The sequence below is a fragment of the Haliotis cracherodii genome, unplaced genomic scaffold (genome assembly GCF_022045235.1).
Source record: "Haliotis cracherodii isolate W230 unplaced genomic scaffold, xgHalCrac1.p SCAF_10, whole genome shotgun sequence".
In the NCBI taxonomy this organism is placed as follows: Eukaryota; Metazoa; Mollusca; class Gastropoda; order Lepetellida; family Haliotidae; genus Haliotis; species Haliotis cracherodii.
In genome coordinates this window covers 46,173,678-46,317,856 of record NW_027266265.1, presented here as the reverse complement: position 1 = coordinate 46,317,856, position 144,179 = coordinate 46,173,678, and the positions used below count along the sequence as shown (strand labels likewise).

Genomic DNA, 144,179 nt, shown 5'->3' with positions numbered 1-144,179 from the left:
CGCACTGACAGGAGACCATTGATCTGTTTTAACCTGACGGACTGTCACACAACTGACACCCGGTGTTTCTGGTTCAGACCCTATAATATGTTTACATGGGTACCTTACTCAACCACTCACTTAATCACTCACTCACCCACTCACTCACTCAACCACTCACTCACTCAGCCACTCACTCCTTCAACCACTTACTCATTCATTCACTAACGTAACCATGTACTAAATCAAGCATTTACTCACTCACTCACTCAACCACTCACTTAATCACTCGCTCACCCACTCACTCACTCAACCACTCACTCACTCAGCCACTCACTCCTTCAACCACTTATTCATTCACTAACGTAACCATGTACTAAATCAACCATTTACTCACTCCCTCACTCACTCAACCACTTACTCACTCACTCACTCACTCAACCACTCACTCAACCACTCACTTCCTCACTCGCTCACTCACTCACTCACTCAACCACTTACTCAACCACTCACTAAACCACTTGCTCACTCACTCACTCAACCACCCACTCAACCACTTACTCACTCACTCACTCAACCACTTACTTACTCAACCACTTACTTACTCAACCACTTACTAACTCAACCACTTACTTACTCAACCACTTACTTACTCAACCACTTACTTACTCAACCACTTACTAACTCAACCACTTACTAACTCAACCACTTACTTACTCAACCACTTACTTACTCGACCACTTACTTACTCAACCACTTACTTACTCAACCACTTACTAACTCAACCACTTACTTACTCAACCACTTACTTACTCAACCACTTACTTACTCAACCACTTACTAACTCAACCACTTACTTACTCAACCACTTACTTACTCAACCACTTACTTACTCAACCACTTACTTACTCAACCACTTACTAACTCAACCACTTACTTACTCAAACACTTACTAACTCAACCACTTACTTACTCAACCACTTACTTACTCAACCACTTACTTACTCAACCACTTACTTACTCAACCACTTACTTACTCAACCACTTACTTACTCAACCACTTACTAACTCAACCACTTACTTACTCAACCACTTACTAACTCAACCACTTACTTACTCAACCACTTACTAACTCAACCACTTACTTACTCAAACACTTACTAACTCACTCAACAACACAGCAACCAACCACCCACTCACTGACTCACTGACTCACCCACTCACTGACACACCCACTCACTGTACCTTATGCTGGCGCCCGTGTGCAGAGGTATAACAGCGTTCCCCGTATCATTCTGCAGTTTCCTCTGTGGCAGTGTTCGTGATAGTGGATCTAATTTCTTGGCGCCGTCAGCAGTAATTCGGTTCACTGTTAACGCCACAGACGACGGAAAGATTACAGTTAGAATTCCGGCGACATTTAAAAGGCTTCGTCAATAATTCAACATGTTATTCTTCACTTGTAAGGCCCTTGAGCCAGGTAGCTATGTGTACTCCTAAATGGATCGGGAGTTGTCAGAGTCACGGAAGGTGCTTGATTGTTTTGTTTGCTTAAAATAGATACAGCGTATTTTCGAATCGCTTCCATTTTCACTTCGACCTTTTTTAACAAGTGGTTGATCAGTGACATCTCGTATTTACGTCATGTCGCTCTTTTGTCCATACCGCGGCTGTACACGTGGTTCACGTAGTACCAGGTAGGTCAGCTGGTGTGTAAGTGACAGAAGTAGTTGAAGTAGTCGTACACGTGGTTGAAGTACCAGGTAGGTCAGCTGGTGTGTAAGTGACAATAGTAGTTGAAGTAGTCGTACACGTTGTTGAAGTACCAGGTAGGTCAGTTGACGTGTGGTGTGTAAGTGACAGAAGTAGTTAGTAGTCGTACACGTTGTTGAAGTACCAGGTAGGTCAGCTGGTGTGTGTATGTGACAGAAGTAGTTGAAGTAGTCGTACACGTGGTTGAAGTACCAGGTAGGTCAGCTGGTGTGGTGTGTAAGTGACAGAAGTAGTTGAAGTAGTCGTATACGTTGTTGAAGTACCAGGTAGGTCAGCTGGTATGTGTGTGTGTGTGTGTGTGTGTGTGTGTGTGTGTGTGTGTAAGTGACAGAAGTAGTTGAAGTAGTCGTACACGTGGTTGAAGTACCAGGTCGATCAGCTGGTGTGTGTGTAAGTGACATAAGTAGTTGGAAGTAGTCGTATACGTTGTTGAAGTACCAGGTAGGTCAGCTGGTGTGTGTGACAGTAGTACTTGAAGTACCAGGTAACTTGGTTGATTGCGTGTCTTCGTAACTCTCATCATATTGATAGGTATTAGATGTTTTGGTCCAGAGTCCACACGCACGCACGCACGCACGCACGCACGCACGCACGCACGCACACACTCGCGGCGTTTAACATCCATGCCACTCAATTCAATACGGACTTCAGAATGTCACTGAAGGGACGTAAAATGCCGTTTTGTAAGCAATTCCCGATCACGCATGGCTTTGTTTAATAACGACACGGTATTTCCACACCACATGCATCTGATTAGATATGTACAATTTCGATCAAAACATTTACATAAAATGGTTCAGACATGGTGAAGATTAAACACTGATTTGTTGTACCGAAAATAATATATTATTTGCTCTATACATTAACAACCGATCTGCTCATCACCACACACCAATACCTTATACGGTAACAACCAGCCAACACACTACCACACAACGCTGCACAATTATAAGTCTGTCCGTGACAGTAGAGGTACGGAATGCTGGGTGTATAGATGAAATGAGATGACTTACTGAACCGAGGTGATGATCAAAGGTATAATTTACAGCTAACTTGCTATTCTCGAAAAAAACATCTACACTATCGACCCCTGTAACCAATATTTGCTAAAGTTGAATCTTGTTTATTAACATGCTCGCGTTGTCCTACATTTATTCGCTTAAATGAATGTAACGATCTCAACCAACGAGGTCATTTTGCTTTCGTGTAAGTCTCGTAGTTGAAATTGTAAATACGTTTAAAGAACACAAACAGTTATTTATAATGTACACAACCCTAAAGATTCATGTTGATGCCATCAGAATTCCTGTGGCATAAGAATAATGTGTGTTTGTTTGTTGTTTAACGCCGCACTCAGCAATATTCCAGCTATATCATGGCGGCATGTAAATAATCGATCAGACAATCCAGTGATTAATATCATGAGCATCGATCCACGCAATTGGGATACGATGACATGCATCAAGCAAGTCAGCGAGCCTGACCACCCGATCCCGTTATTCGCCTCTTAGGACAAGCGTAGTCGCCGTTTAAGGCAAGCATGGGTTGTTGAAGACCCATTCTGAACCAAATCTTCACGGGAGGAAGAGATTAGTGGACAATGGACAACACGTATGTTCTACTCCATATCTGCGTGTGCTAGGATTGTGTTGTCTCGGATGATTCAAAACGTCAATTTCAGTGTGTAAAACGCAAAACTGTGTGAATATGGTGTTCATTGATAACTGAATATCAGCCATGACACCGAGTGTCCGCTTATAGGGTTTGCATGTACTGTTCTACCGGTACCCTGGTCAAGGAGATCCTCCCTACAACCCATCCCAGAAAACTAAACGAAGAAAAGCATCGACTCGATCCGTCGATCCGTGCCTTGACTACAGTGAAAGTCTACAGTGATCTGTGAACAGTTATCTTTGACACATCTTTACAATCATCAATGATCGACGAACTGATCAGTGATAAATGACACATGTAATCGCCACAGGTTCAATAACAACTTTGGAAATCACTCCCATCACGTTTATCGTGTCGGCCATTTTGACGTCTTGTACTTGATGTAAATGTATTACGACGCGCTGTCATCGTGTTTGACTTACTGGTGTAGTTCATAACATTCATTTCTCATCTAATGATGATATTGTTTGAATATATTTGATGTAAAGAAACTACACAAGTTGTTCCTGTAGAGCATGTTGAGCATACATACGCTCATGTCATCTCTCGTTTTGAGGAACTATTTTATTCTGCGATACAGCTGGTTGTTGTAGGGTTGTCAGTGTAAACATGAAGACACACATACTAAACATTTGTGTATATGTTTATGTCTACATCCTTTGAGGTTACAAATAGTGATATACAAAATTATAAGAATTGACTTTCACTTTCTGTGAGTTTATTGGAGTATGAACCTGCATAAAGTGAGTGCCAAACATTGTAAATTGATTATTTTAATGAACGTCAATTTTGCGGTCATGTGACCGGCCTCTCGTCACATGTCACGTGTAAACTTCACATTAAAAAATGATCATGATATAGCATCGCACTTCATGTTGACATGCGATGTTTCATATAAAGTAAATGCCTCTCAACGTCTTACATAACAGTTCTGGAAAAAACACTAAACCGACTTAATGACGATACCGCATTTGGCATCTGTATTTCATCATTAAGTCTAATCCTTATTATGCACCTAATCAGGTACTCTCAATAAGCCTTAATAGAAGTGTCAGTACCGATGTATTAAAAAGTCGTTTTGTTATTCAAATACTGGCACTGTAAAGGTAACAAGGGCAAGATCGGTAAAATAACCTCTTTGCATAACAGTTTAATAATTAATATAGGTAGACGTTGCACCTTTTGATATGTGTATTTTGACTTTGGTAACAATCAGTCGGATTTAATTCTGTACAGAGCTTTCGGCACCAGTCGCCACCTTCCGTGACATTCACGACCATGCCACGGAAAGACACGAATCGATACGAAAGGATACGAATGATTTTGATTGGGATGTATGGACGCATAAGCTGCCACTTTTGTCTGGAATTAGTTACGTTGTTTCAGTAGCCTTATCTCTGTGTATTAAGTGATCATAGCGAGTGTATTATATGTTGCGGACCAATGTTACCAATGTGGCCCAAGGTGCACTCCTTACAAAAGACAATTTGACATTCTGTATGATTATAAAAAAAGCTCGGTATTTTTCATATTTATCTTAAAAATCAGAAGGATGTTTAATATGGCATATCTGACAAGGATACATCGTGATAATGCAGGATGTTTTGAAATTCAGCGTAAAACCCAACTCACTCAATCACTCACATTTTATCACATAAATTATTTCAAGCTACCAAAAAACATGAGACGTTTAATGACTTCAAAGCAAACTTTATTTCCGAGTTATTTTGATTTATGCTCATGGAATCATTCTATGGGTATGCGTAGGCGACGAATAAATATATAAATATTAAACGAAACAAAGCATCGACAACGATAGCATTTTTGATTGCCAACAAAATTCAGATACAGCTGGGAAAAAAGATGCCTTTAAAGGACTATTTTTTGTCAAGGTCTGTGAAGTCATTTGGCAAGCTTATGCCGCCTCCTCTTCTCCTTCTTCCTCGTCGAACTCGCCCTCTTCCTCGGCGGTGGCATCCTGGTACTGCTGGTACTCGGACACCAAGTCGTTCATGTTGGACTCGGCCTCAGTGAACTCCATCTCGTCCATGCCCTCGCCAGTGTACCAATGGAGGAAAGCCTTTCTCCTGAACATGGCTGTGAACTGCTCGGAGATGCGCTTGAACAGCTCCTGGATGGCTGTGCTGTTGCCGATGAAGGTAGCCGACATCTTGAGGCCTCTTGGTGGAATGTCACAGACGGCGGTCTTGACGTTGTTGGGGATCCATTCAACGAAGTAGCTGCTGTTCTTGTTCTGGACGTTGAGCATCTGTTCATCAACCTCCTTCATGGACATGCGGCCACGGAACATGGCAGCCACTGTCAGGTAGCGACCGTGACGGGGATCACAGGCAGCCATCATGTTCTTGGCATCAAACATCTGCTGGGTGAGCTCGGGCACGGTGAGTGCACGGTACTGTTGGCTTCCTCTGGAGGTGAGGGGTGCGAAGCCGGGCATGAAGAAGTGAAGACGGGGGAAGGGCACCATGTTGACAGCCAATTTACGAAGATCGGCGTTCAGTTGACCAGGAAACCTCAGACAGGTGGTCACTCCGGACATGGTGGCTGACACAAGATGGTTGAGGTCACCGTAGGTGGGTGTGGTCAGCTTCAAGGTCCTGAAGCAGATGTCGTACAGAGCCTCATTGTCAATGCAGTAACTTTCATCTGTGTTCTCAACCAACTGATGGACTGACAGGGTGGCGTTGTAGGGCTCGACGACTGTGTCGGACACCTTTGGTGATGGCACAACGGAGAAAGTGTTCATGATTCTGTCAGGGTACTCCTCCCTGATCTTACTGATGAGGAGTGTGCCCATGCCAGACCCAGTGCCACCACCCAGAGAGTGGGTCAGCTGGAAGCCTTGTAAACAGTCACAGCTCTCTGCCTCTTTGCGGACCACGTCCAGCACGGAGTCTACCAGCTCAGCACCTTCTGTGTAGTGACCCTTGGCCCAGTTGTTACCAGCACCGCTCTGACCGAAGACGAAGTTATCTGGACGGAAGATCTGACCGAAGGGACCAGATCGGACAGAGTCCATGGTGCCTGGCTCCAGGTCGACCAAGACTGCACGGGGAACATATTTGCCTCCTGGAACAAATACAAAGATATGCAAGTGTAGGGATTGCTAAACACATGGGCATTATAATAAGTGAATTAAGAACATTTTTCAGTGATGTTCATTTTGTTCTTTACACAGGGTTAATATCGAACATCGAGTATATGGAGGCACCGAGGGTGAGGTGGAATGGGTTGGGTTGCGTTTGGTTGGGGTGTGGATGGGGTGGGTGGGGTGGGGGTAATACTATTTAATACCATGATACAGGGCAGAAGTACACGAAAATCAATAATAATACGTGTGTTGTATGCGGTAAAAAAAAAAAAAATTAAACCAGTTATGATATAAACAATACCAACGTAGAAACGCCAGTATTCTCTTAAACATGGAGAAATTTATTGCTCTTGTTCACATATACTGAACAATTAAAGCTAGGGGTCATGAACATTTTTTCAATATATTTTTGTAGTGAAAAGTGAGCACACAATTACATAAAAAATATCCACAAATGTGTTCACGGTCCTTAACTATTTTAGTTCAGTATAATTCTCAGATAACTTAATTCGTATACATAATTCATATTCCTTGAGAAGTCCTAACATCTTGGTTATCATATGCAAAGTAATACCGGCTCAATGTAGATTGGTCACTGACATAGAAACAATTCTATCATCAATCAGGTTAAATATTTAACTCAGTTAGATTACGAAGCTCGCTTGATTATCGCAATTACACTTTGTTTCAATGGACGTGCACAGAAAATGCAGGTGCGCTCAAGTTTAAACCATAAATCACCCAGCCCTCTCACATGGTGAGTGTTTAAGTGCTGTTGAGTTAATGAACTGTCTGACTTGTTTTGAAGACTTAAGAAGCCTTATCCTTGACGTTTGGCGATCGCTTGATTAACGCAATTATACTTTATTTCTATAAACGTGCACAGAAAATGCAGGTGCGCTCATGTTTAAACCATAAATCACCCAGCCCCCTTCACATGGTGAGTGCTATGTGCTGTTGAGTTAATGAACTGTCTGACTTGTTTTGAAGACTTAAGAAGCCTTATGCTTGACGTTTGGCGATCAAGTTTGATCAATCGGGACTCTCAGCCAATACCCTTCTTCTCTGTTCTAAAGTTACCGGTATGTATTTACCAGTCGTTTCTTACCTAACGACCCAATACGCACTAGCGATAAGCCCTCGATAGCAATACACAAAGACTGGGTCTGCGTTGCTAAGGCGCACCTCAGCAGAGGGAGCCTTGAAGGGTATTTGTAACGTTCGTGTGACACGTATAATCTAGCGGATAACCCGTTAGATTGTTCCCTTACCGTTAAGCTGATAAGAGACAACGCGACTGAAAGATACGAATCCACATGTAAAATGACTCGCTTGTTGTACATGGTTCGAACATAGACATTTACACTGATATTTCAATGCTATGTGCCGGTGCTGCTTTAGGGACTGGGTGTGTGTGGATTTTCTTTCGGGTTTTCAATAGGAGCGATAGGGTCAGGTGTTATCTGATTACAGATATTAATTTTCAAACATGGGTAGGATAATCGTTCAGACATACTGAGGTTACTTGCCTCTTAACATATCGTTTATTACACCCTGGCAGGTCTCTTGGATTTGCGGATACGATCCAGCTTGCACACTATCATATAACATGGACTTGTAACCGTGCTAGACATGGAAGCAATGCGTATTTAACATGCATATCTAAGCAGGCTGCGATGAATAATAATAATAATAATAATGATAATAATAATAATAATACTTATTATTATATTTTATTATTATTATATTGTATTATTATTATTATTAGGGCTATTATTATTATTATTATTATTATTATATCTATAATGCGCCAAATCCACACCCGAGAGCATGCTCAAAGCGCTACATCATTACTCCCTGAGGAGTATACAACCCAAGCTGCATGTGAGGCGCTAGTAGGTTAACAGTCACAGACAACTCCTCCCACCGGGTACCCATTCACTGCTGGGTGAACTGAGGCATATTTCCAAGAAAGTCATTTGCCTAAGGAGACACCACATGTGCTACATCTACTTCAGTGTGGGGCAGGACCAAAGGCCAAGAAACTTTCAGGAATCAAGCTGCCGAACATGATCATCCACCCATCTACTCTCCGCCATAACCCCACCCCACCCCCCGCAAACTTATATATTATTGTCCTGTCCTCACCTGTAGCCTCGTTGTAGTAGACGTTGATTCTCTCCAACTGGAGGTCGGAGTCACCGTGGTAGGTGCCGGTGGGGTCGATGCCGTGCTCGTCGGAGATCACCTCCCAGAACTGCGCACAAGAGATAGGAAAGGTTTTATGACATCGTAAAATGAGATCTATTTGAAGGGTCTATGCTTGTGGTCCTTTGACGGGGATTTATAATGTGCGTAGCTCAGACTCTCCTACGAGTGCCATATCTCTCTTTTTAAAACAGGGTTCGTATCCTCCTTTTATGACGAGACTTTAACACCAAGTCCTTGAGATTCGCTGGGTATAGTATAGTGTAGCGTCTGTATCGAGTACTTAACTTCCATGTCAAAAGAGACAAACACTTCAAGCGTACATGGGCTTGTAACTATCTTTCTCAAGGTCAGCCAAATATATTTTACCATACTTAATACCTATGTGCAATGCGTTTATCACAGCGACTGCGCCTTGCTCCATTTTTACACTAAATACCTTCACACACTGAATCTACATCAGTTATCAGTCGTATATAGGTTTTACTCACTGTTTACACAAGGTACGCACATCAGAAATTTATGAAACTAAAGCGCGTATCACCCAAAAGTAAAATAACAACGACTGTTTACGATTCTGTCTGAGTGAGTGAGTTGGGTTTAACGCCGCTTTTAGCAGTATTCCAGTTATATCACGGCGTGTCAGCTTAATGTGGGAGGAAAGCTCGAAGTGATGCAGGTCTCACACGTTTACCTCTTCGGTGAAACCAACAAGCACGGGTATGGTGCTGACAAACCTAGAAACATAATCGGGGCGAACCGGGATTCGAACCCACAATCATAGGTTTCTGGCTTGCCCAAGGGACGCAACTCTGCACAGTGACTCGCGGCGCCTTAGACGACTGGGCCACCCGTGCCCCCTGATTCTGTCTGAAGTTACACCATGAGTTACTGTTCAAAACTCACACTCATTTTCAGAGATATTTTTTTCGCGGAAAAATTGATCGTTGTACGTCAGTGTGTACATCATGAGTCACGTGGCCAATGACATTGCAAGATACCAAACAGATACATAAAGAAACATAAGACTTGACTTTCACTCGGTTTGTCTCTATCACAATATAGCCCTTCAAAGAGTTAGAGCTAAACTTGAAAGTCAAGTCTTAAGCATATGGCGATCTTTGAAATTGTGGGAAGAAAAACAGTTAAGTTTAAATGTGTCGGGTCGTCACACTGAATTTGCAAGATGTAAAAATAGCCTATTCAATCTCAGGTCCCTTGACGAAATTAAAAGTTTAAAAATCCTGTTTTATGAACATAAAATCAAATTCATTTAAGAGAAAGTAGATCCCCTTGGCACCGATTTTGGTTGTCACTCTAGCCTCGCAAAGATGGACACGCGAGGGTATTACATTCATCATGACATGACTCATTCGACATGATTTAGTCATCTCTATTATAAAGATAATATATTATTATTATTAATAGATTATTAATTCTATTTCACTACGATGTGGCTGTTAGGATGAGAATATTCCCATAACATATAACGTCAACGCCAGAGATTAACCAGTCTCGATTATGGGCCGAAACAAATTCCACAGGGCGTGAAAGGCAAAATAGTGAGTAAATCATATGAATGGATCACCGAAGATCAGTGATGACACCAGGTGTTCGCGAAAGTACTCATATTGAAGTTCGGCTAAATAATGCTTGATAAGAAAAATTAATACACTAAAACAATAAGAGAAAGAAGTTCACCTTGGCGCCGATCTGGTTGCCGCACTGGCCAGCTTGGATGTGGACGATTTCCCTCATGGTTGTTGTTGGGTGGGGGTAAAATACTCTTGTGTGTAGCTCTTGTGACGCTCAAAGCTGAGTCCGTGAGGAATAGGGCCACCATGAAGTTTATATACAGCTAGGCGAGGTAACTCGGTCGTCCTTAGCAACACACAAACATTGACGCCATTTCAACGTGAAAAAGATCGAAATGATTAGATCCAATCGCCTATTTAGTTAATCCCGACCGCTGGGTGTACATTTGATTAATCCGCGGGGTTTGTAATACAAGCAGATCACGTGTGGTTTAATTCATTACTGTGTATTGTGTGCCTTGTTGGTCTCACGGGCATTTGACCAGTCGGCTCTGGTGATTTGGGTCGTATTGTGTGTCTGGACCACAGTAATGCACTCTGTCTGATATGTTTGAATATTGCATTAATTTGTTTTTAAATGTTACAGTTTGTTTGTTTGTTCAACGCCGCACTCACCAATATCCCAGGTATATGACGGCGGGCTGTAAATAATCATGTCTGGACCAAACAATGCAGTGATTAACAGATTGTAAAGGTTAAAGCTAGGGGTGAAAACAGTTGATACCGACTCTTGGAGTAGCATTGTACGTCCTTATCTACCAATCCTTGTTCATCAGACTGCCACTATTGCAATGGAAGGCTTCACAAATAAAATATTTAATTTTAACTTAAAAGTAGAGAGATGGGAAATGCGTTAATTCAACGCTGATTCATAAAATCTACATTGGGTGTAATTAACAACTTTGTCGTAAATATAAACCACTTTCAATAATTTTCTGGCAGGTTTGTTTAGAATTGTATGTCTTTTCTCTGCGATATAGATCAATAGTTTATTGATTTCGTTACAATTCACAACAGTTAAGGGTCGCTGGGGTAGCCTAGTGGTTTTAGCGTTCGCTCGTGACACCAAAGATCCGGGTTCGATAACCCACATGGGTACAGTGTGTGAAGCCCATTTCTGATGTCCCCAGACGTGATATTGCTGGGATATTGCTAAAAGCGGCGTATAACCATACTCACTCCCTCACAACATTTGAACCTCGTTAATCTGGACTGCATCGCACCCACTGAAATCGTCCGGATTAACATATTTTCTGGATTAATGAATAGAAAAATTGGTAAGTCGAAGCGTCCCGTTAACTACACAAACGAGATTTCAGCGTAAATATTTCAATTACAACAAAAATACTATTTTGATAAGACATTCCTCAATGAAAATGGTATGGACTGTTGTTAAGTTATGGTGATTCCAACACTTAAACACGCGATAGGCTATCGTAACTATTTACATTGTGGCTGTTGTGAGACTACACGCAGTATATATAGAAATGAACAGGACTGTACGGGTCTAGCATTCTTCTTTGTTTCCCCAACTACACAGTTTGACGGTAGTTATTGCTGTTTGGGTTGGTTTAGTCAGTCAGACCTGTGTGTTTTCTTCACACGCAGGTAAATATCACGTTTAGTTTAAATATTGCAAACTGGTATTTATACATGTATCCGTGATGTATGAATGAGAAAGAGACTGAAATACGGTGGCTGAAAGTTCTGAACCTAATTACCGAGGGTGTAGTTTGCATGTATTAAGTACAATACTGGTCATTCTTACCAGCTGCATTCAACCAAATACACAACCAGGTAGCATATTTCGCTAAGACAGCCGTAACTCATATACTTGAAGGTAGACCTGTGATGGCCGTAGCAGTAGAACTGTCGTGTGGAAGTGGATAGAATGTAGCGCTAAGACAGACATAACCCATATACTTCAAGGTAGACCTGTAACGGTCATAACAATAGAATTGCCCTGTGGAAGTGGATGGAATGTAGTGCAAAGACAGACATAACCCATATACTTCAAGGTAGACGTGTGACGGTCGTAACAATAGAATTGCCCTGTGGAAGTGGATAGAATGTAGTGCTAAGACAGTCATAACCCATATACTCCAAGACAGACCTGTAACGGTTGTAACAATAGAATTGCATGGTGGAAGTGGATAGAATGTAGCGCTAAGACAGTCACAACCCATAAACTCCAAGGTAGACCTGTAACGGTCGTAACAATAGAATTGCATGGTGGAAGTGGATAGAATGTAGTACAAAGACAGTCATAACCCATATACTTCAAGGTAGACGTATGACGGTCGTAACAATAGAATTGCCCTGTGGAATTGGATAGAATGTAGCGCTAAGACAGTCGTAACAAATATACTTCAAGGTAGACGTGTGATCGTCACAGCAATGTACGAGGGCTGGTCAAAATGTTCTGAGCCTTTCTGAACTTTCAAATATGGACCATAAGAAAGTGAACTAGTCAATGTAGTACATGTTTTTAGAGGTTCATTGCAAGAGTATTTGGTCCCGTTGAGGCCGTTTGTAGATTAGTGACAGCCAGTTGAACCTGACAGGGATCCAAACGGACACAGAAATGGAAAAGAACTTAGCCAGAAACACTTATACTGTCAGATAGACGTATTACCATTGCTGAACATGAGGACGTCACAGGTCTAAGCCATAGATCCATTGAGACTATTATTCACGAACGTTTACAGATGAAAAAGATATCTGCTCGTCGGGTGCCAAAGGGACCTTAAGGGAAAAAGAACTGACAGTGTCAGAGAGACAACTTAGAGCGAATTGAGGAGGAATTCGATGAAACATGAGTCTACCACTATGATCCTGAGTCATAGCGTCAAGTCATAGAATGGCACCATTCCACTTCTCCGGCACCAAAGAAATTCAAGTCTTCAAGATCAGTGAAGAAAGTTATGGCCACTGTATTCTGGGATGCAAAGGGTGTGATCCTTGTTGATTACTTGGAAAGTCAAAAGACGATTACCGGAATATTATGCTGATTTGCTTCAGCGGCGAGGAATGCTGACTGATGGAGTTCTACTACTTCATGACAATGCCTCTTCTCACACATCTCGACTTGCAAAGGCTGCTGTGCGACAATGTGGGTTCGAAGAGCTTCCTCACTTTCCATACTCGCCAGACCTGGCACCAAGTGATTTCCACCTTAACTGTCCTTAACTGAAAGAACACCTTCGTGGAAAGCGCTATGACGACAACGATGACCTCAAGGCTGCCGTGAATGTTTTTTTCAGGGTGGCTCCAGAAAACATCTTCCTGGTTGGAATTTAAAGGTTCACTATCGATATGAGAAGTGTATTGAAAAGCAGGGAGATTATGTTGAAAAATATAATTAAAAAAAACTTTCACAAGTGTAGTTTTTGTTTGTTAGGCTTACACCTTTTTTACCAGCCCTCGCGATTGCCTTGTGGAACTCGATAGATTGTAGCGCTAAGATAGTCGTAACTCATATAGCTTTATACGAAACAAGGACACTGAAGCCTTCCAAACAGCTGCCGCTTCGGGTGCTGTCTGTTCTCTGAATGAACGTGTTTGATAAACTAAATGAAATTGGATCGCCTTTAAAAAAGGAGTTGCAACTAGCTACAAAGCGATGTGAAAATCAGTTACTCACGATTCAACTGGATCGTGACTGACACGGACCTACACGGTGCCATACGTATTAACGTTCAGTTCGAGGAACACGCATCTCCAACATCATCACTATTCACCATTTGGTAACACGTGTCAGGGCGATAAACACATGGAAGTAGAGAAACAGTCGCTCATCATTTACCATCCCATGAACACAGATACAGGTTAGTGGACATCTGGAAGAACTCCAGTGTATTACCTTGACTGTTGGAAGTCGCAAAACGTTTTTGACCTTAAATAAATAAACAGCTCTCAACTGAAAAATAGATACAAAATGTGTTGTTTTTCATTTAGACTTTATTTTAATTATGATTTTGCTATGTCAAATATTTTACTTTCTGCTGTAATATGGTCTAGCTTCCCATAAACATGTTATCATTTTATTTGTTTCATACTGTTTCTCTAAACCTGTATTGTCGGAATAATAGCTCCAAAAAGCTCATGTTATACGCTTCCCTGTAATAACAGACGTTGAATAACATTTCTTGTATTTTGTATCTATGATGGAAATATCCTATGATTCAAGCTGCCTCCCCATCCTGCTATACTTCACAAGGGAACATTATTTTGTACAGAACGATATTTTCAAACAGTGTATACACCTAGTCAGTTCAAGGTTTCCTACGTTTCTGTCAATTCGTCTCCAGATGCAATTCTACCGATTTCGGAATGAAGTAGAAGGCCAAAGACAATTTATATAAGAGGCAGCCATTTTCGCTTCCATGTCAAGTGCGGAATCGAAGACACTTTGGAGGAACCCAAATTCGCTGAGTTACGTCCCCTAGACGTGTCATATGATCGTGGGTTCGACTCCCAGATTCGCCCGTCCTCGTGGGCTGTTGGTCTAAGTCGTAAAATATCAAAGAGCTGCATCACTTCGGTCTTTCCTTCCACATCAAGCTGACACGCCCTGAAGTTGAGTCACGCACTTCACTTCATGTTGTAATGCATGACAGGAACATTACATACTAATCCTGGATGAGACCGATCCACACAAGGAAGCAGATGTATTTTATATAAACTTAGCTGTTTGCTCATGTGTACCAAGTCTTTAAGGCTGGAGATTCTAGGCCAGAGTATGCTCCGAATAATCTACGCTTACTTGTGAGGATCGGGGGGAGGTGGTGGTGGTAGAATGTCTGACCTGGCTGTTGGAGGTTCGTCGTGTGTGTAGACGACGTGTATCGTTGCTCATGTTGTCGACCACTGGTCCATTACAGGTCGCTATCATATAACTAGGATTGAAGGAGTAATACCACCGCAAAAACATTTCCCCATTTCCTCCCTTTAACAGCGATGCTTTCGTCACCACTTGCACATTTTCGAAGCCTACACAACGCCTTGCCCCGAGACTACATCAGTGTCAACGAAGTATGTGAGTATGGCTTTACGCCGCTTTTAGCAATATTCCAGCAATATCACGGCGGGGGGCACCTGTATTGCTCTTCACACACTGTACCCATGTGTTAATCGAACCCGGGTCTTCGGCGTGACGAGCGAACGCTTTAACCACAAGGCTACCCTACCATTTCATCAAGGAAAGCATACCAATAAGAACACCAGCTGTTTTAAAACTTCAAAGCCAACTTTATTGTCGACGTGATTCAGATATGTAAATGTAAGTAGATTCAGTCATATATGGATGTTTGTAAACAACAAATAAATATAAATAGTATCAAAAGTAACAAAGCCTCTACTGTGATTGTGCTATGAACAAAATCTGACATCAATAAGAATACAAGTTGCTTGTGAAGAATTTTTTTTGGTCAAGGTCAGTAAGATCACGTGACATGTTTATGCTGCCTCTTCTTCTCCTTCTTCCTCACCGAACTCGCCCTCTTCCTCGGCGGTGGCATCCTGGTACTGCTGGTACTCGGACACCAAGTCGTTCATGTTGGACTCGGCCTCAGTGAACTCCATCTCGTCCATGCCCTCGCCAGTATACCAATGGAGGAAAGCCTTTCTCCTGAACATGGCTGTGAACTGCTCGGAGATGCGCTTGAACAGCTCCTGGATGGCGGTGCTGTTGCCGATGAAGGTTGAAGACATCTTGAGACCACGTGGTGGGATGTCACAGACGGCGGTCTTGACGTTGTTGGGGATCCATTCAACGAAGTAGCTGCTGTTCTTGTTCTGGACGTTGAGCATCTGTTCATCAACCTCCTTCATGGACATGCGGCCACGGAACATGGCAGCCACTGTCAGGTAGCGACCGTGACGGGGATCACAGGCAGCCATCATGTTCTTGGCATCAAACATCTGCTGGGTGAGCTCGGGCACGGTGAGTGCACGGTACTGTTGGCTTCCTCTGGAGGTGAGGGGTGCGAAGCCGGGCATGAAGAAGTGAAGACGGGGGAAGGGCACCATGTTGACAGCCAATTTACGAAGATCGGCGTTCAGTTGACCAGGGAACCTCAGACAGGTGGTCACTCCGGACATGGTGGCTGACACAAGATGGTTGAGGTCACCGTAGGTGGGTGTGGTCAGCTTCAAGGTTCTGAAGCAAATGTCGTACAGAGCCTCATTGTCGATGCAGTATGTCTCGTCTGTGTTCTCAACCAACTGATGGACTGACAGGGTGGCGTTGTAGGGCTCGACGACTGTGTCGGACACCTTTGGTGATGGCACAACGGAGAAAGTGTTCATGATTCTGTCGGGGTACTCCTCCCTGATCTTACTGATGAGGAGTGTGCCCATGCCAGACCCAGTGCCACCACCTAGAGAGTGGGTCAGCTGGAAGCCTTGTAAACAGTCACAGCTCTCTGCCTCTTTGCGGACCACGTCCAGCACGGAGTCTACCAGCTCGGCACCTTCTGTGTAGTGACCCTTGGCCCAGTTGTTACCAGCACCGCTCTGACCGAAGACGAAGTTGTCTGGACGAAAGATCTGTCCGAAGGGACCAGATCGGACAGAATCCATGGTGCCTGGCTCCAGGTCGACCAGCACGGCACGGGGGACATACTTGCCTCCTGGAATGATAAAAGATACATTGTAAATATCTTTTCATTGTCGTTCGGACAAAATTAAAATTAATTAATTTGAGAAAATGTGATGAAAAATTAATTTTAAAATCAAAATAATTCTTCATAGTCGAAATTCGATTACGCAAGTTAAGTTGACTAATACACACATGTAATTTCCTTCACCTCTAATGAATATCTAAGCCATGAATTAATTTGAAATAAATTAATTTGCGAAAATGTGTTGAAAAATTACTTTTAAAGTCAAAATAATTCTTCATGGTCGAAATTCGATTACGCAAGTTAAGTTGACTAATACACACATGTAAGTAATATCCTTCACCTCTGATGAATATCTAAGCCATACACTTGGCACCCTGCATCTCACTGTGGGGATATGAGCCAATCATTGTAACTCTATATAGCAGAACACCGTTACAATAGGTGAACACGCACACATAAAATCTCTGACAAACTATCCTGATTATTGACTAGTAAGCACACATGAACAGGCAAGTATTGAACATGATGCGGTCCTTATGTAGAGCTTGTTGAAACTAAGCTCTCAAACAACAAAAGATTCACTAGACCATGTTGGAATACAAAAGTTTTAAGCACTGATAATAAGTAGCCCCCTAGTCAATACCACACATGCGTTTAATCACCTCTTTCACCACTGTGGCTGTTTCAGTGGCGTGACTAAGCTTACCCTGTTGTTAACTGAATGGTGTTGTACAAAGGACTACATTTAGTTAATGTAGGTTTGTTATAAAGTCTCTTGCTATTGTGACGGGATCGGGTGTGTTCTGGGGTGTCTTTGTCAATGTTATATTATGTACACGTTCTTCATTAGCTGAGTATTTTTGTTTGGTTGTTTCTTTTCCTTAAAGTGAAATTATTATAATTATTATTATTATTATTATTATTATTATTATTATTATTATTATTATTATTATCATTCGTTGCCGTCCGCAGCTCATCCATTCTGTCTCTATTTCTAAACATGAACATCATAAATAATATTGTATGATCTAGATTTTCATCGCCGGTTGAATTGTACAGATGAATAATCTACTATTTCCCTGTCCTCACCTGTAGCCTCGTTGTAGTAGACGTTGATTCTCTCCAACTGGAGGTCGGAGTCACCGTGGTAGGTGCCGGTGGGGTCGATGCCGTGCTCGTCGGAGATCACCTCCCAGAACTGAAAAGGGGGAGATATGCTCGTAAGATACACACGCAAGAAATCCATACAAGAAACGAATATTAGATAGCATAGTTGTGGTCGTCTTTACGCCTTGTTCATTGTTGATAATATGGTGATTTTAATAGAATTCATATTTCAAGCCTATCTTGGCAGGATGTTTTGGCTACATCCTGCGCGTATAGCAAAAACGTTCTGAAAAAGAAATTCCCCTGATTACCGTCCTGGCCTTACATGATGTAACTTTAACAGTATGTCAAGTATACGACAAGTGAGAAATAAAAGCATAAGCATAAGCATATTGTTTTGAATTGTTTTGTTTTTTAAAAATACACTAAAACAATAAGAGAAAGAAGTTCACCTTGGCGCCGATCTGGTTGCCGCACTGGCCAGCTTGGATGTGGACGATTTCCCTCATGGTTGTTGTTGGGTGGGGGTGAAATCTTGTGTAGGATGTTCTGAAGGTAGAAACCCAGTGCGTGCTTTCCAGAAAGAATACAGGGTTTATATATGTGCCCAGGCCCCAACTGTAGCTTGTTAGTAGCAACGGTAAGATAAACAACACACTATGATTGGCTTGTAGGTAGAGAATTACCTCGCTTGACTGACTCGTGGGGTATTACCTACATGACTTATTATGTACATGCACCAGCCTGATGAATTTGACACGGCGGCTGGGTCATAAACCTGCCCCGACGAATTGTCACGCTATTTACTTTACAAAAGCAGTTCATTTTAAGTTGATCCTTTTGTAGACCTGGCTCACTTTATATCTGATTTGACCAACGGCCAGAAGATATGACTGGATCAAAATAGTTTCAATATAATATTTAAAGGGAATCAAGCGGCATATTAGAAGTTTTAAAAACGGACATGAAAACAGTTTCTTTTCGTAATGTAAAATACCTCTACAACTATCAGTTTTGCAGTTAATCATTACCCTATTGACAAAGAGGCACTGTAAAAGTTTCATGAGTGAGTGAGTATGGTTTTACGCCGCTTTTAGCAATATTCCAGCAATATCACGGCGGAGTTTCACAATGGATAAACATAGAGTGGAAATGGATACCAGACAGGGAGCATTTGAATTTAACGCTCCTTATTGTATTGCCCTGATAAGGCAGCATTAGTACTTGGGTTGTTTTATTTTTGAAGTGTAAACTGCTCTGGACTTTATTAATATATAAAGTTCCATGTTGATATGCTTCAATAAATGTGGAATCCCACACCTGGACAAGGTACCACTCCACAAGCCTACGATCTTAACAAGGTAACCATGGCAACACTCCCTGGGGTAGGGTTTACCAAATAGATCCGAGCCCTCGCAGCAGAAACGATCAACGGCTGACGATGGAGTCTATGATAAGATATGTCACCCAGTATGATCGCTCTGTAATGTCGTATCGTGAAGACATGTAGCCAGTGAGCCGAGTGCCTTCTTGCCTGATCGTATTGTGTGTCTTGTCCTGTCACTGGGTATGCATTTCTTCTGATTGGAATAAACCATGCCTGCATACTACTGACATAGCTTCGTGAGCGTACTATGGCGGCTCCCCATGGCTTTCTTCACGATTAAAGTTATTTATTTTCAGGTAATAACTGGATTTGTAAACAAGCAAAACATGTTTATATTAATGCAGCTCCGGCAACAATAACTGTATTACAATCATGAATACATTTGGCATAATAACAGATGTAGATACACCATGTGATGTTATTGCGAAAACATTGGTTTGGTGTGTCAGTAATTTAAGTCATAAGGGGGCGGTGGGGTAGTTTAGTGGTCAAGGCATTCGCTCATCAAGCCGAAGACCCGGGTTTGATTCCGGATATGGGTACAATGTGCGAAGCCCATTTCTGGTGTCCCCCGCCGTGATACTGCTGGGATATTGCTAAAAGCGGCGTAAAATCATACTCAGTCAGTGAAATCATAAGAGATACAATATCCATTCAAGATATTTCTAGAGCTTGCAGTCAGGTTCATGATTTAATGTCATCAAGCTATTTCGAATATATGTAGGAAGGCTTAGAGAATCTCTACATGTAGGTATAGCAAACGAACAACATGGTTAAAATAATGTTCATCAGAGAACTTGATACAAGTGACACATCAAATAATGCCACATATAAGGTCAGAACTGAGGAAAAAATCTGCCAAACTGACGACGTGTCCATTCCTCTTTTGTACAGGATTCCAAAGCTCCAAAAATCATCCGTTCAAAGAGAGAGAGATTGCTGGGTCAAGCAAATGTACCATAATCCTCATTGCAATCAAGTGATTATTCACGGAATGTATTTGAATTATTACGGAATTATTACCATGTGGTTTCCCAAAAACTTAATGACTTTCTGTACATTTTGCAATCTCAGAAGAAGTTCTGAACTGTCAAAACAAACTTCATTCCTTGATCCATAGGACATTTTGTCACTAGAAGTGGTGACAATAGATATAGTTACATCTCTACCATCAGATGCCCACGACAACAGGTCAGAAATGAAATGTCCTCAGGAGCTTACTGAGAAACAATCAGTGAAATGCAGGACTTCACCATTGACAACATCTAGTGGATAGGAGATTAAGGCAATACGTAGGCATCCCCATGGACACCAACTGTACTCCTCCTCCTGCTGATCTGTTTCTGTATATATAATTTTGAATCGAATTTGCAAAATCAGAGGAAGGCAATTTTGCGAAGATATATAAATTAAGCTTCAGGTATGTGATGATCTGATATGGTGCAGTATATGGTCAAGTGGCCAATCTCTTCCACTGATTAACCATCCTGAACTAGACATAAAAGAGAACAGTCTTATCTGTTTCGTATTTAGATTTTGTATAAAGATTCAAAATGACAAACCTCTATCTGTATGACTTCAATTTTCCACCAGTCAACTTTTCTTTATATTCCAGCAGCGCCAGCCATTGGTGTCTACACTTCACAACTTTTGAGGTACAATCGAGCTTGCTATTTCTACGAAGATTTCAAAGAGGTTTGATCAAGTTACAACTTTCAAGAACTTAGTTTTGTTTTGTGACATCTTGATGACAAACTTATCGCATCTTTGACGAAATGTTGTCCCTCGCAATTCCTTATTTCAACTTGTACCATATGTTTCCATTGTGTTTTTTTTCAGGCGAACAGTTTTCTTGCTATTGCATGTGTTTGTGACTGAAGCCACCGTTGGGGCAGGATACGCTCCCCTTTGACGAATATCTGGTACCATCCCTATCTGATAGGCGCGGACACCGTAATTGAAGAAAGTTGAATATCTTTGACTTTTCACTTTCGTTGCCACCGGTAAATCAAGGCATGCTTATAAATTTCACGAACATCTGGACTCAACATTGAGTTTCAGTGATCTATTCATGAATTTATCATCCTTTTACCTTTTACGCTCAATGGAATCTGTTTCGACAGATATTTGTGAATAACCATTCTCTGGCGTTAACACTTTGAATTTCCTAATATTTCACCAATATTTATTTATACTTTAGTATTAAAAAAAGAAAATTAAAGCCGTGACGATCCGTGGTAGAATAGGTCTTCAGCAACCCATGCTTGTCGTAAGATGCGATAGCGGGATCAAGTGGTCCGTCTCACTGACTTGGTTGATACATGTCATCGTATCCCAATTGCGTGGATCGATGCTCGTGATGTCAGTCATTGGATTGTCTGGTCCAGCCCTCGATTATTTACAGACCGCCGTCATATAGTTGGAATATTGCTGAGTGCGACGTTAAACAACAAGCAAACAAAAAGTAACCCGTTTAAACATTGAATCATACCGATTTTCATTTAAGAGGCCGGTACAAAGAACTGTTTCTGCCCCAGTGGCACTACGACCACGAGGCTTATCAGTGTCAGTATCCGGATGCGGATGAGGCGACCAACATAAATCCAGTAATAAAATGTAAACATAAACACATGATTATTGTGTGGGGCTAGTATATACCAGAATGCTTAGACCCTGATGGTATCGGGAGGAGATCTAAATGCACCAAATCAGGGCAGATATTCGCTCACTCACTCACTCACTCATAAGCATCCCCTCTTTCAGTTAACTCAAATGATTGCCATCGAGCCCCGACGAAAGAAGTTTCTGCTGCTTCTGGGAGTTGCCATAGTAACAACTGCATACCTATCGTGGCCATACAGGTAAATATAGTGATATTGCTGGAATATTGCTAAAAGCGGCGTAAAACCATACTCACTCACTTTATGACAGCCTTGATTTCAACGTTAAGTCGTCCTTTTCTGTTCCACATTAAGTGGCTACATTAAACTATCATACAGTTTCGCATTAGTTCATATCCGTGTTTTAAACATTCCTTTCAGCAATTAGCGAAATTTAATAACACATTCGTTTCTTCTGATTACCGTCACAATATGTACAGTACAGTGTTTAAACGTTCTTAAAGGATAAAGTTAAATGTCTGTGCCATTAGGAGACTATTTCGTTTACTTGTTAGGGGAAGAAGAAAACAGAGTAAAGATGGATAACAAAAAAAATAAACCGTAGAACTCTCAACAACTTTTAAAGTTCATCGGTTATAAACCATGAGTGGGCTTCACGGCACCGGCGGCCCCACCACGGTTGTTGAAGCGTCCATAAAATGGTTCAGTGCAACCTTGGGAGGAAGACTTCTTGAGATCGTTACTGCAGATTATCGGATAATTCTCATATTTTCAGTGGCTACCACAGCACTGGCGACACCATCACGGCGTTGGAATGAACGACATTGGACTGGACCCGTGAAAATCCGGGTTAGAATAGGTCTTCAGCAACCCATGCTTGCCGTAAAAGGCGACTATGCTTGTCGTAAGAGGCAACTAACGGGATCGTGTGGTCAGGCTGGCTGATTTGGTTGATGCATATCATCGTATCCCAATTGTATGGATCGATGCTCATGATGTCAATCCCTGGATTGTCTGATCCAGACTCGATTTTTTACAGACCACATCGCTGAGTGTGGCGTTAAACAACAAACAAAGAAACAAACACTGGATTGACTAATGGACTGATGTACTGATGGACTGATGGACTGAGGAACTTTTCGCCAAACCAAATGACTAAGACGAGTTTCAAGAGATAACTGTTATAACTGATTCATACAAAGCCTGGCAAAAGAAAGCATACACTTACAATTATTCCATTTAGAATATGAATACAACTCTTACTGTTATTAAAAGTGTCTGATCTGGTATACATCATTTTCACATGTTTGTTTGATGTTAAACGCCGAACTAAGCACTGTTCGAGCTGTATGACGGCGGCCTCAACATAGTCGAGTCTGGACCAGACAATCCAGTGATATAACATTGTAAGTAACGCCGACAGGGTAAGATGACACGCAATCCAGCAAGGCATCGAGTCTGACCACCCAATATTAAACAGAATACCCAGGGGATTGTTGGGAATAAATTAGATCACACTTTAGTTTCAATTTACCATAATATTAAATACATTTCTTCCTTTTACGCAAACACACCACCCCTCTCCCGAATATTAAGTGGTCTGTATCTTTAAATGGAGAAACACAGCATCTTGAGCGACACCGTACTTAGTCCACAGTTAAAGGGGTGGCAGAATATATACATCGGATTTCAATCGAAATTTAGGTGAATTAATCAGTTTATTGCCCGCAGTACTCTGAAAAATACAAAATGAGTGAGTGAGTTGGGTTTAACGCCGCTTTTAACAGTATTACAGTTATATCGTCGCGTGTCAGCTTAATGTGGGAGGAAAGCCCGAAGTGATGCAGGTCTCAGACGTTTACCACTTCGGTGAAACCCACGAGCACGGGTATGGTGCTGACAAACCTAGAAACATAATCGGGACGAACCGGGATTCGAACCCACAATCATAGGTTCCTGGCGTGCCCAAGGGACCGTCACGCATCTCTGCACAGTGAATCGCGGCGCCTTAGACGACCGGGCCACCCGTGTCCCCAAGTACAAAATGAATAACATTGTTGAATTCTATCAATTTTTATTTTTTAAGGATAAAATACTATTTAAATTACATATATGTGTTTATTTCCCACATATATAGCCTAAAAACACTTTGAGCATTATGTTAACCAGGAAATCATGAGGGTGTGTCTCTTCATTTTCAAATGCAACTGTCATGTCCCAGATGTCGAGATACAGCACCCGGTCATAAAGATTTACAAACTCCCTTTTAAGGATGTTTTCATAAGCAGGTCCCCACATACCCCCAAGGGGTGTTATTGGTTTGGGTACGGAAAATTTATGCGGACCTTTGATGGCAATTTTGACATCAGGAGATCGTTTAAGTAGGTTTTCTATGGCAAGTCTAGTTCTGTGGACACGATCCCTGTAGATGTGGATTGGGACGAAATGGAAATGAGCATACAGATTAATAAGTATTATATCTGTTGATCCAGGAGGTATGGCGTCTAAGTGAGCAAACACTGGCAGAGTGATTGTTCTGTTACCTTTGTAAAACCACATTGGCAACCCATGAGGGAGCAGATGTACTGTATAGTTATATTTGCTGTGGTGTGCCTCACACACCGTTGGACCTTGGTAAAAGTTTCTTTTCTTGGTTCTTTTACCCTCAGGTGGACCTCTTGTGATAGTGAAACCCAGCATCGAATAAAGACCCCCAAACATTTGTCTTACGGTCGAGTCGCCAAACAAGCTAAGAGTTCTGTTGGTCAGGCATTGATTGTACGTGTCAACAGGGACGCTGTTCCAACACGATAGGGGGCGCCACGTGTTGTTGTAGGAGTAGCCGACAGGTGGCGTTGCCAACCAAGTATCCCGGAAGGTCTTCCGACCACAAGGGATGGAGGGAGACACTGTGAGTTCTTTCTCTGTAAACAAACAACGAAAGTACTTTTGACCAAAGAAACATTTTAAAAATGAATGTATGTAGAATATAGAATATTGAAATAATAATAATTTTTTTATTTGAAAGAGATATGATTAGCTTGTCATTTAACAGAAACAAAATAGAAACTTTTAAACTTTTCATAACTTGGCTTGTTTCAGAAAGCGTGCATAGCATAGTTTACATTAAACGTTAACGCCAGTGAATAATTGATTACAGAGATTCCATTGGGCTAGCAATCTTGGAATAAACACTTCTTAAGTATTAATATTATTACTTAAGATTAGATTATTATTTGTAGATAATTCACTTATCATCCATAATAAATTTTAAAGCGACAAAACCCTTTCCATATTCATAAGAAATCTCCGTCCAAAACAGAGTCGATTGTACGATTCCAACCATATCGTGAGCATGTGTTTATGAATCACTATCAAATAGTCTTGATACCAGGTGTTCACGAAAAGATGAGCGGTGACACCAGTCACAAACACATGCAAAGTCAAGTCAATTGTTCACCTGAAAAAATAGAACGGCCAACGTGGCACTAGCGACACCACCACGGTGAGGAAAAGGACGACACAGGACTTGACCAGTGGACTGATGGACTATTCAACAAACTAAACGATTAAGACGAGTCTCCGGTGATAATTGTTAGAACTGATATATGTACACTCTTCAAAAAAAAAGAAACGCATAGTTAAAAAATAAGGATATTTATGAAGCGGATGTAAAAGTATCTACACAGAACATGCGTGAACACAATCAAATGAAATAAGACACTGTGATCGACAAAAGCATTGTCGTCATTGTCAGCATTAATTCTGTTCATTCATTGCACATGTGTAGCCACAAGGGGGCGTCATGGTCAGTACCTGGAAGGAGGTGAGGACGCAGAATTTGGTCTATGTATCGGTTTGCTGTAAGATTGCCCTGGACAACCATTAACTGTGATCTACCCGTGTAGGATATGGCTCCCCACACCATGACACTCCTCCACCAAATCGGTCCACCTGTCGAACGCAGTTCGGCGCAAAACGTTCATGTCGACGTCGGTATACACGCTGTCTTCCATCCCGTCGTTGACGATGAAAACGTGACTCAACGCTGAACCAAACGCGTCGCCAGTTCCTGAGATCCCATGCCTGTACTCTGTTGCACCACGGGACACGTCGTTGACGGCGTAGACGTCGCAAGACAGGTCCAACTTTTGGTCGTCTCGCTCGAATTCCCACTTCCCTCAGACGATTTCTGATGGTTTGGTCGGAAATTCTTCGCATACCAGGCACTTGTCCTGCAGTGTCCGTTGCTGTAGCAAATCGATTCCGAGGTGATGTAACCGGATGTACCGATCCTGAAGAGGGGTGGTCACTCTTGGTCTTCCACTTCTGAGATGATCTTGAGTCGAATTAGTGCGGGTATATCGATCCCATAGTCGAGATATGGTGCTTTGGTGAACGTTAAAGTGTCTTGCAACGGCAGACTGGGATTCCCCTGCTTCCAAACGTCCAATGGCGATATTTCGGTCAGCTGCAGTTAATCTTGGCATTTTTCGATCTCCGTTCACGTCAGAAAATTTATGAACTGATGAATTTTGTACGGTCTTTTATAGTCAGTGTCTCTTGTTTCCAACACTTTGCACGTGCATTATGCTGAAAACTTTTTCTGAAAGCAATTTCCTTGCATCCTTTGCATTTTTGCTGATAAACGTATACAAAAAAACCCATTTTAAGATGTGTTTGCACGCAATGTATAACAAACACGACATGATTGACGGGAATCAAACATAAGAATTGTCTTTATGACGATTGCTGGGGAAAAAAATCGAATTGGAATTCTCAAAACACCTATGCGTTTCTTTTTTTGAAGAGTGTCTTTTACATACTAGTTTTGTGGAATAATAAATGTACACATACCGTGTCTGTTGGACGATATATGTATTGTGGTAGAGTCCAACAGGTACTCTGTAGAAGTCCATCTGAAACACATTGAGCTGTTATGTTCACCAATCAGATAAGGTTAGATCGGGTTTAACGTTACGTTTAAGAGTACTGCGCTCGTTTAGCGGCATGTGTGTGTGCGTGGGGGCGTGTGTTTGTGTGTGTAAGTGTGTGCGTGCGTGTGTTTGTGTGTATATGTGTGCGTGGGGGCGTGTGTTTTTTGTGTGTATGTGTGTAAGTGTGTGCGTGGGGACGTGGGGACGTGTGTGTAAGTGTGTGCGTGCGTGTGTTTGTGTGTGTATGTGTGTAAGTGTGTGCGTGGGGGCGTGTGTTTGTGTGTGCGTGGGTGTGTTTGTGTGTGTATGTGCGTGCGTGTGTTTGTGTGTGTGCGTGGGGGCGTGTGTGTATGTATGTACGTGTTTGTTTGTGTGCGTGTCTGGTCTTGTAGTGCCGCAATTTAACATGGATACCCCACTCAGAAACATTATTATGGAGATCCGTGCCGACCTGTCCTTGTTTCATCGCGTTAATGCAAAGCAGCAGGCAGGGTAAGAACAAGTAACATATTTTAACGACTTTTGGTACAAACACGGTTAAGGGGTTCGAACCAATGACCTTCCGCTCTCTGGGGATCAACAACCACGTTGCGTGCAATCCACGTTGAACCAGTAATTGGGTGGTTGGATTCCGCTGGCTACCACTGCACATTTAAGCCTTAGTGGCAATCTGTCAGTTACGAAACCATCTATAGCCATAATTAAGTGGACTGACATTTAGTACTTGAATACATATATGTATAAAGTTATATAAAAATAAATCTATGAAGGAACTCTCAAGGATTAAGGGACCATCAAGTCATCTGAAAAGGGGATGACTATGGGCTGCTGGAGCTTGTGAATGCTATATATCAACTATTTACTCTGAGAATACTTACACTTCAAACCATCTCGTGTCATGCCCAAAGGTCATATAGGTGTTAGGTGAATCGGTTTCAGTCCAGTCATGACACTTAATCCCCTTTGTGTTTGGTTTCTCACAGTAGAATGGGACGCCAAAATAGTCGGCAGTCAGATTACAAAAGGGGCGTTTTTTCACATATCTCATATCCATATATCCACTTGTGGTTTCAGTTGCAGTATTTGATTTGAATGTACAGGCAATGTTTTTCCCAAAATATCCATTCTGGAATGAACGATATATGTGCGCCATTCGTTCTCTGGATGAAATCATAGCTGCCCGAATTATGGCTCTTCCTGTCCACAAGGTGCGCAAAACTCCAGTATACGTTCCATTCCCGTGGTCGATAACAGTTCCGGCGGAAGCAGCGCCATGTTGGGGATCTTTCATCCACACGACTAACATATCACCACCACGTGTTTTTGGTCTCTTGTAGTGGTCGAATAGAACAATGTTTACTTTGACCGTTTCATCAAGCTCATAAGTATTTTTTACACCGATCAACGATAAACGTGACATAGATCCTGAAGCATGCTGACTCGTTTCTTCATTCAACACACTGAAACCAAAGCAACACGGAGTTTTATTATTGTTACTAACCAACAATTTTACCGACCCAAAATTGCACACACATATGAATAGCACATTTCTGAGAAGAGACCAACCCCTCCCCCCACCCCCCAAAACAACAAAAACAACAACAAAAAGCCAGCACCTGCACCCACGAACACACGATCCACACCGGCGCCCGCGCCCGCGCCCACAAGCACACCTTAGAACAGCCACATCCACAAGCACACCGTCCACACCCGCACCCACATCGACAAGCACACCATTCACACCTGCACTCGCACCGACAATCGCACCAATAAACAGACCATCCACACCCGCACACCATACACACCCGCACCATTCTCACCGCACCGACATCCGCACCCACAAGCACACCAATCCCACCCGCACAGCATCCACACCCGCACCTAACTCACAACCACACCCGCACCCACAACCACACACACCCACAACCACATCATCCACACCCGCACCCACAACCACACACACCCGCACACGCACACCATCCACACCCGCAGCTAACTTACGACCACACCCGCACCCACAACCACACACACCAACAACCACATCATCCACACCCGCACCCACAACCACACACACCCACACCCGCATCCACACCATTCACATCCGCACCTAACCCACAAGCACACCATCCACACCCACACCCACAAGCACACCATCCACACCCACAACTGCACCTGCACCCACAACTACGCAATCCACACCCGCACCTAACTCACAAGCACACCATCTACACCCGCACCCACAAGCACACCATCCACACCCACAACTACGCAATCCACACCCGCATGTAACTCACAAGCACACCATCCACACCCACAACTGCACCTGCACCCACAACTACGCAATCCACACCCGCACCTAACCCACAAGCACACCATCCACACCTGCACCAACACCCGCACCCACAAGCACACCATCCACACCTGCACCAATACCCGCACCCTCAAGCACACCATCCACACCCGCACCTAACCCACAAGCACACCATCCACACCTGCACCATCACCCGCACCCTCAAGCACACCATCCACACCCGCACCTAACCCACAAGCACACCATCCACACCTGCACCAACACCCGCACCCTCAAGCACACCCGCACCTAACCCACAAGCACACCCGCACCTGCACCAACACCCGCACCCACAAGCACACCATCAACACCCGCGCCCACACCCACAACCGCACCTGCACCCACAACCACGCAATCCACACCCGCACCCCAACCCTCTGAATCAGAGGAACATATCCCCTTATGAGTACCAGATATGTTCCAAATATCTTGTTTATTTCGAATAATTTTCAGAAGGATGTTTGTAAGGACCTAAAAATGTATATCTATACTGAACAAAAGTTCCTGTGACATTAAATAAGATTTAATGCAAAGTTATGTTTTTTACCAAATCTGAAACAATTTCGGTTTGCAACAGATTAAAGACTCATGTAAGTGTTGATATGGTTTAATTTGCCATACTGACTTCAGAAAATGCGTGATTTCATAAAAAAAACATGAACATGCCAAAATGTCAATTTACAAATCAATAACGTATGTGTCCACCACTGGTTGCGATGCAAGCAACACATCTTCGTCTCATGGAATGGACCAGGCGTCGCACAAAGTCCTGTGGAATATCTGTCCATATCTCCTGGGGCATGTTTCGAAGTTCCTGGAGTGTCTGTGGAACACGTGGCTGACGTCGATCCATCTCATCCAACATGTGCTCGATTGGTGAGAGATCAGGGGAGCGAGCCGGCCAGGGGATGACATTCCTGAACAAGTCGAGCAATATGAGGCCGGGCGTTGTCATGTTGAAAGGTAATGCCTGGGCCATGACGACACAAAAACGGTAGGACAACAGGGCCGATGATCTCGTCGCGGTAGCGCTGTCCATTGAGATTTCCCTCTACCACTATCAAACGGGTCCTCTGTCTTGCTGTAACCCCACCCCATACCATAACGCTGCCGCCCCCAACCGATCTTCTTCAATGACACAATGATTGACGTAACGTTCACCTCGACGTCGGTACACTCGAATCCGCCCATCGCTATGGCTGAGGTGAACACGAGAGGTGAGAACCCCACCCACTGCATGGCCGTCCAGCGTAGGCGCTGTCTGTACCACTGTAGACATGCTTGACGATGGTTTCCTTTCAAAATTGGACGTCTGGCGGGTCTTCTGGCGACAATCACTGCACATCTGAGGCGACGACGTACGGTTTGTGAAGATATTCGTCGAAGGCCAGGGATGTTTCTTGCAGTCACTGTTGCTGGCTGGAATCGATTTCGTAGGTGTGTTGTTCGAATCCAGTTGTCTTGTTGATTATTGGTTACGCGTGGCCTGCCACTCAGAGGATGGTCTCTGACTGCATTCGTCTGTTGCCAACGTTGCCATAAACCCTAAATGGTGTTTCTGTGGACGTTACATTGTCTTGCAACATCACGTTGACTCGATTCTGCTTCAAGCGTACCAATGGCTCGCAGACGCTCATTTTTGGACAGGCGTGGCATTTCGTAATGTTTAATAACTGCGTCTTTTTTTTGTTTTTCTGAGTGGTTGTCATCACGATGCTAAACAATGCATATGGAATCCCGTTAACGCACATGTTTTTATACCCATTCTTGGGTAGTGAAATGCATGGAGCTTGCATAAAAGTCAACTTTTGCATGGAATGCATGCTTTTCTGTAGCAGTTGCGTTTTTGTGACTTGATTCCATACATGTACTACAATATATTACGAGAAGGAAACTGAAATTTATTCTAAACTAAAGTTTTAAAGTAACTTCTGCAATGAAAACTTTAAAGATCATAAAAATATTATCTGTTATTACCTACTTCATCATTGTATATAAATAGTTTTGTGTGGACACTCAATATACTTTCAACTGACTCCAGTTCTTGTATGTCACTGGGATATATGCATTGTTTCGTCACATGGAGAAAAACAGAAAGATGAATCAGGAAATTTGTATCTTGACAGTGTGAATCAGGGAATATGTATCTTGCCAGAGTGAATCACGAAATTTGTATTGTGACAGAGTGAATCAGGCAACAAGTATCGTGACAGTGAATCAGGAAATATGTATCTTGACAGTGTGAATCAGGAAATATGTATCTTGACAGGGTGAATCAGGCAACAAGTATCGTGACAGTGAATCAGGAAATATGTATCTTGACAGGGTGAATCAGGCAACAAGTATCGTGACAGAGTGAATCAAGCAACAAGTATCGTGACAGAGTGAATCAGGCAACAAGTATCGAGACAGAGTGAATCAGGCAACAAGTATCGAGACAGAGTGAATCAGGCAACAAGTATCGTGACAGAGTGAATCAGGCAACAAGTATCGTGACAGAGTGAATCAGTCAAGAAGTATCGTGACAGAGTGAATCAGTCAAGAAGTATCATGACAGAGTGAATCAGGCAAGAAGTATCGTGACAGAGTGAATCAGGCAACAAGTATCGTGACAGAGTGAATAAGGGAAATGATGGAAATGTTGCCTTCTTGAATCAGGCAACAAGTATCGTGACAGAGTGAATCAGGCAACAAGTATCGTGACAGAGTGAATAAGGGAAATGATGGAAATGTTGCCTTCTTTATCAAATATTCTAAAATTAGACATTGGCTGTAACAGTAACAACTCAATACATATATACTATATTTACCTGTATGGCCACGATAGGTATGCAGTTGTTACTATGGCAACTCCCAGAAGCAGAAGAAACTTCTTTCGTCGGGGCTCGATGGCAATCATTTGAGTTAACTGAAAGAGGGGATGCTTATGAGTGAGTGAGTGAGTGAGTGAGTGAGTGAGTGAGTATGGTCTTACGCCGCTTTTAGCAATATTCCAGCAATATTACGGCGGGGGACACCAGAAATGGGCTTCACACAATGTACCCATGTCGGGAATCGAACCCAGGTCTTCGACATGACAAGCGAACACTTTAACCACTAGGCTACCCAACCGCCCCTTTTAAACAAAGGGTTATATAGTGCGCCGTATAAGCTTAAGTAAGTATCCCTGTATAGAATGTTATATCTAATCGTATATATTTAGATTTTGAGTATTATCTAGTTAATTGTGATATAGAAGGATATCTACTCAGTTGAGTTGATTCAATTCATTTGGTATTCAAGATCATAGAAGGAGGAACATGATACTGTTGATCCTGAAGTTTTGTGTAAAGACTGTGAAACAACAGAGGGTGAATCGCATATTATTAGTTCATGTTCCTTCTGTCAGGCGAGATTGAAATATTAACTGATGCTCAAGTACATTCTACTTGAATGTCTCATGATATATCTTTATGTACATTACGAAATAATTACAGTATGTGAATTTTGTAAAGTTTTTACAAGGAATGTTTGAGATAGAAAGGGTACGTCAAATAGTAATGTCATTATGTATTCTGGATTGTAATATGCGTATGTCCTTTGGGTCTGCTGGCCTTTTGCAACAATAACATTTTTGATGACATGTACAAATCTTTAGTGCGATTTATGCTGTTTTGTAAATTGGGAGGGATGCCCGCCACAAAAAATACATTGTTGCAAGGTGTTTTCTTTTTAAAACATTCAGGCTCATAGTTTAAAATTAAAAAAAATATCTGGGTTTGGTTTTTCGATACAAAATCCCAGTACACCCCTGTCACCATCCACCCTCATCCCCCGTTTCCATGGAAACATTCCTACGATCTTTGACCTACTTCAATGTCCCTGTTGACACAAAGGGCAGGTTCTGCCTCGTCTTTCTTTATCGAGAGGCCCGTAATGAATCCAGGGTTTTGTCGCTTTTTCAAATGATGGCCATAGCCTTGTGGGTAAGCTACTCCAATGTGGAACGTGATAGTAGGGGAGGCACGCATATATGCTAGTCAAATAAAGCAAGACAAACTCACGCTTATTTTCAGGGAGTGTTCGGGACCTGTAGCCCGCGCTACACTGCAAACAGGGAGTCGAACCTGCCGGAGACGGAGGTTTAATAATCAACAAGCATACACACAACACGATATGTAATCTCTAACGTTTGTCTTTGTCGAATTATCATAAAACGACCCGTACGTTTGACAGGCAAAATCAGCTTTAAGATGAACAAACAATTGGGTAGCATTTACGAGAATATTAAGGTGTGCGTGCGAAACAATAATGAGATTTCAGAAACATTTATTAGTCAGTTAGGAGTAAGACAAGGATGCATCTTAAGCCCATTTCTCTTTACTTTTTTTCATAAATGAACTGGCTGTACAAATAAATACCAACTGTAATTATGGTGTTCAGCTCCATCCAGATATTACACAGATATTTTTACTTTTATTTGCAGATGATATTGCTCTCTTTTCATCAACAATCAAAGGACTGCAGTGTCAAATTAATGAACTTGAAAGTTACTGCAATAAATGGAAGCTAACAGTTAACATGAGTAAAACAAAAGTTTTGGTATTTAAGAATGGAGGTCATTCGGCAAGTAAAGAATATTGGTCCTTTAAAGGACAAAAAATAGAAACTACAGGATTTTATAAATATCTTGGTGTTTACTTCAGTAGAAACTTGTCATGGCATAAACATTTGTATCAAGCTGCTTTACAAGCAAGAAAGGTTTTTGTAAGTATCCATAAGAGTTTGAAAGTTTTAGAAACAATTTCTCATCAAAATATTTGATATAAAGATACTCCCCATTTTGTTGTATGGGGCAGAAGTCTGGGGTTTACAGCACTTTGATGCCATAGAAAAGATTCATTTATATGTTTGCAAAAAGTATTTAGGTGTTAAAATAAACACTTCTAGCTTGGTGGTGTATGGAGAATGTGGAAGATTCCCTCTCTGTGTATATTCAAATATAAAAGTTATTAAGTACTGGCTGAGACTTATTGACATGCCCTCATATAGATTGCCAAAAAAGTGTTATAATATGATGATAGTTTATGATAATAATGGGAAAAGAAACAGGTGTTAGGGAATTACTTTTCAGTTGTGGCTTCAGTGATATTTGGCAAAACCAAAATGTGTATTCCAAATCAATGTTTATTTTTTCATTAACCCAGAGATTAAAGGATATTTATTTACAATCTTGGACTGCATCATTGACTCTAACAAACAAGTGCTTTTATTACAAAATGTTTAAATCAGAAATAATTATGGAAGATTATTTATCAAAAGTTAATGTTATAAAATTTCGAACGGCTCTTTCACGTTTCAGATGTTCTTCTCACGACCTTTTAATAGAAACAGGGCGCTATGTAAATATTCCTCGTGAAGAAAGAATCTGTAATCTATGTAGTTTAAACTCAGTAGAAGATTAAGTTCATTTCTTACTTGTATGTCCAGTGTATTTACACCTTAGAGAAAAATACCTGCAAGCTTATTATTACAGGTACCCTAATATTATTAAATTTGTTACACTGCTGTCAAACACAAAAAGAAGTATCTTACAAAATGTTTCCATGTACATATATCCTGCCTCTTTATACCGACAGAACCTTATGAAAGAATAATCTTAGCTGCTTGGTATTAGGAAACCATTGTGTATATACATTAAGTACATATTTATAGATATTTGCCATCTGAATAAACTACAAACAAAAGAGTTAGAAATGGTATTAAACTACTAGGCTGTCATATGATATTGTGGGACGTGATATTACAAATAGTTTAGTATAGTTATATGTATATGAAATGATATAATGTGACATGACATGATGTGATATGATATGATAAGTGTTGTGGTGTGATATGATACATGAGGGGATATGATGCAATATGTTATGTGTATTATAGAAATTGTGTAAATACTGTTTTTTAGTGTACATATTATATGGCTTGCGGTCTTCCAGTGTTGAATAAATATCGATTGATATGAAATAAATTGGCATGGAATGACATGGCATTACATGGTATGATATGATAAGATATGATGGGACAAGCTATGAAATTGCTAATGTGTTGTGTGATATGACGTGTTGAAATGTGATATAATATAGGTGTGATATATGGTACGATGGTATGTATGGTATGTTATGATATGATAATGGTATATGAAATACTACTATATAGTATGATCTTATAATAATGATACAATATGATATGATGTTATAGAATATGGTGTATGATATAACAAGTTGTGATATGGCAAAATAGAAATTATGAAATTACAGGGTATGGCATTGTACTGTATGTGTGAAATTATGCGACTGCGTTGAGATGCGAGGTGAAATGACGTGAGGTGATTTGGTGAGATATGTACATAAAAGACATAAAATTGTATATTCTTCAAATTGTACTATAGGCCTGTGGCCTCTTCAGTATGTGAAATAAAGATTGATTGACAGGCAAAATGCTGACCACGGTAATTTCATACTGATCTCGTTTCACCTAACGACGGGCCGTTATACTCACGTTGATATATTATACAAATAATTACTTTTGACGAGGTCAATATGCGAAGGACCAGAGGGTCTACAATGAAATGTTTCGTCACGTGGTGCGAATTAACCAATGGAACTGCAAACTTGGCATACTAACGTCAATAAACATGGCGCCTGACTGTCTCAGTAGGGCTATGTCGAATAAATCGAAATAGCTTACGATAAGGAAACTCACGACAGAATGTTGATGGAAGAGGAATCACACTCACACGCACATATACACATACACTTACACACGCACGCTCACACACAGACACAGACAAGTCAATTAACCCATACTTGTATATGGGTGGATACAGCTTTTTGTTAAAGAGGGGGTGCACAATTAAGATCTTTTTATTGTCTTTGGTGGTAAATTATACAGAAATAAAGATTTTTTTCGAAATAAAGATCCCCCCCCCCCCCTCTGTATCCGCCCATGTTGTAGCCAGGGCTATACACAGTGGTAAAACGTGTATGCACATGCATGTATTCACTTCTAATTAGGTCACAAATATGTATATTACACTCTTGCCTGGTTAATTAATTATCCATGGGCGGATACATGGGCGCCCCCCCCCCCCCCCCCCCCCCCCTTTTTATTTCGAAAAAAAATATTTATTTCTTTATAAATTACCACCAAAGACAATAAATAGATCTTAATGTGTGCACACACACACACCCTTTTCACACCCTGTATCCGCCCATGTTATCTATGACTCCCACCCTGTGGCGACCATAACTAAACTCTGACTTATACGGCCCTAGTTATACCCTAGCAATATGATTGTCTCATAAAGAAGTAACGCACGGTACCTGTTTCCAGGAGAATATTCCAACGATCATATCACCGGTTCCAGAAGCGGAGTGAGTTTAATCTCCAGTTATTCCAGGTCACTGGGTCGGACTTCGTGGATGTGCGGTCGATTCTTTCTCTAATCGCGGGCCCCACTGGACTCCATTCACACGTGGACAATCGAAGCCTCAATGGCGAGTGCGAGGTGTAACGGGGTGGGCCTCGGTAAGTATATGTTGAACACATACCCTGCCATTTCTGCTAAAAAAAGACGGGTCGGTTAGTGCAAGTATCTTGAGGGTGCATTCTTAAAACTGTGCGGCCCAACACAGGGGCTTGTAACGCAAAAAATAGCAGCTACAAGATATAGGGTCACACCCAGTGTCAGTATACTGTATAAAAGGACGCATTAACCATGTCATGGCTGCCCGATCCTGTTAGTCGCCTCTCGCGACAAGCATGATCGCCTCATGTCATGCATGGGCGGATACAGAGAGGGGGGGGGGCCCACGGGGGTGCGCACCGCCCCTTTTTATTTCGAAAAAAATCTTTAGGAACAGGATCCTTTGCCAATAACGCAGCATATTTCAGAATCCATTGTCCAGAAATGCTATTCTAACCTTACTTTAGTGTACAGTTCATCATCCTACTCTGTGTCATACCCATCAGACGCAGAGTCGGAATCACTGTCACAATCACTAGCATCTGAATCTGTGTCCGATTCTACAGAGCAGTTTGCTCTGGGATCACTCAGATGTTCAGGCAGTGCTGGCTGTGAATATGCTGCGTTATTGGCCAAGGATCCTGTTTCCAATGACTTTGCTGAAGCATGACAATTCTTCGTGCAGCCAATTCCACCATTTTCGATTTCAAGGTCAAGGTAACCCTTTTTACTTTAAAAAAATGCTTGGTTGAATTTGTCATGTCAGAAAGCATATTATTCGACACTAAAATCATGACTATCGGACAATTTTAACTGTGAATTTTACCGACTGCCAAAAGTGCGTTGACCTTTCAACGTTTTTGGCCATAGTTCCCCTATTTAAGGTTTATATTTCTAGGTTCCTTATGACTGGACGAGTAATTTGATATGCATATGCATATCGACACAATTTTATATTTTGACCCCTGTTTGACCTTTGTTGACCCTTCCCCAAAATGACCGGGATTTTCAACCGGGCAGCCCAAGTCAAAATTGTTCAGTATACATCAGGAAACTCAAAAAGACTATCAAACCTTTGTTTCCATGATTGGTCACGGGACCTACAGGTTGGTCCTTGACTTGAATATAGAGGTTTACAGGGGAAAATGATCTCACCAGTGGCGGGTATGGGCCACCGTAGACATCTTCAATCTCTTAAACGCATTTATTTATCATTCAGCTCTCTCTATATGTGTAACAAGCCATAAAACTTCGCGAGTTATATCATCTATTAGATACTTTAGTGTGAAAGAATGAGTTTTCTGAAGTTAAGAAAAGTGATATTTTGACGGAACTATTGCCTTACAAGAGTTACCTTCCCGCAAATAGCAAAGCGTACCCCATTATTGTAAGTTTCCAAGCTCCTTCCCATCACGTGACACTCTCGGTAACATCGGTGCTATCAGTGATGAAGCAACTATTACAAGAATCTTGACATTTGCCCTCAAACCCCCAATGTTTTTTTGAATGCCATCATAGCATAGAATATTTCGACTGACTAACTATGCATTTACTTTCGGTTTATTTGATCATATTGTTCCCACTTACATTCTTAATATACCAATTCCACGATAGTTGAAATGAAATAGAAATTCAAATTCGACAGGCAAACAACATGATTAAGCTGCAGTGAAAGTATTGTGAGTCACCAAGTGGTTGTAAACGTTAGGGTGCGACCATTTGATATTCATTAGGGGGAAGCTGAAATTTTGTGTGGGGACTGGATATTTTTTCAGCTGCAGTTGCAAAACCAGAGCCAAAATATTTTTTTTCTAAAAACACATTGCAACAACGTAATCTTTGTGGCAGACAATTTCTTTTTTTCCCCAACAATATGAAGCATGATTATTTTTTATAGGAATTTTCAATTTCTTTTCTTTGATAAAATCCGAGGCTGTTTCACAAGCGCCATTTTTGTTACTTGACCAGCATGTATTCGACGACCGCTTCTAACTACTGTCTTGTGGAGTTGAAGAATACGTTTTGTTGAAGTTGATTTTGTTTATAATTATATCCAAATGTATGATACAGACTTTTATTGACCTCAAATATTTTTTTGTTATTTTGGTTTATTTTTTTCTTAAAGATTTTGCAAGCACGGAACTTCATTCAAAATCGCAATTGCAAGGGATGGTGAAACGTACCTGCGTGCTAGGCAGGGAGAAGGTTTTACATTTTTTATGAGATGATTTAAGTTTCTTGTAGACAACTACGTGAAAAGCATATAATAAATAGGATTTTCCACGTATCTCGTAAAACATGATGTTTCTATCATCTCGTGATACGCATTTGTTTTATTTGTAATGTTGTGTTCTATGAGATGGTAGCCTTGAAACTATGAATAGAGCGGTGGTGTAGCTGAGTGGTTAAATCGTTCGCTCGGGTTCGTTTCCCCACATGGGTACAATGAATGAAGCCTATATCTGGTGTCCCCAGCCGTGATTTTGTGGGGATATTGTTAAAAACGGTGTAACACCATATTCACTAAATTATCCTACTAAAACTTATCCTACCTCACATTGTGCATGTTTTCCTTATTCTTTCGATCCTATGTGGAAAAGTGCTTGAACAAAGTTTTCAGCTTCTAAAAAAATTCATCTGAACACATCCCAGTATTACCACCCAAACAAATGTGTCACGCACTATTATCCCGGGCATACTGTCCTACAGAGTACGATCATCGGTATTGCCTCTGCCACATCATTCTCTTTCTTATGCCCACATTGTGGAGACGTGAACTGAGATTTGAGAGGAATCTATTTGTTGTTTTTTGCAGTGTTTACTTCTAGATTACGTAATGGACACGGACAGTCGGCGAAATTTTGCCTCTGACCCTCACAAACTTTGTTGTGATTGCCAGGCCGGTGTAGTTTGGACAGACGCTGCTCAGAATGCGAACACCACACGACTCGCACAATCCTAAACCGTCACCTGCAAAGAAGCCTGTCACTTCCTCTGTTACTGTCAAACCACCTTCCGATTTCGCCTTGCCCGCGTTCTCGGTAACCGCTATCAGATAGCTTTCTGACTAGTCCCAGATCAAGAACAGTCCGTCCCTGAAGCGTCCGGGTCTGAGTCTACACAGTAACGGCCAGCTGACTTGGACGATCGGATGGTGATTGCAACAGTCGCTTCGGCCGGACCTGCCTCTACTAAGACGTTGATCGACCCCTTCAGAACTCCTAGACCGTCCGCTACACTAAAGTGTATAGGTCCAGTCCTCGAGACTCCAGTGTTTTACTCGCAGATTTTTCTAGTTCCGAAGAAGAAAGACTGAAGCTCCACCTTATTTTGAACATGATGATGTTCAACGTGTTGTATCTAGAACATGCGCCACATTTTCGTATGAAGTTTATCACGCTTCTCCCGACGATCATTTGTTCCGGCGATTTCAAGGTCACCCTCGCCCTCCAGGACACTTGCACGTTCCCATTCATCGCTTTGTTTTCCAAGGACGCCACTGCCAATGGAAGGTGCTCCCGTTTGGAATTACTTCGGCCCTGTGGTTCTTTACTTGTCACGAAGTTCCTGCACATCCGAGGGATCGTGTTCGACTCCAATATAGACAACTGCATTCAGGCCAATGCAGAGCCAGACGTCCTTGTGCACCATCTCGAGTTTACCAAACGTTTTTCCATCAACTCGGGTGTATCGTTAACATAGGCAAGTCCGAAATGACTCCCACTCCCACAGTTCATCATGGCGCTCTTCGATACCCGACTCGGCAAGATGTTCGTTTCTCCGGACCAGTGGCTTAAAGTACAACGTCTCATGCCGTTGGCACTCAGACAGCCGCTCCTTCTACGCCAAAACCAACAGCTCCTGGGTCTTCTGACATCGGCGCAAACTGTCTCTATGAGGGATCAACTTCACCTTCGGCCACTTCAGTGCTTCCTCGTGCCCTACATCCGTAGCAAACGATAGCCAGGTCATGATCTCCGTGCTGATCTATCTGCATCCACCTCTTCAGCGGTGGCTAGTAACACCGAATGTTCGGGCCAGGGTCTCTTTGCCTTCGTTCGTCCCGACCCTATATCTCTTCATCAACGTATCGACCATGGGTTGGGGAGCACACTTAAACACTCTACATGTGGCAGGCGTTTGTCCGTCGAAGACAAGCACCTCTATATCAACAACCTCGAATTCAAAGCGGTTATTCTGACGATGTCCCATTGGGCAGAGCTCCTTCGTGCTTCGAATCTCATGATCTAGTCGGACAAGATCTTGGTCGTTTAGTATATCAAGATGGGCTTTACCAAATCGATGTCATTCCTGTTGCACTTAATTGATATCCAGCTGACTCCCTCATTATTCTGGTTTGAATTCCCGGGACCTCCTGCTTTCGTTGACTCCATATCCTGACCAGAGAGACCGTCTCCAACAGAATGGTGTCTTACACCCATCGATCTTGTGGATATGCCAACTTTACCCATGACCAGACATCGACCTGTTTGCAACCTGGTTCAATGCTCAGCTACACTGGTTCATCGCTCCCATCCTGGATCCTCAAGTCTGGGATCATGATGCTCTGATGATCTCACGAGGAGGCCTTCGTCAACGCCTTTCCCCAACCGGTGTTCTACTGTGTCAAGCAGAAAGTGGCATCCACCAGTCTCCTGACTCTGCTTTTGGTTGCGCCCTTTTGGCCAACTTGGAGTCCCACGTTAGTCCTACTGAGAAAGATGGTTCCATCGGCTTCCACTATGGGATGACCTTCTCCTTCAACCCCACTCCCAGTTGCTCCACCCGTCGCCAGACACGCTCCATCTTTGCGTTTGGCTCAGGCAGAGGCAATCACATGATCGCACCGTGTAGGTCGGGATTCCACGGGATTGTAGTGCGTGACCATGGTGATGCTGGGATGTGTTCGGGTGAATTGTTTTCTAGAAGCTGGAAACTGTTCAAGCACGTTTCCACATAGGATCGAAAGAAGAAGGAAGAAATTCATAGTGTGAGATAGAATAAGGATTATTAATATACAATTTATTGCAGAATTTACAAAAATATGAATATCTAATTTGTAGACAATGCGTGGATTCCAGAATAGACAAACGTACGCCATCTCTGTCACAAGATCTAACTACAATAAGACGTAGTCAGTTATGTTCGAGCGACATCAACGGCCTTCAGATGCCAAATTCACGTGCATAAGCCACCACCAGCTGGATACTTTGACAGCACAGCACGTGCAGATTACGAGCTTATTCGGCTCTTGTGATACGCATCAGCTACTGAAACCTATTCTTCATCCGGAATATCTACAAAGGGACGAAATGAAGATCGGGTGGCCACAACGTGTGACCTGGTTGATTGTGTATCATCGTACCCCAACGACGGGAATCGTTATCAACCGACGGGATCGGTTGGTCAGGCTCGTTTACTTCGATGATGCACGTCATCGTGTCCAAATTGCTCATGATATCAATCACTGGATTGTCTGGTCCAAACTTGATTATTTACAGATCGCCGTCGTATAGCTGGAATATTGCTGAGAGCAGACTTAAACAACAAAGAGACAAACCAATATCATAATGTCATCACACATGGCGAGACGAGCAGCCGAGTACTTGCCTTTGCATGTGTTTGTGACAGGTGCCACTTGAGGCCAGGATACGTTAACCTTTTCGCGAACACCTGGTATCATCCCTGATTGATAGTAATCCATAAACACATATGAAAATATAGTCGGAATCTTACAATGGACTCTGCTATTAGAAAATGGACAGATCAAGGAATCGAAGTTGTTTTCTTAAAGTTTGTCGACTGGGATAGTTGTGTATAAAGTTGAAAATATTTTGACAGAATTGAATTTAGGTTCTTTTCTGCTTAGATAGCATATGGTTCAGCTATATGAGTCTTTATCAGTGCATCTTCCCGAGGCAAGTGAGTTAAATGACTATAAAAGTCCAGTTTCCAACTACAAACTTTTCATGTGGGGCAGCTAGACTTTGGATGACAGCTGGATGGGACAGAACGGGTTTATTCCTATAAGTCTTGGTAGCCACAAGCAGTAGAGTTTGCATCATGAGCTGTTAAGTCTACGTTTTGCATCACGATCCTTGAATGAAATGGTGTTTGTGGTTCCTGAAGTCCTGAACCTGATTATTGTTTTGTTTTTGTTACTTAAATTTAAGGCATAACTTCTGTTGTTTTCAAAATTTGAAATTCTAGAACATACCTTCTTGGCGAACGTTTCAAAGCAATATCAAGAACTACGCCCTCGTTTGATTTCTTTCAACGACACAGTATAGTCTTGTTCTTACTTTGCCTCTGAATAAGAGGCAACAAATCTTCAAAATGAATTGCATCATTTGGCCTTGGTCCTTTCTTGTGACCATGACTGTGTCAATGTCCTTGGTGTGCTGGAAACAGACCCAATACATTAACGTTGGCAGTGCGTTGGTTAGAAAGACCGCACAGGTCATTTATTTTGTCATGACGTCTATGTGGCATTGTTGTACACAACAGTCGAATCCACTGATTTTCTCTGGACTTCGATAAGGTTGACACAATTAAAGGCTATTTGATGTATAATATATCTCCCCTCATCTCCTAACGTTCATGCGAATGTTGGAGTGATTTTCAGAATATATTACAGTGTTGGTAACGACAATTGGAAACATTTCTGTTGTTGCTCGATCAATGGTGACGGACTGACGGACTGGCGGACTCGTGTCTGTTGTGACTCTCCAACATAAATCAACCCACAAAGGGTAGATTCAACGGCATTAATGACATTTTTAGTTTGACATGACAGGTCCATTCCTCATGGGAATCCGCATTGGGGGAGATGTGTTGCTTGGTCCCGCAAATGTGCCACCAGATCCCTGTCTCAAAGATTGATCATGGTCCTTGATACAGGGAAAGACTTTCTTTGTGTTCACAGAGGGTGTTTGAGTGACATTGATACCATGTGTGTTCGCAAGGACTAAAGAGATTACTGGACTTTTTGCAATCTCAGTCTTCCAAACGGTCAACTTTCCCTTTATGTCGAGTATTATTCCAGCAGTCACGGCCTTTAGTGTACACACACAACATTTGGGTACAATCGAGCATGTTTAGTTTTTGGCTAGAATCGAAAAATCATGATATTTTGAGCTTCTGAAGACGCTAGCTCCAAAGGTACAGCTTCGATTTTCTTCATCTATGTCTGGAGGCACGGGTGGCCCAGTCGTCTAATGCGCCGCGACTCGCTGTGCAGAGTTGCGTCCCTTGGGCACACCAGAAACCTATAATTGTGGGTATAATACCGGTACTCCCGGATTATGTTTCTAGGTTTGTCAGCACCATGCCGGTGCTCGTGGGTTTCACCGTAGTGGTAAACGTCTGAGACATGCATCACTTCGGGCTTTCCTCCCACATTAAGCTGACACGCCGTAATATAACTGGAATACTGTTAAAAGCTGCATTAAACCCAACTCACTCACTCACTCATCTATGTCTCATTGCGTAGCTAAATGTATTTGCTTGAAATGAGAGTGGGTTGGCCTCGTTATATCCCTTTCGTTTTATGTAGGAGACTGACGCTGGGTGTATCCCTATATCTTGTAGCTGCTATGTTTTTGCGTTATATGCCCCTGTGTTGAGCCGCACAGTTTTAAGAATTGACCAGACAATCCAGTGATTGATATCATGAGCATCAATCCACGCAGTTTGGATTCGATGACATGCATCAACCTTTTGACAGTGTCCATAGGAAAGCGTAAATGTGTCTTAAAGGCTGTCGGAAGCTGTCTAATATTCGGCCTCAACAAGAACAAGTGTTTGACCCGAGACGATATTCTTAGGAGCTGTAGATAAGGACGGGACACGCATATTGTAAAATATTTACACTGAATCAAGGACTTCAACTGAAGTTCGAAAACACGCCCCTTTCCATCCATTCTGTATGTAGTCTGTACTTCTGTATTTGACCATGTCAGAAGTCCAAAGGTTGCCATCTTCCCGACGCAAGCGTATCCACTAGCCTGTCTACGTGGAAACAAGACTTTGATAATAAGGCTAGTGGACGCTCTTGCCTCGGGAAGATGAAAGGTTTCAAGTACAGGAAAGAAAGAAGATAGGAAGAAAGAAAGAACAAAAGGAAGAAATATAGCTGCATGATACTTTCAAACCATCATTTCAACGTCATTTAAATTTGACATTTCCTGTGGGCCGAAAAGGGCCTTTACACACCTCCCATCCTTCCTTTGCATCCTTCATTTAGATAGATATAGACATACACTGGTGTGGTGTTCTAGAGGAGTGAGTACGGTTTTACGCCGCTTTTAGCAATATTCCAGCAATATCGCGGCGGGGGTCACCAGAAATGGGCTTCACACATTGTACCCATGTCGGGATTCGAACCTGGGCCTTCGGCGTGACGAGCGAACGCTTTCACCACAAGGCTACCCGACCGTTACCGTATAAGTCTACATTAGTTTGGTAATTAAAAGAACACTGAACGTATGGTAAAGAGGCGTTGTTTTAAATGCGTATTATATTTGTTCTATCTTTATGTGATTATTAATAACCACTGATACTCTTAACAAAATAGCTCTTTTTTTATCAGAATAGTGCAGGACCATCGTTGGTTCTGCCAACTGTTTACGCGCCTTTGCGTGCACATAGACAGAAGTAAAGGTCATTTTCCAAAAGAGGCAATTCTTGTTTATGTGTTTCGATTTTACGGGGCTTCTACTATTATCACAGCGTCGGAAACCAAGAAAGAGGATACCGGTCGGGACAAGGAAATACTCTAACCACTGGGCTATCCTACTTCACCTGGGTACAGGGGAACCAGTGATGAGGATATCCTTGGCTTTATTTTGCTACCATGTGTTATAATATTGATACTGTTTGTTGTAATGTGGTTAAAGGGGGTACTTCTTGAAGAAATCAGCATAATGATAGTATGGCGAACGTAGTAAATTGTATGTTCCCGTCATCGGGGACGCAGGTAGTCCAGTGGTCTAATGTGCTGAAATTTGCTGCCTTAGTTGTGCCAGGATCCACAGATCGTTGGTTCGAATCCAGCATTTGCAATCGGTATATTTGAAGGGTCAGCGGCCTGTATCACTTAATTAAGCCGACAAGTGATCTACTGTTGAAAGGATGTTAAACACAACTCACTCCCTTGACAGGCAGCGAGAAGAGATAAAGACAGCAGGACACAAATTTCAGTATTTATTCTATTAAGAGATACGCGGATCAAGAAAACATTCACCAGAAATAAAATAATGATAAATTAGTAACAAGATTGTCGTGTCACAGGTTCAACTGTTTGTTCGAATCACCTACACAGCAAGTGTCGCAAGTGTTAACTTTCGAGATTATGCTTCTGCATCTCCCTCACCTTCTTCCTCGTCGAACTCTCCCTCTTCCTCGGCGGTGGCATCCTGGTACTGCTGGTACTCGGACACCAAGTCGTTCATGTTGGACTCGGCCTCAGTGAACTCCATCTCGTCCATGCCCTCGCCAGTGTACCAATGGAGGAAAGCCTTTCTCCTGAACATGGCTGTGAACTGCTCGGAGATGCGCTTGAACAGTTCTTGGATGGCGGTGCTATTGCCGATGAAGGTTGAAGACATCTTGAGACCACGTGGTGGGATGTCACAGACGGCGGTCTTGACGTTGTTGGGGATCCATTCAACGAAGTAGCTGCTGTTCTTGTTCTGGACGTTGAGCATCTGTTCATCAACCTCCTTCATGGACATGCGGCCACGGAATATGGCAGCCACTGTCAGGTAGCGACCGTGACGGGGATCACAGGCAGCCATCATGTTCTTGGCATCAAACATCTGCTGGGTGAGCTCGGGCACGGTGAGTGCACGGTACTGTTGGCTTCCTCTGGAGGTGAGGGGTGCGAAGCCGGGCATGAAGAAGTGAAGACGGGGGAAGGGCACCATGTTGACAGCCAATTTACGAAGATCGGCGTTCAGTTGACCAGGGAACCTCAGACAGGTGGTCACTCCGGACATGGTGGCTGACACAAGATGGTTGAGGTCACCGTAGGTGGGTGTGGTCAGCTTCAAGGTTCTGAAGCAGATGTCGTACAGAGCCTCATTGTCAATGCAGTAACTTTCATCTGTGTTCTCAACCAACTGATGGACTGACAGGGTGGCGTTGTAGGGCTCGACGACTGTGTCGGACACCTTTGGTGATGGCACAACGGAGAACGTGTTCATGATTCTGTCGGGGTACTCCTCCCTGATCTTACTGATGAGGAGTGTGCCCATGCCAGACCCAGTGCCACCACCCAGAGAGTGGGTCAGCTGGAAGCCTTGTAAACAGTCACAGCTCTCTGCCTCTTTGCGGACCACGTCCAGCACGGAGTCTACCAGCTCAGCGCCCTCTGTGTAGTGACCCTTGGCCCAGTTGTTGCCAGCACCGCTCTGACCGAAGACGAAGTTGTCTGGACGGAAGATCTGTCCGAAGGGACCAGATCGGACCGAGTCCATGGTGCCTGGCTCCAGGTCGACCAGCACGGCACGGGGGACATACTTGCCTCCTGGAAAGGTAAAGAGGATTCTTTTACAACCATAAAGGATGAAACAGCTTAATGTGAAGAAAGATGACGTTTTTCAATGAATCTTTCGTATTAAATAGAACAGTAAAATACAAAGAATTAAGGGCCTTGCATATAATTTGATAATGACGTGTATTCAATTCAATTATTTATATTGGCAAATAAACTATGAATATAAATATGATGTATGATGTATTTGCTATACTGTGCTACTGTTCTTTAATGTTCCGTATTTCCTCCAACGCCATGTCATTATATCGCATGACTAACACTGATATAAGCGATAAGCCTTACGATAATGTCAACTTATCAGTAGGATTCACTGAAATTAGATAAAAGTGACGTCAGCGATAACGGTTGCCCCAGGCAACAGGGATGTGTGTAATAGCTTCCGGGTACGCCATTCACAAGATAAGAGCCGGCTGCGTGTGAAGTGCTGGAGGAAACGATATGTGTAATAAATATTTCCGGTTGTGAACAGTTTTTGCAAACGAAAGAACGCCGAGTTCAAAAACTTAAATAAACATGTACGGACTCAAACAAATAAAAATATTTTTCATAATTGTTGTGGTCTGTTAAAACATGTCAGGCGAATATGTTTGTTCTAATCTTGGTTTATGGGAGGTGGTGTATGTGTGTTGGGGATGGGGGGTAGTGGTGTGTGTGTGTGTGTGTGTGTGGGTGTGTGTGTGTGTGGGGGGTAACGAATGACCTCTTTGCATGCCAGTATTTAGGGCAGATTGTACCCCGGGCAGTATTATTGAAAGACTTAACTACCCCGTCCATTTTTCATTGTTATTCCTACGGGTTCAGGAATCAAAGTGACCTTACTTCAAAAGGGAACGAAATATCGTTAAGCCGATTAGAAAGGTCGGTGTCGGATTATCTGTCGGTAACAGTTTTGACCGGACAGAGGCCTGAGTTGATTAATGTGTATGACATGTATTTGCGTTCTGTTGTTCTTTTGTTGTGTAAGTTTGGTTACATTGTAATCGGAAAGCTGTGTCTGGCCGTATTACAACTCAATACTATTTCTAAGTGTAAACTTTTACCCTTGTTGTTGTCGTCAATATTAAACAGGTTCTATCCGAAGTTATATAAGGCTTAATGTGAAAGGTATATATGTAGGTATATCGCACCTTGAAGTAGATATGTTCTGTTTTATATTTCATAGTATATATTATTGCCCTGTCCTCACCTGTAGCCTCGTTGTAGTAGACGTTGATTCTCTCCAACTGGAGGTCGGAGTCCCCGTGGTAGGTGCCGGTGGGGTCGATGCCGTGCTCGTCGGAGATCACCTCCCAGAACTGGGGGTAAAATACTTTTTTATTGATAATGTGTTTTAAAAAGACATACATGTACCATAGATAAGTAAATCTAGAATTACTTATTAATTAGATAACAAATTACCAGTGCGGCTTGATAGCATTGTACTAAATGTATGAGTTTTTCCTTTGGTGGGAAAACCGGTAGGGTGAGAACAGCTTAACGAAAGGCGGCTATCTGATACCAACTAGATGCAAGACACGGGAATATATAGGCAGCAAAGTCATGCATAATACATAGAGAGAGGGCTTGAAGTAACTCAAGGGAGAAGCGAGGCTATTAAACAAGCTCGTATGCTCTCTTGTCTACATTTTAAGTCTCTAAAAGGCGATTGGGGATATTGGATAACACGAGACTATACTGAACATAACAGGATCAGGAATATATTTGGGATAATTCATATGAAATTGTGTGCTCAGTCTTTTTTCACTGCCAAAAAATATGCCAAAATATTCATGATCCCCAACGTGTTTTTGTTCAGTAAATATTATTCACGTGCCACACAGTGCAGATGCACTAAAAGGTACATAGATATTCGTAGATTGTACAAAGTCCAGTCATAAAAGTCTTATGAGGTGCTTTATAAAAGCATATGTAATATTATTTACTGGGCGGGAATACAACTTACAAATGACACAAAAACAGATTTTAATAACAGGACTATAACTATATGGCGTTATAGATGACAAAAAGCTATGCTGCGTTAAGAATGCTGGGTATTGGGTTTCAAGGTCAAATCACCTCAATCAAAACATTTCAGTTGTTGCATATACCAGAAGCGACAGATTTTGTAATTCAGAAATATAAATGGTTGAATGTTTTATATATTTTTCAAATTTACTATTTACACAATATCTACACATATAATGACACACGTATTCAATTTCTCACCTTATGTCTAGATAATGCTTAATAAAAATACACAAAAACAATAAGAGAAAGAAGTTCACCTTGGCGCCGATCTGGTTGCCGCACTGGCCAGCTTGCATGTGGACGATTTCCCTCATGGTTGTTGTGGGTGGTGGTGGTGGTGGTTCTAGTGGTGCGGTGAGAGACCGGAGTGATGAGACAGGGAAAAGGGGGCTCTTTATACCCCCGTCGTCTCATCTCGTGTGTGATGGCAACAGTATCGAAGTAAACTAATTGGCCTCGAGTCAATGGCGGTATCAGTAAGCAGGGGTTTATCTTTAAGTGCTTAAGGGAACAAACAATGGACGACGTAATGGGGTAAGCCTCAGAGGATTTGAATGGTCTGTTAACAAGCGTGGTGGATCGACGGATTTGACATTGGAAAGATTTGCTGCTGTGTGAACAATACAAGGTTGATGATATATACTCTCGTCAACAATAAAGCAAACGAGTGGGTAATGTAAACTGTGATTTCAACAAAATATGTTGCTTATGTCGGTTCATTATTTTTAAACTAAATTGACGGGTAAGGAAGACATACACTCATGTTTGATGGTGGCTATGGTTATTTGATGATGATGTGTTTGATACGAGTATCAGTGTTTTGTCTTGGACGTTACGTTTGCAGTATTTCGGCGACTGGTTTCAGCTAGGTAAAGTTTTGATAACTTTTGATTTTTTGTGTCAAATCCAGTTTTCAAGGGCTTTCTTTCTCTTGCCTGGCAGTTAATTTAAACCATATTAGTGGTTTGGGGAAGATGGTCCCGTGAACATTTTGAAGATTGTCATTCTGTTTAATGTTAAGAGTGACGATGAAAATAACTAGTTATTCAGATTGAACACCTTTAATTTTCTCACTGGTATGCTTGCATCGCGGGCATAGGAAAGTATATACATCATATATGAGTTACAAAATTCATTCATTTTGATAATATTTTCCATACTACTTGCAGCTCTCATTTATCAATGTTTGGAGAGAGAAAATACCACACTTTTAGTATAACCGAAAGAGCTGCTGCATCTGTTAAAATACAATTCTCTCCCGAATATAATTATTAGTAGGGAATATGGCGTCATTCCTTTCGACTTGAGATCGTGTTTCATAGTGTTTCATAAACACATGCTTCTAATACAGTCGGAATTCTGCTTCGGACTCGGCTTTTAGCAGAGGTTTCGTATGATAACGAAGGGGATTTTGTCACTTTTATTTGTATCATTATTCACAAGGATATAGAAATGGCTGAAATATGGGCTACGCTTTCAACATGACCGATACAAATAAGGAAGCTTTTGGGGTCAAGATTAGTTTCGTTCTTGTTTTAAGCCGCACTCAGCAATATTCCAGCTATTATTATGACGGCGATCTGTAAATAATCGAGACTGGACCTGACATTGCAGTGATTGACATAATGAGCAGCAATCTGCGCAATAGGGATACGATGACATGCATCAACAAAGTCGTAAGGGGCGACTAACGGGATCGGGTTGGTCAGGCTCGCTGACTTGGTTTGATGTCATGTCATCGTATCCCAATTGCGTGGATCGATGTTCTTGTCAATCACTGGATTGTCTGGTCCATACTCGATTGTTTACATGGCGCTGTTGTTAAACAACAACCAAAAAAATCCTGCAATCGCTTTGTGCAGGGCTTAGGACCAGTAACACCATACATAGAGTTGTACCAAGGTTGTCTTCACTTTCTAACCAGTTCAAGCCTTAAATGGATCAATGACTGTTGTTTGTTGTTTAACCCCGCACTAGGAAGTAAATTATCGTGAGTGAGTGAGTTGGATTTAACGCCGCTTTTAACAGTACTCAAGTCATATCACGGCGTGTAAGCTTAATGTGGAAGGAAAGCCCAAAGTGTTGCAGGTTTCAGACGTTTACCGATTCGGTGAAACCTACGAGCACGGGCATGGTGCTGACAAACCTAGAAACTTAATCGAGGCGAACCGGGATTCGAACCCACAATCATAGGTTTCTTGCGTAGCCAAGGGACGCAACTCTACACAGCCTTAGATGATTGGGCAACCCGTGCCCCCGTAAATTATCGAGTCCCGAGGAGACGATCACATGATTCGTATGTTAAAACACATCTGTGACGTCATTCTATTGTTTGAACGCTCCATTATTTTTCAGGAATGGAGAGTTGCTTGTAAACTGTACATTATCTTGAAGCAGCATTTGAATTTTTCAAATATTTTCAACAACAGAATATTTTGTCAAAGTGTAAACGTAGGGATGAGTTTTAAGTAGGGGAATATCCTCGTAACTCTCCATTCCTTAAAAATAATGGGCCTCGGCCCCTGCAGGGCCTCTGCTCCATTATGTTTAAGAATTGGAGTGTTACTCGGACATTCCCCTCTACATTAGCAACGATTCGGTGTCATTCCGTCAAGCATCTATCACCATAAGAGAAATAATGCTTGTTCTGTCAGGCGAAACACATTTCTGCAATTAAACGAGATAGTCCTGAAATTTCACATTCCAGGAAAACACATTAAGCAAAGGGGTTGCTGTATTTAAATACGATGACATATATGAAATGTAAGCCAATCAAAACGCTACTGCAAGCTGCGCATGCCCTTCGTTGCTTCCTCAATGACTAATGTCACTTCTCGTGACCTGTAATGTGATGTCCTCAAATATTTTTTGAAGGTAGCGAGAACTCAGAACTGATATTAATGACATTTAGACAATTGGACCAAAAACTAGTTGGAATAATGCCACTGAACACTTTCATCATGGCCTGTCTGTTTGATGCGAGAGGGAAGCGCGAGATAAAGCATGTTTCAGACAATAAATTTTTTTACCACTTTCATGAAACTCAGTCGCCAGGGAGGGCATGGTGCTGGCAAACCTACAATCAGGACGAATCTGGGCATCAACTCTCAGTCATAGCTTTCTGCAGCACCTCAGATGAGCATGGCCCAAGAGCATGTATGCTAACTCATGTAACAAATGTTATATTTGGGATAACACTTTCTTAGTAAAGTACAGTTTCTCGTACTTTTGGGGGGTTGAGTCCCGTCCGGGATTCGAACCCACACTTGCCAGGGTGAGGCACCTAATCGCCAGCACACAAAGTCAGCGATCTAACCCACCAGCTTACTTTATGTGCTGGCGATTAGGTGCCTCACCCTGGCAAGTGTGGGTTCGAATCCCGGACGGGACTCAACCCCAAAAAAGTACGAGAATCTGTACTTTACTAAGAAAGTGTTATCCCAAATATAACATTCGTTACATTTGACCACTTACTAAATGGCAGTGTGAATTCATGCTAACTAATGTTGTTAGTCACAGGTTTGCCTGGTCCAGATTTGATGTTTGTTGTGTAACACCTCTCAACAATATTCCATCTTTATGTTGGTAGTCTGTTTAACGCCGCACTCAGCAATATTCCAGCTATATGACGGTGGTCTGCAAGTAATCAAGTCTGGATCAGACAATCCAGTGATTGACATCATGAGCATCGATCCACGCAATTGGGATACGATGATATGCATCAATCAAGTCAGCCAGCCTGACCACCCGATCCCGCCTCTGACAACAAGCATAGTCGCCTTTTATGGCAAGCATGGGTTGCTGAAGACCTATTCTACCCCGGATCTTCATGGGTCTGTAAATAATCGATATGATGCAGATATGAAGTTGCAAAATTAGGCTGTTGTGAAACAGTTGGTATACTGCGAACTGCAGCATTAAACATGTTCAACTCATTCATTATACATCCAAAACAAAGCAACATTGACCAAGTTGACATATAAGCCCACATGACCTTAAAATGTAAGTATACAGAGACTTGTCCTGGTTTATATGTACCACAAGGGTAGACACCTTTGTCAACTAGCCTGGAGCTGCTTTCAGAATAGTGATTTATGTAAAATAAGCAGACTTGGGGAGAAACCAACTAGTCCCTTAAAAAAAGACTACCAGTCATGTCTATCCCTGTACCATATAAGAAAAATAGAAATCAATAACATTTAAACAATTTTATTGCTGTAACAGCATCAGAATGGTACAATGTGCAAAATGCAATCAAAATGATCCAACAGGAAGATTGAGCAGAAGCATTGCACAGTGACTGACGTAATGATATGATTGTCAAAAACTGCTGGAATTCAGTAAGAAAACTTACTCCATCACGAACACATTTATGGATTACCTATTTGGCAAAATTTGGCAAAAGGTGATTTAAATAAAGGCAAACATGGAATATTGCGTATCCTGTGTCTCAATCGGAACACCTTAATTTGATCAACAAATCAAAGTGTTTGGCAAAAAAGCCAAAATGACCTGGATATATATCAAATGAATGCTGTTATGTAATACTGATTAAGTACAAGCAATACAGTGAAACATGACATACACTTATGAACACTGACCAGAAATACTGTAAATTACAATGGACCCTTTAGCCACTTTGATACTAAAAATACTGACAACAGAACACTGGAACAAGGACAATTCTAGTCCTCCATGGACAGACTTGACATAAGATTGAACAGGCAGAATCTTTCAAGGAAGAGCGGACAGACACAAATTAAGCCATTTCTCCCTCTTCTTCCTCGTCGAACTCTCCCTCTTCCTCAGCAGAAGCATCCTGGTACTGCTGGTACTCGGACACCAAGTCGTTCATGTTGGACTCGGCCTCAGTGAACTCCATCTCGTCCATGCCCTCGCCAGTGTACCAATGGAGGAAAGCCTTTCTCCTGAACATGGCTGTGAACTGCTCGGAGATACGCTTGAACAGCTCCTGGATGGCGGTGCTGTTGCCGATGAAGGTAGCCGACATCTTGAGGCCTCTTGGTGGGATGTCACAGACGGCGGTCTTGACGTTGTTGGGGATCCATTCAACGAAGTAGCTGCTGTTTTTGTTCTGGACGTTGAGCATCTGTTCATCAACCTCCTTCATGGACATACGTCCACGGAACATGGCAGCCACTGTCAGGTAGCGACCGTGACGGGGATCACAGGCAGCCATCATGTTCTTGGCATCAAACATCTGCTGGGTGAGCTCGGGCACGGTGAGTGCACGGTACTGTTGGCTTCCTCTGGAGGTGAGGGGTGCGAAGCCGGGCATGAAGAAGTGAAGACGGGGGAAGGGCACCATGTTGACAGCCAATTTACGAAGATCGGCGTTCAGTTGACCAGGGAACCTCAGACAGGTGGTCACTCCGGACATGGTGGCTGACACAAGATGGTTTAGGTCACCGTAGGTGGGTGTGGTCAGCTTCAAGGTCCTGAAGCAGATGTCGTACAGAGCCTCGTTGTCAATGCAGTAACTTTCATCTGTGTTCTCAACCAACTGGTGGACTGACAGGGTGGCATTGTAAGGCTCCACAACTGTGTCAGACACCTGAAATAAAATGGTATATTATGTACTTGTGAAACTTACATGACTAGGATTATTCATAACTAACACATTTTTAAAAAAATTACTCTAACTGTCAATATGAAAATGTGAAGTGTTCAGTCACATGCTGCTGTTATATCATAGTGTGTCTCTTGCTAAGGGATGCAACTCTGCAGGCAGGGTGGTGGACCCACCCACCTGCCTCCTGAGACATATTGCGTGACAATGTTTGTTTGTTTGTCGTTTAATGCCGCACTCAGCAATATTCCAGCTATATGATTGCGATCTGTAAATAATCAAGTTTGGACAAGACATTCCAGTGATTGACATGAGCATCGATCCACACAATTGGGATAGGATGATATGCATCAACAAGTCAGCAAACCTGACCACCTGATCCCATTAGTCGCCTCTTACAACAAGTAGAGTTGCCTTTTACCGCAGGTATGGGTTGCTGAAGACCTATGGCAGAATCCGATATAGAACATCTCATTGGTAATTTGAGAGTTCTCAGAGATGTAGTATCAAAAGGAAAACATTTTTTGTTTTGCACCTACCTTTGGTGACGGCACAACGGAGAACGTGTTCATGATTCTGTCGGGGTACTCCTCCCTGATCTTACTGATGAGGAGGGTGCCCATGCCAGACCCAGTGCCACCACCAAGAGAGTGGGTCAGCTGGAAGCCTTGTAAACAGTCACAGCTCTCTGCCTCTTTGCGGACCACGTCCAGCACGGAGTCGACCAGCTCAGCACCTTCTGTGTAGTGACCCTTGGCCCAGTTGTTACCAGCACCGCTCTGACCGAAGACGAAGTTGTCTGGACGGAAGATCTGTCCAAAGGGACCAGATCGGACAGAGTCCATGGTGCCTGGCTCCAGGTCGACCAAGACTGCACGGGGAACATATTTGCCTCCTGGAACAAAGACAATCAAATATTGCAGGAGAAACCTTAAAATCATTGAAATCAACCATTGTCATAACTATATACAAGAGGCCCATAGGGCCTGTATCGCTCACCTGGATATTTACGCAATCATGACAAAATATACATTTGCTTTGTACATGTATGTAATACTGCAAATATTTCGTAATTTTGAACCCTGTCAGATTTTAAAAAAGTGAATGGCAAATCTGAAAGTATGAACGTGTACTTCTCTAGATACAAATGTAGCATTAAGATCTGAACTGTTTCCATGTTATGATCCAGAGGCAAGGCTGGACCCCAGGACGAATCCTATTGGCATAAATGTATTATTCTCTTCATAACAAACAAATGTATACAACGTATTTGTTTATTATAGGATGGGGATAATATCGGTTTCCAGGTTATGGAAACAAACATAAAATGGGCCAAAATGAAAAAAAACAAAAAAACTAGATTTTATCACAACAGTCACAAAAATTCTTTCTAGATATACTGATATAGGACTCCATGAATATTATTTGCCTCCATTCTGCAAGGCATATTTGATGCAATAATGTGTACAAAAACCTTGATGATAAAATATTGCAACAATTCAGAAATTAAAACCCTTCATTTACACAAGAAAGATGGATAGGGGCATTGGAGTTCTCTAGGATACCAAACCTTGACAGACAAATTGAAACAAAAATTGTGATAGTGTTATATATGAATATGCTTTTGTCAATGTTCTTATTTTTGTACATTTTTAGGAATTGGAAAATGTTTAATTCAAACTGGGAACTTTTATCGCCATAAGGTGCAAACTTGGAACCGAATATCGGACTCCAGATAAATTTCTGACGGCTGCTTCTAAGTTGAACCAGATCATTCTTAATTTAGCAGGAAAGTGTTGATTCATGTGAATTGGAGCCGAATTTCTGATGGCAAGCCCTCTATCATGTTCATGAACTGAACCACCTATCTATTGTGCCTACCAGAAGCCTCGTTGTAGTAGACGTTGATTCTCTCCAACTGGAGGTCGGAGTCACCGTGGTAGGTGCCGGTGGGGTCGATGCCGTGCTCATCGGAGATCACCTCCCAGAACTGCAGAGAACAAAACATAATTTAGTCACTCAGAAAAAATGTCTAAGATTAGCCGAAAAGGAGTAAGACTAACAGTTTTCTCCTAAAACACAGTCTGCAAAAGCGAGTCTACTTCTATTGCTTTCTGTCTAGCTAGCTAACTAATATCGTGAATATAGTCCACATAAATTAACTCTACAGAAAAAGAAGTTCAGTCCAGTACAGGAGTAGAAAATAAACTACGGACAACAAATAATAATAATGTGCACATTTATGATGCGTCAAATACAACGTCCTATCCCGTGCTCAAAGCACTACATTACCCCTGTCAATGGATCAGTGTGCACTTCATTTATATTCTCATCACCCTGGGGAGTATACAAACCCAAGCTGCCTGTGAGGCAATAGAAGGTTAACAGCCACACCATCATCTCATCCTACTGGGTACCCATTCACTGCTGGGTGAACAGAGGCCTGAGTCACTTGCCTAAGGTTGGTTGGTTGGTTAACGCAGCACTAGGCAATATTCCAGCTATATGACAGCAGTCTGTAAATAATCGAGTCTGGACCAGACAATCCAGTGATTAATATCATGAGCATCGATCCACGCAATTGGGATCGATGACATGCATCAACCAAGTCAGCGAGCCTGACCACCCGATCCCGCTAGTCACCTTTTACGGCAAGCATGGGTTGCTGAAGACCTATTCTACCCACTTGCCTCAGGAGACACTGCATGTGCTACATGTGCTTCAGTGTGCGGCAGGACCGAAGCCCTAGAAACTCTCAGGAGTCAAGCTGCCGAACGCGGCCATCCAACTTCTCTCCAACACGACATTGCTTAACTTCACCTACTTGTTACAACTTAACCAGTCCGTGCCCAAAACGTTTGAGCACACAACTCCGAAAACATCACTTGACATCATTTTCAGTGGACAATAGAGTTAATGTATGGAGTAAATACCATAACAAATAGCTAAATGACAACTTTCAGATGGAAGTTTAATTCATTATGTGCAAGCTAAATGCACAACACATGTGCAGTACCCAAACAATTCAAAATCACAAGGAATCTTTATATTTGATACATAGCATCAAATTTGTCTTATGCATGCAACAACAGTAGGGATGGCAATGATTCACTGATACATGAATAATATTTTCAGATGATATGATACGCGAAACACTAATCTGTATCAATTCATATTATAATCCTGTATCAATTCACATCTTAATTTTGTACCATTTCACAGACGGAACATTTAAAACAGCAAAATGTAATCATGGTAATGACTATCTTGGTAAAATGGGCTCTATCTACCATTTAATAAACAATTTTGTCATTAATTTATGCTATATCTACATTGTACAGTGTTTTGTCTGAAATAAACTATTGAGTAAAATAAAACATTTTTATCTTCAAATATGACACCAAACATACAGGAAGTTTGAAACCATAACAATGCTTATGCCATGTTTTATGCGATACACACATGCGCCCAGTTAGCAAAAATGTAGAGAATGAATGCAGGAAAAGAATATACTGCGTCCTGAGGGATGCACAATAATATTCATTGTACCTACAGTGTATCAAGCAGTTATGGGGGTCAGTTATTTCATTCATCAATCATCACCACTGGCCATGTGATCATAGATTCATTCCAGGCTCTAAGTAATTATCAAGATGAACAGTACACTACACCATTTCATTACTTTACAGGACCCTCACATAACCTGCAAGGACCCCAACTTTTGTAAGTCAAGGTAAAACCCTGCTATAAGATATAAAATACATGCAAAATTGTTGCAAAATATGTATCGTATCGTATCGTGAAAAAGGTATTACGATATATATCGTAGGATCGTCATATTATGACATCCCTGAACAATACTCATTATCAATCATCACCATCATCATAGACAAGTGTTTAAAAAAAGTGGGGCCCTAAGGTCTTTGAGCTTCATACCCCGGGCCCCTAACAATCTCTAACATTCAAAAATGGTGTTCAAAATTAAGGTGGGTCCTGGGGTTTGCCCCCATAGTATTTGAATCTAGGCCTTAGGGACCTCTAACTTCTAGACATCAGATATATGCTTATGGAGCACCCTTGACTTTCATTTTAAACTACAAATATTTGGAATAGATTAAAGTATCACTTTTGCAAGACCCGGGACACCAAAGATGTGACACTTGGTCCCTCTATCGTTACCAACACAGAAAGCACTTAGCAGAATTCACCAACTCAAATTTGCTCCTTGCTACGCTTAAGGCCAATGGACAGGCTTACATTATAAATAATTGCCCACGAGGGCTGGAGCTAAGTGATAATTAAATGAAAGATCAGAATTACACAAGCCACTACTGTGGCACTAGTCCAAGACTAATGAAAACCTAGAAAGTTGCTTTTGTACAAAATCTAGACATTTAACATCAACTTGCTAGTTGAGGACCTGTGAAGGTCCGGGGTAGAAATGGTCTTCAGCAACCCAAGCTTGCCGTAAAAGGTGACTACCGGTATGCTTGTTGTAAGAGGCGACTAACGGGATCAGCTTGTCAGGCTTGCTGGCTTGGTTGATGCATGTCATCGTATCGATGCTCATGATGTCAATCACTGGATTGTCTTGTCCAGACTCGATTTTTTACAGGCGGTGTCATATCAGGGTTTCAGAGGGTCATTGGTCACTGGTCATAGACCGACAAAATTTCAATTTGACCGATGGTTTGTTTAAGTTGTCAGATATTTGACTGATAGATAATGGTAAGCAAGGCGTCACATGTGTCATTATTTCATGATTGTAGAGTAAATACATGTACATGTAGTAAGGATTATTCCTTCTTACAGAACTGATTTTAATGACCAATGAAATGCTTTATGCATACATTTATTTATTGTTATCTCAAAACCTTTAACAAAGAAAACCACAAGAACAAAACAGTTTTAAATGAAGGGATTAATTTCAAACAAATAATTTTCCTGCATATGTGGAAGAGCTGGCTAGACTTCCCTATATAAATCTAGATTAGTTTTGTTTTCATAAAATGAATATACTTCACAGTCATGGTGCAGGAATGCTGGGTCTTCAAAATCTGTCTGTTGGTAAAGCTAAGCGAAGTAATTGAGTAAATATGTTGTTGTTGTTTTTTTCATCTTCACTTACCGTATTCAATGTAATAAGCGCCCAGCTGTAATAAGCGCCCAAGGCGACATTCGCTAATAAATTGGCCAGTGAACAATCCTAATAAGTACCCCTTCCGATTGATCAATGTACACAAGACTTATATATTCGCTTAAAATACACACTCATCTGTTTTATGCACACTTAATTATGGGCAATTAAATTCTAGAAAAATATATCTGTCGTACATAAACATTTCAGGCTGTCAGCATAAACCACAAAATGTATATTTTAACTCTGTTATTTTCAAGAAAATAATATTCTAATAAGAGCCCCCTATTTTTAATTTCGAGAGCGCCCTGGGCGCTTATTACGTCGAATACGGTATGTGGAAGAGCTGGCTAGACTTGCCTGTATAAATCTAGATTAGTTTTGTTTTCATAAAATGAATATACATCACAGTCATGGTGCAGGAATGCTGGGTCTTCAAGATCTGTCTGTTGGTAAATCTAAGCGAAGTAATTGAGTAAATATGTTGTTGTTGTTTTTTGCATCTTCACTTATATCATGTTTCAGCCGTAGAAAGGCCTCATTTCCTATGCACGCTACACGTCGTGTCTCGGGATCGATGCTCAGCTGCCTCCAGTCTACACGCTGTCTTATTAATCAGGAACACTTTTTCATGTAGAAACCTAATCTGATTCTCCGAAATACTTCCTGTTTCCTGTAAGGCTAAATTTTTTTTTATTTTTACACCTGACAATGACCAGCGATCCATGTAAAAACGCGCGAACCAGATCCATGATAGGCGTGGGAAGAATTGACCATGTCAATGAATGATTGCACTAAACCCACAACATATTCCGTCTCATGATTTCACTACGGTGAAATGTATTTTTACGAAAAATATCTGACACTATTTGACAACCGACTGATAAGTTACATATAACAACAATGGCCGTCTTCCGTGTCATGTTTTACCGACACGTGTTTTCAGCAACCGTCTGAGCGGTAAGCAGACTAAATCATGAGACGATTTACCTTTGAACCAATTTGGTTGCCGCATTGGCCAGCCTGCATGTGGACGATTTCCCTCATGATCCAGTCTCAGATGCGTCTGTCCGCTCTCTCAAAAAATATCTGCCACCGTGTTTTGCACAGGAATAAAGTCACTCGCTCTTGGAACTTACATAAGTCACTTTGAAATATCCATCGATCCCTGTGCAAAGCGTCAACTCAAGGGAAATAACTGCTGTAAAAACTCAAAAATTAGCATCGGCAATCTTGACCCGAACAAGTCACGTCTATAAGTTCGACACTACAATAAGGGGAGGTTAACGCGTAAGGTAATTATGGTAATTCCATCGTGTCATGTAACATATTCGATGTTCATGTTTTTGCAAACAAATGACAGCCTGCTTTTTTTAAAATTTGCGTATTTATGCGATGTTAATATCAAAATAGTATGAACACACTAGATATAAACAGAACATTATATGTGAAACGTACACGTAGACAATATTTGAAATACTTTCGATCAACAAAGTATTTTTGAAAATATTGAACATTACTAGATCTACCAGTGTTTTTTTTCGCAAATTATGAACGTTTGTTCAAATTCCACAATCCTGTCTACCTGATTCAATTATATGAACAGCTTTCGTTGACACAATGATATATTTCCTTCATAAATGAATTAGTATCTATCAATTATAACATAATGTTTGGGGAAAATAGGGATCTTGTATTGTAAATGTTTAAAGGCGAAATGTGTTATGACTGATAACACTGTGGCGATTTGCAGACAAACGTTACAACCGCTGTCTAAGACGACTGCATGGGGCATTGTGGCCACTCAAAGGAGGATTATAGGGTGACTTAGACTAAGACTTCTTTAAAATATGACACTTGCAAAAGTGTTGTAAACTTGGTATTTTCCCAACATTTTCTAAACAGGGTCAGGATGAGCGAATTGGCCCTTCACCCTGACCCTGTTTAGAAAATGTTGGGAAAATACCAAGTTTACAACACTTTTGCAAGTGTCATATTTTAAAGAAGTCTTAGGGAAAAAAGACATTCGCTGGTTCCCTGTCTATAATACTACAAACCGATTTAGCAAAAAACATATCATAATGCGTTCCTAGTTGCATGTGAAATAAATGAAGCCTGAAACACACCTTGTTTGCGTTTGTGTGTTTGCGTATACGCTATCCGTATCCGAAAAAAATGATTTGTTATAAATAATGCAGGGTTTAACAAATTTGTATACGCTCGCGTATTGCGTATTCGTGTTTACGAAAGCGTATACGATTAAATTCGCCCCAGGAGCCAATTTTGACGCATGCGCGTTGGTATACGCGATGGGAAATCCTTTAAAAGAGTCTTGCGGTTGACGTAGAATGTTGATGAATTCGTTATCGTAAGCATAAATATTGCTCGTATATTATATGTTTTGAGACAACGTTTACGTAATACGCACACGCACACGGACACATATGGATACGCAGACAACTGTTTTTCCACGCTTAAAATTGTTACAATAAAGTTACAAGACGAATCAATTTTTAACTACCTGTAACGATCTGAACCCGCGCATGTTATTAAAACACGTTGGTCTTAAAACTAGTATATACCCACGTTTGAACAAAAGGAGTGAATGAGTGGTTTTACGCCGCTTTTAGCAATATTCTAGCAATATCACGGCGGGGGACACCAGAAATAGCTTCACACATTGTACCCATGTCGGGAATCGAACCCGGGTCTTCGGCGTGACGATCGAACGCTTTAACCACTAGGCTACCCGACCGCCCTTGAACAAAAGGAAGTGTTCCGTTAACACAACGACGTGAATAGATGCCGCACGGGCTTACAATTTTCTGGGCCGTTGTTCCGTACTCGCCTTGGACATTAATTAATGAATGAGAAGAAAGGGGAGTCGAGGAATAGGTGGTCTTATATTACATGGACGGTCCACAGACTCGTAAGACTGAGGACCTTTCAGCTGATTGTATTACATATGTCAGGTTTCCTGGTCTTCATTGATTGATTAACGCGTATCGATCACCGACTTCTCCTGCGCCAGCTTATACTTGGCAAGTCTTCGTCATGTACCAGAGTTAAGGCTGATTACCGTGAAAACAAGAAATCACCCACTACAAAGTGTATTAGCTTATTGAAAGGGTTGACGCAATGCGTAGATTACACATTGGACTCAGACACGAAAGTAGTCGGTGAACGAAGGCCCAAGCTGACCGAGTGTATGATTTAGACTGGCAAGTACCTTGGTGCGACTGATGACGTGAGACTACATATCGATATTTTTCTCGCGAGTGAGTTGGTTTTAACGCCGCTTTTAACATTATTCCAGCTATATCACGGCGTGTAAGCTTAATGTGGGAGGAAAGCCCAAAGTGATGCAGGTCTCAGACGTTTACCACTTCGGTGAAACCCACGAGCACGAATATGGTGCTGACAAACCTAGAAACATAATCGGGGCGAACCGGGATTCGAACCCACAATCATAGGTTTCTGGCGTGGCCAAGGGACGCAACTCTGCACAGCGAATCGCGGCGCCATAGACGACTGGGCCACCAGTGCCCCCTTTTTTTCTCGAATGCCCAGTTGAGGCATGCGTGCGAACTGTAATATAACACAAACATCTTTATTGCAACCGATAGATTTTGTTTGTTTGTTTGTTGATTAACGCCGGAGTCAGCAATATTCCGACTATAAGACGGCAGTCTGTAAATATATCGAGTCTGGATCAGTCTGAGTATGACCACCCGGTCAGTTACTCTCCTCTCACAGACCGCCGTCATATAGTTGGAATATTGCTGAGTGCGGCGTTAAACAACAAACCAACCAACCTCTCACAGAGACCATATACCGATATATGGTCTCAGACTCTTACAAGTATGGGCTGCTGAAGACCAGTTCTATGTGGAACCCAAAATACGTGTTTGTTGTTTCCCTGCCTGGAGTTTTGTATTCAGGGCGTAAAGCATGGAATGGTCGGTCCGGCGTCAGTATTCTAAGTCTGAGTAAGGTGTCCATGTTAAACTGTAGCATGGTTTCTCAGTGGGTTAGCACTAGACTTCTAGTCTCTGAAATGAACATATTGTACAGAAAAAATAGTTGTTAAATTATCTTAATAAAAAAATGACAAAAAGGAGCCCAGAGACCCTCTTCATTCCTGATACTGCAGAAATCTAGAACAGGTCTTCAGCAACCTATGCTTGCCGTAAAAGGCGACACGCCGTGTTATGACTGAAATACTGCTAAAAGCGGCGTTAAACCCAAATCACTCACTCACTCACTCATTTGGAATACAATCATATGCTGTGCGGCGTCACACATAAAGATGCTCTCGTAAAATCGTGCAATATGTTCCATTGGTCCGATTGAAAACCGCTTTGTTTGCGTTGTTATTCGTTTAGCAATAATCACTCTTGGCCGTTACACCAAGTGGAGTTGCTGAAACGTTCTGAACCTAACTATGATGGACTGCGATGATGGCGTTGGTTACTAATTATGTTTCAACATCGCCCACTCCGACGTCCACACACAAACGGTGCTAGAATGCCTGAATGCTTGCTCCTGCTGATGAAAAAGTCCTCCACTGCAAAAGTGACGTCATTATCATTTGAGAAGTGAGATGTCTCCACTGTTTTGAGCGTTGTTTAGTCTCTGGCTGATAGTGATGAATTCAAGAGCCCCATCTATGATTACCAATAGCTCAACACAATCTAGCTTATCTAGCTACGATTGTTGCACCAACCAACCCATCCAGCTGCTATTGTAACACTAGCCTACTGTTACACCAACCAACCTATCCAGCTACTATTGTAACACTAACCTACTGTTACACCAACAACCTATCCAGCTACTATTGTTACACTAACCTACTGTTACACCAACCACCCTATCCAGCTACTATTGTTACACTAACCTACTGTTACACCAACCAACCTATCCAGCTACTATTGTAACACTAGCCTACTGTTACACCAACCAACCTATCCAACTGCTATTGTTACACCAACCAACCTATCCAGCTGCTATTGTAACACTAGCCTACAGTTACACCAACCAACCTATCCAGCTACTATTGTTACACTAGCCTTCTGTTACACCAACCAACCTATCCAGCTGCTATTGTTACACTAGCCTTCTGTTACACCAACCAACCTATCCAGCTACTATTGTTACACTAGCCTTCTGTTACACCAACCAACCTATCCAGCTGCTATTGTTACACTAGCCTTCTGTTACACCAACCAACCTATCCAGCTACTATTGTTACACTAGCCTACTGCTACACCAACCAACCTATCCAGCTCCTATTGTTACACCAACCAACCTATCCAGCTACTATTGTTACACTAGCCTACTGCTACACCAACCAACCTATCCAGCTCCTATTGTTACACTAGCCTTCTGTTACACCAACCAACCTATCCAGCTACTATTGTTACACCAACCAACCTATCCAGCTGCTATTATTACACCAACCAACCTATCCAGCTGCTATTGTTACACCAACCAACCTATCCAGCTACTATTGTTACACTAGCCTACTGCTACACCAACCAACCTATCCAGCTCCTATTGTTACACTAGCCTTCTGTTACACCAACCAACCTATCCAGCTACTATTGTTACACCAACCAACCTATCCAGCTGCTATTGTTACACCAACCAACCTATCCAGCTGCTATTGTTACACCAACCAACCTATCCAGCTACTATTGTTACACCAACCAACCTATCCAGCTGCTATTGTTACACCAACCAACCTATCCAGCTACTATTGTTACACCAACCAACCTATCCAGCTGCTATTGTTACACCAACCAACCTATCCAGCTACTATTGTTACACCAAACAACCTATCCAGCTACTATTGTCACACCAACCAACCTATCCAGCTACTATTGTTACACCAACCAACCTATCCAGTTACTATTGTTACACCAACCAACCTATCCAGTTACTATTGTGACACCAACCAACCTATCCAGCTACTATTGTTACACCAACCAACCTATCCAGCTGCTATTGTTACACCAACCAACCTATCCCGCTACTATTGTTACACCAACCAACCCATCCATCTACTTTTGTTACACCAACTAACCTATCCAGCTACTATTGTTACACCAACCAACCTATCCAGCTGCTATTGTTACACCAGCCAACCTATCCGGCTACTATTATAACACCAACCAACCTATCCAGCTACTATTGTTACACCAACCAACCTATCCAGCTGCTATTGTTACACCAACCAACCTATCCAGCTACTATTGTTACACCAACCAACCTATCCAGCTACTATTGTCACACCAACCAACCTATCCAGCTACTATTGTTACACCAACCAACCTATCCAGCTACTATTGTTACACCAACCAACCTATCCAGCTACTATTGTCACACCAACCAACCTATCCAGCTGCTATTGTTACACCAACCAACCTATCCCGCTACTATTGTTACACCAACCAACCTATCCAGCTACTATTGTTACACCAACTAACCTATCCAGCTACTATTGTTACACCAACCAACCTATCCAGCTGCTATTGTTACACCAGCCAACCTATCCAGCTACTATTGTGACACCAACCAACCTATCCAATTACTATTGTTACACCAACCAACCCATCCAGCTACTATTGTTACACCATCCAGCTACTATTGTTACACTAACAAACCTATCCAGCTACTATAGTTACACCAACCAACCTATCCAGCTGCTATTGTTACACCAACCAACCCATCCAGCTACTATTGTTACATCAACCAACCTATCCAGCTACTATTGTGACACCAACCAACCTATCCAGCTGCTATTGTTACACCAACCAACCTATCCAGCTACTATTGTTACACCAACCAACCCATCCAGCTACTATTGTTACATCAACCAACCTATCCAGCTACTATTGTTACACCAACCAACCTATCCAGCTGCTATTGTTACACCAGCTAACCCATCCAGCTACTATTGTTACACCAACCAACCAATCCAGCTACGATTGTTACAATAACTACTGCCGCTACTGATGTTAAAATCACGACGACCACGACTGGGAGAAATATAGGCTCATAGTTTTAATCATAAACATATCTGGTTCTGCAGCTGCTGCTGAAAACATATCTAGTCTCCATACAAAATCCCAGTCGTGTATCGCCAACAGGATGTAGAATTACCTCAAGTTGATATCAAGGTATACGAGCTATGTTTGAGGTATGTGGTAATCAAACCGCTTGAGGGCCATGACCAACACCCGGCATTCCACTGAAGACCTGCAGGAAGGCCACACACCGACAGAGTGGCAGTCGTAGTCTGTGTGCCTGCTAGCTCCAATGTACCGTATTGCCTGTAGTGGACGCACTGGAGATTAGAAGACCGGATACAACTGTATGTACACCAGGCCCAATTGGACAAAGCGACATCTGTTATAACTCACATTGTTTAACACCCTAGTAGTTCTAGTCTGTGTGTCTTTCACGAGAAAGCTGCCTTCTGATTGGTCATTCCATTGGTTTGTCAAAGTCTGCCTGACGTGACCGTTATGGGATGTCCTCAGATCTTAGTTTAGCGGTAGCGAGAATTAAGATCTGATTTTAATGAGATTGAATGAACACTGAAAAAAGTTTGACCCAATCTAATTGAAGGATGTCTGAGTTCCTCAACCAATCAGATGTCAGCTTTCTAAAACGATTCGGCTTCATTTCTTAACCACCTCTATTACGAATTGTACAAAGGAAAATCCACAAAGAACACAAATATTCCTCATTTGTTCTACTTATTGGGGATTGATGCCATTGTGTTCAGGAACGACATGATGATCTACAACAGTTTAAGGACGCAACCTTATTGATCTACATTCGGAACTTGTCGATTAAGCTAGTTTTCGAGATGTAGAAATCGAATGGTCTGAATGCTTCGCTCACTCGTATTTGGCTGATTAGAAAGCTTACCTGACGCTAACTCCAATGGAAGCATCCTCGGATTTTCAGGTAGAACAGAACTTTATTCACTCAAGGTTACAGGTGTACGCCAGAGCGGTATCGTATCAGAGTAAAAGATCTGATTTTGCTTAAGAAAATATAGAAATTCAGTTTAAGCCATTTCAAAATTGCATAATTCTTCGTGCCCTGCGGTATAGTGAGGACCCGGAACCTAGTGGCTGAGTGAGTGAGTTGGGTTTAACGCCGCTTTAAACAGTATTCCAGTTATATCACGGCGTGTCAGCTTAGACCACTGGGGCGCCCGTGCACCCCCGGAACCTAGTCTGTACTCAGCCTGCTGACGCAGTTCACATCAAACCAGACATCAATAATGCATGGGGCACGTGGTATTATCCAATAGCATCGATATTGAAAACCCGTTATGTTATGAAAGTGTACGCAATCTGTCGCCATGGCAAAGACACACATTTACGCAGTGATATATACTGAACAACAGAAGTTCCTGTGACATTGAACAAGATTTAATGCAAAGTTATGTTTTTTACCAAATCTAAAACAATTTCGGTTTGCAACAGATAAAAGACTCTTGTGAGTGTTCAAATGGTTTAGGTTTAATTTGCCATACTGACTTCAAAAAATGCGTGATTTCATATAAAAAACACATGAACATGCCAAAATATCAATTTTCAAATCAATAGCGTGTGTGTCCACCTCTGGTTGCGATGCAAGCAACACATCTTCGTCTCATGGAATGGACCAGGCGTCGCACAAAGTCCTGTGGGATATCTGTCCATATCTGCTGGAGCATGTTTCGAAGTTCCTGGAGTGTCTGTGGAACACGTGGTTGACGTCAAAGGCGCCGATCCATCTCATTCCATATGTGCTCGATTGGTGAGAGATCAGGGGAGCGAGCCGGCCAGGGTATGACATTCACGTTGTTTTGTTGAAGAGAATCCTGAACAAGTCGAGGAATATGTGGCCGGGCGTTGTCATGTTTAAAGGTAATGCCTGGGCCATGACGACGCAAAAAACGGTAGAACAACAGGGCCGATGTAGCGCTGTCCATTGAGATTTCCCTCTACCACTACCAAACGGGTCCTCTAACTTGCTGTTATCCCACCCCATACCATAACGCTGCCGCCCCCGACTCATGTTATAACTCACGTCAAGCTGTCTCCTGTCTGGTAAAAAAACACGAAAACCCAAATGCTCTGTCACATTTTACACACAACAACACTGCGACATATTTTCAATTTCTGAAAGAAATATTAGGCTTAAGTTGTTGGTTTGGTTGTTATTAAACTCCACACTCAGCAATATTCCAGCTATATGACGGCGCTCTGTAAATAATCGAGTCTGGAACAGACATCCAGTGATTGACATCATGAGTTTCGATCCACGCAATTGGAATACGACATGCATCAACCAAGTCAGCGAGCCTGACCACCCGATCCCGTTAGTCGACTCTTACGACAAGCATAATCGCCTTGTACGGTAAGCATGGGTTGCTGAAGACCTATTCTATCCCGGATCTTCACGGGTATGCAAATGTGAAACTGAATTATGAACAAATACGGTTGGAACGGCCCTGTTGAGACACACCGCGAGCTCAGTGACTGAAACTGTGGGGGTCCGATACCCGATCACAAGGACAACCTCCGTGCTTGGCAACAGTGTCAGAACAACTACAATAAAAGTCAAAACGGGGGTGTAAATCAATAGCGGGTTATGTCAATTGTAATTTACCATTACAACCTAATGAAACAAAATGTTGATCAAACATGCTTTACACACAGTTGGCTTCATACACGTGTCCGTGTGGATTATGAAATACTATATGTTTATAAAGATTAATGCAGATATTGGCTTCCCTCGGTTTGCCGTCTCTCCCTGTGGTTTAATTACATTTAACCCCATGTATCCTGTCGCCTATACCCTGTAGTGTGTTGGTGTGCGGTCGGGTAGCCAAGTGGTTAAAGCGTTCGCTCGTCACGACGAAGACCCGGTGGTTCGATTCCGTACATGGTACAATGTGTGAAGCGAATTGCTGTCATGCAATGCCGTAATACAGCTAGAATAATGCAAAAAACAGTAAGACCTTTGGCTCGTTATGGCGATCACCCGGATTCTACAGGGCAAGTTTGTTTGTTGTTTAACGACACACTCAGCAGTATTCCAGCTATATGGCGGCGTTCTGTAAATAATCGAATCTGGACCAGACAACCCAGTAGCTAACACCATGAGGGAAGGTTGGGTATAGCCTTGTGGTTAAAGTGTTCGCTCTTCACGCTGAAGACCTGGGTTCGATTCCCGACATGGGTACAATATGTGAAGCCCATTTCTGGTGTCCCCCGACGTGACATTGCTGGAATATTGCTAAAAGCGGCGTAAAACCACACTCACTCGCCAACGGGGGAACAAAATCCCAAATTAGAAAATATAAGACAAACAGTTTGGATAGTGCTTTTTTTTCTACTGCTATATTTCTTGGTGAAAACAATACTCACTCACTAACACCATAGTCATAGATCTATGCAATAAGAATACGACGATATGCATCAACCAAGTCACTGAGCCAGACTACCCGATCCCATTAGTCGCCTCTCAATAAAAGCATGGGTTGTTGAAGACTAAGTCTAAACCCGGATCTTCAAGGTTGCCCGACTGGTAGGAAGGGCCCGTCTGTTCCACGAGACCGCCTCCGTGGTCTTGTGGTAGAGCGTCCGCCCGGAGAGCGGAAGGTCCGGGGTTCGATCCCCGGCCGCGTCATACAAAAAGACGTTAAAAGATGGTATTTGTTGTTACCCTGTCTGGCGCTCAGCATTAAGGGGCTAAAACAAGGACTGGTCGCGCCGGAATCAGTATACTGTGTCTGAGTGGGGTATTCATGTTAAACTGCGACATGGTATCTCAGTGGCACTATAAATCGGCATTAGTTCGGACTAGTACAAGCAGCCACACACACACATACACGTGCATGCACGTCGCTATATATAATTGCAATAATCTTGGACGCGACGTTAAACCCAATTTCACCTCACCTGTTCCACGAATTTCAAAACAATTTGTGAGCGTAATTTATCTTTAGAATTTGTCGTTTCCTTATAGCGTGAGGCTATTTGATTTTAGTGTTTGGACACCCCTGGAGTTGTGGTGATTTAAAACCAGCACGTTCTTTCATTGCGTCCTTTACACGTTTCCGTATTGGCGGAGAACACAAACATCGCGATGTTTCAGGTCTCCGCGATCTGCATTTTTCAAATAATCTTGGGTTGGTTGGTTTGTTGTTTAACGCCGCATTCAGCAATATTCCAGCTATATGATGGCGGTCTGTAAATAATCGAGTCTGGACCAGACAATCCAGTGATTGATATCATGAGCATCGATACACGCGATTGGGATCGATGGCATGCATCAACCAAGTCAGCGAGCCTGACCACCCGACCCCGTTAGTCGCATTTTACGGCAAGCATGGGATGCTGAAGACCTATTCTACCCCGGAATCTTCACGGGTCCAGACAGTCTTTGAAATTGGCCAACATAGAAACATTTTGTTGAGGTTCAAAGGGTTGTGTAATGCCGAATGCGCAATGAAGTCCACGCCCTTAACTAATATAGGTAATCTTGGGCGAGCCTCCCTACTGCAGGGGTGTCAGAAAACTGTAATTCTATTCCGAAATTGAACAGCTTCAGTATTTGCTCTACTGGTTGGATAATGAATGGCGTCCATTTGATTTGTATATGGGAGGCGGATTTGTTAATAGAACGATTGTACTTTCCCAGCTTTACCAAGCAAACTATTTATTTGCTTATCATCAAGAAGGAATCTATTCATTTTCACTATAAACCCTTGAAGATCCGGGGTAGAATAGGTCTTCAGCAACCCAAGCTTGCTGTAAAAGGCAACTATGCTTGTAAGAGTCGACTAACGGGATCGCGTGGTCAGGTTTGCTGATATGGTTGATGCATGTCATCGGTCCGAATTGTGTGGATCGATGCTCATGATATTAATCACTGAATTGTCTGGTCCAGACTCGATTATTTACAAACCGACGTCATATAGCTGGAATATTGCTGAGTGCGGCGTTAAACAACAAACCAACCACTATAAACACAAAAATTATGCTTGGGTGTTCTGTTTTTTCACAAAACAAACTATTGATTTCTTTTCACCACTGCCAACACACTATTCATTTTGGGCCTGTTTCTGAACAGACTTTTCATTTTGGGCCTATTTCAGAACAAAATATTCATTTACCCATCCCCTAGAAATCAGATTGATGCTCCTTTACAGAGTATAACTTTACTCTTTGTCTTTTTCACACGCTGTCGATACTTTTCCTCGCCGTCAACTGATATACGTACATGCTTTAAGCATAAAGAAACTAAGAATAACTTGTTCGTGTTTCAAGACATTCAATATCTTACTTTGGGAGGTCCCAAATAAGGGTATCTACTAAACAAATTTGTGTGTAAAAACTCTGCATAATTATACGTGGAGAAATATTTCTGCATCTTCAGTTACCTTTTCCAAAAGAAAATCTCACTGTGCACGGGGCACGTGTCTCCTGCATTGTGTGTCTGGAAAGTCATATATGAACGAGTGAAGGTGAGTGACTGTGTTGGGTTTAACAGTATTCTAGTTTTTTTATGGCGAGGAAAGCCCGAAGTGATGCAGGTCTCAGATGATTACCACTTGGTGAAACCTGGGGTATGGTGCTGACAAACCTAGAGACACAAACGGGTCGAACCGGGATTCGAACCGACAATTATAGGTGTCCGCCGTGCCTAAGGGATGCAGTTCTGCTTTGCATACATAATCACAGTGTTACGTGCGAGACGGGCTGTATTATGTATTTTATGAGCAAATATTGAATGAGTGTGTGAGTGAACTTTGAACAGTATTTCAGTTATATCACTCGTGGTAACTAAATTGGAAGGAAACCCCGAAACAATGCAAGTATTAGGCGTTCACCTCTGTGGTCCAGCCTACGAGCACGGGTATGGTCCTGAGACAATCACAGTACGCGAACCGTTATTTGAACCCACCGTTAAGGGGGCGCACGTCTGCACCACGATTTGCGGCGCCTTAGACGAAAGGGCCACCCGTGCCTTCTCAAATATTTTGACACTTATATGATGTTGATGTTGATTGTTGTTTAATGCAGCACTCAGCAATATTCCAGCTATATGACGGCGCTCTGTAAATAATCGAGTCTGGACCAGACCGTCCAGTGATTGATATCATGAGCATCAATCCATACAATTGGGACATGCATCAACCAAGTCAGTAGGCCTGACCACCCGTTAGTCGCCTCTTACGACAAGCAGTGCCTTTTAGGGCAAACATGGGTTGCTGCAAACCTATTGTAACCGGATCTTCACGGATCTGACAATTAGGAGATAACCCTAATGTCTTTTGAAATTTGAGGTAGTCTTACTGCAGGTACGCTGCCTCTTACTTTAATTTGGAACCGAGCGCTTTACATGTTGTCAACCATACCAGTGTTAACCCAAAACTACATGAGGACAAGGTCTACACATCATAACGTATCTGTGTTTGTGGAGTTTCATCTTGACAAATGAACACGTTTGAGCCGTTTGTTTGTAAATACTTTTATTCAAAGCAAATTCCACAAATCATAAATCCAAAGTGTGGCGCATTTGATCAATTATTGTTGTAAAATGAATAAAAAATACTTAAAACAATATATTGATTAAAACACAGCCATTGAATGACCCTCGATAATAAACAACTGATAGAACGTTCATTCTGACAAGGACATGTTGTAACAACGTTTCATAGCTCAATCTGGAAGTGGCACCTCGTTGATTTCGATTTAGTACTGGAGACTGGTGTCGTTGTGATAAATAGTAATTGACACAGGCGTTGCATCATTATGAAACCGGATATTGGACAGTATATGTATAAGTATAATGTATAAGTGTTTCGCTCTTTACTCGCGTTCGGCAAGTAATTCAGTTAATGTTGTTTTTCAATCCTTTGATAACGTTCTATGAGGTCACTGGATTGTCTGGTCTAGACTTGCTATCACAATGTCGAATGTTTACATTCGGTCGTCGTATGGCAGAAGTATTGCTGAGCGCGGCCTTAGGTACAAACAAACACTTTCTTTCCTTAATGAGTGAGTGAGTGTGTATTTGTTTACGCCGCTTTTAGCAATATTCCAGCAATATCACAGCGGGGGACACCAGAAATGGGCTTCACACATTGTACCCATGTCGGGAATCGAACCCGGGTCTTCGGCGTGACGAGCGAACGCTTTAACCACTTGGCTACCCGACCGCCCCTCGCCATGTTTTGAACGTATTCATTCATTTCTAAACCTTTACCTTATTTTAGAACAGTGTCTGATATTTACCAGTGGCAGTGTTAATTAAGTATTGTAAGGCCTTTACTTTGTTAAATATTTTCAGGGTTAAAATGTATTTTATATTTTCATTGTAAGAATTTTACAAATGTCAAATGTTTGTCATTATCACACATATACACACTATATATACACTACAAGTACAAAAATCAGTCCTTGTTTGTTGACAATGGCATTGCATGGATAGGTTCATTACGGTCATTGAATGGATGGCAGGACGGGATGTAATTGGGAGAAAACATATAATGGCTTCTGTGGTGGTCATAACAAACGCGTTCCTGGGGTAAAAAGGGGTCAAAAGTGAGGTAATTTTTTATTAACTCCCAGAATATTATTCTGTAGCTATGTGAGAAAATTTGAATCTCAAGATGAGAAACAGATAGCACCGATTCAGACTCAAATATCACATAGCTGTAGCCTAAAGTTGTGACGTCTCTGTATGTTAATTCTCACCCGGGAAATACGCCTAAATAATGAAGTATATCGCCGTCAACATATAGTTGACCTCAATGGTCATGAAATATATTGTATTTACATTGCAGAAACACCTTCGGTAACGCGGTGCGCCTATCTCTACGGGGATGGGCTGAGGGTATGTGAATTTAGTACACGCACGCTGCAGATCCAAGGTTTGTTGAGACGTGTCACTTTATCTCATGGCGTGTATGAAAAGGTTTGTTAATCTTATCCCTTAATACATGTACCCGGGGTATAAGGCGCCGACTTACATGACAACCGACTAAGGCAGAGCCTACAGTGGAGGGGGGTGGGGGGAGTATGTCCCAGCAAATGCTTGAAAATAATAAATTATGCGTCAGAGAATTTTTCGGCCACAAAGTTACATTGTCGCAAATATCTAGTCTCCGTGCAACCACCCATCCCCAACAAATAAATATCAAATGTTCGGTCCCCAATTCTCCACTATAACTTCCTTCCGTTCCCATGGACAGCGGAGGCTATATCGGAACAACTGGCAGGTCAAACAACGTTGAAGCTGTTCATTCACACAACATTTATTCATCTTCTATTCACCATGATCATTAATACACACACACGAATACAGACAAAGCAGAATACCATCAATGTCTAGAAGTGAATACACAATCATATAGTCTCCAGATTCCGCAAACCACCAGCTCTTTTCCGTATCCATTTAGACCCGGAATGGATTTTGTATTGAGACCAGATATTTTTTAACTACAGCTGCAAAAACAAGATATTTTTTTAATTAAAAATATGGGGCAAACCTTTTTTTTAATGAAAATTATTTTCTTTCCAACTGTAGGAAGCATAATCATTTTTAACAATATTTTTCGGAGTCATTTCTTTTTTCGATAAAATACCATGCCATGCCATTGCTGATCAACTATAGTCATATGAAACAATTAGGTGTTATTTAAAGTAGTAAACAGGTCAGAATCAGATCTTCGGTAACATCCAACATACTTTAACATACTTTAAGGACGGAAGCATGAACCAGACACGGGGATTCTTCTACCAGTTCATGGGCATAAATTCTGGAGAGGTATAATTACACTTTGTGAGTTGTCGTTTCATGAAACAATACATATTGTCTTCTCGCTGTCTAAAGAACGCTGCTATCCTCCCCAGTCCGCTGTTGGTGATCAGCAGCGTGTCACAATGACTCAGCGCTTCCTGGTCCAGTATCACCTTCCGGAAGCCGTCACATTGAGGTGCCTTGTCCACATGCGCAATGACACCCGGAAGTGTTACGGAATTATTTGGGAAACGTCTAAGGCTCTCCTTTCTCATATTTTCTGAATCCGTTGACACAAATATTTTATATTTTGACGTATCGTTATACTGTTCCAGAAATGTCCATATTGTTTTCACACTTTTATCATCGTTTCTTGTCTCGCTATCATTTGGAATGCTTGGATTCTTCCCCATACGAATCTGTGCGCAAATAAGAGAATAATTCCTTGGAACGAGAGATAGGAATTTATCCAGATCCTTTTGCAAAGGATCCTTTAAACGAAACAACGTCCTCCACGATCTGGCATAGACCTCACCAAGAGAAGCGTTCACAATCCATCCTAGATTATTCCTGTGTATATTATTCTTCTTCAAATATCGAGCAAATTCGATATTGAGAGTGAGGTATGTTATATTTTTTGTGAAAATTTTGCTGACGTCAGCAGTCGCCAGTTTCTGTCGTAATGGATTTGCCGATCTATCGAGCTTTTTTAACGTCTGCGATTTGAGTTTGTGAATCTCTGGACTGACTATCCAATCCACCTCGTTTGGGCTAAAAAAATTAGACAACTCACAAGGTTTGTTCATCTCTATGCCGAATCCACGGCCCGTCATTACCGACATCACGTAACCAGCAACGATACCCTTCTGACGATCTGCATATCCACCGCAGAGATGTCCTTTCAAGCACCTGTAAATTATATACCGAGTTGGTTTGACCTTGACCTTCTTACCGGATGTTGCATTGATACCTGACGCTTCTGGTCCCGCCATGCGGACACTTGAAGGGTGCATTGTAGTCACCAGATGGTGTGGTGTGCTCAACTGTGCATAGCTCTGCAGTTGACCTGGAGACGACCGTTGTATGACTTGAGGGAGGCCATTAATGGCTGTTGTTGCTGTGACATCGGCAGGGTGCACTGGTAGGTACCTGGAGACCAGGGACATGGTGACAATGGCGGTATTGGTCTTGACTACCAGGCTGTAGAGGACTAACATGACGGCGCCCGTGACGACACTCACGACGACGACGCGACGGAACATTTGCTGCGAGACAAGACAAGAATAGTTGGTTACAAAATGTACAATGTCATTCATATGTATCAAATTGCTAGATGTGGAGTTTACATGTTGGTCGAAGATTTGATTTATATTCTGGGCAATCCAGATTACAGATTTATGGTCTCCGGCAGTTTCTGAAATAAATACACATACTGACACACAAACAACCCATGTAACATCCACAGTTTGATTGACCTGTGGCTCTTCATATAGCGTATATTAGTTTTGTTTTGTTTGTTGTTTAACGCCGCACTCAGCAATATTCCAGCCATATGACGGCGGTCTGTAAATAATCGAATCTGGACCAGACAATCCAGTGACAGACAGCATGTTCTACGCAATTGGGTGAGTAGGTGAGTATGGTTTGACGCCGCTTTTAGCAATATTCCAGCAATATCACAGCGGGGGACACCAGAAATGGGCTTCACATATTGTACCCATGTCGAGAATCGAACCCGGGTCTTCTGCGTGACGAGCGAACGCTTTAACCACTTGGCTACCCGACCGCCCCTCGCCATGTTTTGAAACGTATTCATTCATTTCTAAACCTTTACCTTATTTTAGAACAGTGTCTGATATTTACCAGTGGCAGTGTTAATTAAGTATTGTAAGGCCTTTACTTTGTTAAATATTTTCAGGGTTAAAATGTATTTTATATTTTCATTGTAAGAATTTTACAAATGTCAAATGTTTGTCATTATCACACATATACACACTATATATACATTACAAGTACAAAAATCAGTCCTTGTTTGTTGACAATGGCAATGCATGGATAGGTTCATTACGATATAGGGATGAAGGCTTTGCTATTGTGTCCCCTGAACCATGAAGATGTTTTGATACTACTGTAGGCAAAGCGCACTGTAGGCAATAGAAGTTGACCCGAATTTAACCCGGATGTTGACGGTGGTATTTTTAGTCTCTGGGCTTGTCACAACATCCAACAGAATACAGTTGTTTTTAACATGAGCTCAACAATTATCTGGACCTTTACCTGGATTCCAACCCTAATAATTAGTCTATTGTGATTTCCTTGAGCCCTTTTGAACTTCTGATACTGTTCAGTTAATCTGTGAATTTGTAAAAGTTAGCCAGGAAATTTCCAAATTGACTGATTTTACAAATTGACTGTAACACATACATAGAGATTATTATACGAACATGTGTGTCATAATGGTTTTAGACAAATGCCAAACTCAGCAATATTCCAGCTATATGACGGCGCTCTGCAAAAAATCGAGTCTGGACCAGACCGTCCAGTGATTGATATCATGAGCATCGATCCATACAATTGGGACATGCATCAACCAAGTCAGTAGGCCTGACCACCCGTTAGTCGCCTCTTACGACAAGCAGTGCCTTTTAGGGCAAACATGGGTTGCTGCAAACCTATTGTAACCGGATCTTCACGGATCTGACAATTAGGAGATAACCCTAATGTCTTTTGAAATTTGAGGTAGTCTTACTGCAGGTACGCTGCCTCTTACTTTAATTTGGAACCGAGCGCTTTACATGTTGTCAATCATACCAGTGTTAACCCAAAACTACATGAGGACAAGGTCTACACAGCATAACGTATCCGTGTTTGTGGAGTTTCATCTTGACAAATGAACACGTTTGAGCCGTTTGTTTGTAAATACTTTTATTCAAAGCAAATTCCACAAATCATAAATCCCATGTGTGGCGCTTAAGCTTAATTTTTTTAAGAATGATAAACAGTAGGAGACATGATCATTTTGAAAGCACACTCCGTCTCTGCGTAATTGACACAGGCGTTGCTCCATTAGGAAACCAGATATTGGACAGTATGTGCCATTCGAAAAAGACGAACACAGCTTGACTGATATAATATACAACAGCCCCCCCCCCCCCCCCCTCCCCCCCACACACGCACCCACCCACATACACACACACACACACGCAGGTGCACGCGCCCACGCACACACACAAGACAATTCCTATTGGACCTTTGAGTCTAGTAACTTTTTGTGTGTTTGTTTAACGCCGCATTCAGCAATATTCCAGCTATATAAGGTCGTATGTAAATACTCGATTCACAGTCGCAGTTTGTACTCCAAGCTAGCAACACCTCTCCAGCCTACCAAGCCACCCAAGCCAACCAGCCACCAAGCCAACCTTACCCAGCAAAGCCTCCCAAGCCAGCACAGTTTCACTGATAGCCAGCAGAGGAGGTAATTATCAAAACACACACCCACATTCTCTCTTAAATCTACTCACACCCAAGCCCGCAAATCCACAAAAACACTAAAAATCCTCATAGGTAAACAATAGGATAATCCACAACCCCTAAATAACAATCTCAAAAACCTAAACACATCTCAACAAACCTGCTCAACCAGTACCCACCACCTACTCCCTAAAAACACACTCTCACTACCAACTCACTCCACACAAACCCACTCACCACATCCACTCACCTCACCCCACTAGCCGCAAAACATGTCCGACTCCCGCAACACTACCCAGGCAGACATCCACCAAACAGAATCACCCACACCTTCGGAAGCCCACAACACTTCCGGGAGGACATCCATCCCACTCATACCTGACGGTTTCGGCTCCAAATCACCAGTAGCTTCACCCACCAAAACAGCCGTATCGCCGATCCCCACAACAAACACCAAAAAAAGGAAGCTGGACAGTTCCAACACACAACCACCACCAAACATGTCGCCCGCATCCATCATCACCACATTCGCCCTTTACTTTTGCGCTACAGGCCCCATAAACGTCCTTTCTAAATGTCTCACAGCCAATAAAGTAGGAATCTGGTTCAAACAGCACAAAATTCACTTCGACAAAATTAAAGAGGCTAACAAAGGTTTCCAAATAATTTTCCCAGACCAGGACTCCCTAAACGCAGCCAAAAAAATCACCCAAATCTTCCAATACACAGTAACTCATCAAACCCCAAACTGGCAGCTATTCACTAGGGGCGTAATCAGAGTAAATCCTAAAGAAAACAACGAAGACTTAGACATGTACGCACAAGACGCTAACGATAACCAAGATATGTACCCCCAACCTAAAATAACTAGCACCCGAAGAATAACTTCAAATAGAAACGGTAAAATCTCAAACACACCAATAGTCATAATCAATTTCCAAAAATCAGCTAAATATCCAGAAGCACCTAAATTTATCTTTGGAGCAACCACTAAATTAGAAGTCAAACCATACATAAAACAAGTTAAACAATGCTCTAACTGTCTCCAATACAACCACACAGCCAATGAATGTAAATTCCAAAAAACTAAATGCAGGAAATGCGCCCAAACTGACTGCCCAGGGACATGCACACCCTGGTGCATACACTGTAAAAGCATACAACATTCCTCACTATCCAACCACTGCCCTCATAGACACACCCTCACACAACAGGCCAACAAACACATCAATATCGACACGGCCAAACTCCAAACAAAAAGACAAGCACAGCATACAAAACAACCTCTGCTACCCACACCACAACCAAACAACACCCCACACTTAAACTCGGCATGGGATGGCATCCTGCAAAGAGTACATCCAGCACCCAAAACACACATCCACCACACGTCCATCCCACAACCCTCCACTAGCACATTCACAACATCCACACCTGCACGCAAAACAAGCAACAATACGCCCGCCACAACCCAACCCGGCACCATACAAACCACAGCCGCTATGGCAACAACAACCGATCCCAAGCAATCACAACCCGAAAACCTAGACAGTAAGGAAACCACATCCAGACCACAAACACAAGCACGCACGCAAACCACCCCCATGGAATGTGAGGAAACTAAACTTAACAACACAGAAGAATATGAATGCACAACCGAGGAAGACATAAAAGAAATAACTCTCTCAACCCCCCAAAAAACCAAAACCTTTAAACACAGGCCTCAGCAAATGTCAAACAACAAACTAAACAACTTAACCATCCTTCTCGCATACATGCTAAAGGAAATAAACCCAAACGCTAGCACTAAAGCTTTCTATACCGTAGCAAATAAGCTTAAACTGACAACCCTTACCTTCGAATTCTTCAGCATAGGCCTCGAATTAGTTAGCCCTACCTCAACCAAGTAAAAACCCCTAGCCTAAATCAAAACCTAACCTCCAAACACTAAAAGCCCAAATAATGGAAGGCCTAAACATATTTCAGTGGAATGCCAATGGACTAAATTCCCACGGCCACGAACTAAAAGCAAAATTTAAACAAGATAAGGGTCCGCACATTGCCTGTATCCAAGAAACCAAATTCTCAAAAAAATCTAAATTTTACTCTACCAAACTACAACTCAGTTAGAACAGACCGAGCCAAACCTAAAACCGCTAGAGCCGCAGGAGGATTAATAATACTAATCAGAGAAGACATTAACTATGAAGAAATCAAAATAAACACACCAAACCTAGAAGCAAACGGCATCCAAATAACTCTCAAAAACCAAAAAATAAACATCATTAACGTATACCACTGGGCAGAACAAAAAATTCAAGCTGAGGACCTAAACAAATTACTGCAAATAAGCAATAAATCAACTATATTCCTAGGAGACTTTAACGCTCACCACCCCACCTGGAGCATAGATGAAAAAATAGATAATCATGGCAAACTAATCTCTGAATGGATAGAAACAAATAACCTTGTACTCCTAAACAATAACCAACCAACTAGATACGATAAGAAAAACCATAAAATGTCGGCTATCGACCTAACCATATGCACCCCAGATCTGGCCCAAAGTACTCAATGGGAAGTTCACGACGCCCCACTAGGTAGTGACCACTTCCCTATAAACATTACCATAGGCAATACAAACGTTCCTACCCAAACAGAAAACCTAGAACCAAAATTCAACTATAACCAAGCTAACTGGGACAAATTTCAGGATATCTGCAACCAAGCCAACCTAACCAAACTAGAAAATAAGGACCCAGAAATCTACTGCAAAAACCTAACAGACTACATAATTAACGCAGCCAAAGCATCAATACCTTATAAAACAAATAACGTAGGCAAACCCTCGGTACCATGGTGGAACGAGGAAATAGAACAAACTAGACGCAAACGTAAAACAGCTTTCAATAGAGCCAAACGCGACCATAACCATATAACGGTAGCTCACGAACTAAACCACAAGGTCCAAAAACTAGTCAAAATAGCTAAAACCAAAGATTGGAAATTATTTTGTGAAGGAGTAAATAATCGCACAGATGCCAGAACAGTCTGGCGAAAAATCCACGCCATTAGAGGCTTAAAACGTCACAAAAAAACACCCAACATAAACAATTCAACCAACCCTACCGAAAAGGCAAATAACCTAGCAAACCACTTCTCGGCCATAAGTAGCAACAATAACTTCAGCGAAAAATTCCAACAAAAACTTAAAGCAGAAGCCAAACCTACTAAAGTACCAAATAATGATAACCTCGAAATAAACCAACCTTACTCAATGGAAGAACTCCAGTACGTACTCCAAAATAGGAAAAAGGGAACTGCCCCAGGACTAGACCTAACATCCTACCAAATAATCAAAAAACTCCCCCCCAACCTACTCCAGGCACTACTTAAACTATATAACCTAATCTATCAAAACGGACAGGTACCAACTCCCTGGAAACAGGCACTAGTCATCCCTATCCCTAAACCCGATAAACCAACTAACCAGGCAAATTCTTATAGACCAATATCCCTAACCTCAAACCTATGTAAAGTAATGGAATCTATGGCCAAAAATAGACTACAACACTACTTAACTCAAAATAACATCATAAACACAGATCAAAGCGGTTTCACTCCTGGCCGCTCAACCTTAGATAATCTCGCCCGACTAGAACAGGACATAAAGACGGGACAACTCAACAAACAATACACAACAGGCATCTTTCTGGATTTCTCCAAAGCATTCGACATGGTTTGGCACAACGGGCTAATACAAAAACTTAAAAAAATAGGACTAAAAGGACAAATAATAAACTACATTCAGGACTTTCTAAACGAACGTAAAATAACAGTGGGGATAGACCATACTCTATCGGACCAGTGTCCCCTAGAAAATGGCACTCCCCAGGGCAGTATCCTCAGCCCCACACTCTTTAATATAATGATAAACGATCTCTTCGAGGGCCTATCCCCTAAAGTAAACACATCCAAATTCGCGGATGATGGAGCCCTCTGGATCCGCACAAAAAGTATTAATATGGCCCAAAATTTACTCCAAAAATCTCTTAATAAAATACAACAATGGGCTGACAAATGGGGCTTCTCCCTTAACTCAGAAAAAACAACAGGAATAGTATTCAAACATAAAAACATGAAACCCGCCTCCCCAATTCTCCAGCTAAACAACCAAACAATCAAATTTCAAAAACAAACCAAATTCTTAGGACTTATCTTCGATCAACATCTCACCTGGGATGCTCACATCCAAAACCTAACAACTAAATGCAGTAAAGACCTAAACGCCCTAAGATGCCTCACTGGCTCAAACTGGGGAGCCTCCAAAGATACCCTCCTCTCACTCTACATATCACTAATTAGATCAAAACTAGACTACGGCTGCGCCATATACAACACCCTAAACAACTCTCTATCTAAAAAACTTGACTCAATACAATATCAGGCTCTCAAACTAATTACACGCACCCAACATGGCACCTCCTACACTTCACTCCAGGCCTTAACAGGAGAAATGCCACTAAGTCTACGCAGGGAACAGCTAAGCTTAAATTTCTGGGCCGCATCCCAATCAAACCCTCTCATCCAAAACCTAATAAACCAAAATATCAGCCCCAAAAACCAAGCTCTAGCTCGTAAACACCCCTTACTTACCCCAATATCTCAAAGAATAACAAACTACCTAAATGAACACCAAATTAAAAATCTTAAACAAAACTGCAAACAATCAAATATCTTCACCCCTAAACTTAAAATACCCAAAATAGACACAACACTAGCTAGCCAAATAAATAAACAAACCGACCCAAACTGGGACAAATTTCAGGATATCTGCAACCAAGCCAACCTAACCAAACTAGAAAATAAGGACCCAGAAATCTACTGCAAAAACCTAACAGACTACATAATTAACGCAGCCAAAGCATCAATACCTTATAAAACAAATAACGTAGGCAAACCCTCGGTACCATGGTGGAACGAGGAAATAGAACAAACTAGACGCAAACGTAAAACAGCTTTCAATAGAGCCAAACGCGACCATAACCATATAACGGTAGCTCACGAACTAAACCACAAGGTCCAAAAACTAGTCAAAATAGCTAAAACCAAAGATTGGAAATTATTTTGTGAAGGAGTAAATAATCGCACAGATGCCAGAACAGTCTGGCGAAAAATCCACGCCATTAGAGGCTTAAAACGTCACAAAAAAACACCCAACATAAACAATTCAACCAACCCTACCGAAAAGGCAAATAACCTAGCAAACCACTTCTCGGCCATAAGTAGCAACAATAACTTCAGCGAAAAATTCCAACAAAAACTTAAAGCAGAAGCCAAACCTACTAAAGTACCAAATAATGATAACCTCGAAATAAACCAACCTTACTCAATGGAAGAACTCCAGTACGTACTCCAAAATAGGAAAAAGGGAACTGCCCCAGGACTAGACCTAACATCCTACCAAATAATCAAAAAACTCCCCCCCAACCTACTCCAGGCACTACTTAAACTATATAACCTAATCTATCAAAACGGACAGGTACCAACTCCCTGGAAACAGGCACTAGTCATCCCTATCCCTAAACCCGATAAACCAACTAACCAGGCAAATTCTTATAGACCAATATCCCTAACCTCAAACCTATGTAAAGTAATGGAATCTATGGCCAAAAATAGACTACAACACTACTTAACTCAAAATAACATCATAAACACAGATCAAAGCGGTTTCACTCCTGGCCGCTCAACCTTAGATAATCTCGCCCGACTAGAACAGGACATAAAGACGGGACAACTCAACAAACAATACACAACAGGCATCTTTCTGGATTTCTCCAAAGCATTCGACATGGTTTGGCACAACGGGCTAATACAAAAACTTAAAAAAATAGGACTAAAAGGACAAATAATAAACTACATTCAGGACTTTCTAAACGAACGTAAAATAACAGTGGGGATAGACCATACTCTATCGGACCAGTGTCCCCTAGAAAATGGCACTCCCCAGGGCAGTATCCTCAGCCCCACACTCTTTAATATAATGATAAACGATCTCTTCGAGGGCCTATCCCCTAAAGTAAACACATCCAAATTCGCGGATGATGGAGCCCTCTGGATCCGCACAAAAAGTATTAATATGGCCCAAAATTTACTCCAAAAATCTCTTAATAAAATACAACAATGGGCTGACAAATGGGGCTTCTCCCTTAACTCAGAAAAAACAACAGGAATAGTATTCAAACATAAAAACATGAAACCCGCCTCCCCAATTCTCCAGCTAAACAACCAAACAATCAAATTTCAAAAACAAACCAAATTCTTAGGACTTATCTTCGATCAACATCTCACCTGGGATGCTCACATCCAAAACCTAACAACTAAATGCAGTAAAGACCTAAACGCCCTAAGATGCCTCACTGGCTCAAACTGGGGAGCCTCCAAAGATACCCTCCTCTCACTCTACATATCACTAATTAGATCAAAACTAGACTACGGCTGCGCCATATACAACACCCTAAACAACTCTCTATCTAAAAAACTTGACTCAATACAATATCAGGCTCTCAAACTAATTACACGCACCCAACATGGCACCTCCTACACTTCACTCCAGGCCTTAACAGGAGAAATGCCACTAAGTCTACGCAGGGAACAGCTAAGCTTAAATTTCTGGGCCGCATCCCAATCAAACCCTCTCATCCAAAACCTAATAAACCAAAATATCAGCCCCAAAAACCAAGCTCTAGCTCGTAAACACCCCTTACTTACCCCAATATCTCAAAGAATAACAAACTACCTAAATGAACACCAAATTAAAAATCTTAAACAAAACTGCAAACAATCAAATATCTTCACCCCTAAACTTAAAATACCCAAAATAGACACAACACTAGCTAGCCAAATAAATAAACAAACCGACCCAAACATAGCTAAAACCACCACACTAGCATACATACACGAAAATTGGCCAAATTGGTGTCACATTTACACGGACGGATCTTCAGATCCGACCTCCAAACACACAGGTTTCGGAGTCCATACCACACAACCAACTAAAACTACACAATCCTTCCGACTCCCAAACAACCAATCAATATTCACGGCAGAACTAATGGGCATGGCCTCAGCCCTCCATAGTCAAGAATCCAAAAACCACAATAAAATCCTAATACTTACCGACTCCCTAAGTGGACTGCAAGCCCTCAAAAACAAAAATACCAAAAACCGACCTAAATTAATAAATCTAATACTTAAAAGCTCCAACGACCTAACTAACGCAGGCAAACAAATAACTTTCTTGTGGATACCCGCCCACGTAGGAATATACGGTAATGAAAACGCCGATAAGGCAGCTAAACTATCCCTCAAAATCCCAGAAATAAGCTTAAACTTACCCATCTCAAAATCAGAAATTAAAAGTGTAAATAAGCAAAAAATCACCAAAAAATGGCATAACCTATATCTAAACTCAAATAGCCAAATCAAAAAAGTACTCAGCAAACCACTAACCACACCAAAAATTCACCATCCATCAAAAAAAATCGACAGAGTAATCACTAAACTCACCAACCTAAATAACCACCTAAAAAAAATAAAAAAACATACTACAGGTAACTGCCCACACTGCAAACAACTAGAAACCCCAGAACACGCACTCATCTACTGCACACACTACCTAACACATCGAACCGCATTACAAACCACCCTCAATCTAAACCAGGCTCTCACTCTAGAAGCAATACTAAACCCACAAAATAAACTAGAAAACTTCAAGGCCTTAGGCGTATTCTTAATCAAAACGGAACTAATAAAACGCATCTAAAAACACTATAATCCACCAAATCAAAATTACATAAACACACAAAAATCCACCATACCCAGCTCCCTTAGTTCTCCTCCCTTACCCCATCGGCATCTATTCCAAATCTCAAAATTCCCAAATTCTATATAAGCAACCCCTAAAGCCCCCTCTTGGGTTGCACACACCACTTTCGCCCCTTTCGGAAACACATTAAATGGCCTGGCCGGGCCCGTGTGCGAAATACGCATCAGTCGGAAAGCGCACGTTAAATCTACAAAGTAAGTAAGTAAGTACTCGATTCTGGACCGGACAATTTAGTGATTGACATCATGAGCATCGATCCACACAATTGGGATACTATCAGCGAGCCTGACCAACCGATCCCATTAGTCGTCTCTTACAAGCATGCGTTGTTGATAACCAAGAAGTGTTTCTCTCTGAACTCGTGTTCGGCAAGTAATTCAGTTAATGTTGTTTTTCAATCGTTTAATACTGTTCTATGGTAACATTGGATTGCCTGGTCTAGAGTTGCTATCATAATGTCGAATGTTTACATTCGGCAGTCGTATGGCAGAAGTATTGCTGGGTGCGCCGTTAGGTAACAAACACTTTCTTTCCTTAATTAATGAGTGAGTGAGTTTGTGTTTGGTTTTACGCCGCTTAAGCAATATTCCAGCAATATCACGCCGGGGGACACCAGAAATGGGCTTCACAAATTGTACCCATGTTGGGAATCGAACCCGGGTCTTCGGCGTGACGAACTAAAGCTTTAACCACTAGTCTACCCGACCGCCCACTACTTCTTTTGCGGAGTATACATTGATAAACTACTAGATTTGAATGGATGGCAGGACGGGATGCAATTGGGAGAAAACATATAATGGCTTCTGTTGTGGCCCCGACAAACGCGTTCCTGGGGTATAATGGGGTCAAAAGTGAGGGAATTTGGCGGATAATTTTTTATTAACTCCTAGAAAATAATTCTGTAGGTATGTGAGAAAATTTGAGTCTCAAGATGAGAAACAGATAACACCGATTCAGACTCAAATATCACATAGCTGTAGCCTAAAGTTGTGACGTCTCTTTGTATGCTAATTCTCACCCGGGAAATACGTCTAAAAAATGAAGTATATTGCCGTCAACATATAGTTGACCTCAATGGTCATAAAATATATTGTATTTACATTGCAGGCACACCTTCGGTAACCCGCTGCGCCTATCTCTACGGGGATGGGCTGAGGGTATGTGAATTTTAGTACACGCACGCTGCAGATCCAAGGTTTGTTGAGACGTGTCACTTTATCTCATGGCGTGTATGAAAAGGCTTATTAATCTTATCCCTTAATACATGTACCCGGGGTATAAGGCGCTACGAAGTAATATTATTGGAATATAGGGCCCGAACACGCGATTAGGATCTTCGATCTGCCAAACCCATATCCGTCGACTGGATGAATGACGGGGGTGGGGGTTGGGGGGTGTCCCAGCAGGTGCTTGAAAATAATAAAGTAAATATCAAACGTTCAGTCCCCAATCGTACCCTATAACTTCTTTCCGTTCCCGTGAGCAGCGGAGGCTATATCGGACAAATTGGCAGGCCAAGCAACTTTGAACCCACGCAATCACACAACATTTATTCTTCAACTATTCACCAAGATCATTAAAACACACACACGAATACTCTTCTTATAGAAACCCCCTGTCAGACAAAGCAGGATACCATCAATGTCTAGAGCTGAATACACCATCAAATAGTCTCCAGATTCAACGAAACCAAAAGGAATACATTAACCTGATCTCACTTGGAAGTTATTGCAACAAAAGGCTCCCACGGGTTTAGAGAAGCTTTTATAAGTCACCACCAGCTCTCTTCCGTATCCATTTAGACCCGGAATGGATTTTGTATTGAGACCAGATGGGTTTTTTTTAACTATAGCTGCAAAAACAAGATATTTTTTAATTAAAACTATGGGGCAAACCTTTTTTTTATGAAAATTATTTTCTTTCCAGCTGTAGGAAGCATAATCATATTTAACAATATTTTTCGGTGACATTTCTTTTTTCGATAAAATACCATACCATGCCATGACTGATCAACCATGGTCATATGAAACAATTAAGTGTTATTTAAAGTAGTAAACAGGTCAGAATCAGGTCTTCGGTAACATCCAACATACTTTAACATACTTTAAGGACGGAAGCATGAACCAGACACGGGGATTCTTCTACCAGTACATGGGCATAAATTCTGGAGAGGTATAATTACACTTTGTGAGTTGTCGTTTCATGAAACAATACATATTGTCTTCTCGCTGTCTAAAGAACGCTGCTATCCTCCCCAGTCCGCTGTTGGTGATCAGCAGCGTGTCACAATGACTCAGCGCTTCCTGGTCCAGTATCACCTTCCGGAAGCCGTCACATTGAGGTGCCTTGTCCACATGCGCAATGACACCCGGAAGTGTTACGGAATTATTTGGGAAACGTCTAAGGCTCTCCTTTCTTATATTTTCTGAATCCGTTGACACAAATATTTTATATTTTGACGTATCGTTATACTGTTCCAGAAATGTCCATATTGTTTTCACACTTTCATCATCGTTTCTTGTCTCACTATCATTTGGAATGCTTGGATTCTTCCCCATACGAATCTGTGCGCAAATAAGAGAATAATTCCTTGGAACGAGAGATAGGAATTTATCCAGATCCTTTTGCAAAGGATCCTTTAAACGAAACAACGTCCTCCACGATCTGGCATAGACCTCACCAATAGAAGCGTTCACAATCCATCCTAGATTATTCCTGTGTATATTATTCTTCTTCAAATATCGAGCAAAGTCTTTATTGAGAGTGAGGTATGTTATATTTTTTGTGAAAATTTTGCTGACGTCAGCAGTCGCCAGTTTCTGTCGTAATGGATTTGCCGATCTATCGAGCTTTTTTAACGTCTGCGATTTGAGTTTGTGAATCTCTGGACTGACTATCCAGTCCACCTCGTTAGGGCGAAGAAAGTTAGACATCTCGCAAGGTTTGTTCATCTCTATGCCGAATCCACGGCCCGTCATTACCGACATCACGTAACCAGCAACGATACCCTTCTGACGATCTGCATATCCACCGCAGAGATGTCCTTTCATGCACCTGTAAATTATATACCGAGTTGGTTTGACCTTGACCTTCTTACCGGATGTTGCATTGATACCTGATGCTTCTGGTCCCGCCATGCGGACACTTGAAGGGTGCATTGTAGTCACCAGATGGTGTGGTGTGCTCAACTGTGCATAGCTCAGCAGTTGACCTGGAGACGACCGTTGTATGACTTGAGGGAGGCCATTAATGGCTGTTGTTGCTGTGACATCGGCAGGGTGCACTGGTAGGTACCTGGAGACCAGGGACATGGTGCCAATGGCGGTATTGGTCTTGACTACCACGCTGTAGAGGGCTAACATGACGGCGGCCGTGACGACACTCACGACGACGAAGACGCGACGAAACATTTGCTGCGAGACAAGACAAGGGTAGTTGGTTACAAAATGTACATTCATATGTATCAAATTGCACAACATTGAACATACAGTCCATTTTCGACTAGGATTCAGTAAATAGAGTTAGAGTGTCCATATTGGTCGAAGTCTTGATTTATATTCTGGGCAATCCAGATTTCAGATTTATGGTCTCCGGCTGTTTCTGAAATAAATACACATACTGACACACAAACAACCCATGTAACATCCACAGTTTGATTGACCTGTGGCTCTTCATATCTGTCTGTCTGTCTATTCCGAGCCCGTCTTCAGAAGGGACATTGTGATTGGTTTTTTATTTCAAGCTCATTGGCGATAGAATTTCTGAGAGTGAGGAGATAGATGGAACTGATGACGTCACTTCAGAAACTAAACTATGGGGGATTGCCTAAACGTCGGGCCAAGAAAAGTCGGGCCAGGCCGGGCCAGCGGGTAATACTAAAAATGGATTGCAGAATAATAAAACGAAACGCGCATATCTAGGCAGATCTCAAATGTACACAAACGTATAGTTTTGCTCATTTAATTGAGTTTGAATAAAAATGAACCTTCAACAATGTAATAAACTGATGATTATGACTACATACCGTGAGTCTCGTAGAAAAGTCAGTGTCTTGACTGTGTGTATTCTTTGTTTAGAATAGTTTAGTGCTTCTCACCGACCTTGGCGTGTAGGGGTGTTATGTCCTGGGCAGGAAACGACAGTGTTTTGACTACTCTTCTTTCATTAATTGACGTGTTGGGCATCCCTAATTAACCTTTACTAATTCGTGTTAAACCAACACAGGATGTTTTCTGGAAGTGGATATTCGCGAATGTCAAAGGACTGACACGACATGTGTTAATAACTGTCCAAGCACTTCTAAAGTTCCTAACATTCTTTATATCTAAAGATTAGTATCATATTTAATTATATACCACTTTATCGTCTCATATTTTAGTAGTTAAGGAAAACACAGAGCTCAAAGTGAAGCCTTTTTCACTCTACATTCTCAACATAGTCTCTATCAAAAGTGTTTGGCTTGTGTTGGGTCCGACTTAGCCCGGGCTGTCAAAATCAACTTTAAACTCACGGATGTATCATCAAATGTGTTTATATCTATACCTTGTTTTCTTTAAATACGATGTACTGTGACGGGAACATAAACATTATAATGATAATGATGATGATAGTTGTTTATGATGAGGATCATCACCATATTTTAACGTCTATGGTGTGATTAACAAGGAGGCCTTTCATGATTGAATTTAATCGTGCACTATTGCACATATTTATTTATCTGAAAATCCTCTTGTGAAAAATGTCAAGACTGAAAACAAGTCATTCAATGGATTTTCCTAAACGACCCATTGATGCAGTACTGAATATCAATGTTAATGTTTATTTTGTTGATGGTGCTGGACGGTACAGAAATGAATGTCAATCAAGCGAAGTGCCATATCAAATCGACCCAGAACCAGTCACTTGCCACTCGAAAACGTCAATGTGTGATTGTGTGTCAAAGTTGATGTCCAGCTTGACACAAACACAGTATCTTTGGCATGGTTCGATCCTCTTGTTACAGTAATGTGTGGTTTTGACTACGAGACCATCAATGGTACGACCCAGAATATGCAGAGGGCGTCGTGGGAAAGGATAATTACATATGAAATTCTTTGGAATACGCCCACATACAGAGTCAGACGTATCCAAGCGAACAAACCTGATATGGTCCTTTTTGATAAATCCAATGAAAGCATTGTATGACCGATTTATCTGTTTCTTTTGAAACTAATGAGATTCAGGAGAAACAATGCAAAGACAGTATGAGGACCGTACTAACGAAATGTCAAGCTAGCTTCCCAAGTTGTTATACTCGCCATTCATGACAAAAATGAAAAATCCAGTTTCCTGACGCTTAAAATAGTGTTTATATTAATTAAATTGTACACATTTCCAAATATTCGAAATATTCCAGTGTCCATACCGTCCACTGTCCTTGAAGGATAATGATGACGTAGACGACAAAAACGACAACGACAACAACGATGTGCTTGATTGACTTTCAGAAAGCATATGATTCTGTCTGTTTGGGAATGTTTGGACATGTTGTAGAAGTTTTCGTCAGTGTCCACATTGTCCACTATCCTGGAAGGTGTATCTTGCCACATATGTTTGCGGGTAGAGACACAAAACCAAATAAAGACATGACACATGTGTATGCATACAATTTGGAATAATAATGACAGTTTACAATCCTAGACACATTCCACATTAAGCCATGTTAGATGTTTACACTGCTGTTTTATGTATGAGAACACAAGAAAGTACGGATTTGTCAGTCATTCAAATCTCGGGTTCAGCAAAAGTTTTCGTATCTATTTTTAGTAAAAATCGTTAGGAGTTTTGCGATCAGGGTGTTAGTTGTCAATTTTAGGTGCTTAAAATGCACTTTAATGAATCCTTGGAGTCTGTAACCTTGAGAAACGTTGTAATGTTATTAATACAAAAATCAGTAAAAGATTAAGCATATATTTTGAGACCGGAACTAGCATGTTCGAGGTAAAGCTTACGTTTTGTGTACCATCAAAAGCATGCCAGTGATGACATTTCTTCAAAACATCACAAAATCGCTATCATCCACAACATGAGAGATATTGACCACGAATTTGTATACCGAACTCTCGAACCTATTCTCCGATCACGACCGCCTCACCATAAAAATACATATAGATTTGGACCTGTGAAGATCAGGGTTAGAACAGATCTTCAGCAACCAATGCATGTATTAAAAGGTAACTATGGTTGTCGTTAGAGGCGACTAACGGGATTGAGTTGGTTGTCAGGCTCGTTGACTTGGTTGATTGGATGCATGTCATCTTATCCCAATTGTGTGGATTGATGCTCGTGATGTCAATCACTTGATTGTCAGGTCCAGACTTGATTATTTGCATGACCTCCCTCGTATAGCTGGCATATTGCGGAGTGTGGCGTTAAACAAAAAAACAAAAAAAAAAACATATAAATTTAACAGCTTATATCAAATTCGAGATAAAAATACATAGCGCCATCTCGAACTCCCAATCTGACTTTACAATAGAACTGTGTACCATGATATCGAAGTTTGAATTTGCCACCGTGACAGCTTTAAGAAATCTTAATTAGAATTTTACTTAACTGTAAACAATTCTCCTCGATACAGGTTGAGGAATCCGTAATGAGGTCAAAGAAAGTGATCATTTGCAACATTGTCAAACTTAGTTTCATCCACAGAAACCACGGACCTTTTTCGCAAAACTAAAATTCAACTCAATCCTTCACTTGTTTTTCTGTCACAATGTTTATTGATTATTACCTGCGAAATACATTTCAATTAGTCATCGAGATACATTTCAATTAGCCAAAGTGAAGCCCTATTTCCCTCTACATTGATGATACATCTGTGTGTTTAAAGTTGATTTTGACAGCCCGGGCCAAGTCGGACCCACCACAAGCCAAACACTTTGGTAGAGACTATGTTGAGAATGTAGAGGGGAAAGGGCTTCACTTTGAGCACCAAGTTTTCTTTAAATACGATGTACTGTGACATTATGAAGTGTTTTATAGGTAGATACAACACTAAGCTACAGATATTAACACATTTTATGATACATCTGTGTATAATTGATTTTGACAGCCCGGGCCAAGTCGGACCGAGCACAAGCCAAACACTTTGGTAGAGACTATGTTGAGAATGTAGAGGGAAAAAGGCTTCACTTTGAGCACCTTGTTTTCTTTAAAAACCACGATCTGGGACACTATAAAGAGATATTTAGGTAGATATCATACTAATCTATAGGTGTGAATCCATTTCATGTTACATCTGTGAGGTTTAAGTTGATTTTGACACCCCGGGCCAAGTCGGACCGAACACTTGTGAGACTGTTGAGAGTATGGGGAGAAGAGGTCTACTTTAACAACGTGTCTGCTTTATACACGATGAACAGTGACATTATTAAGTGGTTCTTACATAGATATAGTACTGCCCTATAAATATAAACGCTATGCCGACAGATGGAAATTTGTATCGCGATAGCTAGAAGTATTTGATACGTTTCAAATCTTATTTCGTTTAACGATTGCTCTTTTACATGTTACCTAGATAAGCGACGCTTACACACAGCTCCACTTTCGGGATTTCAAACGATTTACTCCGAAATACCTAATTATGTTTCACGTTTTTGGTTGGTGATTGTTCATTAATGTCATATGTGTATGTTGCATCAATAATATGTAGGTATGATCGCCGATAATGAGGTAATTAGTCAATAACACTTTGGCCCGTCTTGGCCCGGCCCGGCCCGACTTTTAGGCAATGCCAAACTATAGTGGTGAATGCGTCCTGGGTATATATCATAGTTGAATGGAGATGTGATACATTAGAAAGAAAGTCCCTAGACAAAAATTGAAGATCAAATATTTTCTGCATAATTACTCAGTTCTACCCGAGTTAAGCTTTAAAAAGGCTTTATGGTACACATGTAAAATACATTAATAAATCTTCCACATTTGACGCGTAAGTGATACTGTCCAAGGGCGTAAGTTACGGCCCTCGGATGGTAGCTCAGGGTGATGACGGATGACAAAACTCAGGGGTGAAGTTTAGACGACAGCAGCTATGTTTATTGATGCAGGTTGAAATGAGTCGAAAAGGTATAATGTGATAATAACGTGACAGAACGCACACCGAGACCGAGTGGCTAATCTTCCCGGGTGGGAGAACCGTTCTGTTACTTACCTTTTGGCTGTCTCCCGGCTGTCTCCCTGACTGACCATGTCAGTCGGGTTTTGTAGAGCGAGGTATTACGTAACGTGTGGCAAGGTCATTGTCCCACGTGTATGTAAGAAGGTGTTAATGGAAATTTAAAGATAGCGCTGGAGATTAAAGGGGCACTGATCTAACGCAATTCCCCGGGACTGGTTGTTGCCTTTGTTATTGTTTTTTCCCAGTGAGTACCCGGATGTATAGCAGAAATCTAGACTAGTTCGCGACCTCTGCTGCGCCATTCGTAAGCGCATTAGTCACTTTTATGGGTTGTAATAAGGGCGTATGGTCACATTGATCAACAAAATGAAATACAGTTTTCGAGATAATAGGTAATGTAGGTATCTTTGTGAGTAGCACCGGTAATGGTGACGAAGTTTTGATAAGTCACTTGCTTGGTAATTTTGCGATTTTCGTTTACACTATTTTGACTTGCAACACAAAGTATATATTTCACCTGAGCATATGCTTTTTTTATAGTGTGTATATTTTTTTACTGTCAAATGTGTAACAAATATATTAAACGTCTAAATATTCAGTTATTTTACAAAGTGACAGAAAAACATTTCCATCTGTATTATTATGACAACGAATTCCAAACATTTTGATGTTTAATGTCATCACCAAGAGACTGAAAATGTTACGTTGAAAAGTACATTTCTAAGTTGTTTGGCTTTTAATCCTACATAATAATCTGTTGTGATGTTTGTAGGCCCTTTTGATCGTCTTGATCAATCTGGACAGATTTTTTAGCCAAAATGACTGAAATATTTACACATTCTATAAATTGCCTGAGAGAATCACATTTTAGAAATTGACGGTAATATATACACGCTTACAAAGGAAAAGACCTGTGACAACGTCTATCGCGCATTGAAGAATTTCCCAACCAAGACGTAGAGAAACAAGAACGAATCGGTTCAAATGAAGGAAAAAATGCAGATATCATAATTACAACCTACCAAATTTATGCGTTTAAGTTTTAGGCAGCTTCCTTGTTCGAGGAATGTATCCGTGAATATCCACACAAAGGAACAATATCCCACTCGTCTGCAGCTGTACAAAGAAACTTATTGGATGTCACGTGTCTCAGTAACAATCAAATATTTTAAACGATATATATCGTTTCGGGATATTATAACCCGTGTTCGTTTCTCAACTGATCGCTTGGATTGTTTCAGGTGTTTTACATAGGTGTCAAGTCTCAATGGTCGTGACAAGTATTTTCATAACGTCCACGGTTCCTTGAAATTCCATTGAGTGATAGATAACAATGATCAATCAATCAACGTATTATGAGTTAACCCTTTGAACAAAGTATGTTGTTTATACATCGGCACTTCTCGCCATGATATGAGTGTATTCCCTTTGTTTTAGTAAACCTAGACATGTAAACACTCACTCTTGACATATCCACTGCGCAAGATAACAGTGATTAATCAATCAACGTATTTTCTGTTAATCCTTTGATGACTAGGAACGATCCGTTGATTTACAAAAATAAGTAAATCAACTGATCATTCATCTCTTGCTGGGCTGCCACGTGTAATTACATAACACACATTTCACCTCACTTCAAACCTGGATTTAGATTGAATAATTACCCCAGACACAATAAATGCCAAATGGGAACCTTTGTCAGGTAATCTAAGTGGCGCTACCACTAATTGTACCTGTAATAAATTCATTAACTGAGCATCAAGTGAATGACGACAAATACACAAGTGTAGGGTTATTATACGAGAAAACGTGGATGACAACAAGGGAGTAGTAATCGTATTATCGACGCAAGCCGAAATTGCTTTCACAGCATAGATACTTTTTTTTAGTATTAAACTATAACCATCTGGGGTATTTCCAAATGACATCCGATGAGCTCCCTTGTTCTTTTTGTCTGTTTGTTTAGGCTGAAGAAATTAATTAACATGCGCCCTTTGTCGAAATCTTTATAGATCACAGTTAACCAATCAGTGTTCAAAAATGCGTAAAACAAATATTGCCTCCAGCCTCCAAGTTTATTTAGCTGTCCTTGCAGACGGTACCCCAGTCTCTGGTCACGCTCAGTTGCGTTGCGTATCATCCGGGTACTCACGGGGGAAAAACAATAACAAAGGCAACAACCAGTCCGTTAGATCAGTGCCCCTTTAAGGGTCCTGCCCGGAGGGGCTTATGATAAGAGGGGATACGCCGAATGTTTGCTGAATATATTAAATTATATTTAATATATTATATGGTCCAGCCTATGTTATCTTATGGATCGGCAATTTGGGGAACTAAGGAATTTAGCTGTATAAAGGCTGTCCAAAACCGAGCGTGTAGATTTTTCTTAGCAGTCGGTAGAAAGACTCCAAATTTGGCTGTCCGTGGTGAAATGGGCTGGACATCCTCATTTACAAAACAAAAAATTGAAATTCTTCGGTTCTGGCGTAGTTTGCATGCTGCAGATCAATCCCGAATGCTGAGTATTATTTGCAGATGGTCAGTAAATTTCCGAAGATCCTGGAATAATACAGTTTTCAACTGCTTTGTCAGTTTACATTTACCAATTTATGATCTAAATAATATTTCTACTGGAGAGTTTAACTTGTCTAAAGTATGTCTGTTATCCTTAGACCATTCTGATTGGTTACATGGGCTCTGGAACGGTACGGGCCAGGTAAATGGTAACAGGTTACGTACATGCAGATTGTTTAAAGATTCTTTATCAGTAGAACCCTGTCATTTTATTGATGAACAGATGTCAGCGCAGTATATTAAGTAAGTTTCGCTGCAGCTCACTGCCATTAGAAATAGAATTGGGAAGATTCACCCGCCCCAAAACACCGTTTATTGAACGTATGTGTAAATTCTGTAATTGCAATGCCGTTTAGGATGAAATACACTTTTTTGCTGAATGTTCTCTCTATACAGATTTACGCTATGGTTTATGGAATTTAGCTTCTCAATCAACTCCAAACTTTATACAGGTGTCCGCTGCCGATCAGACCGTGTTCTTTATGCGGAACAATAGGGTGGTTAGACCCCTAGCCGCGCTTCTTCATCACATGTATCAGCGAAGACAACTGTGTCTGTCGTCTCTACCAACTTAGTCCAATGAATTTTATTTTTTAGCATCAGAATGTTCTGACAACTGGTGATAACTGGTGATAACTGGTGATAACTCATTTTTATGTATATGTATGTACTGTGAAATTTCTCATTTTTACTCATATGTATGTGACGTCCTGCGTGTCTCGTAGGCCACAATGGCCGGACACTGTACACACTATTTGTGTATTTTTATTGTCATTGTTGTACAGTGTGTGACACGTAAATAAAATAATTTTCTTCTTCTTCTTCTCTTCTATCAAACAGACAGAGGGCATAGAATTTCGGTGCACTTGGAAACATATTGAACCATTTAGGTATTTAGATAAATGAAATGTAAAATAAATGTGATAATTAGTACTGAAATGGTTTGCACTATTTTATGTAAAAGTATTGAAATGGTTTGCACTTAAACAATACAAATGATGTCCGATGCAATTTCTTATTTTAAACTGTACCATATGATCCTATATTTTATTCAGGTGAACAATTGACTTGCCTTTGCATGTGTTTGTGAGGCGTGCCACCGATTGGGCAGTTCTTTTCCTGGTTTCGCCCCTGACATATCTAGTACCAAATAATGTTAATGACGAAGCTAAAAGCTATCCCTCGATAACGGACTTCTCGACCCCACTGCCTCATGTTCATTGCCCTATCGTTGTCCACGACGTACAGGGTATGCATGTACAACACAGACAGATCATCAATGTATCTAGAAAACAGTAACGTTACAATGCCGATTAAGTAAATCTAACCTGTAAATACTGAAATTGAAAAATTCAATAAACTCACGTCAGTTTCATGTGTTCCTGCCTTCCGGATTCACTAAACTAATGACACAACGCACGTGCTAACGGAAGTTGCACGCGCAAATCTTGAGAGTCAAAATAAATCGTGCTGTTGTCAACTGGAAGGGGTGACGATTTGGTCTGCAATCGCTCATAGCATTTCGTGTATTTCTTTATATAGTAGAGGGTCATAGTCGAGGGTTTATATAAGTGAGGGTCATTCATTTATTTCTATTTCCACAAGTACGTTAAACCCTATTCTTAGCATCCTAGAAACCTTCAAGTGAAAGAACGAAGATTGCTTTTTGTCAACCGTTTGTCTGATAATTTTTATACCAATAGTTCACAGATTGTGTTCAATATGACATTTCAAGCCGGTCCATGGAGGCGGGTATTTTTCATGTCTTGTCCTTTGGAGATCAAACGACCAGGCATCACACAATGCCGCTATCCGACAGTCGACCTAATGGTCGAGTCAAGTCCTACAATGGGGACCAGGTGAGTGAAATATATTCCAGCTATATGACCGCGGTCCATAAATAATCGAGTCTGGACCAGACAATCCAGTGATCGATATCATGAACATGGATCCACGCAATTGAGATACAATTGAGATACATGCATCAACCAAGTCAGCGAGCCTGACCACCCGATCCCGTTAGTCGACTCTACCGACAAGCATAGTCGACTTGTAATTATTTGTGAGGGTCGCCTTGCATAAAACAAGGTTCAGAAGCTGTTCATGTTTACAGTCGCAAAGAATATTTTGTTTTCTATAACAAACCTCTACCATGAAATTTAAGGTGTATTTTTTAGTTAACAATGCATCCATTTAACGGGTCTAATTGTGGATGCATTTGTTTGTGCTGTCTACAACATGCGACTCAACGATAGCTGATACCACAACCCTTTGTATCATTGTTCTGCTAATTGTTTAACGCGCACTCAGCAATATTCCAGCCGTATGACCACGGTCTGTAAATGATCGTGGCTGGACCAGACGATCCATTTACTGACATCATGAGCTTCGATCTACCTCTGTGTTATACACCGATCCGGATATGAAAGCCTGAGAAACAATCCTTTGAATGCTAGTTGACCGTCTCCGTGGTCTAATGGTAGAGCGTCCGCCCGAAGAGCGGATGGTACGGGGTTCGATCCCCAGCCGCGTCATACCGAAAGACGTTAAAAGATGGTACATGTTGTTACCCTGTCTGGCGCTCGGCATTTAGGGGCTAAAACAAGGACTGGTCGGCTCGGAGTCAGTATACTGTGTCTGAGTAGGGTATTCAAGTTAAACTGCGGCATGGTATCTCAATATAAATCGGCATCAGTCCGGACTAGTACAAGCAGCCAAACACATATACACGTGCATGCACGTCGCTATATAAGTGCAATACTCTTGGACGCGACGTTAAACCCCATTTCACCTCACCTCACCTTGAATGCTAGTTATTTGCACATACATGCACATTGTAAACAACTGACACACCGCCACTTTTATTGTGTATTTGCACATAGTGTTGGAATACTACATTTATAAAAAAAATTCATGAATTATTTTGAGTGTGCCTCTATGTTTCTTTGTGGGGTTTTTAATTTGTTTAATCAAATATCGGAAAGAATATCCAATGACTTAGAACATTTCAATTTTCTTGACAAATAACACTCAACATACTTCTCCTTGCGTTATTTTAACCTATTTATCCATCGCATTGAAGTCCAAACACTTTGGTAGAGACTATGTTGAGAATGTAGAGGGAAAAAGGCTTCACTTTGAGCACCTTGTTTTCTTTAAAAACCACGATCTGGGACACTATAAAGAGATATTTAGGTAGATATCATACTAATCTATAGGTGTGAATCCATTTCATGTTACATCTGTGAGGTTTAAGTTGATTTTGACACCCCGGGCCAAGTCGGACCGAACACTTGTGAGACTGTTGAGAGTATGGGGAGAAGAGGTCTACTTTAACAACGTGTCTGCTTTATACACGATGAACAGTGACATTATTAAGTGGTTCTTACATAGATATAGTACTGCCCTATAAATATAAACGCTATGCCGACAGATGGAAATTTGTATCGCGATAGCTAGAAGTATTTGATACGTTTCAAATCTTATTTCGTTTAACGATTGCTCTTTTACATGTTACCTAGATAAGCGACGCTTACACACAGCTCCACTTTCGGGATTTCAAACGATTTACTCCGAAATACCTAATTATGTTTCACGTTTTTGGTTGGTGATTGTTCATTAATGTCATATGTGTATGTTGCATCAATAATATGTAGGTATGATCGCCGATAATGAGGTAATTAGTCAATAACACTTTGGCCCGTCTTGGCCCGGCCCGGCCCGACTTTTAGGCAATGCCAAACTATAGTGGTGAATGCGTCCTGGGTATATATCATAGTTGAATGGAGATGTGATACATTAGAAAGAAAGTCCCTAGACAAAAATTGAAGATCAAATATTTTCTGCATAATTACTCAGTTCTACCCGAGTTAAGCTTTAAAAAGGCTTTATGGTACACATGTAAAATACATTAATAAATCTTCCACATTTGACGCGTAAGTGATACTGTCCAAGGGCGTAAGTTACGGCCCTCGGATGGTAGCTCAGGGTGATGACGGATGACAAAACTCAGGGGTGAAGTTTAGACGACAGCAGCTATGTTTATTGATGCAGGTTGAAATGAGTCGAAAAGGTATAATGTGATAATAACGTGACAGAACGCACACCGAGACCGAGTGGCTAATCTTCCCGGGTGGGAGAACCGTTCTGTTACTTACCTTTTGGCTGTCTCCCGGCTGTCTCCCTGACTGACCATGTCAGTCGGGTTTTGTAGAGCGAGGTATTACGTAACGTGTGGCAAGGTCATTGTCCCACGTGTATGTAAGAAGGTGTTAATGGAAATTTAAAGATAGCGCTGGAGATTAAGGGTCCTGCCCGGAGGGGCTTATGATAAGAGGGGATACGCCGAATGTTTGCTGAATATATTAAATTATATTTAATATATTATATGGTCCAGCCTATGTTATCTTATGGATCGGCAATTTGGGGAACTAAGGAATTTAGCTGTATAAAGGCTGTCCAAAACCGAGCGTGTAGATTTTTCTTAGCAGTCGGTAGAAAGACTCCAAATTTGGCTGTCCGTGGTGAAATGGGCTGGACATCCTCATTTACAAAACAAAAAATTGAAATTCTTCGGTTCTGGCGTAGTTTGCATGCTGCAGATCAATCCCGAATGCTGAGTATTATTTGCAGATGGTCAGTAAATTTCCGAAGATCCTGGAATAATACAGTTTTCAACTGCTTTGTCAGTTTACATTTACCAATTTATGATCTAAATAATATTTCTACTGGAGAGTTTAACTTGTCTAAAGTATGTCTGTTATCCTTAGACCATTCTGATTGGTTACATGGGCTCTGGAACGGTACGGGCCAGGTAAATGGTAACAGGTTACGTACATGCAGATTGTTTAAAGATTCTTTATCAGTAGAACCCTGTCATTTTATTGATGAACAGATGTCAGCGCAGTATATTAAGTAAGTTTCGCTGCAGCTCACTGCCATTAGAAATAGAATTGGGAAGATTCACCCGCCCCAAAACACCGTTTATTGAACGTATGTGTAAATTCTGTAATTGCAATGCCGTTTAGGATGAAATACACTTTTTTGCTGAATGTTCTCTCTATACAGATTTACGCTATGGTTTATGGAATTTAGCTTCTCAATCAACTCCAAACTTTATACAGGTGTCCGCTGCCGATCAGACCGTGTTCTTTATGCGGAACAATAGGGTGGTTAGACCCCTAGCCGCGCTTCTTCATCACATGTATCAGCGAAGACAACTGTGTCTGTCGTCTCTACCAACTTAGTCCAATGAATTTTATTTTTTAGCATCAGAATGTTCTGACAACTGGTGATAACTGGTGATAACTCATTTTTATGTATATGTATGTACTGTGAAATTTCTCATTTTTACTCATATGTATGTGACGTCCTGCGTGTCTCGTAGGCCACAATGGCCGGACACTGTACACACTATTTGTGTATTTTTATTGTCATTGTTGTACAGTGTGTGACACGTAAATAAAATAATTTTCTTCTTCTTCTTCTCTTCTATCAAACAGACAGAGGGCATAGAATTTCGGTGCACTTGGAAACATATTGAACCATTTAGGTATTTAGATAAATGAAATGTAAAATAAATGTGATAATTAGTACTGAAATGGTTTGCACTATTTTATGTAAAAGTATTGAAATGGTTTGCACTTAAACAATACAAATGATGTCCGATGCAATTTCTTATTTTAAACTGTACCATATGATCCTATATTTTATTCAGGTGAACAATTGACTTGCCTTTGCATGTGTTTGTGAGGCGTGCCACCGATTGGGCAGTTCTTTTCCTGGTTTCGCCCCTGACATATCTAGTACCAAATAATGTTAATGACGAAGCTAAAAGCTATCCCTCGATAACGGACTTCTCGACCCCACTGCCTCATGTTCATTGCCCTATCGTTGTCCACGACGTACAGGGTATGCATGTACAACACAGACAGATCATCAATGTATCTAGAAAACAGTAACGTTACAATGCCGATTAAGTAAATCTAACCTGTAAATACTGAAATTGAAAAATTCAATAAACTCACGTCAGTTTCATGTGTTCCTGCCTTCCGGATTCACTAAACTAATGACACAACGCACGTGCTAACGGAAGTTGCACGCGCAAATCTTGAGAGTCAAAATAAATCGTGCTGTTGTCAACTGGAAGGGGTGACGATTTGGTCTGCAATCGCTCATAGCATTTCGTGTATTTCTTTATATAGTAGAGGGTCATAGTCGAGGGTTTATATAAGTGAGGGTCATTCATATATTTCTATTTCCACAAGTACGTTAAACCCTATTCTTAGCATCCTAGAAACCTTCAAGTGAAAGAACGAAGATTGCTTTTTGTCAACCGTTTGTCTGATAATTTTTATACCAATAGTTCACAGATTGTGTTCAATATGACATTTCAAGCCGGTCCATGGAGGCGGGTATTTTTCATGTCTTGTCCTTTGGAGATCAAACGACCAGGCATCACACAATGCCGCTATCCGACAGTCGACCTAATGGTCGAGTCAAGTCCTACAATGGGGACCAGGTGAGTGAAATATATTCCAGCTATATGACCGCGGTCCATAAATAATCGAGTCTGGACCAGACAATCCAGTGATCGATATCATGAACATGGATCCACGCAATTGAGATACAATTGAGATACATGCATCAACCAAGTCAGCGAGCCTGACCACCCGATCCCGTTAGTCGACTCTACCGACAAGCATAGTCGACTTGTAATTATTTGTGAGGGTCGCCTTGCATAAAACAAGGTTCAGAAGCTGTTCATGTTTACAGTCGCAAAGAATATTTTGTTTTCTATAACAAACCTCTACCATGAAATTTAAGGTGTATTTTTTAGTTAACAATGCATCCATTTAACGGGTCTAATTGTGGATGCATTTGTTTGTGCTGTCTACAACATGCGACTCAACGATAGCTGATACCACAACCCTTTGTATCATTGTTCTGCTAATTGTTTAACGCGCACTCAGCAATATTCCAGCCGTATGACCACGGTCTGTAAATGATCGTGGCTGGACCAGACGATCCATTTACTGACATCATGAGCTTCGATCTACCTCTGTGTTATACACCGATCCGGATATGAAAGCCTGAGAAACAATCCTTTGAATGCTAGTTGACCGCCTCCGTGGTCTAATGGTAGAGCGTCCGCCCGAAGAGCGGATGGTACGGGGTTCGATCCCCAGCCGCGTCATACCGAAAGACGTTAAAAGATGGTACATGTTGTTACCCTGTCTGGCGCTCGGCATTTAGGGGCTAAAACAAGGACTGGTCGGCTCGGAGTCAGTATACTGTGTCTGAGTAGGGTATTCAAGTTAAACTGCGGCATGGTATCTCAATATAAATCGGCATCAGTCCGGACTAGTACAAGCAGCCAAACACATATACACGTGCATGCACGTCGCTATATAAGTGCAATACTCTTGGACGCGACGTTAAACCCCATTTCACCTCACCTCACCTTGAATGCTAGTTATTTGCACATACATGCACATTGTAAACAACTGACACACCGCCACTTTTATTGTGTATTTGCACATAGTGTTGGAATACTACATTTATAAAAAAAATTCATGAATTATTTTGAGTGTGCCTCTATGTTTCTTTGTGGTGTTTTTAATTTGTTTAATCAAATATCGGAAAGAATATCCAATGACTTAGAACATTTCAATTTTCTTGACAAATAACACTCAACATACTTCTCCTTGCGTTATTTTAACCTATTTATCCATCGCATTGAAGTTTTCAGCAACCCATGTTTATCGTAAAAGGTGACTATGCTTTTCGAAAGAGGATTTGTTTGTTTCTTTGTTGTTTAACGCCGCACTCAGCAATATTACAGCTTTATGCGGTGTGATTTGTTTGGCCATTTTAACGTTTACATGTTTAGAAGACATGCACACATATTCTAAGAAAAATATAATTGTCTACGAGTCTTACAGAAAAATAGGAAAAGGTAACATGCACTGTCAAAGTTTGTTTTTGTTTGTTTGTTTATTTGTTATTTAACGCCGCATTCGGCAATATTCCAGCTATATGACGGCGGTCTGTAAATAATCGAGTCTGGACCAGACAGTCCAGTGACTGATATCACGAGCATCGATCTATGCAGTTGGGATACGATGACATGCATTAGCCAAGTCAGCAAGCCTGACCACCCGGTCGCCTTTTAGGGCAAGCATGGGTTGCTGAAGACCTATTCTAACCTGGATCTTCATGGGCATTGTCGTAAGAGGTGACTAAAGGGATCGGGTGGTCAGGCTCGCTGACTTGATTGATGATTGTCATTGTATCCTAAGGGCAGTGCTCATGAATGAACCCGTGAAGATCCCGGTCGGAATAGGTCTTCAGCAACCCATGCTTGCCCATTCGTGACCAACTCGTGTTATTCCGGGACAAGCCATCTTGCAGGTTACGGAAAAGGGCGAGTGGTGACGAATGATGCTTGCCGTGAAAGGCGACTATGCTTGTCATAAGAGAGCGATTAACGGGATCGGATGGTCAGGATCGCTGACTTGGTTGATACATGTGTTATCCTTGTTGCGTCGATCGATGCACATAAAGTCAATCACTGGACTGTCTGGTCTAGACTCGATTATTTACAGAGGGACGTCTCATAGCTGGACTATCGCTGAGTGCGGCGTTAAACAACAAAAAACATCAACAGACAAACATGCGGGCTCTTATTACCCATGATTTCCCGCAATGCATATAACTAATTAAATATTCCACTTGATCCTGTGAATTCCTATACAAATACCCGGGCCCATGAAGATCCGAAAGAGAATAAGTTTTCAGCAATCCATACTTGCCGTAAAAGGCGACTATGCTTGTCGTAAAAGGCGACTAACGGGATCGGGTGGTCAGGCTCGCTGACTTGGTTGTTGCATGTCATCCTATCCCAACTGCGTGGATCGATGCTCATGATGTCAATCACTGGATTGTCTGGTCCAGACTCGATTATTTACATACCGCCGTCATATAGCTGGAATGTTGCTGAGTGCGGCGTTTAACAACAAACCAACCCAACCCAACCCAACCAACAAATACCCCAGTAATGAATTCTGTATGTTTCAATGCTACCCATATTATAGTATCATGCTTTGACCGCAGCGTCGTTTCACTGTACACATATGTCGTAAACTTTATGGCCCATTTTATGTGTAAACAGCTGCCATAAATGATAAGAATAAGTCATATAACATCCTGTAGTCTGAACAAGTAAAGCTGTGTATGTTGAGTTAGTAAACAAGGACGTCCTACACAAACTAACTATAAGGAAACTGTCAAAGCGACTCAGTTGAAATAGCCTTGAAATTTAATATGCATGTCGTATAATGTAAATATGAAAATAAAGTTTGCCAAAATGACGCTAGATTTAAAGTTAATCCGTGTTTTGGATTTTATTTCTAGATATATGTTCTGTTATTTATAAACTGTGCTAAAAGGACACTGGTCGAAGTCGGTGATCTCCGACACGTTATATACTACTTAAAAGAAGTTAAAGAACACCCGATTTTTCTCGCGTGACTATAGTTAGTCTGTCATGACTGGTGTGTCTAGCAACGCACCTGTTCCACTTGTGGGTATTCTTTAATTCACCAAGTACTTATTTCGCAATATCCCGTTGCACTCAATATTGAACAAATATTGTGCAAGGAGTATATCACCTACAATCATGAACATAGGTTGAAGTAAGTGTTAAAATCATCAGCACTGATACTGAACACAATGACGAGTTGAGAGCCACTAATTCTCTGCACACATGGGTCTCTCAATAGTGATACCTCTCCCGACATTTGAACAAAGAAATTCAAATGGTTTTACAGATTTTATAAATTATCTGAACATATTTTGTCCAACATATAAACCGTTGCAAGAAAAAGACTCCAGCAATCTAATAGGTATCTGCACATTGAAAATTATAAATGCTATCAAACATTTACAACCTTCATGTATGTCTGAAAACTGTCGCTGAAACACTGCAGACTTAGGGTCCAAAACACAGCTATGATATCCGTTTCAAATAAATCATCAACGAATAACCAAATCTTGCTTGTTTTATTTTTAATCGCCATCAAATATAAGTGTATACTTTCCATTGCCTGGCGGTTAAGTAAACAGATTGAACAGTGGAGCCACGCTCCGCGCACACAAGGGTATCTCAATATTGATCCCCAACACAACACAATAGAACTCGAAGTGTTTAAATATTATATATATTATGAACATATTTGTTCAATATTTTGTGCCCTATCCTCTGTTGAGTATATCATTATTTCTCTACTTACCGACATTTTTAAGCCTTGGTTTTCTTTCCTCCTTGTCACAGCAAGTCAACAACAAAGGACACCATCACCTGAAACAAATGCAGATTTAGACCATATCTGTCGATACCCGCCTACAGACAAGGCGTCGAAGGACCGTGTGCACAATGAAGGTAAACAACCTGAAATTCACCTTACAGAGTTTAGCCTTACTGTTAGTGTGTAAAGATACACCTCACCTTTTGGGTTATCCGGAGCAGGACGGACGCTGCTGCCTTGAGAATGAATCAAGCAAAACATATTCAAAACTAGCAACCTTACAGTTAGCATACACTGATTGGTCGTTATTGTGTGGTCGCCTTGTCCTCTCGCTCACAGGTAACAGTCAATGGACGGTCGATGTCGCCATAAACAGTGAGCATATCAAGAGTGCTTTATAGTATGTGTCATCAGCTTCCACGGGTGTTGTCTTGGTAACACCAGATGAACACAATGCTTTTGGTGTTGGTAATTTCCTTCCAATGGAATATGCATGCGAGGTAGTAGGAGAGTTGATTAATTGCACATGCATAATGAATAACTGAAAATCTCCTGCCACTGGGTCTGTCTAATTCAATCCTTATGGATAACGTATACGATAGTTGTCCCATATGCTCGGAGTCAATGGACTGTTTTATGCCCAGGTGTGGTGTAAATTAACTTTTTTAGAACTCTCCTTTGACATCACCTGTAACAGTTCTCGAAGAGGTGAAATGGGGCTTATGTCGCGTGGGAGATTATTGCACTTGCATGTATATAGCGACGTGTTTGTGTAAGTGTCTGTGGGGGGTGGGGGGTGGGGGGTGGGGGGGGTGGCTGCTTGTAACAGTCCACTGATGACGAATTTATAGTGCTGGCCCACTGTGATACGTCCAGCAGTTTAACCTTTAGCCTGCTGAATTATTTTCACACTTCTTACCCCTGCCTGCTGGATTATTTTAGCATAAGGCGCTCTAAAGAGGGTGGGTGATTTCAAACAGTCGGTGCCTCATTAAACAAGGGTCAATTGAAGAAATATTTGGCACATTTATTCCTGATAGAAAACTACACAGAACTATATAAAAATATCCCGATGTTTTCAATCATATCAAGGTTAAGACCAAAGCGAACACAAAATTTGGAAATTTTCTTGAACTTACCTGAATTGCGTTATTAAAGGTGGTTTGCATTTCATGCTTAGAACCTTTTAATATCGTAACATTTGTGCAAATTGATTTCAATAATCATATCTCCGATATCTTAATTTTAATTGAATAAAAATTCGGGTTTTTTTATCGGCAAATAACAGCGCAGGGGTAAATTAGGAACCATTTCAGTAAATTTATTATCTAAACGTTAAACAGAAAAATAACTTAATTTTCGAGGTCATCATGTCGGTTGCAGAAATACGAATATTCGGGTTAATCTGACGTGTCATGTTATAAAATTTCCAGGAAACAATTAATGACTTTTGAATATTCAGTAAACCTTATTTCAAGCGTTTTGGTTGAATATTTACGATATACAAAAATAAACAACCCGTGTCATGATGCTAGCAGACGTCCTAAAATAAAACATGGCGCGCTTCGCCCGACCTCCGCATAACTTATTGCTATTTTAATATCAACAGAGTTTACATTGCCTTAATAAATATAACTTGGCGAAAGTTGACGATCTTCTCAATCGAAGAATCTTTTATTCCTCATATTCCGATTAATATGACGAGAGAAAAGCGAAAATAAAGATCGTGAATTCTGACAGCACTATTTCAATAAGTGCAAAGGTCACCGGATGTGATGGCACAGACAGGGGTTGACTGCTGATAATCTTTCGTAACAAAACAATTGTAGTAAATTTTGAAATAGTTCGCCTATCACATACAGCTATAACATAAGTCGATACACAGTATCATTAATCACCACTAACATGAAATAAAAATGTGACTTTGACGATATAAGTTTCACTACAACAAGTGTATCCCACGTAATACGTCTATGTATATCGTCGATCAGCAAGATCACCCTCTTCAACAGGTGCGCGAAAATGGGCTTGACAAAACGTGTTTCAAAATAACATTTCCGCGTTGCTGAATATGATAGGGTATATATAAGCAATAAAATGCTACGTACATATTTTCGGTGTTAGTTCCACATTACATTTGGGATAGTTTTCCATTCGGGAATACATTCATAGATTCTAGCATGATTTTAGAACAGTTTCACGATGGATATCTAAATTTATTCCAAAAATATGAAGACCACCATGATTGCGTATTGATGATAGATTTGTAATTGTTTAATTATTTACAGCTGTTTACAGGTTTTAAAATTTTAAGTTATATTTAATAGTATTTTTTTCCACAATGATTGTGTGTGGACAGTAAATATTGGTCTTTGCATCAGCACAGTGTAACTGATCAAACTTCAATTATTATCTTTAGTTTAAACATATTTTTTCAACAATTATTATCTTTCACTCTGAAAATCAACTATGTGAATAAGTAACTCTCTGATGTCATCATTTTTAAATTTAGTATTCCGTGAATAATGAATAAATCAGATCCTTAACATATACATACTAAACTCATATGGACATTAATCTTGTGCATTAAGTGGATTGTTTCCAAATAAAACAATTCTGAAATATGATTTAATAGGAATATGATACATTAATTACAGTAACAGTACATGTAGCAGTACATGACATTTTTGTTTGTTGAATCACAAGAACCATGGAGGCACATAAGCTGGTAAGTTTGACATGTTTCTAAGAAAATGCTATCTAAGTTTTCTGGTTGGAATAAAAAGAAACGTGCCTGTGTACACGTTTACCCTTGTCAGATGTATTTTTCCAGTCAGCCAATCCATTACTTTTGTTCACCTTATGTGGTCTATTTTATTCATACAGGTACTGCTTCCAACCTGTTTTTCCTTTGTTTGCAATCACAGTATCAGAACTTCCTCAGCTGGTGTGGATTAAAGTTCCCCTGTCATCATGAAAAAAGAATTATAAAGGAAAGTCATATTTTCATTCAAAAACATATCTGTCTTTCCTTGAATACTCTTTGTCTAAGTGCCAGAAATGTCGGTGTCATAAAAAAATTAAAAAAAAGATTTTCATAAGAACTTTTCTTAGATAGACCTAAGTCAAACCATGTGACAAGTTAGGTAGAATTATAACTTTATAAGCACTCATTTCAGAGGTGTCCATATTTTTCAAGTTTTTATATATTTTTAGGACAAAACGTGATCCGTGTAGATCTGCCTGTTTTGTTATGTAAAACAAATTCTTGTCTTAAAATGAGAAAAGGAATCTTTCAGACGAATTTTTTTTTATCCCATTGAAAACCAGTTGAAATGTACAGTGGTGACTTTTGTACCCAAAATTTCTAGTGATTGGGTACCAAAATGGGTATGTGATTTTGTAGATCTACCTAGAATTATTTCAAAGATATACATTAATTCAACATAATATCATTTTCCTATCAAAACAATACATTCTAACTTAGGTTTAAACCAACTTAACTGGCCTCTTCTTCGGTGACAAGACGTCAATTTTCTCTCGAAACTAAACAATCAATTTCAAGGATCACAGTCATAATCATAATATTATGAACTTGATGAAATATTTTATTATGTGTTCTGTTCATCTACACGTAAACATAAATATAATTATAGATCTCTTGTCTTATTTTCTTAGGTACAAATTCATAAGGTACTTTTAACTCGCGATATTTTCTTTTTGAGGTAAATAAATGACTGAACGTCCTTGAATTCCTCATATATTTTAGAATCAAATGACAAATGGTCTTTGTCACCAATACAAAGTGTCTAAATGGAATTAAACAAAATAAATTAGGTGTGAAAACGAACGCTGAGGTCGGAAAACTGCACTTGTTTGGAATGTAAACAAAGCAAAATTCAGATTTTACACTGTGTAGCATTTTCTCCTATTTTGAGCTATCCATTCGTCTATTTGTTGCATATATTGGCTCAACGTTTTCAGAATATACATGGGAAGAAAATCGTAGGAAGAATAAGGTAATTAAAGAAAGATACATTGCAATGATTTGATAAATTAAACAGAAATTGTCAAAGTTTTCCGTTCTGCGTGACGCCATTACTGACGCAAAATCACGCACAGCGACTACGTTAGTTATCGGAAGTTCTGACTATTTCTCTTGGTTTCAATTAAACTTGTAACAACAAATAACAGTACATAGATTGTCAGAATGTTTTTCATTACTTACATTTCACATTTATGTATACACGATCCCTGAATCAGCGAAAGTCCCCACGTAAAATCCCGCGTACTGTTGTCAGTGAAAACGCCATTTTGTAAAAGTAGGTCATTTTTTTCACACAATGTAATTTCACTATGGATATTTATTGATGTTCAGCATGATATACGTAGATATAGGCCACAACATGTATGAACCTTTGATAATTTACTGTTTGTTTAAACATTGTTTACATAAGAAATTGATAGTTTATAGCGTCGTATTCGATATTTCTTTCCTTAGACAGGTGTTAGATAATGATATTTATCATTTAACTAAAGCATTTATCCATGACATAAGCTTATGACATAAAAACATGTATGTCATACCCCAATGACATAAGTATGCAAATTAGATATGCAAATTAGATAACCGGAAGTGGGACTTTTTTCGCCAGTGCACGTGAGTAGGTGTTTACAAACAACATGGATACCTTTGATGTTGGAGACATTATTTCAATTATTCTGTAAAAGTCTGTTCAAGTATTTTGTTTAAAATAATCCGAGGAACTTTTTTTCTCAGCGAAGGATTATGCCATAAAGGAGTTAAGAGGTTGTTTATTTTGGTTTACACGGATATGGAAAACATGTATCACTACGCACGATCTATAAGTAAGATTTCCACAAGTTGCTGATGTTAATGTTTAATGCAATTATTCCTTAATTGGGAAGCAAAAATGTGAAAATGATAAATAGAATTCATCACTCGTGTTTTTTAATATGGGAAATATCAACCTCGTCCCGTTAATCGGTATTTGCCTCGCCAAAGGCTCGGCAAATACCGATTAACTAAGACTCGGTTGATATTTCCCATATTAAAAAACACTCGTGATGAATCCTCTATGTAAGTGCCACATGAACCGTATTTCCTCTATTAGACGCCGGACTCTAATAGAAGCCGGGTTCAGTGCAAAAAATAGAAGCCGGGTCGATCAATTGATACAATTAATTATCCCTTTTGGGGACCTAAATTACATAATGAGGACTCCCTTTCTCTTCCGGGGTATTGATAGAAGCCGAGCCTATAATTGACGCCGGGTCAAAGGCTTGTTCGAAATAAATAGGAGCCCGGGCGTCTAATAGAGGAAATACGGTACGTATTTCTTTAGAGTGTAACAGTCAATGTTGTAATTTCATATAAACAGCTAGGTTAGTGAATAGCAGTTTCATTTTATTTTAAAACTATAACTGAATATATTACTTTAACAAAATGGATAATATTTTTTGTTAAAATATAGGCACACATTTGTAGAAAAATTGTCTTGCTCTTGGAATTGTTTGTTGTGTCGTTTGATATACAGAACGGTGATATCTACATTTCGCCAGGTGCACGTTAGTCACAAACGATTTACGAATTATTTAATTATATCTATCTCTTAGTTCCAGAGAAGAAGTCGTTTAAAGCAATATAGCCAAATTACCCGTTTGGCCCCGCCATTTGTACAATTTTGAATCCCCCCCACCTAGGGATGCTTCCAGTCAAATTATCCAATTACCGTTAATTTCCAATTAGTGGTTCAGAAGAAGACGTTGAATAAATTGTTGACGTACGGACGACTGACGGACGACGGCCGCTATGGTATGGCATTATTAACATTCTAATTTGTTTTTTCTATGGAAAGTCTTTATAAACCATAAATATTATACATGCAAAACACGTAAATTTCATTTGCCTACACATGTAATAACGAAATGTCTGGTGGTAATCGATATGATGGCAGATGTTAACGAATGTCGCGTACCCATCTGTAGCTAAGACCTTTCTCTGAGCTGGGTTATCTTTAAGTTAAGGGCAGAAATTAAGACAGGGTTGAATCAGTCTTCGGAGATTTCGACAGAAAAGAAGGCGGATAATAGACGTTATATGTTGTAGGAAGCGTGGCATTATGGGTCAACTATACAAAACTGGTTTCCACGGCAAGAATGCATTAGGCTATTACCGGACACCATCCGCCATTTTGGAATGGGATGTGCACGAGTTCATTCCTTTGTTGCGGTTTCTAGGTTTTTCAGACGCCATTGTTGTTGAATCGCTAAAATAACAGGGGTTTTGGGGGGCTAGACCCCCTCTCAACAGCTGGAATTAAATGCTTTCGTAGTAAAAGTAATGTTTAATTATCAAAGTAGATACAAAACAATGTGTTCGCTGAAATGTGACTCCGATGTATGTTGCACCCCATTGTGGAACTTCTATTTTCGAGTACTTTTTCGATGTTGATGTCCAATTTTCAACATTCGTGCATCGCTTTGATATTCAATTTTAAGGTTTAATCATATTAAACCATAAAAATGCAAGTCATTTTTTCTGCTTCTTTTGAGTTCTATCGATCTATTTTTCAAATCGTGATGCTGTCGCGCGCGGCTTTATGAGTAGCATCAAACAAACATGGCGGATAGGTGTCCGGTATAATGCAAGTGCATAGTTTCCATTTGCGCTTTCAAAACAGGAACAGCAGACCCGAGAGGACACGTCACATTTACAGATCATAACCAATGACGAACAGCTAGTCGATAACAGATGGTAGCATAACAACCATCCCATACAAATGTCATGCGAAGCATACCTTTTTCATATTTCAGCCGAAACACTAGCAACGTGATGCATTACACGTTATGGCAATGGCCGCGGTCTTTTATATAGTGTGAAGGGCAGTTCATATATTAGAGAAAGTGAGAGTGGTTTCCCTTTGACCACAACGCCCCAAACTCCTCGCAGCGATAAGCCCGTCGAAGGTGTCACGCGCTGGGAAGGAGTTTGACAACGCTCCTTCCCAGCGCGTGACATCTTCGCTACACTCTCGGTAACCATTGCTAGACTGGGTTCCTGTCTACCTAAACTCGTAATCGCGCTAAGCTACTATACCAACAATATGGAACCAGTTAATAACATCGCGATAGTATAAGAGAGCTACGCGGAGGGAATAATCGTTGTGAGGAAATTAACAACGTAACAAGCTCCTCACAGCCATAGCCCGTTCGCGGAACTCTCTATAGTACATACGCTGGCCTGAAGCTTGTGCACCTTCGGTACACTCGAGGTAACATTGTAAGCTGGTTCCGGGGTCCCTATGCGGGCGGTCTACTTGCGCCAATTCACTATCATTATGAGGTCATAGTTTGTGATAAAATGCACGTATCCCTCGTCCTGGTAGATGTGAGCTTCCACAACTGGGACAGTGAAATTAACAGGTGACAGCTTACCGGATAGGCAAGCTTGAACATCATCCAAAGAAGCATACATACAAAGAGGATATTTACAAAGTGCTATTTTTGCGGTGTGATTTGTTTGGCCATTTTAACGTTTACATGTTTAGAAGACATGCACACATATTCTAAGAAAAATATAATTGTCTACGAGTCTTACAGAAAAATAGGAAAAGGTAACATGCACTGTCAAAGTTTGTTTTTGTTTGTTTGTTTATTTGTTATTTAACGCCGCATTCGGCAATATTCCAGCTATATGACGGCGGTCTGTAAATAATCGAGTCTGGACCAGACAATCCAGTGATTGATATCATGATCATCGATCCACGCAATTGGGATACAATGACATGCATCAACCAAGTCAGCAAGCCTGACCACCCGATCCCGTTAGTCGCCATTTACGACAAGCATAGTCGCCTTTTACGGCAAGCATGGGTTGCTGAAGACCTATTCTACCCCGGAATCTTCACGGGTCCACTGTCAAAGCATACCCTTTCGAAAATATTTCATTAGATTTGGCTTTGGTACAAAAATTAGTATTTCGTTTATCAGCATATGTATTATCGTACATAATGTCTTTATGAATTTAACTTGTACTGAAGAGGTATTAACGCAAGGCTTTTGGCTTGTTTACCGATCCAGATTCATTGAATACATGTATTGAAAATTGAAAGAACTGTTCTTAAATTTGATTACGCCTAGTTAACCATCTCTCATTCCTGCAACAGTTTGTAAAAAGTAGTCCGTGGTAATTGTATCAATATATTGGTTAAATAAAGACTGGGGTAAGAAATACATTAACAACCACATGACCCCAAACATGCTGAAAATGTTAATTCAATTGATTTATTGATTTTCATAGTTACAATGTCTAGGTAGCAGTTGTGGAGTAGACCCGTGAAGATCCGGGTTAGAATAGGTCTTCAGCAACCCATGCTTGTCGTAAGAGGCGACTAACGGGATCGGGTGTTCAGGCTCGCTTTTTGCTTGATGCATTAACTATGCTTGTTTACGCTGCACTCAGCAATAAAACAGTTTTATGACGTCGGTCTGTAAATAATTGAAACTGGACCAGACAATCCAGTGATTGGCATGAGCCTCTAACTACGCAACTGGGATTCGATGACATGCATCAACAATCCTGACCACCCGATCCCCTTAGTCGCCTCTTACGACAAGCATGAGTTGCTGAAGACCACGACTAACCCGGATCTTCACGGGGGTATTAGACAATGCAACCAATCGTAGCGTGCACCATCCTAACAGCAAGGTTCCCGCGTTAAAATAGTCGAAACGTTGCCCCGGTTACAGTACAAAATAGTCAAGCCCCCGTTTTATTGACATCAATTACATACGACAAGCATATGAACAGTTCGTTCATTATATTTTATTTAAAATAAAAAACCATCTGAATACCTGTTTATGTCGGATAAACTAGCCGAGCTCCAAAACATAAAACAAAGAGTCGAGGAGGAGTGCCTTGCCTTAAACAAAATGTTATCAACAGAGTTGAACATTTTGAATAGAGCGCATGCTTTAACACCGAAACCTGTCTAACCTTCACTGATTGATGGTTTTCTAGCGAGTGAAAACTAACGAGTGCTTGCTGTGTGCCCGGATATGGTTAGCAACCCCGGTGGGGTAGTAATATGGATAAGCTCCAAGAAGCATACACATCCCCCCCCCCCCCCCCATCGAATCACGCACGCACGCACGCACGCACGCACGCACACACGCACACACACACACACACACAGCCCCCTCCCCCTAGGTCTGAAACGTTGTGTACGTATAATAAAGAAGCTGTTATCCATGATTAAACTCTTTGTAATGTTTACATCCAACTTCTGAATGCCTCTCAATCAAAGACGTGTATCGGGGACACGGGTGGCCCAGTCGTCTAAGGCGCCACGATTCGCTGTCCAGTTATGATTACTGGTATTGATAACATGTTGAATCTTACATCGCTATTTCTAACATGTATTTGGCAAGTGTTTTTGATTGGTCACTCAGAGGCTATATAGCATAATAACCACCTGTTATTGGTGGACGCATCACTGAGGAATATAATATTTATAGAAAAGTATTTCTTCCTCAGTCATTGGCGGTATAATAACATGTACAATTATAGTCCACAAACTACAGAGTTGATGTACTACTTCATGCAAAATATGTGTGGTAATTCCTTTAGGCAGAAACCACCACAGAAATATTCTAAGAGTGTACATTTCATGTTTTAGCATGAGGTGTGGTGGAATGTGTGTGGGGGTTGGGGTGGGGATAACGTCACACCCACATCCACACCAACCGAACACCCACACCCACACCCACACCCACACCCCAACACCAGCACCAGCATCTAAACTAGAACCAAAATCCAAAGTAACATATGGGCATTTATTACTGCGCATAATACTGGAAACATCGTATGCATTACATAGAGCCTGGAATTTTGTATGGAGACTTATAAATGAGTTCAGCTGTATCCACAAAAGCAGATATATTTTTTTCAATTAAAACTATGAGTTTGAACATTTTTGTACGAACACACCTTTCAACAATTTAGTTTTTGTGGCAGACAATCTATTCTATTCTTTCAAAAGTCTGAAGCATAATTATAATTTTCAAGAATTTTCTGGGACAAATTATTTCTTTCGATAAAATTCCCCACCCCCTAAATTATCAAATGGTCTGTCCCTAACTTAACATTAAAGCTGCTATCGAAATCAATAAATGCGTTAGACGTTATTAAATGGTTCTATGTGCAGTATATATGTGATTCTGACATAAAAGGGGTTAATAATACGAGTATGCGCATAACGTTGAACGTTGGTCCTCGTACTCATACAGGAGTGTTATTGCCAGTAATTTAATGTCAATATATGTTCATGTCAAAAGCAATAAAATATAGCCCTAGGTTCGGGGTATCTGCACTGCTGAACTCCGCCTTTGTGTCTTTTGTTTGTTTGTTGTTTACCGTCGCACTAATCAATATTCCAGGTATATGACGGCAGTCTGTAAATAATCGAGTCTGGACCAGACAATCTTGTGTATCATATCGGTCTACTCAATTGGGAAACGATGACATGCATCAACCGAGTCTCGGTAGTCGCCTCTTACGACAAGCATGTGTTGCTGAAGACCTTCACGGGTACACCATCCGAGTGTATTTATCATATGCAATAACATGCTCCCCTCTTGGGTGAAAAAATCATTTACTTCGTGTAGTGTAATGAATATGCCTAGACTGAATAAACAAGCCAGAACACTCGATCCCGCTTGTCGCCTATGTCTTTGTAAAGGACGTGACGAATACTGAAGAATGGGATCAGGTAATACAGGGGGAGGTTTGGCCATCTGTCCTATATTTCATTGCCCCGGTCGACGGGTATGTCGAGAACGACAAAACGACACTGGCCCAATATTTCATAACCATTAAAGATCAACTTTTTACCTGGACATGTTTGACTGTGTGTCATCTTCTGACATGTACTCACAAAATTAATTAACGATTTAAATTAATGCATAAGTAACTTTCATGAAGAACATTCAGGGGGCATGATATTATTCTGAGAACAACAAAAGAAGAAAGGATATAGATGTTAACACTGTGCAATACTGACACATCTAAGATTAAATGTCTATAGACAACACATTTTCGGCCAAAACACACGGGAAAATTATACACATTAATACCAAATGTAGGTGTTGAAAATAGTAATTGTACCTCAAAATATCACTTCTCAACGACGATCCATTTGTATTAGTCAGTCACCGCCTACACCGCTATCCTCGCCCGCAATGAATACACGATCTCAGCCGGTGAACGAGAGTTACAATCACACCCCTTTATAACCAGATCCGTATTCATGACATGGCTAGCTTGAGTCACATTGAATAATGCTATAGTGTAAACAAAAATAGCTCACCTGTATGTCAGACAGAGAGATCTGATTGATGAATAATTTAAATCCTCTCTATTGGACTGATTAATAGGACGTATTTGTCCCAACTCTATATTGAGGGACTATTCTCTAAATGCTAGTATGGAGGTTTGGGTAGGTTTGGGTGCTGAATGCTCTATTGTAAACGGTTCATTGTAGCGTGAACAAGGAAGTACTGATTTCATTACTGGGTCATGTTCGCGTGTGCTTCACTGCCTGTGGAACCCGTGAAGATCCCGGTCGGAATAGGTCTTCAGCAACCCATGCTTGCCCATTCGTGACCAACTCGTGTTATTCCGGGACAAGCCATCTCGAAGGTTACGGAAAAGGGCGAGAGGTGACGAATGATGCTTGCCGTGAAAGGCGACTATGCTTGTCATAAGAGAGCGACTAACGGGATCGGGTGGTCAGGATCGCTGACTTGGTTGATACATGTCTTATCCTTGTTGCGTCGATCGATACACATGAAGTCAATCACTGGATTGTCTGGCCTAGACTAGATTATTGACAGACCGCCGTCATACAGCTGTGATATTGCTGATTGTGATTGTGTTAAACAGCAAACAAACAAACTTGGCTCGTGCTCATGTGTGGTGGATGAAAGGTCTGGTCCTAAAACTAATGAACTGATGTTTTCCTTTCTTCATAAAAATATTGAAAGATGTTAAATAGTAAAAAATTACTATCGCAATTGAAAATAGAAATATGAATAAATTCGACAGAAAATGGAAGGAATTATCAGCCTAGTTAATATAATTTATCAGTAATCCAATATATATATATATGTATGTATGTACACACACACCCATATCTGATCATGTGTTAAGATACTATGAATTGCTACACTTATATACCTCACATATATGTCCATTTATGTCTACTGACTTTAAATAAAACATATTTAGAAAATATATATATATTTTTAAAGAAAACCCTAATGAACTGCATTGGCGGTAAGGAAAAGGATTCATGGATGAACAACTTCTTTATGGTAATTGGATATTTTAGTTTGTGCAACAACAACAGTACTTACGCGTTCATATTTAATATACCTATTACAGGTCAATCACCTCATTACGTTTATATTCAACACGATTTCTTAACTCTGTCACCCGAATGTGCCTTTCATGCTGTCTGGATCATGTTACAGTAATTACATCCCACAATGCACTTCTAAACAGTCTGCGCATGCCCAGTAAGACGGACATGACGTCACAGTGTTTACCTTTATTAACCCTGCAGCCCCCAACGAGGCTACTTTCTACATTGTCGCAAGCCACTCAACTGCGTTACCCTCCAGCCACCCCTTAGCTCCTCCTGTCTTTCATGGCCTACTGTATTCATGAGCATTATGAACGTGGTTTCTTGTGCATTCGCTAGTACTCATGTATTGGCATCCATTCCATGGCTGTTTATCAGGCGCCTATATATATATACCTTATCTCCTGCCTCGGCGTCATAAGCCACTCCATACTCAGAGCATGGAAGGCTTGTGGCCCCCAAAGAACTTACGCTATTTCGGTACTGTCCGGTCAGCACGACCAGTACTAGCTTAACTCTAGGGATCGTCCGGGTCATCGGACCCCAGGACCGGCATATCCCTCTCACAGCTACACAGTCCGGGTCCATAAGAGCCCAGGACATTGTCATCTTACCCGGGTCTCCATGACCCCAGGGTCTCTTATGCAACCGAGGCAGCCCCCATGTTGTGCCAAATGTTTATGTAAATATCTGTATGTAATAAAACTTCCTGCAATGTAATACATTTCATGTTGTTTGTGGCACAAAATTACAATTAAGAGCGACGTTTCGGTGTAGGTACGTGACGGTGTTGGTTGTTTATTATTTTTTCAGCATGATACCTCCCCGAGTTCCACACGCTTATGCCAACGTTGCTGGACTGCTGGATCACGCATGAATAGAAGGCTACCACCTGGTGGAGTGAAGTTCACCACCGCAAAAATGTCATCATCAGGTGCACTCTAAAAAAAAGAGGATACACGCTTATTTGCTCACCTCTTTAAACACCGCTTTGTGTTTATTATCTAAACAATGTTTATGTTATATACAATAGTTTAGTTTCTAAACAGTACTGATGTTTACAGTGTAATCACCTAACGTTGATTAACCAATGTATCACCCTTTTAAACGCAAAAATGTGTATACATTGCTAATTGTGTTTAGGAATCAAACATCCGGCGATTAAACACAAGTGAACAAGTACTGTCAAAGTAGATGCAAACGTGTGTACATCTGATCTCCATGTACTGCACTCAACTACAGGGACCGCGTCCGAGGTCTAATGGTAGAGCGTCCGCCCGGAGAGCGGAAGGTCCGGGGTTCGATCCCCGGCCGCGTCATACCAAAAGACGTTAAAAGATGGTACTTGTTGTTACCCTGTCTGGCGCTCGGCATTAAGGGGCTAAAACAAGGACTGGTTGGCTCGGAGGCAGTATACTGTGTCTGAGTGGGGTATTCATGTAAAACTGCGGCATGGTATCTCAGTGAGCTAGCACTATAAATCGGCATCAGTCCGGACTAGTAGAAGCAGCCACACACACACATGAGCATGCACGTCGCTATATAAGTGCAATAATCTTGGACGCGACGTTAAACCCGAGTTCACCTCACCTCACTCTACTACACAGAAAGAGAGATGTTATCACAATTCGGATTAGTATCTATACCCGTTGCTGTAAACAATACCTGTAAAGGCTATAAAGTAGTGTAAAGAAATACTGGAAAACCGATCACGTGTAAAGCAAAGGTTTGCAATAGTGAAATTAGGAATAATATAATCAGACTAACTGCTGACAACACAAAGTAGAAGTAAAGTAAGTAAAACGGTTTATTCTTATTAGCATAACTATATCATCTTATGTAATAAAGACTACTATAAACACGATGATGACATACCTGGAAACAAGCTCCCTCATTCACAAAGAAAATTAACTGTCGGAAAAGCATCATTATTGTGACAATAGGAATTGTGTATTACATAGTTATACTTTACCCCCTGAAAAGCAGAACTATTAAAACACACAATAATGAACAAGTAATAGAAAACTAAAGCTGTCAGTAAATCTAAGTCGGATGTCTTATGACACTGAATGCAGTGTGCTTTACAGCTCCTGTTCCACTGGTCACAAATTACTCCAAATGTCAGGAAACTGCACATTCTGTTCAGTGAACAGGTTACTTCACTTCACCCAAAACCAATTGCTGTTAGAGGCCAATAATCTGAGACTACTGTCTTGGATTGGATATCCAAGCAATATGGTACACTGCCAGCCGATGGAGCACTGACTTTCTGAATGATGGACAAGAAGAGAGGTTGACAATATTGCATCATTATTCACGAACACCATCAGACATGGTGAATGTTTTTTGGACACTTTCTGTACAGCCTTGTTTACTTCGTCAGGTGAAAAATCCTGAAAAAAATCAAATAAACAATGTAACAACTCCAGTCAGAACGAATTGCATAGTTATACTTTTTGAAAATATAAGAAGTATTAATAGAGCAATACTTCTCATTTATATGACCTAAAATATGAGTAGACGCGAGTTGCCCAGCCGTCTCAATTCGTTGTGCACAGTTTTGAGTTCGTTGGTTCAAATCCCAGTCCGCCCCGGTTATATTTCAAGTTTTGTCAGTGGTCAGCACTGTAGGTTTCCTCCTCCCACGTTATATAACCGGAATAATGTTCAAAGTGGTGTTGAACTCAACTCGCTCACTTACATATGATTTGAAGGGCCACATACAGGACAATAGATGATGCCTTACTTCGTGACCTACCCTCTGGACTGTTAATATTGAAGCGGTTTTTCTACCCATACACGGGAAGGATGAAATAACTGCCTCAGGTCCCTGCGAAAGAACATATTTATGTTGTCATTTAGAGATTTCAACAATAAGACCCCAAGCGTCATCACAGGGATTGCCTAAAAGTCGGACCAAGAAAAGTCGGGCCAGGCCGGGCCGGGCCAGCGGGTAATACTAAAAATGGATTGCAGAATAATAAAACGAAACGTGCATATCTAGGCAGATATCAAATGTCCACAAACGTATAGTTTTGTTCATTTAATTGAGTTGGAGCAAGGTTGGCCCAGTCGTCTAAGGCGCCGCGATTCGCTGTGCAGAGTTGCGTCCCTTGGGCATGATTGTGGGTTCGAATCCCGGTTCGCCCCGATTATGTTTCTAGGTTTGTCAGCACCATACCCGTGCTCGTGGGTTTCACCGAAGTGGTAAACGTCTGAGACCTGCATCACTTCGGACTTTCCTCCCACATTAAGCTGACACGCCGCGATATAACTGGAATACTGTTAAAAGCGGCGTTAAAACCCAACTCACTCACTCACTCACTCACTCACTCACTCCCTTGTGTAGCGACCTCTTGATGTCAAACAACCAGTCAGTGTTCTTTTGGGAACTGGTCCAGAGATACTTGCCTTTAACGAGCTTCCAGTTCAACAAACACCTGAAAAAGTTTGACGAATGATACGGAGTGTTAACTGAACAGTATTAACATATTTTGATGTCTGTATTATTTTCAATCGTACCTTCTAATCTAGTAAAAATCAAAGACCTATACCTATTTAAGGATAGTAACTGCACAGCCATTCCTCACACAGTTCAAAGTGCTTCTTAGTGTTACTTTCAAAGGGTTTATTTCACATTTTACAAAGATGGAATTGGTTAAACATGGTATAACGGTCAGTGATTTGTTGGACACTTCAACTCTCACGCTGGGCTCCTATCCACTCTCGTCTTTTGACGTAAGTTTGCTTTAATAGAACGTTTATCTTCTTTGCCATCTTGAGAACCCTCTCACCTGTGCCGTGTTTCTGTTCCATGTCTTCAATGACTTTCCCTAGTTTTAGTAAGTGCTGTTCAAGTTCCTCTTCTGGTAATTTTCGAAGCTTACAATACAGTCTAAAATGACAGGAACATTTTCATGAACATAATTATGGCTTTCAAACTATAGTCGCCTGTCTTACTTGTGGTGCTGTTCAACATCAAAACTAGAGATCTAAAAACAGACTAATTATTGCCAAACGAGTCTGCGAAGCAAAATGGCGTGCAAATATTACGTCATAAATAATGACGTAATATATATATATGCCATATTCCCACCCAGAGTCCATTGCGGGTAAATGCTCGGAGTGTGGTCATATGCATTCACATAACATCGGGGATTCCGACCCGGTGTGTATTGACCCGAACGCGGATCGCATTTTCAACACAGTATGTTTATACTGCGAATGGTGGATCTAAACACATGTATTTAACATTGGTGAGTTTCATAATATAATTAATCATCATAAATTCATATCAGTCATAAAGGAATAAGTCTTTATATATCTTTATTTAATTAGGGGTGATAGTAAAACTCCGCGAACGACTTTTGACATGTATGTATATTACACTGAATAGCAAAACTACGACACTGAACAGATAAATCAGTTTAACAACATGGAGTGTCATTAAAGAGTCAAAATATTGCGTCCAAACTCATGTTACCTGGCAGTCTCTTTACATTATGTATTTTCAACGGTCTCTTAAAGCGTTGGCTCGTCACGCCGAAGACCCTGGAATATTGCTAAAAGCAGCGTAAAACCATACTCACTCACTCACTCACTACAATGCAAGTTAACAGCGTTTAAAACTTAAACGCTCGGGTATGAACGGGTATGTGCGATCTAACTGTACGCATGCCGTATAGTTATCATGCAGTGTGGTGTTTAAAATGTAAACATGAAATGTATAAAACATTAACACCCTAAACACAGACTTTTTACAGTGTGCTTGTCAATCAATTCTTTCTTCAAGATTGGGAAGAAAATCATGGCGGCACAGAATTTTGCACAGGTGCATTGTACTGGTGAATCAACAGACATTTACGGAGTTTTCCTAAAGCTTCACTTAGCTGCCCAAGCAGGTTACCATACAATAACCATTAATTGTCCCACCTTCCGAGAGGAAGTCCACCAGTGCAAAGGATTCCTTTGGAATCCCAGAAAATCGAAACCATCCCCTTATCATGTGATGGAACGGACTGTCATCTTCGTCGGAAGAGACGTTAAATGTTAGATGTTAGATGCTATGCCTGTCGTTTAGGTTCTACTACACCAAATCAGAACCAATTTGGACAGTGCGGTTTTCGTAGGGAGCCTTCAGTGCAGATCGAGAGATATCTGCAGGCTGTGAATGGGGGATATTCTGTAAGATTTTCATGTCTTTCATATGCACACCAAACCAGTTATTAAAACTGACCACGTTTTTCTATATTTAGTACTGGCTTTTTCAACATGATGCCTTATGCTGAATATGACCGCAGTTATTTTCAAGTAGGTGACATTTGGTGCGAAACTGGGGGTGGTGTGTTTAGCTTCCTGTACTCGGAAAAGGAGCTGGCTAAGCTAGTCATTTTTATTTTTTTTAGTTATTTTAAAAAAAATTATAACGTTACTATAGAAGTCTATGGGAAAACATTTGGTTGTGTGTAACCTGTAGACTCTGTCTGATAGTGGTACTTATATATTATAGTGAAAATCGCTCAACAAAATCAGCTGGCTCTGCTTCAAAAGAACGTAAATCCTCGAGCGATAATGAACCCGGAGCTTTCTGATCAGGAGTCAGAAGTCTTGGAACCAATGTGCAGAAACCTTTGTCATGCTCAGTTCATTCCTCCGAATGTTCTCAAATCTCTGAGAGATGCCGACTGTATTGGCTATGTGACGTGTGGTGAGGCGTTGATCATCCATAATCATATCATGTATATTATTACCAGTTTCCGTAGTGGTGGCAGTTGAACGTCTTCCTGATCTTGGATCATCTTTGAATATCTTTCTTCCCCTCTTGAACTCCGCTTCCCGCCTCTTAACACTCAGTTACTCAGGCCTGTTTAATTCGGAAAACGAAGGCCTCATAACGGCATAACATTTTCACACTCACCGTTAGCTTCCTACTTTCACTGTGAGAAAATATATTTTCAAACACCGATTCTAACTAATTCCAAATTTGCGTTTTGTTTAAAATAAGAAAGAAAGTGATTCTTGTGTGTACACTTCCCCTTTAAGGGTGTACTATACGTAATTCGTACGTTTCAGCCATCGCTCGTTCTGATCATCAGGGGGGCGGTCGGGTAGCCCAGTGGTTAAAGCGTTCGCTCGTCACGCCGAAGACCCGGGTTCGATTCCCGACATGGGTACAATGTGTGAAGCCTATTTCTGGTGTCCCCCGCCGTGATATTGCTGGAATATTGCTAAAAGCGACGTAAAACCATACACACTCACTCACTCTGATCATCAGGATGACAAGATGATTCTATTGTATCAGCTAAATCATTGCAAAGTTGACACGATTTATGGATAACAACTTCTATATTATACTGTTATTGGGACATTTCCTTACACAATGTATATCCTTTTATCGTTATATTGTTATTGCAATATAATTAAGAAGTTGTTATCCATAAAATGTGTCTACTTTGTCATCCGTCAACCTCAAAGAAATGCCTGTCAAAAAAAGCTAAATCATTATTAATTATTGAAAACAGCAAAGGGCTCAAAACGAGTCCCTGGCGTACTCCCAACATTATATTCGAACTTTTCAGAAAGGGAATTATTGCATTTTAACACATGATTGAACATGTTCATGATTACCACTTCATATGTCCGCATTGCCCAGATTGCTAAGTGCCCGGACTATGTAATCAACAAACACAAACTGGGTAACGTGTTGATAAGGGGATAGGCGTGGCCCAGTATAAGGCAGTGCAATTCTCTGTGCAGTGGGGGCGGTCGGGTAGCCTAGTGATTAAAGCGTTCGCTCGTCACGCCGAAGACCCGGGTTCGATTCCCGACATGTTACAATGTGTGAAGCCCATTTCTGGTGTCCCCCGCTGTGATATTGCTAGAATATTACTAAAAGCGGCGTAAAACCATACTCACTCACTCTGTGCAGTGATGCATTTAATATGGATACCAGAATACCCATGTTCGTGGGTTCGAATCCCAATTTCGCCCTCATTATATTTCTTGGTTTGTTAGCACCATACTCGTGTTCATAGGTTTTACTTTAGTGGTGACCCGTGAGGAACCGGGGTAGAATAGGTCTTCAGCAACCCATGCTTACCGTGAAAGGTGACTATGCTTTTCGTAAGAGGGGACTTACGGGATCGGGTGGTCACGCTCGCTGACTTGGTTGAAGCATGTCATCGTATCCCCATTGCGTGGATCGATGCTCGTGGTCCAAACTTGACTATTTACAGACCGCCGTCATATAGCTGGAATATTGCTGAGGATTGTTAGGATCTACAACTACAGTTAATATATACACAACGCGCAAGATCATGAATACTATGTTCAGTATTAATTTGTTTTTATCTTAAGTCTACAACTAGCTTTGTTGTAAAGTGTAAACATGGTGAAGCCACGTCGTTTACACGCGAGTGAGTGAAAACAGGACATGTTCTGTCAGTGTCGTCAACATTAACGCATATTTTTCATTTCCGAACGGGACCTTTTTTCCAACCAGAAAGCAAAATCTCTGGACAATAATCCAAAGTAATAAATCAGAAGAGAAATGGATTTTTATAAGTTGGTGTCTTGGTTTTAACGACGCTATGAACAATATATATTTTTTGGTAAAACATTATTGCCTGGGACAGGAAATGCACTGATGCAAAATGTAATTTATTTTTTTTAAATATTAAGACTTAATTTTTTTATTGTTTTAATACTTTCTTTTTCAGCTGTAGCTGACAAAAATACCCAGTCTCCATACAAAACCCCAGGCAAAGTGAAGAGGAACAACGCCATCGGTTTTTTGGAAGCAGGGGAATTCAGGTCGGTCTCTGCCAGGGCCTTTAATGTGTCCCCACGCTCCATCACTACACTGTGGGTAATACAGTCTTGTCATTGCGTTACTTCATTCTGATTCTGATTGGTCAAAATAATAAAATGAAATTGTTTTTTCAATAAAAAAAATCGCCTATGAACACATCGATCTATCGAAAAACATGAACAACAGCTTCAAAACAGGTTGAAATCTATTTCAGAAAACGCATAATTAATTAAACCATGCACTAACCATCAGACGATTTGAACCTAAAATCGCATTGATAAGACGTGTTAGACTGACGCCTGCGACAGCCACAACCACAGACTGTCACATCTGGTACATCTGGTGTGTGTGTGTGTGTGTGTGTGTGTGTGTGTGTGTGTGTTTTGGGAGCATGATACTCACACACGTGATTTTTGAATATGTAGGGCACACAATGATTGATAAGCTATCAGGTGTTCCTAAAATAGAGAATCTCACCCGAGTGTCGTTTGATATCAAATATATAAACACGAGTTGATAAAAGTGGTAAAATTCCGAGGCTTGCCGATGATTTTTGCCACTTTTATCAACTAGTGTTGATATATTTGATATCAAACGACACGAGGGTGAGATTTTATTTATCATTCAACATCATTCTTCCACCTTTTTCAATTTGTAGACAGTAATTAGCAGTGTCTTCAGTGTAAAAAGTACAGCTAACAGCTTCAGTAGCAGAGCCATTAGTGATGTCATTTGATTGTGACGTCATGGTAACCAGTGACGTCACAATGGTCTGCAAAGCATTGTGATGTAATTTCATTGCAGCGATATCTACAGTGTAGATATCGCTTGATATAATCCAAGCGATATCTCCTGTGGGAGCCAGTTTTGGATGATAAATCACTTTTGTCACCGTCAATAACGCTTACCCAAAGCCACAGCTTGATGAAAATCAACGTCTACGCGCCTTGACGCGAAGCGAAGCAGCCAGACATCTTAAATTGTATCCAACACACATCATCTCTTTGAAGACGTTATCTTCAGTAGGGCAACACTCATGACTTGCCATGGGCCAGCCGTCTACGTGTGACGTCACATCAACCAGACAACCATATTCGGTTGGTGCATCTACGAATCGATACCAACCCATCACATTAACAGCTCGGACTATTCTTCGGTTGAGACCATAGTCAAAGTCACTTTTATGCGTCAGTATATATATGAGTAGGAATGTAAATAGGCTATAAACGAACTGTAGATTACACACTTCTTATTCAAATTTTCAGTGGACACTCCAGGCCGAAATTATGTTCCATATCAACCCGGTGATTTTACTGATACTGAAAGTATCCCCCTTTTCCCCGTCACTTTTTTATGCAGTTATATACCGGGAAATTAAACCAGTTCATTATAAATTTTTGTTTGTTGTTTAACGCCGCACTCAGCAATATTCCACCTATATGACGGCAGTTTCTAAATAATCGAGTCTGGACCAGACAATCCAGTGATTGACGTTATGAGCATCGATCAACGTAATTCGGATACGATGACATGCATCAACCAAGTCAGCGAGCCTGACCACCCGATCCCGTTAGTCGCCTTTTACGACAAGCATAGTCGCCTTTTACGGCAAGCATGGGTTGTTGAAGACCTATTCTAACCCGAATCTTCACGGGTCTCATTACAAATGTTAAACCTTGAAACGTAAATTCACCCTACCTGCCACACAGGGACGGTTCACCACCCCTTCTATTTGCGACCTTAAAAGTAGCTTCGTGTTTGCAAAATCTAATAAAATATAAACAAAAGTATCAAAAATAATTAGGATCACGATAATTCTTTATCATACATTTCGATATGATTATATACTGAACAACAAAAGTTATGTTTTTTACCAAATCTGAAACAATTTCGGTTTGCAACAGATAAAAGACTCCTGTGAGTGTTCAAATGGTTTAATTTGCCATACTGACTTCAGAAAATGCGTGATTTCATAAAAAAAAAAATATTTAAAAAAAATTAAAAAATGAACATGCCAAAATATCAATTTTCAAATCAATAGCGTGTGTGTCCACCTCTGGTTGCGATGCGAGCAACACATCTTCGTCTCATGTATTGGACCAGGCGTCGCACAAAGTCCTGTGGGATATCTGTCCATATCTGCTGGAGCATGTTTCGAAGTTCTTGGTGTGGAACACTTGGTTGACGTCGAGGGCGCCGATCCATCTCATTCGACATGTGCTCGATTGGTGAGAGATCAGGGGAGCGATCCGGCCAGGCGATGACATTCACGTTGTTTTGTTGAAGAGATTCCTGAACAAGTCGAGCAATATGAGGCCTGGGCCATGACGACGTAAAAACGCTAGAACAACAGGGCTGATGATCTCGTCGCGGTAGCGCTGTCCATTGAGATTTCCCTCTACCACTATCAAGCGGGTCCTCCGTCTTGCTGTAATCCCAACCCATACCATAACGCTGCCGCCCCCGAACCGATCTTCTTCAATGACACAATGATTGACGTAACGTTCACCTCGACGTCGGTACACTCGAATCCGTGTATAGCTGTGGCTGAGGTGAAACGAGCCTCGTCAGTGAATAGAACTTGTCCCCACTGCATGGTCGTCCAGCGTAGACGCTGTCTGCACCACTGTAGTCGTGCTTGACGGTGGTTTCCGGTCAAAATGGGTCCTCTGGTGGGTCTTCTGGCGACAATCCCTGCACATCTGAGGCGACGACGTACGGTTTGTGAAGGTATTCGTCGAAGGCCAGGGATGCTTCCTGCAGTCACTGTTGCTGGCTGAAATCGATTTCGTAGGAGTGTTGTTCGAATCCAGTTGTCTTGTCGATTATTGGTTACGCGTGGCCTGCCACTCAGAGGATGGTCTCTGACTGCATTCGTCTGTTGCCAACGTTGCCATAAACACCAAATGGTGTTTCTGTGGACGTTAAATTGTCTTGCAACATCACGTTGACTCGATCCTGCTTCAAGCATACCAATGGCCCGCAGACGCTTTTTTTCGGACAGGCGTGGCATTTCGTAATGGTGGTTCTGAGTGGTTGTTGTCAGCGCGATGCTAAACAATGCATAATTATGGAATCCCGTTAACGCACATGTTTTTATACCCATTCTTGGGTAGTGAGATGCATGGGGCTTGCATAAAAGTCAACTTATGCATGGAATGCATGCTTTTCTGTAGCAGTTGCGTTTTTGTGACTTGATTCCATACATGTGCTACAATATTGAACACCAAACTTTACTTGTTTGAGAAATACACTAAAATATTTGTGTCACGGGAACTTTTGTTGTTGAGTATATAAAAAATCAACTTTAACAAAAAATAATCTTGAATAGTAGCAGACCGCTGAGAGAAGCGAAAGAATACACGCTGGTCAAGTAACAAAAATGGCGCTTTGCGAAACGTAGAGTTTCGATTGACAGTTTGTTTATGACAGATTTACAGTTTATAACGAAACATTTTCGAGTGAAGAATAAACAGCTAGAAGTGATATTAACTCCATTAATGACCATTCGTCATTATTTTGTCTTGTCAATGTGGGCTGTCATTTTATCCGAAAAATAATGTTATGAAGTATAATATGAGTGTATCCATGTATGTGGTGAAGTGTATAATACGAGTGTACAGGTTATGAACGATTTTCAAAAAAAAGGGTGCAACGAAGTAAATATGAGTGACGAATCAGATGTCAGTGGCAAACACTTTCACGCATTTAAATGGTCTGCATTATGTAATCAGCTACTCCTTTATCAAAGTCTCACGTGCATACGCATGGTTAATGGGTATTCACACGGTACAACCAGTTGTATACTATTGTAGACAACTAGTTGTACCGTGAGAATGCCTCTTTTTGCACTCAGTCATACCTTACTTATCGCAATACAAACACACATTTCTTCTGGGACAGAAGTTATCAGCAAAATTCCATGGTTAACACTCGTATTGGCAAGTTACTCTTGGAGATTCGCAGTACGATTGGCCTGTTTGCCTGGGATCACCGTATCACAGGCCATAAGTGGGTGTGAAGTGAAAACTAAATCCTAAAATATCTTCAACATTTACACAAATAAGATTTTCATGATCAGATAAGATATCTCCACGTGGCGTTTTCTGATAAAAAGTTCAAATCTCCACGAATTCCTTATCGTCAGTGTCGAGATGGCCTGCACAGGAATCCATCTTTTAATATTAAATGGGTCTGTAGTTTGAGACATGTTGTTTTTTCAGTCACATCGCGAAAACAGGCACCTGTTTTTCTATGAGGGGGGAGGGGGAGGGGGATTTTTTAAACATCACAACACATTATTTTAAGGGCAATCAGCATGTCCAGAAAATAATTATTCTTCATATTTATTGATTTTTTTTTTCACAGCGTCATAATTACTCAAGAAGATGCCACCCCTAGCATCGCCTTCTGAATCAATGACCTTCACATCAATTAACTGGGAACGTCAAATAGCAACATCAACAAATACGTCTTCTACCAGTTCATGGGCATAAATTCTGGAGAGGTATAATTACACTTTGTGAGTTGTCGTTTCATGAAACAATACATATTGTCTTCTCGCTGTCTAAAGAACGCTGCTATCCTCCCCAGTCCGCTGTTGGTGATCAGCAGCGTGTCACAATGACTCAGCGCTTCCTGGTCCAGTATCACCTTCCGGAAGCCGTCACATTGAGGTGCCTTGTCCACATGCGCAATGACACCCGGAAGTGTTACGGAATTATTTGGGAAACGTCTAAGGCTCTCCTTTCTTATATTTTCTGAATCCGTTGACACAAATATTTTATATTTTGATGTATCGTTATACTGTTCCAGAAATGTCCATATTGTTTTCACACTTTTATCATCGTTTCTTGTCTCGCTATCATTTGGAATGCTTGGATTCTTCCCCATACGAATCTGTGCGCAAATAAGAGAATAATTCCTTGGAACGAGAGATAGGAATTTATCCAGATCCTTTTGCAAAGGATCCTTTAAACGAAACAACGTCCTCCACGATCTGGCATAGACCTCACCAAGAGAAGCGTTCACAATCCACCCTAAACTCTTCCTGTGTATATTATTCTTTTTCAGATATCGAACAAAATCTGTGTTGAGAGTGAGGTATGTTATATTTTCTGGGAAAATTTTGCTGACGTCAGCAGTCGCCATTTGCTGTCGTAAAGGATGTGCCAAACTGTTGAGCTTTTTTAACGTCTGCGATTTGAGTTTGTGAATCTCTGGACTGACTATCCAGTCCACCTCGTTTGGACGAAGAAAGTTAGACATCTCGCAAGGTTTGTTCATCTCTATGCCGAATCCACGGCCCGTCATTACCGACATCACGTAACCAGCAACGATACCCTTCTGACGATCTGCATATCCACCGCATTCATGACCTTTCAAGCACTTGTAAATTATATACTGCGCGTGTCTGACTTTATCCAGTGTAGTACTATTTGGTAGAGATCTTCCTGACGCTTCAGGAGATGACTGTTTGATGCCTGGAAGAGGCTGTTTACTTTGGACGTGAGCAAGCATGGGCTGATCTGGCATAGAGAGATTTGACATTGTGATACGCATTTGATTATTCGTCACTGCCACGCTGTAGATGACTACGATGAGGGCGACCGTGACGACACTTACGACAACGACGTAACGGGACATGCACTGCGATGACATGAGAAATAAGATTGTTAAGTAACAACGGAACAGATCCATCATGAATCTGCTGATGGAAAGAAACAAGGCCACGGATGTAAAACATCTCACGTCATTTCACATAATTATGATGTAAGACACCAGAAGCCGGCGTTAAACCCAACTCACTCACTTACTCTAAAAGACGGGATATTTTTCGGCCACTTCTTCAAACCAAATATTTCTTTTCACACAAACACGCTTTCAACGATATCAAACATGTGCAGCGAACACGTGTTGTTATTGTTTATATTAATTTTCCCCATATTTTCGGGTACAAGTTATTTTTTATTCCCTCAGAATATCAAAAGGATTGTCCCTAAGAAATCATTTCGTTGCAATGATAGGGCGCGTCTTGTATTGAACAGAACACAAGCATCGCTGTGTTCCCTTATTTCTTTCCATCAGTATATATCAATCCCATAATCACACTATATGTTTACATTACCAAGTGTCAACGGATTACATACTTATGAGACCGCCTCCGAGGTCTAGTGGTGGAGCGTCCGCCCGGAGAGCGGAAGGTCCTGGGTTTGATCCCCGACCGCGTCATACCAAAAGACGTTAAAAGATGGTACTTGTTGTTACCCTATCTGGCGCTCGGCATTAAGGGGCTCGGAGTCAGTACACTGTGTCTGAGTGGGATATTCATGTTAAACTGCGGCATGGTATCTCAGTGAGCTAGCACTATAAATCGGCATCAGTCCGTTCTAGTACAAGCAGCCACACAAACACACACACGTACATGCCCGTCGCTATATAAGTGCAATAATCATGGACGCGACGATATACCCCATTTCACCTCACCTCACATACTTATGAACTGCATTTATAAAAGTAAAACCATTCACAAATTGTATCAAGGAGTCAAACTGCCGGGCAAAAGAGAGTATACCCTTTGAATATAAGATTTGGCCAACAAATTGCAAACGTTATCAAAACATTACACTTAAAAACAGGCGCAGAGATACTCCAAACTCCAAAACATAACCATGATATCCGTATCAAATACAAATTTTCATTTTTAGCCTACATCAAACATGGGTGTATACTTTCTTTTGGGGGCGGTGGGGTAGTCTAGTAGTTAAAGCGTTCGCTCGATACGCCGAAGGCCGGGTTCGATTCCCCACTTGAGTACAATGTGTGAAGCCCATTTCTGGTGTCCCCTGTCGTGATGTTGCTGGTACATTGTTAAAAGCGGCGTGAAACCTGACTAACTCGCTTTCTTTAGCTCGGCAGTTTAATAGACACAACGTCTTCGGCAACCCATGCTTGCCGTAAAAGACGACTATGCTTGTCGTAAAAGGCGACTAACGCGATCGGGTGGTCAGGCTCGCTGACTAAGTTGATGCATGTCATCGATCCCAATTGCGTGGATTGTTCATGATGTAAATCAATGGATTGTCTTGTCCAGACTCGTTTATTTACAGACCGCCGTCAGCATGGGTTATTCTACTCCGGATCTTCACGGGCCGTCTTGTTTGTAATACGTGAAGAAAATGTTAATATTTATATCTGATACAATTATATAAAAGATATACCCAAGTCCGAACGCTGAAATACCTTTTTCCATGACAACCCCACTCTTTCTGACCTTGATCCAATCATCCGTGAGTAAAGGGGGAGATTCCTCTTTGAGTATATGGTAAACTCTCCACTCGAGCGCACCTCGTGTTGATAACCTCAGGGTTGTGGGGCCTAGTCCTTGACCTTGCTGTGTGCACGAGTTCAGATAATAGCTGGCTCAACGTTCGTGTGCTGCCAGTGATAGCGACGACCATTGTATGACCTCTAGACTGAAACCAGGCTATCTTGGGCTGAGCTGATATTATAGTCCTATGCATACCGAAAATGTCAAAGATGCATGATATTGCTTATCGCTATAGCTGCGGCGAGGGGATGGTCGTTTATTATTACTGGTAATCCAGTTGAAACATCTCACATAAAGCGTTTAATTCAGACAATTAATTTTGGGCAAACATATTTGGTTTGTTACAGGTAGAGAGGGTTTAAGCATGTTGTGCACGTGCAGGTCATGACGATGAATTTGACTACACTCCCGTGGACATACATTTTGCTCATGAGGAGAGGTGAGGTGAAATGGGGTTTAACGTCGCTTCCAAGATTATTGCACTTATATAGCGACGTGCATGCACGTTTGTGTGTTTGTGTGGCTGCTTGTACTAGTCCGGACTGATGCCGATTTTTTTATAGTGCTAGCACACTGAGATACCATGCCGCAGTTTAACATGAATACCCCACTCAGACACTGTATACTGACTCCGAGCCGATCAGTCCTTGTTTTAGCCCCTTCATGCCGAGCGCCAGACAGGGTAACAACAAGTACCATCTTTTAACGTCTTTTGGTATGACGCGGTCGGGGATCGAACCCAGGACCTTCCGCTCTCCGGGCGGACGCTCTACCACTAGACCACGGAGGCGGTCCGTTTTGCTCATGAGACTATGGCGAGGTCGGTGTGACAAGTCGATACCAGAATTCTCTTAAAGTCGTTTGATAGAAGTTAATTACAAACAAATAAACATGTCAAAACTAGATAAACATGGCCAAATCCATCTTCCCGAGGCAAGGGAGTTAACTGGCTATAAAAGTTCACTTTCCACCCTTACCGAACTAGGCTGGAAGTATGGAGTTATATCATGGCTGGACAGTCTCTGCATAGTCCAATCAAAATTGCGTAACGAAATATAAATCCGGTTCGTAAACTACCGTGCAGATTTCGGTCGATTGCAGGAATTGCAAAGCTTGTGCACCGTCAACTTAGCGTCAACATTCATATTTTTAATCAAGGTGCTCACGTGATTTGATGCACTTCGCGAAGTAAGACTCATCTTATTACAATAAAGGAGATCTTGATTTATTCATCAGATCGTCTTGACTGGACGCCCCCATTTTGTTTGAAGCAAATGCAAGTGATATGAGAGGTGGAATCTGATTGGTCAATAGGAGAGACATAGAAGGAACATAACTCGTAATAGCCACTGGTGGCCCTGAGGTCGAGCTCAGACATTCAGTAGTGTCATAAATTACATGGAGAAAGAATGTTCAAATAAATCGAAAGCATTGTTAAAAGCTAGCACTGGTCACACAGGTCTGTCTGTGTCTACGCTAAAGCTCGTCACGATATGGCTGAAATATTGCCGATGTGACGTAAAGCATTAACTCACTCACTCACTCACTACGCTAAAGCGCACCAGAGCGGAAGGTATCGCTCGTGACAAAAGAGAGAGTAGTAAGTCGCGAAATCCAGTGATCAAATTCAAACTTGACGATTTCGACCAGTGCGCTGTTCTCCAATTTGTACACAATTCGTATGTAGTGCGAAAACAACTGCCAAATATATACAGTATCTGTGACATGATCAAAACTGATTTGAATTATGACGCTTGCAGAGAAAGCGTATGGTTATCTTTGAAACATTGGATATAGATGGCGTAAAACGCAGTCAAATCGTAAGGTGTTAATGGAACGGAAAGATTTGGTTGCAAAGCTCATGCAGTACTTACGTGCAATAAGAAATTACTGAGATGAGAACCGGCCAATCATCTTTATAGATGGAACGTGGTTGCCTGTGCACCACACCCTCCCCACTTGTTGGCAGTTGCAGGGTGATATGGCTATAGGTGGGGTTCAATCCCCGCCCGGGGCCGGACCTCGGCTGATCATTTGACAGTACCAAACACACTGGTTATATTTGATGCAAAACTCAAAACATGTGATTATCATGACGAGTTAAATTTTGATAATTTCTCGAAATGGTTGGAGAAAAAACTGATCCCCGACATTCCACACAAATCCAAATCGCGTACAACGCGCCAAATCATAGCAGGCAAGTGGATAATATGTCCAACAACCGCTAACCGAAAGGATGAACTATTAGCATGGTAGCAAAGGCATGATATTGCGTTTGACAACAAGAAGCTCAAAGCCGAACTGCTGTTTCTTGCAAAATCTAACAAGTCCGAGTAGATACCGTCGCTTTTCTGCGTCTTCCACCTTACGATGCAGATTTAAACCCAATTAAGTTAATTTAGGCTACTGTGAATTTTGTGGTTTCCAAAAAAAACTGGCAGTTCACAATAACATCGATGGGAGCTTCATGTGAAGAACGAGTGTCTGCAATCGGTGCCAAGGAATGGTCAGAATGTCGTAGCATATCCGATGTGTAGAAGATGGCTACAGGAAACGGGGAATAGAGGTTAAAGAGAAATAAACAGCATCATTGTCAAACTTGTGTGACGAGTGGATAAGATACAGAAATAGCGTCAGTATGTGAAGACTAGTGCTATGATTATCCAGTTATCCCTATATTAATTCAGCAAGCAATATTACAATATAAATTGTAGATAAATTATAACCCATATGTTAGTATGTTTTGAGACCCGGGGTAGGATGTGTACCCAGCATCCCATTGTAGGTCGCAACAGGCGACCGAATTGGGCAACCCGTGAAGATCCGGGTAAAAATTGATCTTAAGAAACCAAAATTGTCGTAAGAGGCGACGAACGAGATGATTCATACGTGTCATCGTTTCCTAGTTGCGAAGTTCCATGCTCAGTATATGAATCACTGGATTGTCCGTTCCAGACTAGATTATTTGCAGACCACCGTCATTTAGCTGGAATATTGCAGAGTGCGGCGTTAAACAACACAAAAACAATCTGTCAAAATCACAACACTTGTCGATAGTAGTGTCGTTGGAGTTCTCTCCCTTCCAACGTGCCGGGACGACCCTTTCACCATGTTAACGCACGCGATACTTTGGGTTGTTGGTTTGTTGTTTAACGTTTACTGAGAAATGGAGAGGCACCTTACACTACAATAAAATGTCCACGTATTATGGCTTTCATTTGTCGACGGAATCGTTTAAAAAAACATATCATACTCCAGTGTTTGTTAAGTTCAATCAACCATGCTTTTCGACCAAGATATAGAAATGAATTTTTATTTTTTGTTATGTGTTTTTAGCACCTTGGAAGAAGATTTTAGTTCAGCCTTGTCATTTACGCCTCGTTGATAAGAAGATGTCGATACGAATTAACAGAACGCATAAACCGGTTGATATAGTGACAGAAGCGTATGTAAAATGGAACATCTGAACTGGTTCTCTGTCGTTCCGCTGACTCCATATGAGACCAGATCCCAGTTTATTGAAGACATTTGAATTTGTGTGCTGGCGATGAGGTGCCTCCCTCTGGCAGTGTGGGTTCGAATCCCGGACGGGACTCAACCCCAAAAAAGTAAGAGAATCTGTACTTTACAAAGAAAGTGTTATCCCAAATATAGCATTTGTTACATAACAGCAATACCTCGTTAATCCAGACCTCATCCTCCACATGATGGTTGCAACAATAAAGCTACTTTAGACGTGCCAACAGAACTCTGGAATGCGGAGTTTCTGGATTAACGGGGTTACACTGTACATGAATATACTCTTAACAGAGGAAAGGTCCCCAGCAACCTATTCTGGTTGTAAGATTTGTTGATTTGCTGTTTAATACAGCACTAAAATATTCAAGCTGTATGACGGCTGTCTGTAGATATTCGAGTCTGGATCAGACAATTGAGTGGTTGACATCATGAGCATCGATCGACACAATTGGGATACGATGGCATGAGGCAACCAAGTCACCGAGCCCGACCATTTAATCTCCTCTTACAACCAGCAACCCCTGAAGATCCGGGTTAGAATTGGTCTTCAGCTGTATTAAAGAGGCGATTAACGGGATCGGCTGGACAGGAGTGATGACTTGGTCAGCTGTTATACTGCACGGTGCGGCTGTTTAAACAACAAACAAAACAAACTTAACAGAATTCGTGGTCTTTCCGTCCTCACTCTTTGATAACAACTATGTAAAATTGGGTATAAATTCATTTTGGCTAAAGGTGGGCAGCTACATGCTGAACTGTTTCTTTATGAATATGAATCGGAATTTCTTCCCGGTTGTACAAAATCAAAACAAGAAAATTTGACCAAGTAGTTTAACTTCAGTTTCAGGTATATCCATGAACTGAAATTGTCAATTCTGTTGCACTTATTTACCCAAATGAGCTAGGAATAAAAGCGAGCAATGTAACCGCTTCATCTGTTTCGTATTTAGACATATGCATACAGATTTAGAGTGAAATCTCTCCACAAGAATGTATGACAAGAGGGATGACTTCAATTTTCCAATAGTCAACTTTCACTCTATATCCAGCAATATTCCGGCAGCTCCAGCCCTTAAATTCAAAGAACGACCTATCGCTCAAAGGCTGTATGACCATGGTCATATCAATCAAAGCCTCACCAAAGCTTTCAAAATGTCTTAGGGTAGACATATGGAGAAATTTTACAAATTTCCAAGCAATTCCTCATTCTGACCTTTTCTCTCAGGTAAACAATTGACTTGCCTCAGCATGTGATTTTGACGGTGGGGCAGGATACGCTCACTTTTACGCGAACACCTGGTACCATCACTATTTGACAATGATTCATAAACATAAGTCCCGTGAAGATCCGGGGTGTAATTTGTCTTCAGCAACCCATGTTTGCCGTAAAAGGCGATTGTGCTTTAGGCGAGTAACGGGATCGGCCTGTGAGGTTCACTGACTTGGCTGATGCATGTCACCGTATCCCAATTGCGTGGATCGATGCTCATGGTGTCAATCACTGGATTGTCTTGTCTAAACTCGATTATTTACAGACCGCCGTCATATTGCTGGGGTATTGCTGAGTGCGGCGTTAAACAACAAATAAACAAAATAAACAAACTTAAGACACAGACTGATGATATGGTTGGAATAGTACAATGAACACTGACCTTTTAGAACTTCGGAACGATTAATTCCAGTACCCAACGAGGGCAGGTAACTCTTGACATCGTGAACTAGCACAAAACCATTCAAGAACCATTCCTGTCCGTTGTTGACTGCTGTTCAAATCCGGCCACTACAGCACTTGATATTTTTACTAGTGGTTCAATCAGTTGCTGCCAGTGACAATTACTACAAATTGATATACAACAGTTTCTACTTACAAATAACACTACATGCATTCCTTGTTTGACACCATTACATTTGGTTTGTTAATATACATGGTTTCAAACAAGCCGTCATATAGCTGTAAAAATGTTGAGTGCGGCGTTAAACAACAAGCAAACAAATAATATGCTCTTCTAAATAATATTTTGTAGTAACATTATTTTATCAAATTTGTCGACTTAAAATGTCAAAATAATCATTTACAAATCTGTGTGCAAAATTCCACTTGTGTCAGATACTTGAAATTATATCGCAACCGTTAAAATTAAAAATTAACGTCAATCTGCGATCTTTCAACAGCGGGTCATGTGTCGCAATGTTTAAGGTCAGCGTTGAAAAATGATACCGGTTTCTGTGTAGGTTATCAAAATAGGGTTTAGATCACAAAAATGTCAGGTCAGAGTTTTAATGCTGTTTATATTCATATAATCTGGTTAAACTTCCACGAGATAGTTTTAATGATCTACAGAAACATTGGATATTCAAATACCATCAAAAGTGTTTATGGTTAGTCCAGTGTTAATCAGTTGGAGATGGATGACGTTAACACTGCGCATTCCTTACACCGGGATCTCCGAGGAACCATCTGATGGTGTAATCTCTGGAAGGGAAAGGTAAATACATGTACCTTTCATACTTTGTTGCAGATCGCGTGATCTGTTCCACCAAGAATTTCCTTATTGACGAAATTTTCCACATTTTCAACTTAAGTTTAGACGTGTGTATGTTTGTTCTTAACGCTGAACGAAGCAATTCCAGCAACATGATTGCGACATGTTTATCTCCTGTAGTGGCTTAAGCACTGTGTACTTTTATATTGTATGTAACCCCAAGGTGAGACATAAATAAACTGTCCGTCCGTCCGTCTATCTGTCTGTCTCAGTAACGGGGTCTGATACAGTTTGCTGGGGACCAGTTCTAACCAGGACCTTCGGGCTTTCCTCCCACATCAAGCTGACACGCCGCGATATAGCTTGAATAATGTTAAAAGCGACGTTAAACCCAACTCATTCATTCTAACCAGGAATCCCCCCGGTGGTGTTCTGAAACAGACACATCGTCCATGCATGCTGCTTGGGGGAATCTTTCAACCACTAGGTTGATATACATAATTAAAAATGGACTTGCAGACAAAGCGGTGTTTCTTGAACATGAATACAACGTACCTGGCCTGCCAAGCTGGCCAAAGAATGCCTTTAATGAGACTGGCAAAATTAACATTTACAAATCTGCAGAATTCCGCTTGTGTCAGATCATGAATGCATTGTGGTTATGGGGTAATCTCACAAACGGACCCTGGAAAAAAGGTTTAGATTTTTCAGCAACTGAAAGTGAAGAGCTTTTATCGGCTCCCTTATATTATAAAGAATCTAATTCAAGACATTTTACGAAAAATTAATACTGAAACATTTTCATTTCAGAGACGTTTGATAGTGAAGCAATGGACGGATCCGGGAACTGCGAAGGTGTTGGTTGGTGCGCGTGCGGCGTGATGGGTGGAAACACGTCTTGTTTCATCTTTCATAGATTTCAAAGATTTTAACCGAATATAACTAGATAGGCCAAATCCCAAATATCCCATCTCATTTTAATGTCAGCGTTCATTACAACCATGTGGAATTTATCATATGTATAAATTCATCTTAACGTAATATTTGGATTTTATTTATCAATGGCGTTATGATAAATGTCAATGAACCACGCTGTGTGCAACTGACAGAATTATACCTCGTCGCAATTTAAGCTCCTTACAGCGTCGCGTAATGAATATAACCATTGACATTGGGTCTACGTGATGCAAAGAGCCTACGCATAAACACATTGTCGTCTGGAGCACATCTGGCGTTATGGCCACAAACAAACGCTTCAGCAAAAGTCTCCGTTTGTTTTCAAGGTGAGGTAAATGATAAACATGGCGGTAACATAAATTCGTCGCCTGTCGGCTCTGGGTACGCGGCCTCCCAGAATGTTTTGCAGCATCCGTGGACCAGTGATAGAGCGTCCGCCCAGAGAGCGGAAGGTCCGGGGTTGAAAATGGTACTTGTTGTTACCCTGGCTGACGCTCGGCATTTAGGGGCTAAAGCAAGGACTGGTCTGAGTGGGGTCTTCATGTTAAATTGCGACATGGTATCTCAGTGGGCTAGCACTATAAAATCGGCATTAGTCCGGACTAGTACCAGCAGCCACACACACGTGCATGCGCATCGCTATATATGTGTAATTATCATCGACGCGACGTTAAACCCCATTTCACCTCACACCATCTCACCTCAAACCCTATTTCCCGAGATTTTAGCCTATAAGCCAGTGTATATATTAATTGCCGTATATATTTCCTTTCTATTGGACCAATTCGCCACCAAGGCTTCAGGGGTGACTTCATCATTTCAATTTATCTTACATACCTATAACTACCTTCGCATAGAATGTCTCTCGCTCTTGGGTGTATTTTGATTGGACGGCTATTGTGGCATAAGCGAAGCTATGGTGGCGAATGCGTCCAGGGTATCATAGATAATACCCTGTATAAGGGAAGATGACATATTACTTACACCGATACCTACTTTGTAATAATATGTGTTTGAAGAACATGTATCGCGAGCAAAATGTATCCCAGAAAACATAATGTAGTACATATCTTAATTGCTACCCTGTTAATGCATATCTCAATAAAGTGCAATAACAGCAATATGTTGAGACCACCCCCAACTCAGGTGTAAGGTCATGGTAACTTCTCAGTCTGCCTGCATCTCAATCTGCCTACAATTTTTTGTTGTAGGCAGACTGAGTATAAATTAGTAATTAGTGTAGGCAGAC

At 41.2% G+C, this 144,179-nt stretch overlaps 8 protein-coding genes and 1 pseudogene across 8 annotated transcripts; 1 reads left to right on the top strand and 8 right to left on the bottom strand.

Moving 5' to 3' along the window:
• Positions 1 to 5,262: 5,262 nt before the first annotated feature.
• Positions 5,263 to 8,792, bottom strand: LOC139454447 (tubulin beta chain-like). The gene is made up of 2 exons (XM_071236151.1): positions 8,687 to 8,792; positions 5,263 to 6,516 (listed from the first exon to the last, which is right to left on the bottom strand). Exon 2 carries the CDS (start codon positions 6,464 to 6,466, stop codon positions 5,342 to 5,344), a length of 1,125 nt encoding a protein of 374 aa, XP_071092252.1. The 5' UTR covers positions 6,467 to 6,516; positions 8,687 to 8,792; the 3' UTR covers positions 5,263 to 5,341.
• Positions 8,793 to 15,798: 7,006 nt separating this feature from the next.
• LOC139454446 (tubulin beta-4B chain-like) lies at positions 15,799 to 18,584 on the bottom strand. The gene is made up of 3 exons (XM_071236149.1): positions 18,527 to 18,584; positions 18,057 to 18,165; positions 15,799 to 16,973 (listed from the first exon to the last, which is right to left on the bottom strand). Exons 1-3 carry the CDS (start codon positions 18,581 to 18,583, stop codon positions 15,799 to 15,801), a joined length of 1,341 nt encoding a protein of 446 aa, XP_071092250.1. The 5' UTR covers position 18,584.
• A 5,616-nt stretch (positions 18,585 to 24,200) lies between these two features.
• Positions 24,201 to 36,760, bottom strand: LOC139451566 (NXPE family member 3-like). The gene is made up of 5 exons (XM_071232966.1): positions 36,731 to 36,760; positions 32,180 to 32,277; positions 27,898 to 28,479; positions 26,940 to 27,001; positions 24,201 to 25,006 (listed from the first exon to the last, which is right to left on the bottom strand). The coding sequence occupies exons 1-5, from the start codon at positions 36,758 to 36,760 to the stop codon at positions 24,201 to 24,203; spliced, it is 1,578 nt and encodes a 525-aa protein (XP_071089067.1).
• Positions 33,602 to 35,005, top strand: LOC139451550 (uncharacterized; annotated as a pseudogene).
• Positions 36,761 to 46,102: 9,342 nt separating the features above from the next.
• On the bottom strand, positions 46,103 to 49,791 carry LOC139454444 (tubulin beta chain-like). The gene is made up of 3 exons (XM_071236147.1): positions 49,696 to 49,791; positions 48,618 to 48,726; positions 46,103 to 47,401 (listed from the first exon to the last, which is right to left on the bottom strand). The coding sequence occupies exons 1-3, from the start codon at positions 49,750 to 49,752 to the stop codon at positions 46,224 to 46,226; spliced, it is 1,344 nt and encodes a 447-aa protein (XP_071092248.1). The 5' UTR covers positions 49,753 to 49,791; the 3' UTR covers positions 46,103 to 46,223.
• A 3,840-nt stretch (positions 49,792 to 53,631) lies between these two features.
• On the bottom strand, positions 53,632 to 61,289 carry LOC139454445 (tubulin beta chain-like). Its single transcript, XM_071236148.1, has 4 exons — positions 61,156 to 61,289; positions 56,910 to 57,018; positions 55,568 to 55,923; positions 53,632 to 55,013 (listed from the first exon to the last, which is right to left on the bottom strand). The coding sequence occupies exons 1-4, from the start codon at positions 61,210 to 61,212 to the stop codon at positions 54,198 to 54,200; spliced, it is 1,338 nt and encodes a 445-aa protein (XP_071092249.1). The 5' UTR covers positions 61,213 to 61,289; the 3' UTR covers positions 53,632 to 54,197.
• A 13,509-nt stretch (positions 61,290 to 74,798) lies between these two features.
• On the bottom strand, positions 74,799 to 119,658 carry LOC139451533 (uncharacterized). Its single transcript, XM_071232965.1, has 3 exons — positions 119,574 to 119,658; positions 108,371 to 108,438; positions 74,799 to 77,249 (listed from the first exon to the last, which is right to left on the bottom strand). Exons 2-3 carry the CDS (start codon positions 108,374 to 108,376, stop codon positions 75,981 to 75,983), a joined length of 1,275 nt encoding a protein of 424 aa, XP_071089066.1. The 5' UTR covers positions 108,377 to 108,438; positions 119,574 to 119,658; the 3' UTR covers positions 74,799 to 75,980.
• LOC139451517 (uncharacterized) lies at positions 89,424 to 90,753 on the bottom strand. Its single transcript, XM_071232964.1, has one exon. It carries the CDS (start codon positions 90,751 to 90,753, stop codon positions 89,485 to 89,487), a length of 1,269 nt encoding a protein of 422 aa, XP_071089065.1. The 3' UTR covers positions 89,424 to 89,484.
• Positions 119,659 to 133,086: 13,428 nt separating the features above from the next.
• LOC139453850 (uncharacterized) lies at positions 133,087 to 134,191 on the bottom strand. Its single transcript, XM_071235302.1, has one exon. The coding sequence runs from the start codon at positions 134,189 to 134,191 to the stop codon at positions 133,118 to 133,120; it is 1,074 nt and encodes a 357-aa protein (XP_071091403.1). The 3' UTR covers positions 133,087 to 133,117.
• Between the last annotated feature and the right edge of the window lie 9,988 nt (positions 134,192 to 144,179).

Excerpts from the sequence above, each read along its gene's own strand:
- LOC139454447 (XM_071236151.1), bottom strand. The coding sequence starts at position 6,466 with ATGGACTCTGTCCGATCTGGTCCCTTCGGTCAGATCTTCCGTCCAGAT.
- LOC139451566 (XM_071232966.1), bottom strand. The coding sequence starts at position 36,760 with ATGATCGTTGGAATATTCTCCTGGAAACAG. Across the intron at positions 27,002-27,897 it reads GACACGAGATGGTTTGAAGT|ATGGACTTCTACAGAGTACC; the intron begins GTAAGTATTCTC and ends AATGTGTTTCAG. Across the intron at positions 25,007-26,939 it reads TATATCGTCCAACAGACACG|AGAAAGAACTCACAGTGTCT; the intron begins GTATGTGTACAT and ends GTTTGTTTACAG.
- LOC139454444 (XM_071236147.1), bottom strand. The coding sequence starts at position 49,752 with ATGAGGGAAATCGTCCACATGCAAGCTGGCCAGTGCGGCAACCAGATC. Across the intron at positions 48,727-49,695 it reads GCAACCAGATCGGCGCCAAG|TTCTGGGAGGTGATCTCCGA; the intron begins GTGAACTTCTTT and ends TTTTACCCCCAG. Across the intron at positions 47,402-48,617 it reads CTACTACAACGAGGCTACAG|GAGGCAAGTATGTCCCCCGT; the intron begins GTGAGGACAGGG and ends TTACCTTTCCAG.
- LOC139453850 (XM_071235302.1), bottom strand. The coding sequence starts at position 134,191 with ATGTCAAATCTCTCTATGCCAGATCAGCCCATGCTTGCTCACGTCCAA.
- LOC139454446 (XM_071236149.1), bottom strand. The coding sequence starts at position 18,583 with ATGAGGGAAATCGTCCACATCCAAGCTGGCCAGTGCGGCAACCAGATC. Across the intron at positions 18,166-18,526 it reads GCAACCAGATCGGCGCCAAG|TTCTGGGAGGTGATCTCCGA; the intron begins GTGAACTTCTTT and ends CCCCCTTTTCAG. Across the intron at positions 16,974-18,056 it reads CTACTACAACGAGGCTACAG|GAGGCAAGTATGTCCCCCGT; the intron begins GTGAGGACAGGG and ends TTATCATTCCAG.
- LOC139451517 (XM_071232964.1), bottom strand. The coding sequence starts at position 90,753 with ATGTTTCGTCGCGTCTTCGTCGTCGTGAGTGTCGTCACGGCCGCCGTC.
- LOC139454445 (XM_071236148.1), bottom strand. The coding sequence starts at position 61,212 with ATGAGGGAAATCGTCCACATGCAGGCTGGCCAATGCGGCAACCAAATT. Across the intron at positions 57,019-61,155 it reads GCAACCAAATTGGTTCAAAG|TTCTGGGAGGTGATCTCCGA; the intron begins GTAAATCGTCTC and ends TGTTCTCTGCAG. Across the intron at positions 55,924-56,909 it reads CTACTACAACGAGGCTTCTG|GAGGCAAATATGTTCCCCGT; the intron begins GTAGGCACAATA and ends TCTTTGTTCCAG.